At 29.9% G+C, this 144,179-nt stretch overlaps 3 protein-coding genes across 9 annotated transcripts; 1 reads left to right on the top strand and 2 right to left on the bottom strand.

Moving 5' to 3' along the window:
- The first annotated feature begins 1,244 nt into the window (after positions 1-1,244).
- LOC145311889 (protein disulfide-isomerase-like) lies at positions 1,245-23,012 on the top strand. The gene is made up of 16 exons (XM_080150920.1): positions 1,245-1,357; positions 1,716-1,780; positions 2,092-2,212; positions 3,808-3,923; positions 7,777-7,902; positions 8,103-8,248; positions 8,676-8,799; positions 12,447-12,548; positions 15,484-15,552; positions 15,822-15,897; positions 16,335-16,420; positions 18,927-18,960; positions 21,636-21,693; positions 21,776-21,894; positions 22,130-22,182; positions 22,274-23,012. Exons 1-16 carry the CDS (start codon positions 1,246-1,248, stop codon positions 22,748-22,750), a joined length of 1,884 nt encoding a protein of 627 aa, XP_080007046.1. The 5' UTR covers position 1,245; the 3' UTR covers positions 22,751-23,012.
- Positions 23,013-31,044: 8,032 nt separating this feature from the next.
- On the bottom strand, positions 31,045-49,928 carry LOC145312562 (uncharacterized). Its single transcript, XM_080151816.1, has 9 exons — positions 49,922-49,928; positions 49,602-49,869; positions 49,022-49,199; positions 48,409-48,499; positions 47,397-47,497; positions 45,915-45,947; positions 44,128-44,213; positions 34,950-35,019; positions 31,045-33,026 (listed from the first exon to the last, which is right to left on the bottom strand). The coding sequence occupies exons 1-9, from the start codon at positions 49,926-49,928 to the stop codon at positions 32,901-32,903; spliced, it is 960 nt and encodes a 319-aa protein (XP_080007942.1). The 3' UTR covers positions 31,045-32,900.
- Positions 49,929-53,070: 3,142 nt separating this feature from the next.
- On the bottom strand, positions 53,071-141,284 carry LOC145311887 (protein tramtrack, alpha isoform-like). Of its 7 annotated transcripts, none has more exons than XM_080150917.1 (5): positions 141,105-141,284; positions 85,595-85,648; positions 70,583-71,526; positions 67,313-67,369; positions 53,071-59,643 (listed from the first exon to the last, which is right to left on the bottom strand). In XM_080150917.1, exons 3-5 carry the CDS (start codon positions 71,367-71,369, stop codon positions 58,739-58,741), a joined length of 1,749 nt encoding a protein of 582 aa, XP_080007043.1. In that variant the 5' UTR covers positions 71,370-71,526; positions 85,595-85,648; positions 141,105-141,284; the 3' UTR covers positions 53,071-58,738. The 7 variants fall into 7 exon arrangements, with proteins under 7 accessions (XP_080007043.1, XP_080007045.1, XP_080007042.1 ...); XM_080150919.1 differs by lacking the exon at positions 141,105-141,284 and adding an exon at positions 137,336-138,238; XM_080150916.1 differs by lacking the exon at positions 141,105-141,284 and adding an exon at positions 89,595-89,671.
- Between the last annotated feature and the right edge of the window lie 2,895 nt (positions 141,285-144,179).

The raw sequence follows: 144,179 nt of genomic DNA, 5'->3' as shown, positions 1-144,179 counted from the left end.
ATTATCTCTAATAGGTAAAATCTTTGAAATATGTATTACTTGAGATTCGTACATATGTGTACAATGTACATAATAGGATGAGATATGTACGATTTTCAAATAAATCTGGTAGAAAGGGAAATGATGGTTTGGTTACTTAACAACCCCTTTTTCCCCTTCAAATACAAGCTACATGAGGCACAATTTTACGAATGATCTATTATTCTAGGGAAGATAATTGATCTACTATTGTCCTATACCTAAATGGATTTAATCAACAGTTTTATATCCTCTCCTCGAACAACAAGAAATTTCTTTTTTTAAGATCAAGTAGAACATCAACCCCTCCCATTTTAATATTTATCAACTGATTAGTAATGGTTAGACTTTTTTCATAAGTAAGTGATTAGTATTAATATTATCTTAATATTCGATTTGAGTTTAATATTGAGTTATTCTGTAATCATGCCCGTTTGTTAACAACCACATGTACAATTTGGAGAAGGGGGGATTTATTTTATTCAATATGATTAAGTAGGAAAGTGACAGAGAGAGTCATATTTCATATTGTAGGATTCGATGATCAAATTTGAAAATGTAGAATTTGATTTGAAATGTCTCCGACTTTATTGAATTTTAGGCCAAATACTTTAGGCCTTATAAAAGGCATTCCGCAGAACGTTTATACAATTCTCAATATAATAAAACACCATATGCAGGTTCTTTTTTATTGTGCTTAAGCTTTAAGTAATGTTTCTAATATTCCAAAAAAGTTTTTTTTTATCGAACGTTTATTAAGAAAAATCTTTTCATATAAAGAAACTCAATAATTCAAAATATATCAAAAATATTTGCTTTTATTTGTGTGAGTTGGTACTTGGCAATGTTATTTTTTGGCTTAAATGCAGCGATACCCCTATCAAACCTGATTGTATTAAATAAAACAAATTTGTAATGTACACCAGTTAATTATTGGTCAGTTCGTTCATCCAGTAGGAGGATAGCGGATGGAGTAAAGGGGGTGAAAGTTGGGAATGTTATAAGAGAACATGAAAATCTTGTGTAACATCCAAGTAATAATATTTTCATAACAAAATTAATGCGTCGGTTCATCAATCATATGATCTGTAATTCTCTGCCTTAGATGACAAGGATATAATGGACTTAAATGGTTTCAAATCTTCTTCTTGAATTATATTTAACAAAAAAAGATGTTCGTTACTCATTTCAAATTTAAAGTTTTTTTTCATTATAATTTCAGATAAAATGAGAGAAATTTTAGTGCTAACTTTGATATTAAATTGTGTGTTGCTCAGTAGAGCAGAACAAATTAAAGAAGAAGAAAATGTTTTAATTTTAAATAAAGATAATATTGATGGTGATTATACAGTACAGCAAATCAGTATTTCTGTATATATGTTTTTTTCTGTTTTACAATAAAAAGTTTCAGATTTAAGGTTTTGTGACAGATTTTCATTTTGGGTGTCAAAATTGAAATTTGAAAGGTGGAGGGGAATTATTAAAATAAAAATGATAAGATTAAAACCAGTTTTGTTAGACCCGACCGGCCATATCGTCTGTAATACGATGCGATACATGATTTTTCAGTATGGTTGAGAACAAGTTCTAATCCAACGGATATTAATTGGTTTCGTTGCTATACTGGAAAATCTAACCAAAAACATAAGTCAAATATTTTTTTTAATGGCTGTATTGTATAAACCTATGCTATAAAGATGCTCTGAAAAAATACAATCCAATCCTGATGGAGTTCTATGCACCTTGGTGTGGACATTGTAAGGTCAGTTTTAAACTTCATTTAAAAAGTACATAAATCTGATACGCAAAGATTTAATAATTTTGTTATTTAAAAAATTTATTTTTCTTTCATTTACTACCCAACGGTAACTAAAATAAGTATTTCTTCTTCTTTTTTTGATAACTTTGAATAAAACAAGCAATAAAATTGATGACACAACTTTGAATTTCTAAATTTCTGTATTTGCCGCTAGAAGAACCAATCAACTACAAGTGTATTATTATTACCAAAAAGTTAATCATAAATTCATCAAACTTTTCATCAATTAAGTAATATTTCATTCTTTTCTTAAGGCTTTGGCTCCTGAGTATGAAAAAGCTGCCAAAACTTTGAAGGAGCAAAATTCTCCAGTAAAATTGGCTAAAATTGACGTGACTGTAGAGTCAGAATTGGGCACCAGATTTGAAATTCAACGTATGATACTAGTCTTATTTTATTTCAAGTGTATGCCTGTTTATCTGTCTGTAAAAATCTATTTATGCCGCCATCCTGAAAGTAATTGAAATAATCAGCAATGTCATAATAGTTAGTTATCACATAGTAAAGGGTGAGCAAAAAAAAATGCGTACATTTTTAAAATTCAAATTGCACGGCCTGTGTTAATGGTAGAAAAATGTTATGCATATCGTTAGAACCGCTTTGAACTCTATTTTTTGGAAATATAAGAACGATTCCTCTGCTACGTATAGTTAGGGAGCTACGTGTTAAAATGTCCCAACTGATGTAAAACTTGACTTGCGAGTAAATTTTAAAACATAACTAAACATTAGAGAAGATATTTGGCAAAAAGAGATGCCTACATTTTTAAATTTTAAATTGCGCAGCTTGTGTTAATAGTAGAAAAATGTTACGCATACCGTTAGAATCGCTATGAACTGTATTTTTTGGAAATATACGGTTCCTGTGCTACGCATAGTTTAGGAGCCAGATGGTAAAATGTCCCAAAATTTACTCGCAAGTCAAGTTTTAAGTCAGTTGGGACATTTTAACACGTAGCTCCTAAACTATGTGTAGCACAGGAATCGTTTTTACATTTCCTAAAAAAAGACTTCATAGCGGTTCTAACGATATGCATAACATTTTTCTACTATTAACACAAGCCGCGCAATTTCAAATTTAAAAAGGTACGCATTTTTTTGCTCACCCTTTAGCTTATCACTGTGTGTAATTTAATGTTATACATGGTTTTAGTATGGCCGAGAACTTGTTCTAATCCAGCGGATATAAAGAATCGGTTTAGAAGTAATATAGTTTAGAATAGTTATTTCTTTCATCGTATTATAAACCGCTTTCCGCGGATTTAGAATGTACAATTATAAGATTAAAACTAGCTTTTTTAGCCCCGAGTTGCCGAAGGCACGGGCTAAAAAAACTGTTTTTAATCTAATGATTGTACATTTCTATATTCGTAGAAAGCTGGATATAATACGATGATAGACATAGTTTTTTCGTATGGATGAGAACCGGTTCCTATCCACCGGATTTGAATAAATACGAGAAAATATCTTATTTTCACATTACCATATATGTTCATCATAAATAATAAAAAAACTACCGAAATTTAGTTTGTTCTGATAGACCTCTGTTGGTAGTCAATTTAAATTGATAAAAAGTTGCTTTAATATAATATGTAATTTTTATTAATTGGAAAAGAAGATCTGATGTGCAAGTGTTTCTTAATCATTATAATCAATTATATCAAGTCTGCACTAAAATAAAAACACGTGGCATATCAAATTATAAAAATCTGACTATCGATACAATTTAAACCCCTAAATATTTTTAACAAGGATGACAACATCAACTAAAGTAAAGCTCAAGATAATTAGATACTATAACTTTAACATTCAGCTGGATGTCTACACCTTTTCCTAAACATCCATCTGTTTGGAATTTTTTTTGCACACAAGTGCAAGTAGATTAATACAAATTGTGAAAAACTGACGTGGATAAAAACTAAAGAAAATAAAAACTGAATTAAAACCTGAACATATGAGATATTTCTCTAGGTTTCCCTACCCTGAAGTTTATGCAGGATGGTGAAAGTTCTGATTATTCTGGAGGACGTACAGCTGAGTCTATTGTTCAATGGATTGAAAAGAAAATGGGACCTTCTTGTACACAGGTCTAATTTTAATGTTATCCTAAACAGAATAGGATCTTTTTCGGCGCTTTCACACAAAGCATGTTAATGAGAACCCGGGGCTTCTATTCAGCCAATTAATTCCATTTGAAATTTTCGAAAATTAATTTTTTTTGTTGGGTATAGCTGAAAGGGAAGTGGGTAAGAAGGGTCGAAAAAGGTAAATGGGTTGAGGGGAAATTTTCACTTAGAATTGTTTGTCAGAATCACATTCCCTTTTCCTTGATGAGAACTAATACCCTCCCCCTCTATTGTTTGAAATAAATAAAAATCAAGGGGGGAAAGTGGTTGTTGGGGGGGGGGGGGGGCACAGTGGGATTTTTGGTCATTTTTTAAATTTCCTCAATTTTGAGTTAAACGTCCCAGGGGCTAGTATTACCATTCAAAAGTTGCCATGCAACAGATTTTTTTATATACTACAAAATTAGGCAAAATACAGCCGTTTTGCTGAACGTGGTCAAAGGAATATTTTTAAAAAGTGAATTTTTTCATTAAAATCATCATACATTGCTTTTCCTACTTTTTCCTAGAGTAAATTGGTGTAAAAATCTGATTAAATGATATGTAACAATATTTCATTGATATATACAGATGTTTCTACTTTAAAATGCAAAGAAAAATAAGAAAAGTTGTCATAAATCTGTAATTTAAAATCCAAGAACACCTAATATTGCATCTTAAAATAACATGTATTTTTTACGTTTAAAGGTTTTTCTCACTTGGGGCTACGAGGTGCCAAAAGTTATTTAGGCCCTGATTAAATTCAAGTATTCATAATTCAAGATTAGTTCATAACTCTTGGCACCTCGTAGCCCCAAATGAGAAATCCAGCTTAGAAAATAGATACTGTGAAGTTGTATTAATATAAATTAAATACCATTATGAAGTCAAACTACTAAAAATTTATATAATTTAATAACACACATATTTAATCTTTAAAAGTTACCTTTCCGCTTTTAATAGTGAAGCTATTCTATAAATGATACGTCCGTCTGTCGGTACATCTGTCCGTTAGAAACATTATTAGGGAAAACGTGAATTTCTCGGCTGCTATTTAAAAGACTTTATTACCATACTAAGAAGCATCCAGATTATAATTTACTAAGTCCTTCAGTCTATCGGTAATGGTCTGACAACCAGTTGATTTATACTTGAACAAGGATGACAAAATTCATAAAAGCAAAGCTCTGAAAAGGGGTGACAGACAAACAGCGTGAATATGTAAAATATATATAAATAAGTCTTGTCAAAATTTTGCCTAAATTTGTTGCAAAAGTTCTAAAATATAAAATACTGTTTAAGGGTAAACGGACATTGTTAGGAATTGATTATAGAGATGCTTCGCTTATAATATTGTACTTATAATATAAGTTAAAAATCAATATAAACGTATTGACATTCTGGTAATGATTATAGGGTTGATACGCTTTCCAAATCGTACAGAACTAATGCAGGAATCAATAGAACAATTCTAACATGCCTAAGTTAACGAAAAAGCTAACGTTACAGACGCAGGGACGTACGGACTGACCCTAATTATAGAAAAGCTACGCTGTAATTTTAGATAGACAGATTGTTTTGATGGGGGGGGGGGGGAAAGATTTACCTCATTGATGGTAATGCGCCCCTAGCATCTAGGATATTCGAAGGGATATAGAAGGGCAAAAAAATAGCTTAAAACAATACCCAGGCTTATTTATAAAAATGAAATAGCCTAAAACCATCCTATAAGAAGCTTCCCTCTAAAGAACCATATCGGTTCAGTGGTGAGTGAGATTCTTCGCTACACACAAAAAAAGCTTAGTACTTTATTTTATGGGATATACTGAAAACATATATACAATGATTATTATGAAATAGTTTTAGTAACAAAGCTGCTCAATTTTTATAAATGTGCGTATGTCTTCCTTTCTGTATTTCTGAAACATTTAAATTAAATTTGATTTCTAAGCCACTATTTTTTTCTGTCTGTGTTTTAACTTTGTTTGAAATACTTAATTTATATTGTTCTTTCCTTTCAATGCCCTTGGTTTCTAAATTTATAGTAGTCCCTAAATCCACTTTCATTTACTGTATTACTAAAATTTTCCATCCAACTATTAAAATTTAAAAATAATAAGGATGACAACATCCATTAAAGCAAAGCTCTGAGACGGTGGGAAAAACGAACATTACCACTTATTGATTGTCATAAATAATCAGAGCATAAATGTATAAAAGTTGAACTGAAATGTAAGTAAATTTGTTGAAAAACTTAATAATTACAGGATAATTACAAAACTTGTTGTTAAAAACAGCTAAAAATTGCCATGGTTATGATTATAGAGTTGCTACACATTCTAAATCGTACGTAACTACTACAGGAATCACCATGCAAAGTATGATAAGTTTGATAAGACAATTCTAACATGCCTATATTAACGAAAAAAAGTTATCTGTTCCAAACAGATTGACAGACGTACGGACGGACCCTAATTATAGAAAAGCTTCACTTTTAAAAAAGATTTTACAATATAATAAGGATCCATCAACATCCATAAGTAATAAAGCACCAAAAAACTTGGCATAAACAAAAAGGCAACTCGAGTTATAGAGCAGTTGTTTAACATAAAAAGAGAGAGATAATATGCAAAAACTCTTTTGAAGCATGACAGATAAACGGACAAGATAATGTATAGATTAGATGCACATATATTTTAGCTGTTAAAATTACATTTTCCCCATAGCGTTACGGACTGATATCATATGTTATATTTTTTTTTAATGTTTAAAAAGTCATATTTAATAAGTAATAGCAGATAGTTGAAAGAAAACGATCAACAAGGAAGTTTAAAAAAAACTTTTGTATAAGTAATACCACGATACATTAAAAAACTCTTAGATATGCTATAATATAAAGTAGTAAGATTTTTTTGTCCAAAGATTAAGATCTCAGTGAATACTGAACCGATTGGATTCTCTAAATTAATCCTGTGTTGGTTTTATGCTAATTTATTCTCAAATTTAAGACTTGGGATGGGTTTAGGCTATTTTTCTAGCGCTTCGCTGTCCCTTTAAATAAAAAGCCCCTGGACTCCAGAAGAATATAAGAATATTTTTACTATAAACATCATTACTTAAAATCAGTATCGAATTGAGAATGCATATAAAATCTTGAAGAACATCACATTTTTTTCCTATTTTGTATGGTGTATGTTTGCAGGGCTCGGCAGCCTGTATACCTCAGGGAAACCATTTACAATTTTAAATATCAACCGAAAGTTTGAACCTGACCCAAGTATAACAATCCCTCTTATCAAAAATCTTTTAAAGCATCAAAATGGGTTTAAATTTACAGTTTAGTCACAGCTGTTGCGCAGCTGCCGAGCCCTGTATACTATTTATTGATAACTTATAATAATATATTATGTATATTAATCATATACACCTAAAAACTCTCCAAAAGTTTTAATTGAGGTCTCAGTCGATGTTAAAATAATTTTTTTTTAATATGAATAATTTCAGAAATTTCGAACTTTTAACTATATGAGTAGATTAGTTCTAGAGACATTTTTCTTATATAAAATCACAATAATATGTATATAATATGTTATATTACATAAGCTATAACCTGTATATGAAAGGTTTTAACTTTATTTTTAGATAAAATAAGCTTTTGTTGGTATTTGTGACTCATAAAGTTAAAAAATCCCCAAAACAGCCAAAAAACCCACTGTGGGGGGGGGGGGGTGGGTTACTGATGCTCAACAAGCACTTTAATTGAAAGCTCAAAGACTGACACACATCTATCTAATGGAATATGAAAAACTACTTAATACTAAAAACTTCAATTTAGGTTAAATCACTGGAAGAACTGAACGAACTGGTAACTAAAAGTAAAGTTGTTGTTGCTGGATTTTTCAATGATGAAAACAGTGACAATGCTCTTACATTTAAATCCGCTGCCAATATTGACGATAGGAACGTTAACATTGTTTTTGACTATTTGAAGCAAAGCTTTTCTATGAAAAGCAATACACGATTGTAATTTTTAATGCCTTTCTTTGAAATAAACAATGCCTTTCAAAGGTGCCTATTGCGATCATGGAAGTAACTTTTTTTAAATTGAAAAAATAACGTATTGAAGTTAAATTAATATTAAAAACAATGATTATCTAAAGGCGTTCCTATGTGTATGTGCACAAGTCTGTTTGGAAAAATTACAAAGCCCAAGATTCCAATATTATTGTACTCAGATCTTTTGAAGAAAAGGAGATGAGATATGATGGAGAAATTAGGAAAGAAGATATTCTTGCTTTTGTTAAGGAACAGAGATTTATGAAAACTTGATGAAACCAAATTTCTTGCATTTGTCACGTGACTCTAATGACACAAAAAATAAGATTGAAAACAGTCATAGATGCGTAAATATATTTATCAATTTAGATCTTTTAACATAGATTGATTAAGAAATATACATATAGATAGAGAAAAAAAGAGGTAGGAGTTACATATTGATTCATTTTTCTATCCCTCCTAGAAAATTTAAAGAAAACAAAACTAGTTTAAGGTAAAAAAAATGTTATAGGCGGTGTTATGAATGAGGGTGGGGGAGGGTAATAGTGAAGAAAATTTTTCCTACACCTTTCCAGGGCTGGGGTTAGAGAACTGACTGAATAATAGACTTTTTGAGTTGCTTGACTTTTAAAAGTATGTGAAAATTGTATTATAGTAAACAAGTCTCTAAAAATAGGAGAAAAGTCGTCCAAGTATTTATGAACTGAGTGATGAAAACAACGATGATATTTTTGGTGGTGATATTCAACTATTTATCCTACTAATTGTTGACCAAGCTAAACATGCTGATCTTCTCGAAATGGTAAGTAGTAAATAATACCACAATATAGTAAAATAAACTCACTGGATAAGAAATAATTGCGCAAAACAATACAAAGATTTATACGTTCCCATTTACACAGTATTTTTTAGTAGCGAAGCTACTCTATAATTCACTTTGTCCGTCCGTCCGTTCGTCCGTCCGTCAGTCAGTCCGTCAGTCCGTAACGCTATGGGGGAAATGGGATTTACTCAGCTCCTATAAAAGATAGAATGCTGAATTTTTGACAACATTCCCATTAATAAGGAGCACAATTGACTATAAAACATCATTTGCGGTCGGACCGATTTTTAGCAGGTTTTAGGCTATTTTTATATTTTTCACATTTTTCTCCATATCTTCAGTGTTTATGGTCCGATTTTCAAAATTTTTTCAGTTACAGATATAAAAATTAAATTTCCTGTCGTTTAAAGAGACAAACATGAAGGCCAGACTGCCTTTTTAGCAGGTTTTAGGCTATATTTTTTATTTTTCACATTTTTCTCCATATCTTCAGTGTATGGTCCGATTTTCAAAATTTTTTCAGTTATAGATATCAAAATTAAATTTCCCGTCTTTTAAAGAAGACAACCATGACGGCCAGACTGCCTTTTCAGCAGGTTTTAGGCTGTTTTTTTTATATTTTTAACATTTTTCTCCATATCTTCAGTGTTTATAGTCCGATTTTCAAAAATTTTTCAGTTGTAGTTATCAAAATTAAATTTCCCGTCTTTAAAGGAAATAACCATGACGGCCAGACTGCCTTTTTGGCAGGTTTTAGGCTATTATAAATATATTTAACACTTTTTTCCATATCTTCAGTGTATATGGTCCGATTTTCCAAATTTTTAAAGTTTTTAAGGATTTAAAAATTAAATTTTTTGTCGTTTTAAGAAAACAACCATGGCGGCCAGACTGCCTTTTATCAGGTTTTTGGCTATTTTTATATGTTTTAAATATTTCCCAAGATCTTTGTTTATTTTGATCCAATTTTCAAACTTTTATGGGATATCAGTATCAAAATAATTTTTCCCATTGTTATGAGCATCTTATAATTTTTCCCATTGTTATGAGCATCTTATAATTTTTCCCATTGTTATGAGCATCTTATAATTTTCTTTGACCATCGTCATCATACAAAATAAAACAAGGTTTCATATTTATTTTATCCAATAAATCTATTCTTGATTTTAGTAAAAACCTTTTAAATCTACCTGTACGTATTCCCATCTACGATTTTTTGTGCTTCGCTACTTATGGATGTTGTCATCCTTGTTTTTTTCTTTTTTGTATTTTAAACTCTTAAATATTACTAATGCGTGTGTGTGGTTTTTATAGATACCACGTCATGTGGTCTAGTGATCTCTATTTCATAAAGTAGTAAAGTGTTTAGTCTGAAGCTAAAGATCTCGAAAAATGCTAGTCCTAATTGGTTGTACATTTCAGTAATCTTGGGTTGACCTCTCATACTGCTCTCCCCTCTTCAACTAGAGGCTTAGGAAAAACAAACTAGTCTCTTATAAGTAACTAGCGGCTTCGCACCTAGCCTCTAGGGGCTTTGCCCATAGAGGTGTAAAAAAAGTATGTACTAATGGTGCTGCCTCCAGTAGTCTTATGTGCACTAACTTCCCCATAAGAAAAAAACATTGTGGAGAAATAGGTACCTGCGCAAGAAAAAAAATGAAGAAAAAATTGGAGGGGGGATTTTTTTTTTTTTTTTTTAGGGGGGGGGTTGGGGGTGACCCACCCCCCAAGAAAAGAGCCTAAAACTACCACAGGACCAGTAGGTATATTCCCTGAAGAGTAGAATCCGATCTGTTTAGTGGTTACTGAGATCTTAAGGGACGGACAGACAGACAGACGGACGGACAGACATCGTTCTACTTTGTATTATAGATAACTTTCATTATTAAATGTTATTCAGAAGTCAAACTGTCTTTATTTCTTAAGGTCATGCATATTGAAACAGTTACCATTATTTAGAAATGCAGCCCATTTTTTTTCTATTTAAAGTAGGCCAGACCGCTTGTAAAAACCAATAAATAAAATGTTTGGTGATTATATGATTTGCTTTATATTGTTTTAACCAGTGGCGATTTATCCTCTGGGTGGGTAACAATTAAGACATTAAGAAAAAGAGAAAGACATGCTTTTTCAATACTTGGGTGGTGTTAACACCCTTCTATACCCACCTTCTGTACGCCACTACACTTTTCCCCCCCAAAAAAAAAGTTTTTGCTAGATTCAGCTACGCTACTTATGCACATAATTCTACTTAAACATCACAAAGAAAATTTTAAGTTTATAAAACACGCTGTATAACACATTGTTCTAATACTTTTGATAAATGAAGCGAGTAAAGTCAATATTTGTTTACTGTGTAATTATTAGGCACAGAAAAACTATAATAATTTTCATTTTTGCAATATTTTACACAGTTTTATGTTTCATTAATTACGACAAAAAAACATATGTATAAAATTATTATTTATTTTATTTTCGACTAATGTTATTATACTAAACAACAAGACTCATATGTATGTATTAAAAATCTTGCAGAGCACTATACCCACATTATTTTGAAACAAAATTGTTAATAAAATAAGGAAGGGTCGTTTTTTGGTTGTTTTTGTTGAAGGTGTTAGGCATAAACTGGACAACTGGACCGATTGTTCTAAAATTTTGATTTTTTTAATATCGGCTGAGCCTTTACTGGCTGCAGGCTCAGCCGATAGTATAAATATTTAGTAGTAAAGAAGAATATAAACTTTAAATAACCTAATAAACGTTAGCCACTAAGCAAGTAATATATAAAAGAATATCAAGAAATTTGACAAACAAAATTAATCTTTAAAAACCTAAAAAACATGCCAATTTTCTACAAATGATAACATTTAAAATGTTGAAAGGTACCAAAACCAACAAAAAAGTTTTGTTGTTTCTGTGAACATAAGTGTTGACAATCTCTTTATGTCGAAATCCCAAAACTTTTCAATGTTTAGACAAAACAACAAATAAATTAAATTTTTGAATTTTTTTTGTTTTTATTCGAAAATGTGATATATCTTATTGTTTTAGTCATAAAAAGTGTTTGAAATTATACAAAAAAGAACAGAGTGTCTGTCTGTTTTGTGTCTTTCTATCTGTAGATCTCACTAACCTCTGGACTAATATGGTAATTTTTTACAGTGAAGCTTCTAGGTCAAGGGTAGGTTATTGCCTTTTTGGAGGAAATTATCAAGCTCTTCGGGTAGCTTATAGTCAGGAAAATATGCGTTACATAGTGACTTAATCACTACTTAATATTTTTCTGTTTTTAAATATTGTTATTTTGTGAAAAACTTTGGTAGTTTTATAGGAATGCTATATTGATAACTTAAATCTGTTAACTTTATTTTTCAAGGTTTAATCGGACATATCTGTTTGTCTATCCGCTAAAATTTCTGGGACTTGCTTGATAAACAAGAGCTTTATGCCTTTAAAAAATATTATCCTTTCTAGCTCTATAAATGAAAAGTCTTTTGTTCTATACATTTCCACACCAATATTGGGAAAGATAACGGTGCTGATAATAAGTCACCAGAGAACCAAGAAAAAAAAGAATTGAAATAAATTACCTTGAAAAAATCCTCTAATTTCATAATATTCAGGCAATTGGTGTAGCGAGAAAGTATATCAAGGATGTCGTCTTTATTCACATTGAAGCTACTGGAGAGGAATCTAATGGTGTTCTTCAACTTTTGGGATTACAGGTATTTTAAATAGATAGAAAGCAAAATAAATATTTTATTTGTTTTTTTAAACATAATTTTTTTTGACATTTGAGCTAAAACATTAAAGGATATGATATTCTTTTAAAAAGCTATCATCATTTTATTTATAATTTGAGAATTTTCTTTACAAAGCACGCTAAACAATAAACAATAAAAACATTGATACATTTTATAGACACTATGTGCTGCGCCCATTATCATCTAGAAAAGTTAGGATATTTAACCATGCAAAGACTTAAATTTGAAAATAAAATCTTGATTGAAACCATGCCGGAAAAAATGTGAAGCTTTCTTAGAATGGAAAACTCAATCGGTGCAGTTTCTAGCAAGATCTTTTCGAACCTTACAATATTATACAATAAGATTTTTTTTGTGTATTGTATAACCTCGTAAGAGAAATGAAACTCTTGGGGATAGACAAAATAAATGCATGGTCAACAGTTGGGTATATTAGATACCTTTGGCTTTTTGTATCATGGAAAACATTATTTATATCATTTCGAACTTGGCAAATAAAAAAAGCCGTTTTTCAGGGTAAACTATAATGAATAGATTGGTAACTGTCTATCGTGCCCGTGCAAAATGGGGATATATTTCACTTTTTCTAGCCTACCTATTCTATTGACGCATAGAGAAAATAATAAAAGAGAGAAATCGAGGTATTTGAAGGACTAAAATAGGCAGTGGGCCTAGAGGCCTATATTGAGCAATTGCCGCGCTGAATTTTTAATGTTATTCCACCACTTTTCAAAATGGGAATATCTTAAAATTAAATATAATTTCAAGACAATTATAGTTGCTGTTTGAAGCATAAATCTAATTTTTAAGGGATGATATAGAAATATTTTGAATTATCATCCATTCTGATGAAACCTAATGATAGAATATAAAATTATTATTATTAATTTTTCATGACTTTGCTACTGACTTTAATTATAACACTCATTATCAGCTTATAAGATTTATATTGCAGTCTATCTAAATTATATTTTTTAATAAATAAACGTTTTTACAAATTTAATATGAACATTTGATTGTAAATTATAATAATCAGTTTTTCAGTGCCATCTAGCTTTGGATATAGAACTAGAATATCAAAGCGTTCATCAATTTTTATTTTGCCTGTATTTTTCTTGTTTTGGATTTTTGTCACTAAAGGGCCAAACCCTGAGGGGTAAATAACATCACTTGAAAATGTTAAAAATATTGTAAAAACGAGTATTGTCTGAGAAAGAACATAGATAGCATTACAGATTATTCACTTATTTAGATTATTCATTTATGAAATTTTTTATTTAATATTTAGCCTTAGTTTTAATGTATGTCTTTGAAGTAGACAACTAGCGAACCTGGTGGCTGAGAGCTAAACTATTAATTTTTTATTAGTAAACATTTAAAAGTTTTATCATGTTAATTAGATTTAAATATTACATTTAGGCTAATTTGAAAAAAAATAAATTTTTGATCATAAAAGGTGAACCCTCCTATTTTTAAACTAGGCGAAACATACTTTTCTGCTGCACTAAGACCGTCCGCGGCTGTTTGTTTTTTAAGATTCTAAATCAAATTGTATTTTAAATATTTTCTTTAATTTTTTTTTAAAACATAACAAATTACAGAAAAATAATAATAATTAATAAGATAAAATTTTTTTTATTTTTTTTTACATATATAGAATAGGTTATGATTAAGATGCAAAAAGCCGCGGACGGTTTAGATAAATAGCAGACAAATTATTTTAGTAGGGGGGAAGTAATATTTTACAATGAAATTGGGGTGAGTATTCATCCTCTTATCCTTTTTCCTTATGTATTGACGTCAGGAAATACCTTATATTATTACCCAATCTCTTTTCTAGGGGGTTTCTTTCCCCCTTCCCTTTCTATTTCCCTCTACTATGACGTCAATAGAAAGGAAGGCCAAAAACGGTGACATCTATCCCCATTTTCCTAGGGCACTAAACACAGCTACATGAACTGTAAAATGATTCAATATAAATCTTCAGCTATGCCTGACTGTTTGTACTACCATTTCTTACTATGCATTGCTTTTATTATTTGTTTATTTGTTCCTTTACAATATAGAACACGTTTTAGATATTTTAGATAACTAAATCTCAAATAAAAATAATTTGGTTTGTATTATTATAACCTATATTTCCCAGGGCTATTAAGGGATAAGACATCCCCAATTTTCTACTCATGAAGATTTTATTAATTATCATAATTAAAAAGTTTGGATACTATTAGTTTGTTCTACTCAATCGTAAATTCCCAAAACTTTTGTAGTCAATTAATTATAGAACGTGTTATTAAAACTTTGGGTACCAGTATAATTTACAGCCAAAAGACCAAAAGTCGAAAGTCAGCATACATGTTACAAACATGTTGTATTGTAACAATACATATGTATTACGCTTACGCAATATCACAATAATCAATCTTTATTTTATTTTTTTATTTAATTATGCTCCACAATGCCGTTTTTTTTCTTTAAAAGGTAGGAAATTTCATTGGTTACACCTTAAAATTGCTGCGTCGGATAAAGTTTAACTGTAAATAAAATTTTAAATCTAAAGATTCCCTGGAAGTATTTTACATGAAATATATTGTAAAAAAAACAAGAGAACGAGTAAACTATATTTATTTCAATCCACAAACTTTTTGTCATCTTTTAACTGCCTTATATTTCAGTGTTGCTTTCAATTAGTATATTATGATTCAATTCATGGGTAAAGAGGTTAGTTAACCCCCCCCCCCCCCCCGAGAATAATCTAAATTTACTCTTAGGATAAAACGAAAGGGAATATACCCAAATATATTTTAGGGGGTCACAATACATATAAGGTATACCCATTTATTTTCATGTGAATAACCCTGCATATTGAAAATTTGTAACCTTCTCCTTGTTCTAGAATGAAGCGATTCCCTTGTTTGCAGCATATCAACTTGATAAAGCCGCAAAATACATCCCTGAAAATAAGGTAAGTTGTATATTTTTATTGCTTAGAATATTCCACTTTAAGTATTACTATATAACAAGAAAATCTTTTCAAGTCGTTTTTCAATTTCAGTGAATTATGTTCTCTTATTAAAGACTTGATTTTTAGAACATTTTTAAATATATAATGGAAGTACAATAAAAACACTTAAACATGTTTTCCTTTTATACTATCTAATTTATTTGTTCTTTAAAACTAGAAATACAAATTGCTGGTGAATTTATTTCAATAAATAATGTTTTAATCTTTAGGACTTTACAAAAGATAACTTGGACACTTTTGTGGATGATCTTATTAATAAGAGAATTTCACCAAAGCTGAGATCAGGTATGGATTTTCACGCATGGCTTCCAAATCGATTAATATCTACTGGATTAGAACCTGTTCTAAGATTAAAAAATATTTATCTATTACATCGTTTTATAAACGGCTTTCCGCGGATATAAGATGTACAATTGTAAGATTAAAACCATTTTTGTTAGCCCGTGCCTTGCTTACTTTAATTTTGAATTCTCAACCATGGAAACAATTTTGGCTTGCATTAATAATTATAACACCCTCTATGGTAATAAACCAAATTACTCTTTTAACAAATTAGAATAATTGGTTGAATAGTTTGGTTCTGAAATAATAAATAAAAACAATGTGTTCTAGATCATTCTGTTTTTTAAGTACCTCACTCAATAATTGACTTATTTGTTGATATAGCTTACAAGATGTTGCGATCCCTGTTTTTTTGTATTTAAAATAAAAACATTGTGCAGGTACTCTACCTGCAGATTGGGATGCTAATCCAGTCAAAGTTCTTGTCGCTTCAAACTTCCATGATGTCGTGTTTGACAACACAAAGGTTAGATTTTATGTGACCTTTAACGGCGGTTTACCTCGAAGTGCTATAGGGTTTCTGTGACCGCTATTACTTTAAAGTAAAGCACCCTGTTACATGTTAAAGAAAGAATTTCAGTAGATCAAGTGAAGTTTTGCTATAATCTTATTTATCTGTAATTCTTTTTAAAATTCAGAATATCTAATAAATGAATTTAAAATTAGAAAGAAAGTATTGTTTGTTTTCTATTATTGCCTAGTATCAAGAGTTTAGGCAGTTTCTAAAGTTTTAAAATGAAAGTAGAATAATATTACAATAAGAGGATTAAACATTACTACATTCTGCTGTTATTTTGGTTCATTAAGCTTTCTAAAACCGCTTCCAGTAATGCAATATCCTCTTCTCACCATTCTCACTTGAAAATTTCCTGTGCAAAAAAAAGAATCTAATAAAATCAAAGTAGGCAGTGTCTATGTTCACACATAACAGTTTTTAAAACCTTAAATAATAGCAAAAGTTGCATTGTTAGTGCCAAACTTAAAGCCTAAAAATAGACATATGTTTTATTTGAGGGGCTTTGTTTTATTTGAATAATTACTTTCTAAAAAATTTCCGTCAACCAAATATAGTAGCTCCTCCTTAATATTATATCATAATCTAATGGGAAAAAGTTCTTCTCCTAATCAATTATCACTTTTTGTTTTATTTCCTAGTTCTTTGAATTATCTTTGCGAATTCATTACAATTTCATTGAAATTTAGGCTATTTCAGAGTTAAATAAATTGAGGGATTAAGTGAACACTTGAAAAGTTTGCAGAAGCCATTAAAGTAACAACATTGCACATTTTATTTGCTTCCACAGTTTTTTTTGCTCTGCATAAACTCTTAATTGGTAATTGGTGATATCAGTTCAAACTTGTCCTAGTTTTTGGTAGATTTTTGAAATTTAAACAATCATTTTTACACCTTTTCTTTTAATCTGCCAGATTTCAATTTTCTAATAATTTATCTATAATGGTTTTTAGATTTTAGTGAAATTTTGGATAAGTTCTCAATTGGTGATTAGTAATATCAGTTTAAACTTAAGTTTTTCAGATAACTTTCAGAATTTCATGCAGAAATCTGAGTTGTTATATTACTTTTTAGATTTTTAACTAAAACATAGCAAAATATATAAAATAACCTCCCCCCCCCTCCAAGTCAAATTGAAAATAATGGGGAGGTAGTTTTCATTTGATTGTTTTTTACTTTAGGTCAGTTTAGGTTCGGTTATGCATAGGAGGAAAAAAATCCTTGCCCTACTTTTTATACAATTTAAAATAAAAGGGGGAGGTTATTTGTTGCTTAACAGGCATCATTATATTGTAGGTATTTGCTATATTGTTTTATCATAATCAATTAATAATCGTAACTTATTAAATACGGTATACAAAATTATTTCCTATTGTAAAAAATAGATACTTTATTTTTAAACAAGCTGCTACGCTGTTAGAGGTCTCGAGGGCACTTAGAATGTTTTCTTTTAAATTATCTAAGTTGAGAAATTAGTATATTTTAAGAACAGCTTTTTTATTCAAGATTATACAAAACTGGCACCGCCTAGCGGCCCTTTTAAATATTTTTGAATGATAATGTATTCTTCGGTACACACACACTCAAATCCTGTTACTTTATTGTAAAAATAATTTGATTTTATGGAAAAAGTTAATGTTTAAGTTAATATTTGAGTTTTAATCTGAAAATTCCTTTTTTATAGAATATGATATTATCAAAATAGGTCGAATCTCAATACTATGCACCTATTTATACAGAAAATTAACATAAAATGTAAGCTTGCGCTGGCATAGGTTAGGTACAATTATTATGAAATAAAATTACTAAACAGATAAGGAAAACACAACTTTGATCCTAGAACTAATGAACCGAACAGAAGTTTTAAGAAATCTAGGTAGAAAATTGTGTTATTATTCATATTATAATTTGAACTTTTGAATAGGTTACAAATAACTTTCCCTGTAAAATGAACAAAATACCAAACATATTAATAATGCAAATCTTTGTTTCTAGTGTTCCTCTTTATTAAAATCTGTAGTTGTCATATTTTAAAACTACTTTTCTGATTTATTGTCTCTGTTAGTTCACTCATTTTATGTAGGGTTCTATAAAATAAAATCTTTATATTGCAAAATTTTCCTAAAAGATTGTTTTATAACATTTTTTGCTATTGACAAGTTAAGAGAAAATTTCAAATTTTAATAGCTCTTAAAAGTTGTATAAGAAAATAATAATGACGACAATTTAATTATGATAGATTAACTATTATTAAACCTTCTTTTTTTGCAGTAAAGCTATTCTACTATTCTCTCGTTTTGGTTGTGTGTATGTTACTTCATAAGCCAGAATGTTAATTTGGCTTTAAATTTATTCTGATTCGAAAACGTTTCATTTTTCAGTTTTTCTTTAACTTTCCTATTATTCGTTTTAATAGCTTAGCTTCTTTTGGAAAAAAACATAACTTTTTTATTTCTAGGATGTGTTTGTCAAATTCTATGCTCCTTGGTGCGGTGAGTAATTATTTTTTTTCATGATAGGTTTGTTTAATCATCCTAAACAGTCTAAAAACGTGAAATTAATTTTTATTTAGAAAATATTTTAGACCAAGTATTTTAAAAGAGGTGATTATTTCTAAGGATTTTATTTCCTCGATAATTTTTGTTATATTTTAATAAATAAAAAAAATAGCGTTACTGTTACTGTTAAATTACCTTCCGGGCGAGGCATGACACTCTAACGTCAGATTCAACAACGAATGATAAATAAGGGGAGCTCAATATCTCATTTTCTGTCTATATACCCGGGGTGTTACGTTATTTAACACCCAACAGCCAACTAACTCTTTGATTGCACGACCTTTGTGTGGAATTTCTAACTGTCCATGATAATTAGCACTTGTTTTGGACCAAGGCCTTCCCCTACTTTAGTGTTACTATTAGCATAAATAAAAAATATTTGGATACTAAAGTACATCCAATTCATGAATTACATACATGTATTTGTTACTTTAAGAATACTTTTAAGAGTTAGAATCACAGAAATAAAAAAAGCTGTTTTTGATAAAAAACAAGTGTGTTACCTGTGAAACTTTTATATTTTGAAACAGCCTTTAGTTTTAAAAAGTGTATAAAAGGAAAAATTTCTCATCTATCAAAACTTTTCACAAAGTAATGATTTTGCTTTTGGCAGCCAGCCTTTCTCTTCTGATCTCTTTAAAAAAAAATTATATAAAATTCCATTACTAAAATAATTGGCTTTAATATGATGGTTTGCTGACCACTGAACTAATACAATTATACTTTCAAGCAAAGCTTTAAATAATTTGTTTTATTTATATCATCCAGTTTGGGATGTTAACTAAACACACTCAAGAAAAATAGTGATTAAATAAGATAATAAGATGTTTTACTTTTACTAAGATTAAAATTTAGGGTTTGCATAGTTGACTTCTGACCTCTACCAGCTCCCCCCCAAACCCTTCTCTATGATCTTTATTTATACAGAGCCTAGGCCAGGCCTAGATAGGTAAGAGACAAGTTGTGCAGCCTTATTTTAGCTTCCTTTACATGCCTCACATAAGGAAAACTATTCTATTTCTAAAATTTAATTTTCCTAACCAGCATTTAATGTAAATGCTGAAGAAATGAATTTGATAAATGATGAAATTGTTTATCTGGATGACAAGTTACCCAGGATAAGAGATTAATTAAATCCCTCAAATGTGGTTTGTTTCTTATATGTTCTTATAGTCTAGCTTAATATTTAACTTGATTTAAAATATAGAATCTTTTCAGTATATATTGCAAATATATTGGATCATATGTTAATGTAGCTACAATTAAGTCAACAATCAAATATTGCGCCATCTTTGGTATTATCTAATGCCGAAATTAAATGGGTAATCTATAATACAAAGTAGAATGATGTCTGTACGACTGTCCGTCTGTCTGTCCGTCCATCCCATCTCGGTAACCACTGAACCGATCGGATTCTACTCTTCTGGGAATATACCTACTGGTCCTGTGGTGGTTTTAGGCTATTTTCTTGGGGGATGGGACACCCCCAACCCTCCACCCCCCCCCAAAAAAATCCCCTAAATTTTTCTTAAAATAGGAAGTAGAAGGGGCACCTGCAGGTACATATTTTTTTCATTACCTCTTTATGAAGCTTTAAATTTTAATAACTGTTGAACCAATTGAGTTTTCAATTTCAGGGAAGCTTCAAAATGGTTCTGGGATATTTTAGTCTTTTTTATTTTAGTATTTATGCCTTATGATGGTATTGTGCTATTTTTCAGAAACCTCATTATCACTTTTAATTCAGACCACCAAAATGCTTGGGGCGCAGCTGCTAGTACCATTAAAAGTGTCACGATACTTATCTTATCTACAGTTTCATACACGTTAAAAAAGTAGAATGTTGTTGGAATTACAGAAATATTACATTTGAAGCAATTTTCTTTCAATATTATTTTTATTGAAAGCAAACATATTGCTTTATTTGTTACTTTATACGAACACAAAAGGCGCTGAAAGGGTGAGGGGAGATTTCTTGATTATTGAATAAATCAAGAAAGTCACAATTACATATATCAACAGAAATGTTGAGGGAATGTAATGGGATAGGGGAATAATAGGAGCAACAACAAAATGGCTTTTTAATTAGATTTTTTTGTTAAATAAAGTTGAAAATAAAAGGTTACAGGTTAGAGTAACCTAACTCCAAATATTGAGTCCTAAAATATTAACTATCAATAATATGAAATTTCGAAAACCGTAGCTTAAAGTGTTGTTGATAACAAGTCTAATTATATTTTAAAACATAATTTGCACTAAATCACAAAAAAAGCAATAATGCAAGGTTTTAGTGCCATGATTACCTATAATCATATAAAGGTTTTAATTATAACAAAAAAATTAAAAGTTAGGAAAAAAATGTAACAAATATTTAGATGCTAAAAGAAAATAAATTAAGAGAAGGGAAATCTCCCTTAATTTTAGTTTAAAGCAAGAATAACATAAAACTATTTGGCAATATTGTTTATTGTGGTTATAACTTCTTAGTTTAGATTATATTGTACAAATATACATTGTTGTTTACTTTCTCATAAGCAAATTTAAAGTTTTGGTATATAGAGCAATTTTAAAAAAATTTACTAATTAATTAATGATTTATCTACTTTTAGGTCATTGTAAACAACTGGAACCAATTTGGGATTCTTTGGCAGAACATTTTCTAGACAAGTAATTTTATTTTATTATCATTTTTGAAAATGTATCCAAAAGTTTAAGAAAAATATTTATATGTTTTTTTTTTGTTTTTAAGTAAGGATGTTGTCATTGCTAAAATTGATGGTGTTGAAAATGATGTGGAGAGTGTTGAAATCAATGGATTTCCAACATTGAAAATGTTCAAGAAGGACAAACAAATTGTTGACTATATGGGTAAATACAGTTATTCATTTATGAGCTTTACGTCTCATCGACCACACTTTTGACTAAAGCTATCCTTATGTTTTATAAAATTTATGTCAGATTACAATTCAATTTTAAATCAGGGAAACTAAAAGATAGTCAATGCATCTTGCTTTTGACTGTAGGTTGCTAAAATTTTGTATCACAATAATATCTTTAAACTATGATAAAGAAATAATTCTAAATAATTAATTTATTAACAAAGGTCCAAGAACGCTTGAAGATTTGGTGAAGTTTGTTGAAACTGGAGAACAAGAGGTAACCAAACTTAAACATATTTTTTGTTTGTTTGAAAATAAAAAAAACATTTTTTCGTTTTAGCAATGAAAACTTTAAGTAATCTTTTTAGAAAATGCCTGAATTTGATTTTGAAGAATTAGAGGGAGACGAGGATATGGGAGATATTGAAGATTATCCTGATTATGATTATGATGATGAAACTGATACTGATGACATAGGTGTTGTTAAAGAGGGTGATGATATTGAATGGAATTTTATGAGATCTATGGATGATGTTCTTGCAGGTATGTCAGATGAAGATCTCAAAGAAGAAGAAGATGACGAGAAGGATGTTATGAAAGAAAGCAAGGAAGATGTTAAAACTGTGGCCAGTGAAGGAGAAGTGGATGATGATGACCTTGGAAATCTTGATTTTGAACTTCCTGATGTTGAAGATGGTGAATGGAATTTTGTGCGGTCAATGGAAGATGTGATGGCAGCAATGGACTCTGATGATCTAGGTGAGGAGGATTCTGAAGAGGATGGAGAAGAGATTGATATTGTACTGCCAACAATGTCCAACAAGTCTGAAAGAGAGGAGCTTTGAATTTGTTGCATAATATTGTGTTATAAGCTCAATTTTTTCTCTTAACATTTAATAAAATACAAATTGTAAAATAATTCATTTACTAAATCCATTATTTTCGCACTCTTATTAGTTTTGTTTGCTAAATTTGTTTACCATTTATTAATTAGGTATTTTAATCATTTTGTAATAATTTTATATTTAAAAAATAAAATAACAATTAAATATGGTAGGTACTTTTGCTTTTTCTAATAAAATACAATAAATGTACTTAAGAAAAAAGATTTATTTATTTTAAAAAGTTGTGATGTAAATTTATCTGCACAGTTACCTAATCCAAAAAACGTCTGCTATTTTAAATTGAGCAATTTTGTGTAAATTAATTCGTGTAGACTGAATTACTTAACCCTTCTATGCTGCAAAAAGACATATTGGCCATTAGAGCAAGAAAAGTTTTTATTTTTGAGAAGTATAAAAATTGTCTTTTGGCAATTCAAACTTCTTCTAAATTACTAGGATTCCAGTCAATGAAAAAAAAACTTGTTAATGCCAAAGAATCATTGAGATATGTTCTTAAATGTGTAAATTATTAGGAATTTACAAAAATGCACATATGAACTTTTACTTTGTTTCAAACCTTTAAACCAACCTCTATTCTCTAACCATATTTTTGCAATTTTCCAAATTGGGGCAATTTTGTCATCCTGTTAGGTAAATATTGAGAAGTTAGGTAAACTAGTTTTATAGGGTAGGAGATAAAACTCTGGTTTTATAATTTAAGCTTTACCAAGATGTACATTGAAACCATATTGCTCTTCATGCAGCACAAAATATCATATATTTCAAACATTTCCTTAATGTAGTAAAGCGTGTACAAGAGGCATAATTTTATTTAAGCCAATTTTAGAAAGAAATATTTTACTGATTGCATCTTTTCTACACTCAATATACAATTTATTCTTCATTCCCTAAAGAACAAACATGTATTTTTAAATTTTTTAGGCACTTTACCTTAAAAAAAGGCCAACCCTATCATGTAATAAATTCTTGTATTTAAATATTCTCGTAATAAAAGATTTTGTGATTAAAATACTGTACATACAATCAAGTAAAGTTTGATGTGTGTAAATCTGAAAGTTTGAGTGTAAGTAAAGCTTGAAGCTATTATGCAATTTTGAGAGGTATAACATTCTCTATAGTTTAGTGCTTCTGTTGGTTTCATAGCCTTTAGCGCACTATCGGATATGCCCCTAGAGGCTTCTAGGGCACTTGAGGGGAAGGAGATTTGGCTTCGTCAACCCACTTTTTTTTATTTTAGATTTAAAAAGAAAAAGCAAAAATAATTTCAGGACATATGGGAAGCTATCCCGTAAAGAAGTACCATATCGGTTCAGCGGTTAGCGAGATCTTTCGGTACACCCAGACATACAGATAGAGATCATGTTACTTTTATATAAGGATAACTGGATAACTGCATGGTTTAAAAACCTACAATTTTCTAGATCATCTCTGTGCAATAACCTAATAAATAAATCAGGATTTGACCTCAAGGAATTGATAACACATTGCAATATCTCTGTATCACTATAGTATTAATATTTATTCATAAATGATATGCTTTCTTCCCTTAACAGAACAAATGATAAATGGTATTGTCTAGATTTTTTTCCACGAATGGGGATAAGACAATTGTAGAAAATTACTTTGCTGCAAATATAGCCACCAGTGCAAAGGCTTTTCTTATTATTTACAACAAGATTTATCATAATTGTAGAAAACATAAAACAAGTAGCGGATCCACTGGTCCTGCGGTAGCTGATTGGATTAAATCTTGACCCACACCAAGTCATTACTAAATAACTATTGCTGCTTTGTCAATAGTTTGACTTCGATACTTAAAATAGGAAAATGCCTTATAATAAAACAGAGCAATTTTTTATCATGCACAATTAGGACTTGTTGACCAAGGTTTTGCAATTAAAAGGTTTGTTGTCTGAATGTAAGGATTAGTACATTGGCACACACTACTAAAAGGGATTTCGTTCTACATTGCCATCAATGTTTTATAGGTATCTATTACCTTTAATCATGAAAAAGTCTTAGGAAATTTTTTCTTTCTTGAATAGCCATATCCTTATCCCCGATTTATCCACCTATTTACAAGCTAATGCAATACATTTTATATGCGCAGAACCTTTATATCTTTATGTTTATTGATTGGTCAGTCTGACTATTAGTAATGCTTTTCAAGGTTCTGCGATACGTAATTTAAAAGACTTAATAAATTTATGCTCCAAACCAATATTTATCTTTCTTTTGATGGTAGTATTTAATAAAATAAACAAAACAGATACATACTATGTGATCCAAGCTTCTCATAAAGGTATCGTAGAGACTTGAGCGCAACATCGTAGAGACTTGAACAAAAAATCATTTAAGTACCACTAGAGACCTGTAGGAGCGTAGCTGCTAGTACCTTAAATAGAAGTATAAAGTTACGTATTCCTTTTTTCGTACAAACACACGAACGGACAGGCGGACAAAGTGTGTATAGTAGCTGTACTTCTATAACGTAGAAAGTTTTAAACCTACATGCATTGACCAACATATTTATTTGTCTTTTTCTTTCTTCAACAATATGGTCAACTTCAAGCATTATAATGATAAAATATATCACTGTAATCTTGTATTTTTGTAATAAAGAACAAAAAATTGGAAGTAATAACATTTAAAAGTTATAGATAATTGATTTAAAACTGATGATAATAATAAATGAATTAAAACTGACAAATATTTGAATTTTTTAAAAAAATTAGGAAAAGGTAAAGGAAGTAGATATAGGGGCCATGCTCCACAGGGGAAGTGAATGAATTGTAATCCTACAGATTCATAGATTGATGACAATAGCAGGTAATAAAGTCTCTGTACCTTTCGATTTTGTGATCATTTTGTACATTTTGTTAATTTTACACCTATGCATGAAAAATGACTAAAAAACACATTTTTTAGGGTTTATTGAGAATTGTCCAATTTGTACAGTTTTTTGTTTGAGATTTTCTCAGGCTAGGAACGAGATATTTTGAAACGGATAGAAGTTCCTGATTCTTCTCCTCAAGGCCTGATCTGGGAGCACCATGAAACCATAGTTATGATTCAATAAATTTGAGGCCTTTTTGTAGATTTTAAAAAACTTTGCATTGCTTGTATGGTCGCAATTTTTGCATTAGAGAAATTTTTTTTGCATGGGTAATATTTTTGCATAAATCAACCACATTTAGGAAATTCTGTTGGGCCAGGGAGTTACATTTTACTTCCACAGTTGGGTATATTCGCCACTTCAGGAAATTCTGTTGGGCCATGCAGTTACATTTTACTTCCACAGATGCAATTTTAGATTTCTAGAATTTAAGCCATTTCATACAGTAATGCTAAAAATTAATTAAGGATGACCTAATAGTTTACAAAAATTTAATTACTAGAATAAATAATTGCAAAACTCTGTAGACGCCAAGAAAAAAAAAAAATTATTAACATTCTCTCATATAAATAAGATTAATTTCAAACTCAAAACACAGAAAGCAATTAATTTACTTCCGAATTTCCCTAGAAAAAGGATACGTTTGATTTTTAAACTTTTCATTTTTAAATAATAATTTTGCTTTTTACAATGAATAAATTTTCTCTCCAATGTTGTAACACCTTACACTTCTCTAACTTCCTGTTTGAGGACAATATTGAAAATAAAGAATAAATTTCCTTTCTTTATAACATTCAATTTTTTATTTGGCGAGTTTTCTGTGAAAATTTTGATGAAATTCATTTCCTCTTCACTTTTATGACTTCCACTAGGTGAGGATTGGAGCCTTGTTGAAGAGAAGCTTATCTGCTATACTAAAGGTATGTCAATCTATGCTAGGAACATTTGATTTGGGAGCATTTTGATTTAGAGATACATTTATTCTTGCCACTAATGAATAAATTTAAATGACCTCCAAAATAAGGAATACCATAAAGCCTTTGTCTTTAGAGAAAAGAGGCTTTGATTGATTAAAGCCAAAGCATTTCTATGTCTTCCAATAATCAGATTTTGCTGAAACTTTAACCAATTACATAACCAACAACCAATGCTGTGTCTTCAATGTCTTTTCGTGATTTCGATTTTTTGTGTGTAGTTTTGGAAAATTTTCTCCTTGTTACAAAATTTTAGTCATGATTTTTTTTTAAAAGGAAGAAAAGAAAATATAATAAAATACTTCAAAGCTAAAAAGATTTGATTTGAAAAAATAATTTTAGTTTTATTAAAAGTACTTTTCTCATGATTCGTTGATGTATAAATTAAACAAGGCTGAATTCGTCCACCTGCAATGCAAATGAAAAAACAGCCTATCAAAAAATTAAAGATTAGGTTTATGTTAGTAGGTTTATTTAAGAGAATATTTAGTAGCAAATCTATTTAATAACAATTATTTGTCTAATTATAAGTATAGAAATATAACTTTTTCTATTTTTTTGCTGATTTTTAAACTCTATTATATAGTTTCATATTAAGTGATTTATTACTATTACCTGCTAAAAAATTATATTCATTATTTGTATACATTACCTAGATTATGGATTTTGAATCTAACTTTTTATTCATAATTTTATTTTATGCACATTTAGTAGTTTACAATACCTGCTAAACTGAAAGTTTTGTTCAAAATAAAACAAATATATTATATAATGTTTCTTTATACCTAAATGTTTAAAAGGCAATCTCGTAGTTTAAGATATTCATAAAACTGTTTTGTCCTAGTTTCAAAAGGGAAAATTTAATTTCTCTCTATTTTATCTCCTTCATATTTTATGAGCACATAAAGACCTAAATTTTACAGATTTTAGAATTATGAATAAAATAGAAATTGTTTTACCTTTTTTTTCTCAGTGCTCAAGTTAAATGCAAATGTCATTTTTTTTCCCTAATGCTTGCTAATTAGGGGCAAAAAAGGGCTGCTGTTGAAAATCAGCTGTTCATCTGAGGATTGCTGACTATCTGGCGGCTGCGACTTCAGAGTACTTACGAATAGAGCGGTGAAGCATTTTGGCAGTAAATAAAGAATGGGCATACGGCAGTGGAAATAAATAAGGAGCATCGTAGCTCAGTGGTAACGCACTGAGTTAGGGTGACGAGAGTTTGAGTTCTAGTCCCCATGTGTGAATTGGAATTTATCGGTTGAATACATTCGCGCAACTTCCCCTGGTTGTGTAAGAACGGAGATTATTGAGTGGTTTGGATACTTATAGTCACGTACATAATATCTGTACAACCCTTATCCTAAGTTCCTCTGCGGTAAGCGTCATTTGTTACGGTGACTTAATTTGAGACACCTACCATACTCGGCGAGGGTGAGGTAATGTAGAGTAGCTCCCTTGAGAGAACGGGTCAAGGCATAATATACTTGAGCGTGGAGCTTGATAGCCTAATGGCTATATAAAAGTGTCTCCATGACTACTTAGGTCCAAACTGGCTACACAAACAAACAAACAAAAAAAATGGAAAATAATAAGGTAGTTCAAAGCTGTTACAGCCGATCATCTATAAACCATTGATATTATATGAAAGTCGAGAAGTAGGCTTGACAAAATTTCGTGCATTTGTTGTAATATAATAAGCATGTAGTCAATAGAATGTTATCATGATATGCCAGCCTAGGCTACTTTTGGTAAATGCTATATATTATTAAAAATGCACGTTGACAGATAATCTGAAACGGATGTGCATGAGCCTTAATGCATATAAACCTAATTTCAACAAAGTATGTTTATTACGCACATTACCTAGTATACGTTGCACAAGCTGGACCATATCATGTATCTTTATGCTAATTTCTTCGTTTAATGTGCGGATGTTGTGTTGAAGTTTAATTTTACTGGCTTATGTTGACTATTTGACTTGCAATTATTGATTACAGCGGGACAGCGGAAGGTGTCATGTGTGACGTCATAAAAATACGCCTAAAAAGGAAGGATGAGAGGAAAAGTGGGAAAGTAAACATCTAAAAAAGAGGTGGATAATAGACGTATTTTTATGACATTTTCTGCTATCCCGATCACAGCTGGATTTTTGAATTTAGAAGAGGAACTTAGATATACAAAACACTCTCATGATTACATTATTTTAGATTAGGTTAGGTAATTCGCCCCTCATGGTTAGAGCCCCCCGCAGGGACCAGAAATAGGAGAAAAGCTACTGTGAAAATACGACAAAACGCCCTTTATGAGGCATTGACACGAAAGGGATTATACCCGTCTTTTATTATATCTCCCTAATTCTAATGTATGCAATTTAGTTGGATATATGTTTTCGTCCTTGTGCATTTAGCTCTTACAATTATTTTATGGATGTTGTAGTCCTTGTTGCTCAGCCGATATCACTTTTTCCATCATTCAAATTTCATATTTTAGATCCTAAATCAATTTTGAATATTGCATCATTTTTCAAATCTTTTCCCATTATCCTAATAATTTCAACTGTCACAAATCTTATCCTATTATTATATTTGTTAAAAACTATACTGTTATTTACCGCGACTAGTTTGGATTTTCAGGGACTCTTCCTTTGGAAGCAAACGTGGCAGTATAAATATATCGAGAATGATAATTTACTAGATATCTCAGGATCAAAGCGTTGCACAGTTTTCCTATTTATAATAATGGAAACAGCATCACAGACCTTTTATAAAGATAACATTTATGGATGATTATTTAAAAAAAAACGTTTTCATTTTCAAAAATTAAGAAAATCTTAACCATGAGTATATTAAATTGTTTCAATTCATGCCTAACATGATATGTACCTGAAGACCTCTCCCGTGTTTTATAATCACTTAAGGCCAGTTGAGGGTGCATAAAGCTGAACAGTGTGTTATCAAAATTAATGAAACGCTAGCTAAGTTATTAAAAAAAATAATATTAGTATTTATCGCCTCGTATTATAGACAGTTTTTCTTAGATATTAAAATACAAAATTATAAGATTAAAACTAGTTTTTTTTAGCCCTATAGGGGCCGAAGGCCAGGTCTAACAAAACTGGTATCAATTGTATGATTTTTATTTTAAAATTCGTGGAAAATGTATGTAAAACGATGCTATACATAATTTTTTCAGTATGGCTGAGAACCTGTTCTAATCCAGCAGATATTGCCTTTCCTTCTAATTATGTATACCATTCCTATTAAGATAAAACATTTAAAAAGGGGATTTGGTTAGGAATCATATCATATATAAGGAAAATGGCAACAATTTTTCATGCAAATTTGTAATATTAAAATTTGCAAATCGACGACACATCCGAAAAATTAAAAGAATATATTCTACTTGGTTTTGTCTTTCTATTTCAATAAAATAAAAATGAGATATTTTAAATAAAAAAAAGAAGGTTTTAAAAATGAACAAGAAATGCATGGAATAGTTTTAGGCCAGTTTATTATAAATCTAAGGCTGTTGTTATATCCCGTATTGGTTTTAAGCTATTTTATTTAGTTTAGGATTTTTCATACTGGTCCTTACAAAGTTTTATTTTCTTTCCCGAGAAGTATGACACATAGAAAACTAAGTTTTAATTAAAAAATACATATGTTTTTAATATTGATATCAAAGTCAAAGCCTTTAGAGGCTAGGAGTGATGCAGCTATTAACACTGGAAAAACAAAATTTTAACAATCAGATATTTTTATTGTAAAAAGAGTATCTTCGAACAAAAAATTAATATTGGCCATTTGCTATTTCTGCATAAAATCTAACAAATTTGATATTATGTAAGTATGACATTTAAACTAGTGGATAAAGTTATCAACAATATCTATCTATCTATCTATCCATAAAGTTAACAGCTCTTAAATGCATGAAACCATTATTGAAAAGCAATATCATTATCTATTATCTATCTATCTAGGTTAGGTAACTAGGAAATTAACTTTTGCTTTAAAACGTGATATAGAACTGAACATTTGCAACTTTTTTTTTTATATTTTTTGTTTATATTGTCTTCAAACTTATTTATTATCTGTTTGTCCTGAAAAAACTCAAGATCTCACTTATAGCAAGACCGAATGGGTTTTTGCTTTTAAGGGAATATTCTTTTGGGTCATACAAAGTTTTTGTTTTTTTTCTAGGGGGGGGGGGGAGGGATTTCTTTCTAGAAAAGTATTATTGGGCGTTCCATTTCACCACCACTTACTTCCTCGATTGATATTAAAAACCTCCCCCTGATCTAAAAAATTTGACGTCCTTATTATTGCTGCGTTTCTCAGCACTAATTAAAAATACAATATCTAATAGTTTCAGCATTTATTTATTACTATTATGACAATACAAAGCATCATAGCAAATATTTATAGTAAACTTTAAACAATAAACAATTTTATAACAAATATGACAAAAGAATAATAAATAGTTAAATAACATGAAAAAAAGCATAAATTTAGAGTGATTAAATAATTAATGATTATTTTATGGAAGTTAAAATCTATGTTCAAAATAAAAAAACTAAAAATAATAAGAAAAAAATTGTATCATAAAATCTATACTAACAATAAGGTTACAGTGATAGGTCACTGAAGATAAATAAATCGTGGTTACAAAGAGAAATAGACAGAGGTGGTCAATATTCTCCCAAGGATTTTATAAAAAAAAAGGTTATTTTATCTGATCTTTAAATCGTAACAAATGTATATTATGTTACATAATGTTAAACCTTCCCCTCCTATTAAAAAATATTTTTTTGACCGTTTGTTTGGTCTTTAATTGCCTTATTGATTTATCTTCCAGTTTCCTAACCCTATATCCCTGATAAAAACTAATTTAAACTAATCACCGAAATAAATCACAGTTTAAAACATCAAGGAAATAGAAATATTTCTAATAAATATAAATGAAATAATTTAATATAATAACATAAAACAAATAATTTAAAAACTAACAATAGAAGAAAAAATCTAAGAAATCATTTAATATATTATTTTTTTGGGCGCAGAGACTCTATAAGTCTATATATACCAGTGACGAAAGGCCATGTTTCAAACAAACAATATTATGCGAAATAATTAATTACCTAACTTCTTTTTGAACCTCAATTTTCTATTACCAAAATATATAAAATCCGTTAAATTGCTGAATCTTGGCCCCTGACGCTATTTTTTGTTTCAAGATATTTCATATTTAGTCAGTAAGTTGCTGCGCTGCTAAGAAGAAGTCATTAATAAGTATAGATTACCAGCTAATTATAGTGGCTTCTAAGCATTCATATTTAACGTTGACTACATTATTGAAGTTTTTATTTATATTTGGAAGAACTATTTTTGATTCTTGTGTAATCAATAAATTAAACTAAAGATAATGAATAACTAAAAGTTAAAATTTAATTTAAATCAAATTTCTACATATTAAATTTGCTATTAACATGTTCATATATAATTTTAGTGCATAACAATTTAACATTATTTGAAACAGCCAAATTAATTGATAGATTTATTAACTATATGCATCTTTACATTACATTACACGAAGCATAGTTTTTACATATTTTGACAATTTAACAACTTTTTTACTTTTTGCTGTTTAATATTCATATTTCCAACTATATTCAATGAATACAAAATTAAAAAGTCCTAATATTAACATTCTTTTCTAATATTTGATTAGAAAAATTCAATAGATTCTTATTAACATTTTTCTGACAAATAGATTAATAAGTTTTTCATATTTAAATAGCTATTTTCGTCATTGATAATTTTTCTAGGTGTCAAAAGACATATCATTATAGTAAAGATTTGTATCTAAAGATACAAAAATTCCAAATCTTTAGAGATTCAAATATATAATTTATATAAGCAAACTTTAACAAAACATTTTTTTAATAAAGACTTTTGATAATTTTTTTGTGAGATTATTGTCTAGTTTTCAAAGAATTTCGTTACCTAATATTTTTTTAAAAACTTGATTGATTTTCAATAAAGAGAAAATCATTTTATCGCGATACAATTTCGCAATTACTTTAATTATTGGCAATTTTCTTCTATTTGATAGTGGCACTCAAATAGTCTCTGGTGAAAATTAGGATTACAAATTAAATACAAAGTGGTCCACTTGACTCTTAGAGTGATTATTATAAATTGAATTGCACACCCCGCAATCACTGATGTTTGGTATATCCACGCCTCTCCGCATCTTCCCCTTGGGCTTGACACTCCGCGCGAACTTTTTCGATGATTTTTTGGACCATTTCTGCTTCTTTCTTAGCTTGGATTTCTTTCAATACCTGAATATTTATAGTAAATTAGCTTTTGAATTTATTTAGACAGATATTTATAATTTTTCTTTTGTAATATTTGTACAGTTTTAAACCATTTTAATCAATATTGTTTGATAAAAACGGAGTAAATAAGTATCAAAGATAAACAATACAACACACAGACAGACGGACAAGTTCAGATTTTCAATGATTAAAAGAATATTCATAGTAAAATTTAGCTATCTATCTTCATTAACAGCCGAGAAAAAAAACCACTTTTCTGAACAAATTCTGACGTCTTTCTCTCATAACAGCCGAGTACATCAAAGTTTGTTTTATACTGTTTGCTGTTTGGCAAGAGGAATTAAGCCGTCTATATTAAATGGTAGCTAAAAAAATCCCATTACTCCATAGCACTAAAAACTCTCGATCTTTCAAAGTTATTTTAAGAGTAGTTTCGCCAATATGAAAGATCAAAATTACTGTATTCAATTCATGTCTCAGTCTATGTAAGAAACAGCCATGGTGTGTCGAAGGCTTTGTTAAAGTTAAACTGTCTGTAATTTTCCAATGAATAATATCCGATGCACATGATATAATACATCATCTTATGGCCATAACTTGCACACACATGATAAATATTTAAAGTAGCCAAACAAAAATTTTACCAAAATATACTTCAAGCAGATCTAAAGTAATGGAGTGTTAATCTGTCTTTAAGGATTTCAAGAATTTTGTTTTCAATATAGGATCAAAATGTAATCTTTACTCCAATGGTTGTTATGCTTGGTTTAAATCAAAATCAAGACAAATTAATAGCTTAGCTACACAACAATTCACCTTGTCTGTCCTTCCGTCAGTCTGTTCGTAAGACTATGTGAAAAATGATATTTTCACAGCTGCTTTTCAAGTTAACGTCTGAACTGTTTTTGGGAAATATAATTTACTTTTTCCAGCTGCTGTAAGTAATGCTACAAAATATCAATATTTAAAAAATATGTGAGAAAGGTTTCGTGACTATTTTCTCCAATATATTACTATTCTTGATTTTAACAAATCATCAAATACTCTTTAAATCACCTTACAAGTACTCCCATTCAGGAAATTTTGTGATTCACTACTTATGGATGTTATCATACTTGTTGCAATGATGTTGTTAAATTATTGAGCTTAAAATTGACAGCATTAAAAGTCTAATTTAATTTTTAAAATATTTAACTATTTCGTAATAAAGTCTTAGAAATTTTAATATTTTAAAAAAATATCTTTGTCAAGGAAAATATGTGTTATCTTATTGTAAAACCTTTGTATTGCAATGTTGATGTTAGATATATTTGTTATAAATATTGGACACAAATTCTAACATGAATACAATAGAAAAATATGAAGGTAACGTAACATGAATAAATATTTTTTTTCTTAGATATGTAATTTAATACATGTACTTTATGGTAAGAATGAATGCCTGCCAATAAAAAATGTCACCAGTAATTGATGTATTTACTATGATAAGGGGAAATTTATTAAGCATATAACTGCATACTTAAACCTAGAGTCAAAGCATAGAGAAGACATTTCAGACATTAGAACAATCAAATTATCAAAATATAAAAAAAATCAGGGAAGGTGGAAAATGATAATTTACAATTGAGATGTCTTAGGAAATGAACGTACAAACAAGTCTATATAAGTAAAAATAAAGAGAAAAACGTTAAGCGAGAATATGTATAACCATGGGCTAAGCTATACAAATAAACTTTTATGATCAATCATTGAATTAATGAATTGTATGTTTCTTTTTGATTTTAACTAAAAAACTTGAATTGCTTAAAATGATTAGTTTTATATCTTGGCATTTATTTAAATAAAAAATGCGCCTGCAATAAAAAGATATTGGTTTAATATTAGTTTGTTATTGCGCTACTTGTGATCGAAATAAAAATGGCGTACCTTGTTGAGGCCTTCAACTTCTTTCTTGTTTCTTGGTTTAAATTCTTGGGCGGCCATCTTCGGAGCATGCCTAAATATTATTATGGAAATTCAGGATTAAGGGATAGGTTAATGGACGAATATATGGTTTCCCCAACTTTTACTTGTGAATTTCTGAACTTGGTAGCGGGTTAATATTGTAGAAAAGAAAGTGTTAGAGAGTAAACAGCACTATATAGCAACACTATTATTTTCTGGGTATAAATAAAGTTGAATAATCCTTATAAAGAAGATACAGGAGGTCTATATGTCTGTTTGTACAGAAAGATCTCGCTAACCACTTGATAAATATAATTCTTCTTTACAATTTAGCTTTCATTGGTCCTTAGGAAGGTTCATAACTATTTTGGAGGAGGGTATCACCATTCTTTCAAGAAAAATCGACTCTAGAAGAAAATGAAAATCCCGAAAACATTTTTTCTTTACTTTTTAAAATTAAAATTGACATTGGGGGTTGAGTCGACTTCCCACTGAACTAGCACCTAGAGGCCTCAAAGGAAACCCCAAAAATAGCTAAATATCAATTTTTCCACAACCTATATAACTTTCCGAATTAAATGGATTCCCTGTGCCTGAAATTTTTTTACAAACTTTTACAATTACAATTAACTTTGTTTAATTTAATGCATTCAACTTTTCAATTTCGAAGCAGAAATTGATAATGAATTTAATGCTAACGGATGTATTTTTTATACATGGTGTTACTTTTTAAAGAGAGGCTATTCTATTAAATTTTGTTCGTTCATCGTCCAACTAAAAAACTTAAAAAGGTAAAACTAAGCCTTATTGATTTAAAACCTAAATTAAGATTCCTGTAAGTATGTAGTTAAATCTTGAAATAAACTCTATAAATAATATCAGAAAGTCTGTGCGTCAAATTTAAACATTTAGTATTTTCTTTTCTTACATTAAATATAAAACTCTTTAATTTTTTATGCATTAACTACCTATAAACTTCAAGAAAAAAATTCAATGCAAAAATTTACTTTGAAGATGTGAATTTTCCTCAACATATTAGTACTCTTTACCGCCAAGAAAAGAAGATTAATTCTTCTTTTTCGATTAAAATACAGATAATTATTGAAGCTAATCTACAAGCTATCTGAGTCTGTCTATTTCTTAATATCTTTTTCTGATTTAACAGGGAAAAATAATTGAAGGGAATATGTTTAATTTTATCTTGAATTACATTTTCTATATTTTTTTGTATTTTTGAGAAAGTTATGTATAAATTAATTGCGTTAACATATCAAGTATTTAGGGAATAGGAGACAAAATCATAAGCAAATTCTTTATATTGCCTCGGGCCTCGACAACCCTTTATGTCTATCCTGTTGAGTATTCTTTATTCAGCTTAAAAACGCATAAATTATTTGACAACAGATTTGATCAATAAGATAAATATAACAGGTGACAGGGTGAACTAGGAACTTGTTTTCAAAATCATATCAAATTTAGTTTCAATTAATTATATTTTAAACTAATTTTTGGATTAATAACATTAGCAGCTTTTTATATTAGAAGAAAAAAGTGTAATATGTCATTTCTTATTCAGGAAAAACAACATTTCATAAATTGCCCTTTCCTTTAAAGTCCTGTTTACATATGTACATATTAACGTCAAAATATGATTTATTATGTACTCTAGACTCATACAATATTCTTACATTTAATCAAGGAGTTTTTTCCTTTAAAAAAGGTTGGAAAAGCTGTCAAACGCTAGACGTAACCAATAACCTCAGTTTTTATATGTAAACAGACCAAATTTCTTTAAAATTATAAAAAGGTTCAACCGTTCAACGATCATAATTTACAGGCTACCACTGAGAGATTTTAAAGAAAATTAATTTAATATAATATCCTTATTTTCTAACATTTAAATAATATTTTTCAGACAAACCTATATAACTTTTCGTACTAGTATTATTTTTTTTTACATTTTTGGATATGATATTTAACTAAATCAAGCACTATGGTAGTTACAATCAAATTAAGTTGCAAGAAAAGTGTTAGTCTGTTGGGAGCAATGTGTGCCCACTAGTTTTTTTTCCGGCTCTCCTACGGCTCAATTTTAAGATAAAAAACTTCATTTTTGGCGGCTTTAGATTCAAGCTACATGCCACTGTATGTATACTTGTACATCTGAGGCTTTTTATAGTGCCTATAAAAAATCACGTCGTACTGGCCTACGATTGGTAATCTAGTCTGTATATATTGGTAAATTGTTTTATGACGTTATTTTTATTATAGGCACTATAAACAGCTTCTGTACAGCTTAGTAAGTTGTTCATTGAACTGATAAAATTAGGAATACGAACTTTCTTTCCTTGATTTACAATTGCATTATTATTAATTAAATTTAAAAAGTACTTTTAAAATGACGTTCAGGAAAAAGGATAAAAAATTAAAAGTTTAGCTTAAAATTGAGAAAAAGTTAGCTAAACCATATACTAAATACATGTACAGAGAGAGAATGCTTAAGAAAGCGAAAAAGTTTAAAAGTGGGGATTAGTTGGTTGCAAAAAGTGTAAGTTCTTATAAGCGTAGCTATTCTAAACTACTCAAAGCTATCTTATGCTGTATATATATAAACATAAAATATCGCTTTATGGTAGATATTTGTTTCTAATATTAATGATTAAAGTTAGTTTTAAAAACTTATTAACCCATATAATCAATATGACTAACAATCAGTGATCTAGTGATAGGCCAACGAATATGAAAACGTTATTATAAAACTTTGGGAACTTGTGTAATAAACAGCCCCTTGTCCCCTTTCTTTTTGCCTTAAGATTTTTAAGAAGATACCATAATAAACAAATCAACTCAAAGCTTTTATTCTTTTAAACATAATCATCCTTGTTATCTCCTCACTCCATCTGGTAAGTGTTTAAACTATTGACAATAACACAAACAGAGTGAGATAAATAATCATCTTTTTAAAAGATAGATAGATTGATAGTTCGACAAAAGAGAAATAGATATAATTAGGGATTTGGTTCTTGACAATAAGACAATAAAGAGACCCAAATACTCAGAACAATTAGACATTAAAGGACAGATAACGTGATAAATAAATAGATATTAGGAATTTTTGACAACAGAACAGTACAATAGATAGAAAAAGATTCATTGATAGGTAGATGAATAAATTGACCCTTTTATATATCAGTAGAATCTTTCTGATGATTGTAGAAGTATGAAACTCTGAGTATAAGAAATAAAAAAGATAAAAGATAAAATGTTTTTTCACTTTTACGTATCAGTAGTTAAACAGATAGTTTTATATTTATGAAATGATGCTTTTGACAAGAAAGGCAGAACAACATACAAAGAGTGAGACAGTTAGAGTAAAATAAATAATCCTCTTTCAAAGATGACAAGACAGATGAAATAGACAAACAAATAAAATAGAGATTGTCATTATTGACATTGAGATATAAAATTGAGGATGTATGTCTGTTCTTGTGTTTGTACCGTAAGATCTCCTTGTCTACTAGACTGATATGACTCTCCGTTGCAGTGCTTGAATCTGTTATAGGTCCTGAGAGTTTTTTTGATATCTTTTTTTGGGGAGGGGGAAAATCAATTAAAATAGATTCTTTAAAATATTGTTAAAAAATTTAAATTTAAAATTATGTACTAACATAATCAAAATCATAACAAAAAATATTATGTAAATAGATCAGGGAAAAAAAGGACATTTGGGATGTATAAAAGTTTAATTCCCATTGTCTTATCTCTATAGATCCTTGAAATAGAAAGAGAATTAGAAAATAAAGATGTATAATCATGAAGAAATAAATATAATATTGTCTTAACTCTTTCATATCAAAAGAGATCTTTTTTAAATTTAAATTTTAGTCTGGTCTGGACTCACCGAAGCAATAATAATCTTTGCAAAATTAAAAGAAATGAAAGCCATATAATCAGACAATAATTCAAATATCATTATGAGGCATTTTGAAACATTCAAATACTTTTATATCCCTTTTACTTAGCTTTATTGGGTATAGTCCTTTTCACGACATCCCTCCATAAGGAGCGATTCTTCGTATTTTTAAAATGGCTTTTTATAGGTTATTTTAGGTTAGGTTAGGTTATATTGTGTTAGGTGATTGCCCCACAGGGTTAGGTAATTGGCCCCGCAGGGTTAGAGCCCCCCGCAGGGGCTAGAAATAGGAGAAAAGCTACTGTGAAAAATACGAAGAATCGCTCCTTATGGAGGGATGTCGTGAAAAGGACTATACCCGCTTTATTCTTGAAGTAATATAAAATGAAGAATATCTATTAAAGATAAACCGTTTTATAGTACTTCCATAGTAGCTTAGCTGCTAGTAAAAAGCATTTAACAAAAGTTCTAAAATAATATTAACAAAGCTAGTTGGAAATCTGAATGGTTTAATGTTTTTTAAAAGTTTAAAAGTTTTTAATGATGTTATGTCTTTTCTCAGAAAATGAAGTGTGCATACTTTGTAGCAAATTTGTTAGTAGCCAATTTACTCAGATTTAAAATCAGAGAAAAGTGGTTTTGGTATGGTATTTGTGAGGCTAAACAGTCAATAAATATTTGAATAGAATTTAAATACATTCTCATAATAATCTCTATCGTATACCTTAGGATCTCGCTAACTGCTAAACCGATAAGGTTCTCCTTTTCATGGAAGCTACTCATAGGTCCTAGGAAGGGGCGTAGCCGCTAGTTTAAAATAAAGTAAATAAACTAAGTATCTTTTTTTTCATATTTGTCGTCTTAAATATTTTTTGAGCTAATGAAAAATTATGATTACTGTTATTAAAATTGTTAAAAAACTTTGGTTTGTCATCTAGTCTTAATTGGTGTTGCTATTTTATCATTTTGTTACTTTGTATTCATATTCTAAATGGCTGTGTATCGTGACAAGAATATTTATTGTGATTTTACTTTTCACAACCACCACTTAAATTCTAGAGTACTTTTAAATTATTTAAATCAAGTGACGTAGATTTTGTAGAGTAAGATTAAATTGAACATTAGTCTTGTTTCTGTAGAGTACATGTTCTATAAAAAACTCAATTCTGGTTTTATCTGTCAATCTGCAAGGTCATACAGTCATGTGATACTTAGTTAAACTGAAAATATCAAAGAACAAGAACCGTATAATACTAGTCTAAGAAATATTACTTTGTTCTAATGCATAAAATATAGCATCAGGCATAAAACATTCTGTTTTTAGTATATTAACTACCAATAATACATTAAAATTGTCTTCATATTCTAGTCCTATTTAATCTAACTTAGCTTAACAAATTAGATTTCATCTCAAATAAAACAAAATAGACCTTGGAGACCTATTTTGGTTCACTTTTGGTAAAAAGCCAAAAAATATTAAAATCTATTTTCCTGTTCGAATTTGATATTTCTTGTAAAAATTATGAAAACTACTTAAATTGTAAGTGGATACAAATTTAAAAATTTTAATGATAATTATGAAAAATCTGTTTACGTTGCAAAACAGTTTTAAATGATGAATTATATAAACTGATTAAACTACTAATGCCACTTCAAAACCGTACAACATACAAATTTCTTGTTTTATTTTTTGTTCTATTTTATTATGTATTTACTAAAATAGTGCACAAGTACATTGTTTCCAGCAAACCTTTTATAAATATACCAGCTTTTTTTGTGGGTCTTTGTCTGTATACCGAAGGGTATTAATAGTTACTAAAACTATGATTTTACTTTAAAGGGCAGCTTTTCATAGGTCCCTGGGAGGTTTATAAATATTTTGAGGGAAGGTACCGCCACCTTCCAAATAGAAATCGCCCCTAATAAACAATTTCATTTTTAAACTAAAATGAAAGTTTAGGGGTCGAATTCTACCCCCAACCTTAAGGCCCTCTAAAAAAATTGCAGGAACATAAAAATATAACAAAAATTTATTTTAATATCAAGTCAAAACATGCCTTATGGCTAATTCATAAATTTTTTAATTTTACAAAACAACAATTAAAGTTTGTATTGCCAATTGAAGACACTTAAAATGATGTTTTGACTGGAATAAAGTATTTAATTTGAACAAGTTAGAGAGGCTATAATGACGATTAATTTTATAGACACTAGAAAAATATCAAAAGAATCCATAACTCATTTTATTACTTTTTTTAGTTCATCTTATTTGTTTTGACTTCTTTCCCTTTAATATCCTTTATCATAAAGTTTTCTGTCTTTTTGTATGTCCTCAATGTTCGGCTGGACCTATGCTTCACTATTTTGGGGTAAGATCGATATTTGTACAGGGTAGGTTTTAGGCTAAGATATATTTCCAAACAAAAAATATTTATGTTCTTTTATGCTTCATTTTTTCCATCTATAAATGTTTTTTTTTAACTTAGACAATCTCAACTTCTCAAGTGATAGATTTGATAAGAATTTTACCATGAAGGTCATATAAAAATGAGGCAAAGTTAAATGTTAATTTAAGTACAAAAGTTCTAAACACAGCTGTAATTTCCAGATCGTTATTTTTTATTTCTAGACAAACTTTTTTGGTGTCCATTCCATGTTGCAAAATAAAATTAATCACTAGACAATTTTTTTAGGTGGTAGAAATTTAAAAAAATCGACGAAAGGACAAAACAATACATTAAGTAATGTTAATCAATTTTGTTTTGCAATAGATATCTGCCTATAAATTTAAATTTATTTAAATTTTTAATTTCTGTCTATAGTTATTATCATACAAAAATTTTCCCAAATTTTGCTACATTTTATAAACATTATCTTTTCTAGATTTCTTCCTCAACAGTTTTTAAGTAGCCTTTCAGCTCACAGTGGAACTGTCCAACACTTTCAAAAATTTCATATTTTTGACGCTGAAATCTTTCTAGCACTTTTCTTTTCCTTACTTTCTACCTTTCATTCATTCATGCTTGTACTTTTTTGATCTTTTAACTCTCTAATTCATGTATTTACTATTTATCAAAGATTCTCTTTTTAAACAGAGTTTCCATAAACTAAACTGTTTCTGTTTTTATTTTTGATTAACCAATTTTATTTTCTTGTGTTCAATTAAACCTTCCCTTTAGATATGGTAATAAAATAAAGAGTTATGTTAGGATCGGTTATAATAACGAATATAAAAACCAATGGATAATGATAAGCATCTTCGAACAAATAACAATAAGTTGGAAATAAATTATTATTAGTTGTTAGTTTTAGTTTTCACGCAAAGAATGACTTAAATTTATGCTATGAATCCATATTTATATTATTTATTACATAAACATCTATATTAATATCTTAATGTCTATATTTTCAATGTTTCTGATTCCATATTTATATTATCCAATATATAAATATCTATATTGATATGGCTACATTGGCTGTCATACCATGTATTTTTACAAATATTTTCAATTTGCTTTTTCTTGGCATAAAGCTACTCAATAACTACGCCCTAACATCTGCGAAAGTTCAAGCTTTTAGTAATCTAAAAGGCCCTAATCTCCTAATAGCGTTTTTATATGAAACTTCTGAAAACTATTCGCACTTTTAAATTAAGAAAAGTTGTAATCATTTCCATTCACCTATATGAATTAACCTTACAGTTTTTTTAAATAAAATTTTGTGCATTACCGCTATATTAGAGCACTAAAGCCTACGCTCCTAAAGGCCTCTAGGTGCACTTTATGTAAGAGTCGACCTTCATCAAATTTTCTATTTTATTTTCTAAAAAAAAGTAAAACAGATAATTTTTGGATTTTTTTTTCTAGAGGTAATTTCACTTGCGAAGGTGGTGGTACCCTCTCCCAAAAGTAATAATGATCTCCCGGACCAATGATAAACTACATTTTAAAGGAGAACCATATCGGTTCAGCGGTTAGCGAGATCCATTGGAACAGACAGACACACATACGGACATACATCCTGTTCCTTTAATATAAGGATTATAGATATAATTCATATGCCTATACTCAGATTACTATGGATAAACTTGTTCTTGAATGGTTTCATGAAAAGAAAATATCTAATATCCGCCAGTTAAATTGTATAATTGTATTTACAACAACAACAATACACTACCAACTTTTGTACTTTAGATTTTTAAAAAGTAAAAAAAATGTTGGGTCATGGACTTTTTTTGCCGTAGGCACCCCCAAAAAATTTTTCATTTTACCCCCCCCCCCCCAAAAAAAAAAAAAGAATTACCCCCCCTTTAAAAATTTTTTACCCCCCCGAAAATAAAAAGCTTGGACGTCTATGGCGGTTAACGACTAATAGCCATTTTTAGTTTTAAAAAAGATTTTTTTTTGAGGGGGGGTAATTTTTTTAGGGACGATTTCTCTTGGAAGGGTGGTGTAGCCTCCCCTAAAATAGTTATAAACCTTTCCAAGACCTACGAGAAGCTTCCTTATCGGTATAGACAGACAGACACAGACAGGCAGAGATCCTGTTGGTTTATTATAAGGATTTCTATGGTAGGGATAAGGAAACCATAGACGGTTTTTTCCAATGTCTGGGTACCAGTAAAATTTACAGTTTATTGTCTTCTCCCACTTTGGTTCGACCAAAGAATAAAATTGGATATTGGAATTATTTTCATTTTTAATATGCGCCAGGAAGCTTACTGATTAAATATAAAGGGTTTAATAATATTATCATATCATATGTTTATAGTTTATATTAATAAAATCATTTTTATCACAAGGAGGGAGGGGACATTGAACTGTAAATTACACTGGTACCAGGGTTTGTAAACACCTTTTCTTATTGGGTACTTTTATTTAATTAGTTAACAAAAACTGGTCGATTTTTTGTTTTGTTTGTAGAATCTTCTTATTCTTTAAACTACTAGGACAACAACTCTGTTTATATACATAATAGAGGCTACGCCCTCGCTAGTGGCGATTTTGGGAAGATGGTGGTACCCTCCCCCAAAATAGTTATAAACCTTCCAAGGGAAGCAACATTGTGAAGGAGAACCATATAAAATCAGCGGTTATTGAGATCCTTTTGTACAGACAGACACACACAGATCCTGTTACTTTTATATAGGGATAATACACATTTATCAAATAATAATAAAAGTAAATAGCTTTTAAAAAAGCATAGACCCCAACACTTACCCAGCTATAAAAAAAAACTTGTGTTTACCTGTTTGCTACGTGGCCTTCGTATCCCTTCTTGCTTTTAAAGAATACCTCACATCTCTCACACCGGAATAAGCTCAGGTTATGCACCTAGATAGATAGATAGATAGATAGAAATATTTAGAAAGAAATGTTTGTAGGTTATGCACTAAAATAAAAAAAAAGTTTTACCAACCAGTTAATTGTGCCAGGGATATAGTGACGGATGATTAAGTGATTACTGTATAAGATACTAGCGGCTACGCCCCTAGTATCAAGGGGCTCTATATTTGAAGGGATACGGAAGGGCAAAAAAATAGCCTAAACACATATATTGACTTGATTATAAAAAATAAATTGCCTAAAACCATCTCAGTACCTATAAGAAGCTTCACTGTAAAGGAAAAACAAATCGGTTCAGCGGTTAGGGAGATTCTTCGCTAAGGTAAAAAAAAAGCTTTCTATTTTATATAATAGGATTTTCTTATGATAGGTAATTAAATAAAGTTTAAACAATTTAAATTTATTTGTTTAAAAATCCACGTTTTGTTTATAAATAATGAGGTTGATATCTTAGCAATCTTAACAATCAAAAATTCATTAAGACTTCCAGATAACTGATTGTAAAAATATTTACTAAGCACTTTTTATCGATGTCCCTTTACAGTTCGTTCCCTCCTTTATGATTTAACATACACTGTAGAATGATAAAACCATAAATCTGACTTCTAAGTCTCCAAGCAATTATAAGAGAACAGGTCATGAAGGAAAAAACATATTTCATATAAGTTAGAAAATATATATCTTTTAATATCTTCATGGAGGGAGGGGACCTAAAGTAACTACGGTATCTTATTAGTTGGCTCAAAAAACTTTGGGTACTTTATTGGTTGATTCAAAACAAGAAGTTTCCAAACTTTCCAGCCAATAATTTTGATTTGTTTTCAATCATAAGGAATACTATTAATTAATCATGGATTGGTTGTCTTATCCCGAGCATATCTTTAAATAGGAACTTATTATTGGTTCTATGGAGTTTTAGAAATACTAAATTAAACTAGAAAAAAAAAATGGAAAAAATAACAATTTAAACTTTAAACCACTTGAAAGATACTATGCTTCACCTTAAAAAGACATTTTCATTAACTTTTTACCTATCCTAACATAAATGTTGGATTATTTTATCGATTCCAGTGTGCCAAATAAGTAACATTTAATAAGGGGGGAGGGGGGGGGGGGTTAATGCAACCATCCCGTAATCAATGATTAAATGGCATTTTAATTCGAATTTCGATCTGAAATTTGGCATGAATAATCCTTGATAGGTCTATTTTCCCTAAATCGAACAAAAAGTTGGAAAAGTAAAGGCTAACGGCTGGCGGCTCAGCCGTTTTGCCATTTTTTGGCTATCTTAAGAGCAAGTTAGCCAAGAAACCTATCTCCAAATCGTTGCATTAACCCCCCCCCCCCTATATGTGGGAAAGGTAATGCAAAGGTTGCGTGATTTAAATGTAAAAAATCAAAAGAAGTATAAAAGCGGAAATGTTTTGTTAAATATAAGAAATTTTTCCTTCTTTTAAATATAAACAAAAATCTTTACAAATTTAAAGCCATAAAAGCATTGGAAGGGAGTGTCCAAAATTCACAAGTAATAATCTACAAATTTGAAATAGCCAGTATATAATTATATTCCCTCCTGAAATCAGAACCCAAACAGTCCAAAGTCGCAAGATTTTAAGCTTAATCCAGACGGAAGGACAGACAGACACCGTTCTACTTTGTATTGGTAAAATAAAAAAATAAAAACCATACCTTATATTTATGTCTATACCAGTGAGTTCTTGACTAAAATGGAAAAATGTTTTTAGTGTTTGTATATTTTGAATTAGTAAATTCGCTTTGATTCAATTAGTTTTATATAAAAATAAAAATTTTATTTTAATTACAATTTTAAAAGAAATCAGGCAAGACAAACGATAAAGTAGGCACAATTTTATTATTTTTTTTTGTCGTGGACATTATTTACTTATCGCATTTTTTATTTAAATTACATTAAAATCTAATTAAATGGGACAATTGAAGAAAAGGCACATAAGTCTAATGGTATATGACAAACATGTTACATACTATTATAAAATATTTGTTGCTGTATCGTTTGCCAACCGAATGTATACAGATTAAATGCACTCTAAGATAGATATTTCTTGTAAGGGAGATTAAGATTGAGTGGCTGGGGATCATGTGAAAAATCCTCAAAAAAAAAAAAAAAAGTTAAAAGTCTCGGTAACAACATACGCCAGTTTATGAACGATCCCGGATCTGCAACCGCAATCAAGTCGCATGTTTATTGAAGTTCTGAAGCAGCCGCCAAATCTATCTAACTACATTTTTGGCAAAATTTTCATGGAAAATAATATAAAGTAAAATTGTCTACAAATATTCGAAGAGGATTAATTCATTCTAAAAATTTTAATAGAATAAATATTTTTGAAGTATTGTCTAGTGTTGATTAAACTACTAAAAAGCATGAACAAAACATTTAATAAATCCCAAAGTGCATATTGATTTTACAAAATAGTAAAAAATGTCAAGAAAGAGAAGTCTTCCTTAAAAATCTCCATGTAAATTAAGAATTGTTTGGGTTTATGTGCATTTCTTTCTTTCTTTACCATCTTCTATAATAAGCCGTAGAAGGAAGTACTTCAGATTTATCCCTTTAATCGCCAGGGAAGCTTTCAAACTAACCAGTTTGTTATTTAAATTATAATCAATCATTTAGGTAAGGTAATATGTATAGTTAAGAAATGTGCAGCATAAGAAATATTCTATGCATTGTGAATTGAAATTCTTAGTGTGTCGGAAATATGTCACTTAATACCTCTTTTATTTAACACTATATTGTCGACAAATAAAACATGAGTTAACAAAATTTTTCCTTGAACTCAACGAAAAACTTTTGAGGAAAGGTGTTTTGTTTCCACTAGTATGATACAGAGATTCTAACAGCACTTCTTTTATTTAGTGCATTTTAGATAATTTAGATAGAAAATAGTGATTTCCAGTACAACAAGAGAAAAAATATGCATAGGTGAATAGGTGAAGAATGGGTTTGTTTCAACATCAACATTTAGTACTTTTTAATATCTTAAATCGATAAAGAACAAAAAATAAAACGTACAATTTCACTGTTGGTCATTAATGAATATGTACATGTACAAAATAGTTTAGTTAGTTTAGGTTAAGTGTCCACTTTGACGTTTGTCACTCCTGGGTTTGTCCTATGATAATCCATACCTGTGTCATTTCTCCGCATAATTTGCAAGTACAAGAGCCATCATCATTAACTATGTAATCCAGAGTCCCGCCATTTTCCTCAGCTATTATCAATGCTCCTTCTGAAAAAGGAATTCGTAAAGATCTCTAAAACAAGAGCAATCACCATTAATAATGTAATCCAAAGTATACTTTCCTGACCCTTTTAAAAAGATATTCAATTTTAGAAGCATTTCAAAGAATGTGTCACTGCGCCCATAGATGCCTCTATTGGCACTTGAGGAAAAAAGGGAGTGTAATTTGAACGTTCACTTATAGTATTTTAAAAAAACAAGGATGACAACATCCATAAAAGCGAAGCACTGAAATGGTAGGACAAACGGACATTAACACTTATATAGTGTCAGAACTGAATAATCAGAATAAAAATGTATTTGAATCGGAGCAAAATTGTAAGTTAATTTGTTGAAAAACTGCTTGGTACAGGATAATGTTTATGGACATACTTACATTTTTATGACTTGATTATAGAGTGGCTTTGCTTACAACATTATACTTTGTTGTCCCAGGAATCAACATACCAAAAATCAGATCAATCAGATGATTAGATCACTTAAAAATTTGTTGTTAAAAAAGTAAAAAAAATCAACATGTTTAAAATGGACGCACGGACATTCTTGTTATGAATATAGAGTTGCTACGCTTTCTAAATCGTACCTAACTACTAAAGGAATCACCATGCAAAGTTTAAAATCGATAGGACAACTCTAACATGCCTAAATTAACGAAAAAAGCTATCCGTTTGTGACGGACGTACGGACCGACCCTAATTATAGAAAAGCTTCGCTTTTAAAAATTGAGTGGAGGTTTTTTTCAAGGGGCGATTTCTTTTGGAAGGGTAAATGTATCCTTAAAAATAGTAATAAAGCATCTCTGGAACTGCAAGAAACTTCACCGTAATGTTGAACCAAGTCGATCCTTTGCTAGGAACAGATTTCCTTTTACTATTATATAAAGATAAAAGTTGTTGTACCTGTATCAACGTAGTTATCATGTATCTCCAGCTTGAGAGGGTTGGCAAAGTTTGGCGCGGGGGCTTGCACTACTCCAGGTTCTAACTTTATCTAGAAAATAAATACATTGACAGAAGTTAAGATGCTCTTCAAATATTGCTAGTCGGTCTGCAATGCACTTAATACAGAAGTGTCTGATAAGTTTCTTGATGTTCCTTTAATTATCTGCGTTTTTTTTTACTACAGTCTCAAAAGTTTTAGAACTATGTTTACAAATCTTAATACAAAAGGCTTTTAATTATTAATGTGAATGATTTATAAAAAAAATATTAAGTAGAATTATATTGCATTATTAGAGTACAAAACAAAGTACTTTCACGATCATGTATAATTTTTATTGTAAGGTTTTATCGCAACAAAGGGTATTGCAAAAGTGCTGATAATTATTGTTAATTATCATTCCTTTGTCTAACTTGCACTATGCTGTTACAGCAATCTGTATTATTTTTCATTCTTTTTACTTTCTTTCAGGTAAAAATCTAATAAATTCTTTTGTATGTTTTCAGTAAAAAATCGTTAACAAATTATTTGAAAATATATATCAACTTTTTAAAATGATCAACTATAGGTCACCTGGGTTGAAGAAACAGGGTCAGGTTGCCTGACCGACCTGGCAGACAAATTCTGGCTGATACCACCATCCTTGTCTTCCTCGTGTTTTCTGACACTTAAGTTTTGAGGTTGGGGCGAGCTGGCAGTACTGGATGATGTGGGCAGAGATTGTTTCATTTTCATGGGAGTGCTTGAAGACCTTGAATAAGATAATATATGTTTTCAAATTGAAAACTGCTTAAATGCAAAGCTTTTTATAGTGCCCATAAAAATGACGTCATACTGGCCTACAATTGGACAATTAAAATGTATACTGGCCTGCCATTGGTAATTTAGTGTGTGTATTGGCCCAACATTAGTCATTTGTATTGTATGGCGTAATTTTTTTTATTGGCACTATAAAGAGCTTCTTTAAATGCATTTAATGCCAATAATCAATTCCCAGTTTTAATAAAAAATATGTACTTATTTCCTTATATATTTGTAACTCTTTTCCTTAATATCTACAACATAAGTTTTTTTTAAAGAACTCACAAACAGAATTAAATTACAAAAAAATTATGAAATGCAACCTATTTTTATATTGTAAATTAAAAATTACCTGGCAATAGGAAGAGCTTGTTGACTACTAGCCTCAATATCCTGTGCTCCATCCAGACGGAATGACTGGATTGTTATCTGTCTGTTGGCCAGGCTTGTCTTTAGACTTGACTCCAACAGCTTGATAACCTCTGGGTCGTAACTTTCCCCTGCTGTTGCAACTACACGTTGTTGCTTTTGTTGTTGTTGGTGCTGAGAGGTTTGAGATGCTGTGGGTGCTAGCACGGAGGGGATTGAAGATATGCCGGCAGTTGTTAATATTCCTACTCCTGTGTTAATAATTATTTTTATGGATAAAACATTTTAGAGTTCATTTGATACCTCCCATATTGGTTGCTGTTTTGAGTCCCAGTCTGTAACGTACTTTTTGATATCCATTCCAACTTTCCAATTTTTCATAATAATTGAATGTGTGTTGTTTTCTAAAACCATTACTATAGCAGTTTTGTACAAACAGACTAGAACAGACTTTTAGAGTAGAATCGCTACTAAATATTATCCATACAAATAACATTCCTGGATTTGATAAAGTTTTTGAAAACGCAGCATTTGATCCTAGTGAAGATTTGGATGACTCAGAGGCAGACAAGTAAGAACCATTTGATAGAGATACCGTTGATAATACTGAGCTCTGTGGATTAATGTTCTTTGATTAGTTTGTTTTATTTTATCATTAGCGGATAAGCCCCAAGAGGCCTCTTGTGTCTCTTGAGGAGGGGGGGGGTGTCGCTTTTAACTGTAGTTTTTAAAAGTTTTTTTTTTTTGGGGGGGGGGGGCGGGGGAGGCGTCATTTTTTTCTAAGGGTGATTTTTATTGTTCAGGTAATGGCAACCTCTCCCAAAGTAGTTATAAATCTTCCCAGGGCCTATAAGAAGCTACCATTTAAAGAAGAACCATATCAGATCAGTGCTTTGCTTAGCGATATCATTCATTTCACACAGACATAGGGACACAGAACCTGATACTTTATAATAAAGATTAGAGCATAGAGTTAACCTTCTTCCCATCCTAAAAATACCAGGTTTCGGCGACTAGTGAGAAAATGAAATCAAAGAACATTCCTTTAAAAGGGTCGGAGGAGACAATAGGAGAGTATGTTTAGTTGATGATGGTACATTAGCTGTTGATAGAAGAGAATGTTTTGCTGCTACACTTGATGCTAGAGAGTTTTTAGTTGATTTTGTTGTCAACAGATGGCCTTCTTGTTTCAGTACTGTTTTGCCAAATGATTTGGAGGGATACCGTTTGTCTCTTATCAACAAACCTGTAATGTAATAGCAGAATCATGTATTTGGTTCTTTAAATTTTTAAATAAAATAATGTATTAGGTTTGGTGATTTTTTCCACAGATACATTTATTCCAAAGCTATTCTTTGAATAATAAACATAGATACTTAAATTTGTCAATTTGCCCAATTTTCACAATGGCATGACAAGTCTTTTTCATGATGCAGGTTGTCTATTTAACCAAGTTATAAGTAAGAAGCTGTGGTTTCGTCATGCGTATTGGTTTTTATTGTAAGTTTTAATATTTTGTAAATTACACTACTAAAATCTAATTTGTCATAAATTAAAATAAACATGTTACATTATTGCGTAAATTTAGGTTTCTGCTCAAGGACATTTAGGACATGATCATAGAGATGCTTCGCTTATAATTGTGTACCTTGTTGTTCTATGAATAATTATTCAAAAAATCAGATGCATAGGATAATTACATCATATCTAACAGTTATAGGACTATAATACTGAAATCGTTTGAAATCGATAGGACAATTCTAAATGTCCAAATTAACGAAAATAGCTAATTATTAATTATAGAAAAGCTTCGGATTTAGAAATGTCTTCAAATTTTGTCTCTTTAAGTGATAAATACCAGACCAAGATGTAAAATATCGTCTTTTATATTAAATTCAAAAATTTATGTCTAGCAAGGTTTGGTGATTTTCTTAAATTAATTAGAAAATGCTTGTAGATTTTGTGTAGCGAAGAGGCTCAAAAAACAAAAATTTAAAAAACTTTTCTCACGGGTTTAATTAAGGAAACACGTCATGGCTTTTAGAGTTGCATATTTTTTTTAAGCGATGCTTTTTCTACATGTAGGTTCAGTCCGTCCGTCCGTACCAGACAGCTATTATCTTTAATTAAGGAATGTTTTAATTATCCTACCGATTTCAAACTTGGCTTTATGTTGTTCTTGGTATGATTTTTTAGCTTTTTCGAAAATTGTTCTTTACTGTTAATGATCCTTTACACATGATTTTTTTCATTCTAATTTCTATGGCAACTAGGTAAAATGTAAAAAGCGAAGCATCTCTTTGATTAAGTCTGAAAATGAAACTGTATCCCTTTTCAGCATATTTATATGGAATTTTTTCTTCAGATTTCTTAATAATGTTGAATATCGGAATAGTTATTTCTCGCATCGTATTATAAACGACTTTCCGCGGATATAGAATGTACAATTATGAGATTAAAACTAGTTTTTTTAGCCCTGAGGTGCCAAAGGCACCGGCTGAAAAAACTGGTTTTAATCTTATGATTGTACATTTTTATATTCGTAGAGAGCTGAATATAATACGATGCTAGACATAGTTTTTTCGTATGGATGAGAACCAGTTCCTATCCACCGGATTCGAATGAATACGAGAAACGTTTTTACTTTATATATGTTATTTGTTCGACTGTCTGACCGTCTGATATTTTGAGGTTCGCTTTCAAGAATGTTGTCAACCTTGTTTTACTGGAATTAAACTTATAACAGTTTGCTAAAAGAAGAGCAAAACAAAACGAATCTTTTTGAAGGAAAAAGTAAATTTATAGAAATTGCGAAGACAATGAAAACAAGAATGACAACATCCATAAGTAACACTGAGTATTTGTGAAAGGACTAACAGTCAAGAAGAATCATAGAGAAAATGTTCAGTTGATAAATGTGAAATAATTCTTAGAAATTACGAACCTTTCTGAAAAAAAAATTTGGCCTGACCGACAGACTGACGGACACTGAAAATTATACATGTGATGCTCATTGTTAAGGGTATTTTACCAAAAATTTTTAGCCGTCTATATTCAATAGCATCCAAGAAAATTCCATTTTCCCCATAGCGTTACAGATGAAGATGGACTGACGGACAGAAAACGTGAATTATAGAGTAGCTTCGCTACTAATAAGAAGGAGGTAAGCAATTAATTATGAATTCAAATGGCTTGAAATAAAATACGATTATCAACAATACGTACTACCTCCATTAGCTTGATTTTATCAACGTATTTTTTTAAAATCAAATATTTGTTGGCTTTGTATTATTGCATTGATTATTGATGTAATTGTCTTACTTTTTGTTACCTGGATGCTTTTTTGAACAATTTTAGCAATGGTACGACGATTTAGGCGGCTACAAAGCGTTTGCGGTCCAATAGTTCGATTTTTATAAAATTACAAAATTAATAAAACAAAAAATACAAACTACTGTTATATTCTTTTATTTTTCACTGTAAAACATAATAATGATTACATTCAGCATTTTATATTAATTTTACATCTAAACAAAACAGTCTCTCCATAGTTTTAGTAAACAAATAAAAATGATAATTAAATTGTAGCTTGGCTACTGAAAAAAACATACATTGATAATATACTCTATATAGTGCTGCAATTACTACAAGTTAATCATTATAGATCAAGACTTTTAAAGATTACAATAAAAACATTTATAAGATAAAAAAGATTAAAAAGTGCCTTTAAACAATTTAAAAATCCATTATCATGATATTCTATAAAAAAATTCTTTAGAAAACAAACAGGAAAACAATAAATTTTTAAAAATTGTTCTTTTAAAAAGACAGAAAAAAATTGGGTAAGCTAGACTTTAATCCAGCAAAATTAAATATAAAATAAAGCAAAATTTAACCTCATAAAGGAAATAACTTAAAATTTTATTTAAATTTTTAAATCAGATGATTTCTTTGAGTGATAATATCAATTTTTTTATATTTAACCTTTAGACTTTTGTGTTATTTTATTTTATTGAAAGAAAACTAACCCTTAAATTTCCAATATGACTTTATGTTCTAAATCCTAATCCAGAATAAATTGACACCTAGAACTATTTCTTTATCCCTCTATCTTCTCTTACACTGCTAAACTATCTATTTTAAATATATTTAAATTGAATTTATACAAAACAATTAAGTTAAGCTATTGATCAAGTTTTAAATCAAATACGAATTATAAAAAATAAAGGTATTTTTCCCATCGTTTAAATCAATTAAATCATTACCATAGAAAAATAGTTTAATTAGCTTGTTTTACTGTTTTAATAGCTAACTTATTTACCAAATTTAAATAGATTTGTAAAATATGTGCTCTTTAATTTAGGTTACAAGATATACAAACTTTTTTATTTTATATACTATAGATGAATGAATAGACATAGAAATTTTAAGAATATGAAATATATAATTTGTTAATTTATATTGATAGATTAATTCATTTATTTGATTATCACAATGTTCTGATAACAGATTAAATAGATTCAATTTGAATTCAAAATATTTTGATTTATTTTTGTACATGTGCATTGCTTTCAATTTTAAATGTCTCATTACTTCAAAGTTATTAACCAATAAAATGTAAATACCATATATTTATAGGTTTACCTAACCCCCCCAAAAAACTTATGATTTATGAAAATTGTGTTTAGGTTTTAAAAATAATGCATGTTTTGTTTAAAAAAAAATTCATATTAGCAAAATTTTAATCGAATTTGTCCTTTAATACGACGTTGTCCCACTCAACTTTGCCTTGGACTATTTTAAGTGAGGCTCTTTCATCGGATAAATAAAAATATTTTGTTTATTATTAATTTTTTGTTTAAGTCTATACTTTTTTTTTTGAGTTTTATGGTACATATATTTACTATATATTAACTATTGTTTATGATATAAATATTCATCCTTTCTTCATGACGATTTAAAGTACAACTATTTGGGTTATTTTCTTGAGGAAAATCTATTTATTCTGTTATCAAAAGATTTATTACAAACCTATAAAAGTGCTCTTACAGTATAGCCATAATCCCCCACCCCCTTTAAAAAAAAACATATACTTTTTTTTGTATAATTCAAGAACATAGAACAGTGGTGGTGAAAAGAGGTCTTAGGAAAACCAAACACATTTAAAGTGATAAATAAAAAAGAAAAATTAAAACCTAGATTTACCAATGAAAAATCCCTCAAATTTACTATTTCATATGATTGGTTGCTTTTTACGAATGTATCTCTGTACTTTGTAACATCATGAATACCTTAATTTGAATAGATGGCTATAAGGTAAGGGCACTGACAACTGTATGACGATTATTTGATAGATAGATGTGTTTTCTGAATTAATATAAATTGTGTATTTACAATTCTTGTACAATATGGTGCCTGCCTAGTTTATTTAGCTATGCGTGTCACAACGTTATCAATGATTATACCAACGTTCAACATAAGTTACATATTTATAAAGACGAACTAACGGCCCCTAATTTTAACTCCGTAGTTTAATATCCTGATTCTAATTTTCATTTAGGTCAATTTGAATTTATAAAAACATCCAAACATTTTTTGAATCCCAGCTACTTTGAATAAAATCATTCTCGTTTCAAGAATTAAAATTTGTTTTCATGAGAACGAAAATATAATCATTGATTTGTCATAAGAAGTTGCTAAAATTCTCAAAGTTTATAATTTATAAATTTTAGAAAGATATTTTGCTAGCTGTTGTAACTGCCTGAAAATTATGATTGATATTCGTTTCATAGATTTTTATTTTAATAGATTTATTTTGTGAATAGACAACAGTATTTTCAACCAATTTCCCTACTTTTTATGACACAAAATTCAGAATCCGTTATACAGGGAAAAATATAAACCATTAGAATATCAATATTAAATTTTATCATACCAATAAATCTAAAATTTTGCCTGTACTACAAAACCTAACCTTTTGTACATATAGTATATTCGTAGCAGATAAAAGATGGCGACCACACAACATATTACTGATACGTTAATCATATCTATTTATAAATTTAAGTTCAAGCCAGGTTTGTATTTTATGTCTATTGATTAGCTTTCAAAATTGGTGAAAAATAAAAGCTAACTAAAATTATTTAAAAATGCTATCCTCTTTTAATTCTCTAAAAAGTTCAGGTTATAAAAACAGGAAAAATATAGAATTAAGGAGGTTTTTCTGCTTAATATACATTGTTAAAATGATAAATTAGCACATACTAGTAACATGTTCGTGTGATCACCGCTAAAAGATGCATTTTCCTTGCTAAAAACTAATCTGACTTTGAAGACAAATTATATCGAGGTAGTCACATGTTAATACCAGGGACTAGGGATGTGAGTCCTGAGAAATTAATAATAAAACAGGGCAAGAGCAAGATTAATTTAAGGAAGCTATGTGCCTTCAACAATTATTGTGCAAAAACATCCTTAAATTTTTTCTATTAAAAACAATTTATCACAATAAAAATAATGTTTTTTCTGACAATTTAAATTCCTTTTCTAAACTACTCCATGTCTGTCTTAATACTTAAATATCAAATACACATCCTATCCCTGGTTAATAGATGTTATAGTGTGTTTATACAATATAGATAACCAGTTCGATTATCAATTACTATTTTATTGAAATAGATCTAACATAGAACAATTGACAAAACTTTCTGCCATATAATGATTTAAACTCTAATATTGTACATGCTATTCATATATTAATGTTTTTACTTGAAGAAAAAAAATATTTAAAACATATTTTTTATGGAACTAGATCCTTTTTTTTGTTAAATGTACTTTCAATTTAATTTTAGTTATCTATATTGTATAAACGCATATTGAGAAGCCTTACCAGCAATTTTTGCATTACTATGGTCAGGTGACAAGATATATATAATCATATATTATTTATATTTATATACATATACCATAAATTAGTTTATATATCTTAAAAATATGTTTACTATGAAGTTATTATAGACTATATGAATTCATAGATTGTTTTTTTTTTCAAGTCAAAAATATGAATATACCTTATGATCTACTAGCTATAATTTGTGACAATTATAAAAAAGTTATTTTATTATCTTATTATAAACTTTCAATTATATTGGATTAGCGGTGTTTTATTATTTTAGTAAAAACTACTTTTCAATTTTAGCGAAATCTCAAAGTTTATTAATTGTAATGATATTTTACTGTTTTATAATTTGATTTGTGTTTTCACTGAAACAAAAAAATTCACCACCAATTTTAATTTTTTTTTTCTAAGCTAACTATTGAATATTAAAACCTAATTTGTCTCTACTTTATGAAAAGTTACATCTTAAAATTTGTGGAGCACCCTTAATTTCAAATCATATTTTGTTTATCAAAAATTTTGTTTTTACTAAACAACATATAATTATAGCAGTTTTGATCTATTTTTTCTATTAAAAGCCTAATATTATAAAATTACATTTTTGTAGAGAATTTTTTGAGGCAGTCATTTATTTACCTAGCTATCAAAACAAAGCTTTTAATATTAAAATAAACATTATTTAGTTTTCTTTTTAAACACTAGCAAATTTTTGTTATATTTTCATAAATTCTTAAGTTTATGTTACATACAATTTTGATAAATTTGTTACCTATTAATACATATTTGAAACTATCTAAAATTTGTTACTCTGACAATCTTAGAAATTTATAATCTTTTATACACAATTATTTTAATTGACTTTCATTCATATATTTATTCTAGAATATTTTCCATTGATTCAAAATTACATTTTAAAAATAAAGCTAAAAATCATTAATTTGGGATTATAATAAAAATATGAACAAAATTAAAAAAAAATTAAACTTTATAAATCTTAAAATTTATCTACAATTATAAGTTTTATATATATGATATATCTATATTTATTATTATATAATCTATTACTAAAAATGATGAAAGAATAAGGAAATGTATTAGTACAATTATATCACTCAGTTGAAACCACTCTCATGTGTGAGTGTTGTAATAATAATAAAGTAGCTATGCAACTCATATTGTTTTCATTTGGAAACTAAATTACATCAACAATTCAAAAAAAAGAACATTAATACATTAAACTTATTTTAAGAAACATACATGATACAGTACAGTAAAACAATCAAATAAAACTTTTTATAAAAATCTTTTCTTAATTAAAAAGTTTGACAAATGAGTTAATAAATTAAAACATAATGCCTTAAAATATAATTTTAATCTGTATGTATATAATATAGATAATTTTAATTTCAATAACCAGGAAAAATATTTCAGTAATGCCGCATTTTTTAGGGAAATTGAAAAAAAATCCTATAAAACCATGCAAATAGATCTCAATTTTTAAATATTCACTTATGAAATATTTTTTTGTTGTAATACAATTCGTATAACAGTTTCAATTTTGTGTTGGCAATATTCTGAAGTTTCTATAGATAGCTCAAATTATGGTTCAAAAAAGATGTACATGATTATTCTAGACATCCTTAAAAAAACATTCATTTTTAGTTTTTAAAAAAATCTTTTTTCTTTTCCCTAAAACTAATTTATATTACTCAGGTTATTTAGTTACAAAAATTGCCAGGGACACCGGGTTACGTTACACACAAATATAAGCAAAGCGTTTTCATATTTTCATTTCAGATATGGAGGGGACAATCATCATTTCAGGAGATTTTTGGATTTTGAGGTGCAGACTTTTTTGTTTAATGTTTTTTTCTTCTTCATATTTACAACTTGTTATTAAAGTGTTCTGTTTCTGATTGCATTGTTTGTAAACATTTGTGTTAAAAAATCCACAAAAAATGTTCTTTTTATCAAAATGTAATTTGTTGATCGATCCAGTAAAATGAGGGAGAGGGATGTTTTAAATTGATTTCATAATTCTTGTACACTCAGGGGAAGAAAGGAATACTTGAGTTTTCATGTATATGATTTCAGGCAGGACCAGGGGCAGGTTATTTCTCCGCATTTTTTCATGTATTGTTTCATCCTGCTTGTTTTTCTTGACCAGCTGGTATATTAATATCCGGTTGTCTGTCAGGATGATTGATTGATTGATTGTGTGGTCAGCTTGCCTTACCAGATCCTGATCCACTGCTTGTGTGCTGTCCATGCCCGACTAGCCGACTCATTAGCTTGAACATCTCACTGCCAGACGAATCTGCCTGCAGTTTGGCGTCCACAACGCCCGCCGTGGGATCTTCTAAACCTGTCAGGAATGACGGAATCATAAAGTGGGGCGGCGAGGCGAGGCTGGCAGTGGCGGCGGCTGAGTCAGTCTTAGGAATGATACAGTCGTGGACCTGTTTCAAGTGCTGCTTCATTTTGTCAGGCCTAGAGAATTCTTTCTGACAAACCGGACAAGGAAACACTTTCCGTTGTTGTCCCTCGTGATACAAGAAAGCGTGGCGCTGAAAGCTGTACTTGTTCTTGAAACTTTTATCTAGCTGCATTTTTTCGCACTCCAGACAGCGGAAAGACCCATCGCTCGACATTTGCGCGTATTTCAGCAGGTCAAGACCGCGGACGGACATGTCCTGCAGGCTTTCTGATTCTGTGCCAGGTTGGGAGGCTAGATTGCCACGAGTGCCTGAAGGGGAACGACCTGGAGAACGGCCTGAGCCTGGCGGCCGTCCAGGCTTGCCCGGAGAACCTGTTCTTTTACCTGGAGACTTTCCCGGCTTGCCTTGTTGTGGCCCCATGGGATTGGGAGGAGTTAGGGGAGGAGGTAGTTGGGGATTATCATGGAGATGATGTTGATGTTGTTGTAATAAAGGTTTGGTTGTTAGAGGTAGTGGGGAGTGGGAGGAGTGGGCATTGTCTTGTTCATGGAGATCTGTACAATCCTGTATACCTGTGGGGGAGGGACTAGACTTCTCCGAGGACACGGAGTTTAAACGTGTCTGTAAATCTAATACTTGATCTAACTTATCTTTACCATTCACATTAATTCGTGAGTTTATTAACAAACCTGAAATAAAATTAAAAATATTAGTTATTATTGTCAATGTCTAAATAAATGTAGGTATGTATAATGTAAACTTTTTATTCATACTCTTTTAAAAGCTATTGGTTTTAAACTAGGATTTTTTGTTTGTGCAAAAGACTTTTACAAAACCTAACCACTTTAAACTGAAGCTAAAAACACGAGAACATAAGTCTTATTTCTTTCAAACATTTTGTAAAAAAATTTTAAACTTATATTGTTTGTACCATAGCAGGTAATTTTAGAATATTTTCAAGATCATGGAGAAAAAAAACAAAGTAGTGGGTTTCGTCGTATTTTCACAGTAGCTTAGCTTTTCTCTTATTTCAAGCCCCTGTGGGGCAATCATTAACATTTACCTAAGCTAACCTAACCTAAATAACCAATCAATAGCTACTGTAAAAATATGACGAAACTGGCTATTTTGTTTTCTTTCCATAATTCAATTTTTCTTTATAAGTAATGCAAGTAATGTTTAAGTATCTCCATAAAAACAAATTCATTTAACTTTCAAGTGAACTATTTTGCTTTTTATTGAGTTCTTGAAAGTAAGAAAATTTTAACAATACTCAAAATCATTTGGTTTGTAATTAAATTATATAATTGTTCTTTCTAATTAAGGAAAGAAGCCAGTTAATTATTTTACAATAATACGTTTTTTTATTCGGAAGCCACAACAACATTCTTCAACATGAAGCACAGGAAAGTGTCATGTGTGACGTCATAAAAATACATCTAGGGATTAGAGTAGAAGTTGGAAAGGAAACCTCTAAAAAGAGATGAATAATAGACGTATTTTTGTGACGGCACACATGTCACTTTCCAGCGTTTCCTTCAACATTTATCTATTGTACAACAATCTTTTTATGTGATCTAATAATTTCTGTAGTTTAGACTTTCAAAAAGCATTTGATATTAAGAAAATAATTTTCTTAACATGTTGTTAGTATCCATAAGTAGAGCAGCAAACAGACATTCACACACAAACAAACACACAATCTCATACATTTACACTCCATAAGAGAATAAAATCATATATAACACACATTCATTATCTCATTTCACACAGTAAAAACCTTAACATTTTGATGATAAATATCGACAACTCACCTTAAAAATCAAAGACGGACAAAAGAACAAGTATAACATACATAGACGTCCAAGGAGGGGGGGGGGGGTTAAGGGGTAAATACCCCCCAAAGTGAATTTTGAATTTTCAAATTTTACCCCCCCCCCCCAAATAAAAAAGCTTCCCTCTATGATATAAAGATTACCCCCCCCCCCCCCCCCCCCAAAATGAAAAAGCTTGGACGCCCCTGATAACATATCATCTCAACAACAACAATATGCTGTAAAAAATTACTGATAACTAAACAAGGCGACCAAGTAGAAGTGATTAAATTAACAGAAACTAAGTGGACAGAGTAATCCTAACAATTAAGATAACATAACAGACAAACCGAAGAACAAGAAACATATAGAATAGATATCCATTAGCAGAATATTCACGAGATGATAATAGCTGAGAAAAAATACTCTTCAATACTCAATTTGAACTTTCTTTTTTCCTAATATCAAGATTAAAATTATCTGTACTATTCTATATATTCTAAAAGTGAACCAAAATGTTTGCAACTTTAATGAAAGCATGGTATTTTCTGGAGTAGGTGGGGTAGGCTAACATGAACATATTTTACATATCATCCTTATAATAAACTAAAATGATGTCTGTGTGTACCGAAGGATCTCGCTAACCTCTGAACCGATATGGTTCTCCATTATAGTGTAGGTCCTGGGAAGGTTTATAACTATTTTTGGACAGGTACCACCAACCTCCTTAGATAAATCACCTCTAGAAAAAAGACCCATCCCCTCCAAAAAAATTATATTTCCCCACCCTCCAAGTGCCCTAAAAGGCCTCTAGGGACGTCGCCGCTAGTCCTAATAATAAAGTAAAAGGATCTCTGTCCGTCTGTCTGAATGTGTGTACTCGCTAACCACAGAACCGATTTGGTTCTCCTTTACAGGGTAGCTTCTCATAGGTCCTGAGAAGGTTAATAACTATTTTGGGGAAGGGTAACACAAACCTTCCAAAAAAGTCGCCTCTAGAAAAAAAGAATCCCTACCAGAAATGTAAAGTTTATTTTAAATTACAATTGAAAATAGGAGAAGGGGGATGGATAAAACTTTTTTTTTGTCAGAAGCTAATGATTTCAATGAACCGATTGAGAGATTAAGGAAGCTAGTAGAGGTTCTGTGATTGTTTATTTATCTATGATATTCCATTTTCTGATTTAAGTATTATGGTGGTTTCAGGCTATTTTTCTGCAACCTTCTTAAATACGGAACCCTAGTAATATAGTGCATTGTATAATGTATATAAACTAAGATATATACCTACCCTACCCCAACTTTTTACCTACTTAAAAAATAAATTGGTAGGGGATAAGGGTAAGTTTGTTTGAGATTTTGCTGCACATTTTATCAACGGTACCCAAACACACTCACTCATTCATTGAGGACCTTATCAAATCTGGATTAGTTGTTACAAGTTAGTCGAGTCCAGACTTTTCCACTAATAATTTATATATTTTTGGTAAGATTTGTCACAGCTATTTGGGTGGCTAAAATACCCCCCCTTCACTCTCCCGTCACAAAAAAATCTAAATTTGATTTATAACAGTCGTTACTTGTTCATTTTAAAAAGCCCAATTATATTTTGATTCTTAACTTTTTAAAGTTTTTTTCTAACTCATATCCTATCGATTTCAAATTTTGCAAGATGATTCATTTAACGGTAAGTTACAATTTCGAAAGTGTAGTCACTTTATAATCCACTAGCGGCTACGCTCCCTAGAGGCCTCTAGGGGCACTTGAGGAGGAGAAAGTCGAATTTAATAATTCAATTTCTTATTTTAGATTTTAAAAGACATTTTCGGTACAAACATACAAACACACAAACATCCTGTACTTTATTATAAGGATAGGCATCAGAAAGTCCATTTAAAGGTTTTTTGACTTTAAAAAATTCTTAGAATTCTTAGGAACATTATGTGTAAAGTTTTAAACGAAGCATCATGTATTCATGACTTAAAATATAAGTATGTTTTGTGTAAACTGCTAAACAATGTTCAATATTAAATGCGTTGATACTCTGTATTTGGTAGATATCGTTTGTCTGACGTTTTAAGCTTCGCTTTTATAGATGAGGTCATCCTTGTTCGTAAATTACTAAGTATCTTGTTCAAACGTCTGTCTGTCGCTAACGAAAGTGAAGTACGGAGGAACTAACAACACTTGTTGGACTGTATGACAACAAGGAATATTATTTCAAGTTGTCATAGCTGTTCGAAATTATGTAAGCAAATAAAAAGATAATTATCTGCACAATTAATAGGGCCAGGCTAGCATTACAGACAGAGGGACAGACACTCGCAAACTTATAAAGTAGGTTCGACACTAAAGACAACCATAGAATTAGAAAGTATGTTCATTTAAATACATATTTACTGTTTAGACCTACTTATGATGCAATTTTAAAAGAAGCTAATTTTCAATTATTATTGTTATTTTGAAGCTTCTAGCTTCAAGTATGGGAGGGAAGCATTAGCAAATATTACAAATTTTGTAAATAGAAATAGCTTTTATTCACCAAAACACTAACAACAAGAAGCTTCCCTAATAGATCTAGTCTAATTCTTATATTTTAAAAAGTTAAATGTGTAAAACATTTTTTTAGTGTAGCTATGCTTTAAGGAATATAACTTTTTACAAAAATAATTTTAAAAAAGCAAATAAAAAACACTAACATCTCTGCCCTGAAAATAAAAACATACACAACAAAAATACGAAAAATAGACTATCTTTATTTTGCAAAAATCTACGTGAATTAATACAGTACACAATTAATATAAAAAATATAATTACAAAAATATTAATTTATTAAAATGTAAGTAAGGCACTAGAGAACCAAGATCATGTCTTTGTCAGATAAAAATACTGAAAAATAAACAATTACATTGGTCACGTGGAAGACTATAGATTTGTTGTATTTTGTGTTTAGTTCAAAATAATAATTACAAGAAGGTACAAAAATATAATTTCACAAAAAATGCCATAATTTATAATCGAATTAGAAGCTTAAAAATGCCCTCGCAGAACCTGCAAAATATTTGCAATTATACATAATGCCAATTTTGTTTATCAATATAAAAAACGCAAAACTTCGTTTAATTAATACATAAAAATATGAATACTACTAAAGATTTTGTATTTACAATTGATACTGAATAAAATATATTTTTAAAAAATAACTTTTTTTTCAAGGTGATCAACAAAAAATGTTTATAAGATGTTAAAAATGTATTCCTAATACAAAGAAGGAAATGAGACAATTTTTTGTTGGTCATCATGAAAAATTTACACATGACATGAAAAGACAAAATTTAAATGCCCAATCCATTTAGAAAAATGAAAATAAGCTTTTTTTTGCCAAGAAATCGTTTAAATTAGCAAGGAAAATTTTATTTTTTCTCATCTTAAATATTACATTCTGAATATCATAGGAGATATTTAATATGATTTTATTGCCTTAAATATAACATAAAAGATGATAAAAAGTCTTATTAACCAAACAAGTAAGAAAGAGATGTGATAATGCGGGTGAATCTCTATAATGTTTAAATGAAATCTTGTTCTTCTATTTAATAGATGGTAAAAAAGGAACCTTGCAAAAAATGTTGAAAATTATAAAAAATAAATCAGTCAATAAAATTGGGCAGAGTAATTGATATTTGCATATTAGAAATCTATTTTGCAAGGCTCCAAGAAGAATGAAGGATGTACAAATAATAATTAACTGTACATTAAATATTGATTTTCTTTCGGATCACATAGAATCAGTAGATTTAAATAAAAGGGGGGCCTCAAATAAGTAGTAGAGAACTTTCATAGTGCCAAATAGCAAAGCAAATTGAAAAAAGGATTTAAAAAAAACCTTAACTTTGGTGGATTTTAGTAAGTTTTATTTGGCTTTGCACAATGACACCATTTTTGCACGTGGGGAAAAAAATGAAAATTTTTTCGATTTTATGAGTGAACAGTTAAAAAAATAAATGAGGCCTTCCTCAATTTTGACAAGTACGTTTGGTTGCTTTTGGTTAATCCCTGCATTAGTTTTTTTTCAATTCCTAGCATAATAAAAGAATGTATAGAGTAGCTACGCTACTAATAAATACTTAACTTTGAAACATTAAAGCTGAGCTGCAAGTAAAAAAATAGACGTTCAAAATATTTAAATGCAAATAGAAATTTAAACTTCTTCATTAAGGAAAAAAAGAGTAGAAAAATATATCTTTTACAAGCACCGTTAATTTTACATAGAAAAAGATTATATAAATAATGTGACTTATAATAGTGACTACAAAAACAGTGGCAGAACTACAATTATAAAACCAGGCAGTTATAAAAACATATAAAAATAATAATAAAATATAAACAGACTTTGTAAAAATGTGAAAAATAGTATAAAAATAAGTTTAAGTACATAGGCCAAGCCAGGGCTGAAAGAAAAGGTCTTTTGGTTGCTATACAATGCAAGCATATTATTTTGTATTATGAGAAGAAAATGGTAACTTTCGTTGACAGAAAATAATGGTAACTTAAAAAAAAATATGGTAACTATGAAATGGTAACTATTTGGGTTTAAAGCAGAGATTCCAGAAGAAAATTTATGAATGAATTTTTTTATTGGCAGTCAGTATTGTGGTGTGTTGGGGTATGGAGAGGATGGTAACCAGTGGTTTCTTGAGCAACTGCGCTGCATCACAAATATATTTACAAATAAATGTGCAAATTATATAGTAGCATTACACATCAATATATTATTACACAGCAAATCATTCATTTTGAAAGCCTTTTTGTAAGCTTCGCTATTTACAATTTGAGATAATTGAAAAATTTTCTGAAAATTTTGTTTGCTAGCAAAAATGCTCTGACAAGTACAAAAAAAGTTGTTGTGTGCACAATCACATGTACAATTAACTGTGTACATATTTTGGTAGGATATTGTCCGTTTAATAAAACATTTGTGTCCGTGTTGTATCTAATTATAGAATTACTATGCTGTGAGCAATCTTTGTGACAATATTGCACACTGTAGAAATTACACAATACTGATAAAAGTCACATTAAATTTTAGAAACTCACAACATTGTTCTTTTTTTATTATTTTCTCATATCATACTAGATCAAAATTTTAAATTGTCCTTAATTCTTTTTGTAAAAACAGCTCTTGTTGCTGATTAGTTGACAATGGTTTGATGATGTTTGATATTATCTGGTAAACCTGGTTGTTGTGGCGGTGTGATTGTGGCTAATACTGGCATTGTTAAAGGTGTTGAAGGTGATGGCATCAATATTGATGAAGAGGTAACTATATCCGAAGAAGTTGGAATTGGTGTCATTCTGTCCACATGTTGTTTCAGGGTTGTTGGCGAGGTTGTTGTTGTTGAGCCGCTAGCACTGGTATTGATACCGCCTCCCCAGCCGTGCACGGCGCGAAGATGGGCGGTCATGTTGTCCTTGCGGTTGAACTTCTTGTGGCACACGGTGCAGGGGTAGGACTTGCGCTGCAAGTGGGTGGTCACGTAGTGACGGTGAAAGTTGGATGGGTGGGTGTATGCGTTGTTGCAGACTTTGCAGCGGTAGGTGTTGCCATCCTGTAGGCAGTAGGATCGTATGCTTATAGGAGTGCCAGGATCTGATCCTCCAGCTCCCAGGCCGCTCAGTCCAGACTTGTATAAGTTGGCCAGTTCTGCCTCAACCTTTTCCTGGAACTGATATGACATCAGGTAAGGCGAAGGACAGCTGGATGGCTCGGAATCAATACTTAACCTACTAGGACTTGAATTTTTAAGGGGAGATGAAAGTAAAAGTCCTGCTGAAGGTGAATGGGGTGGAGGCAAGGGCCTGAAGGCAGATCTTGTGTGGTCCCAATAGTGGGCCGGCCTTTCTCTTTCAAATTCTTCTTCTTTGGGTTCCAGTTTAGGCATACTACCGTACAGGTGAACACCAGCGACCACAGTGCCACTGTCGCGGGATTCTCTACTATCTCTGTCAGGCTTTTTCAAAGATAAATTCTCAGGCTGGGGAATATCTTCGTGGGGCATAGAATTTTGCCTGAGGCGGGGATGATTGTGGGCGGAGTTTGATGAGGCGGACGAGTGGGCGGATCCAGTTGATTCGCACTCAAATGATTCTGTGCCGCTATCGCCGAGACTTTGACTTAGGTACAATCTTTTCTTCGGGACCATACGGATGCTGCAACCCACTATATTACATGGTTAGTTAAAAAATGTTTATTAAATAAATATTTTTCCTTAAAAACTACATCTTTAGTTAAAGATAAACCAATTTTTAATAGAGAACGTTTAATATTGTACAAATCTGCTAATTCAACAGCAATTCCAAATGTCGTCTTACTTATAAATTTGGCGGGAAGAGTCTAATGCACAAACAAAAACAGCGGACAATTTTCCAGAAATGAGGTTTAGTGAAGGAAAGGAATTCATGAAAAGGAAAAGGATAAATTAAAAAAATTAAAGCCAAAAACTTGAAAATTAAATAAAAAAGAATAAAGGATAAAAATTGTTACCTGAGCTGCGCCCGTCATTGCTCTCCGCCTCTGAAGGAATGTCGCTCGTCTTCAAATCTAAAAAAGAAAAAAAATATAAGTTTTTGGTCATCTTTTTTTGAATTATAAGATTACATCAGGTTAAGGAGTTAAAAAAGTGCGATTTTATCAAAATCTTTTTTGTGTTAAACTTTTTTTTCAACAATAATTTGATAACTTGTATGTTATTAACAAACAAAGAAAGGGTATCTTTCTGTCTGAATTAAAATTTTGTAGAGTTCAAAGTCTTGTATTTTTTCTTTGATAATGAATTCAATAAGAATTAAGGAAAATCTGAGGTCTTTGTAATATTTTCATAAACAGTTGTGGACAATTAGATATTAGAGTTGTTCACCTTTTAAGTAGGGAGCAGTTGGGGCAAAATTTATTCATTTAAACTCTAAATTGAAATTATCTCTTTCAAAGCATTTCTTGAAAAATATGCCTTGTTTTTAGTTTAAAAAGTAAAGAATCAATGCAATTTTAAATTTTTAAGGGGAAAAAACAATGATATACATAGTGGTAATTTACTAATTTCTAGCGTCTATTAAATTCAGAAAATAGAATAATGAATTCCTCCTAAGGCTTAAGATGTGCGGTAGAGTTAGGATGATTTAAGGTAAAATTTGTTGAAATTATTGGTTAGACTTTTTAAAATAAGTGAAAATGTTTAGATGGAACGGTCTATTTTAATTCTGGTGCATGTGTCCATGAAGACAAACACAGGTCAAAATCACAAGTAAGAGCATGTGTGTGTGTGTTTGTGACTTGCACACATAATAAAACACACACACACACACGACACATGAACACACACAGACACATTTATATATTATTTTAAGATACAGGTCATCAGTAGGATGTTCTTTCAAAATAGAAAAAGTCATCTATAAAATAAAATATATCTTAAAAGATTTTTATTATTTTACAAATTCAGATGATATTACAATGCTCCTGTTGTAGCATTGTGGGTACACTTTGTACAGGTCAAATACTTGGATATATGTAGATATGACAGATTAAACCCGTCAGGCGGAAGGGCACGGGGTGAACCTAACCTACACAATCGTATCAATAGGATAAAGGACCTAAAGTACAAAAAAGCTGGAAAAACAATTGAAGCCAACGAAATCTTATGGAATTTTAATAAAGTTTTTAAAACAGAAAGAAAATTGAAATGGTTAAAGGTAATACAGAAAACCTTTTTCAGTTATTTCTTGAAATAAACATGATTTTCTATAAGTTTGATTTTGACTAATTAATGATTATTTAAATATACATTAATTTCTAAAACTAGGACTGAAAGAAAGTCAAATCAAAATCAATATCTCTATATCAATAGTTTACATTTAACTAGCTTTCTAATAGAGCAAAATATATTATAATGAGAAAAACCCAAAAATATAAAACAGAGTTTTATACAGGGAGGGATGGGACATTGGGCTCTAAATCACACTGATAATTAAAGTTTTAGATATTCACTCTCTTAATTATTTGCTTATAAACTTTGGGCCCTTTTTATTAGATATAGTTAAGGTTGAACTAATCTAAGTGTTTAAAGTTTTCCACCAATGATTTTGATTTATAGAAGGGTTAATTTAGATCATCAATATTTGACGTCCATTTTTATCATCCATTGCATTGCTATCTTTAAAGATTCCAGGTTTTATGAGGTGGTTAAAAGATTATCAAGAAACTTTTATTGAGTTTTAATTTTGATTACAAAAATATAGCTTTTTGACAATAAAACTAATAAAAATATATTTAAAGAATTAAAGATTATAGAAGCCAGAAAAGGAATATAGAAAAAAATTATAGAGAAATATAAAGAGACAGAAATAGAGAATTTGTGGAAAATAGAGAAATAAAGTAAGAGAGAAAGAGAGACATTTGGAGGATATAAGGCATAGTACACCTTATACAGAGGATTGGAATATAAATAAATAGATAGATAGATAGAGAAGGATCTCATGAAATCGATATTGCTTGGAAAATGGTGTTGTAAAATCAATACAAGTTCTATAACAACATTATTTCTAAGAATAAATAAGTGTTTGCATAATATAAATAAAGAAATAATTAATTCGATAGCAATAAAATTTTAAATGTTCTTTAATAATGGCCAATCTAATTCTAGATTATTTGCTATTTGATAAGTTAATTGCCATTTTAAAAACAATACATTTTTTTGTTACGAAGATACTCTTAAATCAGTGACAGACAGACTGAACCACTGAAATTTGATGATAATAGATTAAATTTGCCGTTCAAAAACAAATAGTTTCATATGCCTTTGCTGAGCTACTTTTTGTCATAATGTATTTGAAATCAGAAAATTTTTGTCTTTGTTTCAATTAATTTTGAATGAATCTGCATGCCATGCAATTTTTATTTTAATTGCATAACCAGACTTACATTTCATTTTTCTTATGGATCAAAAAGTGGCTCAACACATTGAAGTAGAACAAAGGTGAGGGATTTCTTACAATTGATATAAGGTATGAACAACAAAAATTGCTGTGATATTGGATTCGGATATATTGATGGATAAAACATTGCTTCTTATTTATTATATATTAACAAAAAAAGAATAACTGATTTTATTGATTTTATTTTTAAATAGACTAAAAAGCAACTTTATCATAAAAAGATTATATATCTGCATTTCCCAACTACCTACGGATATAATTATCTTGAAATTAAATAAATGAAGTTTGGTTTTTTTCCAAACAATGTATCCATTTAAATTAGATTTGATGTTGGCAAAGAGCGCAAAGGCACGGCACTTGTTGGACCAATAATTTCGTGTAATCAATGAAATCGATGCCCCGTCCGTTCCCTAACACAATTACCCTTTCCCTGCGGTTTTCCTTCCCGTAAATATTATTTTTCACCTATTCCCCCTGTTTATTATATTTTCTTTCCCTTTTTTGGTTTATGTTCTAAATTAGCATTCACTGATTTTCCCCGCCAGAACATTTAGGCTTTGTGTTGACTAAAAAGTAACAATAATGTCATATATTCCCTGTTTGCTAACATATTTTGGATGTTTAATTAATATGTTGTTAAATATATGTTATGTAAAGGATTAAAAGTTAATTAGCACATAAAATATTCAAAATTCAGAAAGAGAGAGAGAGAGAAAAAAAAAGATTTTGATAAAAGTTCGCAAAACATTTCAAATATGTAACAATTTTACTTTAGGATTCTTGCAAAATAATGAAAAAAGCAGAAAATTAAAGAAATTTTTACCTGTAGGAGAGAGCGACACTGAATCAACATTTCCTTCTTTAAGGCTTTTGACGGGGCTCTGTGCATGCTCAGTTATATCATCCACATCGTGGATAGGGGAGGAGGCGTTTCCCTCCTCCATTCGTTCCTCACACAAATTAATGGCTGCCGGCATGATGTCGCTGCCTGACAGGCGGCGAGGCCTGCCGCGCTTCCGTTTCGAGCCCAGGAAGGCGCTGCCAACTGGCAAAGAATCAGTCTGTGGTCTCTTTGAAGATGACATGCCCGGGGATAGTAGAGGGCTGCCGCTGCCGGCTGTCATGTAGGACGGAATTAAGGTTGGGGGGTGGGCTCCAGGGCCGCTCATTGAAGAGGTTAGAGGTAGGGGAGGTAGGTGGTGGTAGGGATTATGGGAGATGGGGGGTAGGTTGGCGGCTTGGGGTTCTTTTACGTCAGCTAAACCTTTGATTTTTAGACTTTCAGCAACCTTGAGCAGCGAACTGAGATTTTGTTGGTCCACGCTCACTTCTCCGCGATACATAAACTCGAGAAGAGCCTTCATTTCTTCATACCTAACATCCTTCAGAAAGACGACAGGATGTTTGTCAGGAGTGTTGTAGAACATTGACTGGAAGTATGGCGAACAGGCGGACAACACCATTTTGTGGGCCTTCAAATTAAGGCCGTCGCAGGACAATGTGACGTCCACAAAGGCTTCGTGATTAAGGAGGTCCTCGAAAACGGACAACAGGTTGTGTTGGTGGTTGTTCCATCGGAGACAATACAGCTGGGGTTGGGCCACAGCCATCCTGGAGGCTGCAGGTGCGGAGCCGCTGAGAGTAAATTGGACAATTTTCGGGGGATGTTATTTTTTCTGTGACTAGTGTGTACAACTGGTTTGTTTTGTTGTAATGAATGATTTACTGGTTTACCAGACGCCAGATTCTAGGGTCAGCCATACAATCCTGAAACAGAAAAATAACATTAGTTTTTATGTCAACTTATGCTTGATGAATACAAATGATACATTAATTAATAAACACTAATAAAAAAGTTAGATAATCTTTAAACTAAATTTCTATCTATTTTTTTTCAATGTATTGTACTATCTATAGAATTTTCCTATCTATCTAAATCTTTAAAACCATGCAAAGCATATATATAATCTTTATTGTATACCTTATTTGTTAGTTTTTTTTATTGTTAATGATTTCCTTATGATATAACAGCATGCTATGAGCACCACGTCAAAAAAGCCTAAGAAAGAAAAATTTCACAACTCACTACTTTTTTAACTAGCATTGAAATCACTGGCTTTAACATTTCACAAATTTTACTTGAACACCTTTTTATAAATAACATTCACAATATTTTATTTTTAGCATTTACTTGCATTAAGATTCATTATATTTTGCATAGAACATAATTGTGTATAGAGGAATAGTTTTTTTAGGGAAAGGAAAAAGGAATAAGTTTTGACTGGATCGATCAACCAGTAGTTCAGGTTTTGAACTGAGGCCTAAGTTTCATAGTTTTCATGGAGGCCAACATCAAGACCAATAAATCGATATATATACTTAGAGGCTAGAGAATAACACAGAGGATAAAGAGAGAGAGAGGCTAAGCAGATAGGAAGAGGGAGAGAGAGAGAGAGAGAGGTATGCATAATATAACCACACGGGAACTAGGGAACATATTTTAGAATGGATCAATACTAGGCTATATTATATATACAACATATATATTATATTCTGGGCCTCTCTAATTCTCTCTCCTTTTTTATCCCCTTACTCACTTATATTTTTTCCGTATAATATATGATAATATTTCTATTTAACAATTTCATAAGAATCTTTAGAAGAAATGTAATCATTTTTCTACCTGATATTGTTAAAATATAGTATTTAATAAAATCATAATATTTTAAAATTTTGAATATTTTTTTCAAAAAATTTGCACGGTCAGAAAATGCAAAGAAATGATTGTTTTAATTATCTATCTATCTATTAATCATCTTGTAAAACTTTTGCAAATTTCTCGCCAAAAATTTTTGCTCGTCTTTGTTTAAGTGTATTGTGTTGTGTGTGTGTGTGTGATATCCTGTCTGTTGGTAGAACCTGTTGCCTAGGCCCTTTCTCATGATCTTTCCCTTTTTTCGATATCATCCTTCCCGACGCCAAAAGTGTGTCTTAATGTCCCTTTCCCTTTAAAATATAGGCGAGCCTAAATTTTAATTCCACAGGCCTTGGTTGGTTGGTTCGCTCTTTAGTTCTCCTTTCTTATGTAATAAGGCCCTTAAGCTTACTCGCGCAGTGGTAGCCTACCCCTTGTGGCCTTTCCTCCCCCCATTCTCACGATCCGTAGAAGTAAGCGGAGAGAAAAAAGTAAGCAACAGGCTTCAGCAGAGAGGCGCAGCGCCACTTTTCTACACACAGAGAGCTCACAACACAATTGAAACAAAGGTCCATAAGTCATAATTCTCAACCAATTTTACCCCCATCTCTCACTCTCTCTCTCTCTTTCTATCTATCTATCTCAGTCTGTTGTACTTGGAAAGGAGTTTTCCCCATGGTCCTGAATTCTTTCCCTTTTGTTCAATTCTCTATTGTTCAGTTTTATGTTCTTTAGATGCAGTCAAATTTTTTCTCAAGAATTTAATTAATAATTTTATCTTCCTAACATCTATAATCCTTTAAAAACTTATGATTTTAAATTTTGATTTCTGTGCTTTAAGAATTTTTGCTATTTATTTATACAATATTCCCTTATAAACTAAAATTATTGGGGAAAATAAGAGGGACGTAAAAGTAACAAGGCAGATATTAAAGCTTATAATTAACCATTCTTACTACAGATATCTTTCTATCTTGCTAGATAGCTAGATACATTCTTGCTATCTTGTTTTCTTGGGCAATTTCAGTTTTTAATAACTTTAATCATTTACTTGATGACATTTTATTATGACAATAAAAGAAAAGTAGACATTTACTAGACGTTTTACCATTCAATATTACTTTTATAGAAGCATTAAAGCATACTTTTTAAAATTCATGGTAAATTCTAAATAATTAAAAATTCATTTATTACTCCAGTATTTACTTAGATATATTTATTATATATTAGATTAAATATAAAGATAAGAAAGATATCAAAATAAGACAAGGTTAATTAAAGATCAAAACAATCATAACATATTATGATTATCTATCTATCTATTTTTTGGCTATCTTGTAATTCGACACAAGCTAATTTTTGTCTGAAATTCTGCATTAATATTTAACTTGCTAGCTAAGGGTATCTAGTTTATCTTCATATTTTTATGCATTTAGGTTAAGGTTTTAGCCAAAAAATGTGGCAAATTTGCATCATACTACCTTGCCTGAAATTTAAAATAAAGTATTTTGTTGTTTTTAAGAAAAAAATGATTTAAAGTTTTATTCGGACTATCTATCTATCCTTTAAGATATAGAGATGCCTTTGTGTTTATCTATCCTATATGGTAATTAGAGTTGAACGAACTTGTTGCGTTACTTTGCACCCTATTTACTCATAAATACACATACACACACAAACAAACACACACACACACACTCATGACTTCAAATCTTCTACCTTCAATACTCTATATATAGATGTGTATATTAAACAAAACAATTTATATTCTTCTGCTTCTAAAATGCACACAAATCCCCCCCCCCCCTCCCCAAGTGCACTTGTACATGTAATTTCCTTCCAAATTAAACCGCAAAGTAATACAGGTCCTATGCTTCAATATTGTATCAAAATGTATTTGCAGGGAATTGAAAATGGCAGATAAATCAATTCATAATTAACCCCCCCCCCAAAAAAAAAAAATACATAATTTATTTAGGGGAAGGTTACTCAATTGTCTATTGTCCTATCTCTTTTATATTAAAATAACTATATAGAATACAAAAATTTGTTTTAATAAAACTCAAATATTTTATATTATTTGAAATATAGTAATTATTTGTTGACTTTAGATGAATACATATACATCTTAATAAAGTAAATACATAGATCAACATTTTATTTGCTAAATTTTAAACTTAAATTTCAAGTTCAGAATTTTATCATATGTTTGTTGTTAATAAACAAAAATAGAATCTGTAGCCAACTTAATTTTCTAAATATAATTATGAAAGTTCTAAGTTTATCATGAATCGCAGATATTTTTTTCATCATAGCTGGTGTATCTGAAGTAAGCACTTTAGAAAACATTTTAAATGTATTTGCTGTGATATTTGTGGTCAATATTGTCCTTGTTTAAATAATCATATTTAAATAAATTATGTCATTAACAGTTATCCTTATTAATAACAAGTCAATTTACTGCAATTTGAATGCATTGAATAACCTAATATGTACGAACTATGAAGAATAAAATCAAACACGAGAATGGCTGGGAGGCATAATACTGGTTGCATGTGCCTAAATAGGCCTAGAGGTGCAGTTACAAATGTGTAAAATCATAGAAATGGGATGGGTAGTGCATTGTTTAGGCCGTATGTGTGTCTTCTAAAATTATGTAGGGTTATTTGTTAAAATTTCATAAGGAAATCTTTTGAAAAATATTAAATAAGAAATACTAAAAGGTTTTAGAATATTGAGTAGTAGTGCACTAGACTTTGTGCCAATAAATGCAGTCCCAAACAGGCCCATATGCCCCTATATACAGGCCCATATGCAGCTACATACAGGCCCATATGCATGTACATACAGCCCCATGCGAGCTTGTCAAAGTAAAGAGAAAACCGCACCTTGCAAATGCAGTTGAATGTGGGCGTTGTTTGGGCTGCTACAAAAAATTAAAGATTTGTTAAAAATCAAAAATATAAAAATTAAGTTCAAGTCTGAGCCATATTTTTTCAAAACAATATTTATTTCATTCAAAAACAACAGTTTGATAAAAAGGCACCATTAAAAAAATATATACAGGCAAATAAACCTTTCTGAATTGAAGATCATAAATATTGATTGTTTCATGATTTTTCTTTGTCTTAAATTTAATTGATTCAATAAAACAGATTGTCTTCAATTTTCAAGTAGATAATAGGTCTACATTTTTACTACAACAAAACTTAATCTATCTATGTGTTAATATCTTACTATCATTCATTATAGTAAACCAATGTCATATAAGGGATTAATTTAAATTTGTACCGTTACAGAAACTATTGTGTGAAGGACATATTTGAAGAAATATGTAGAGAATCTGGTTAACGTAAATCCAAGTTTGTGTGTGTGTGTGTATTATAGAAGTACAAATAGTGTAAAATCAGTTATCTTCTGTGTTGTGTATTTATATGTGTGTAAGTCAGTGTGTGTGTGTGTGTGTGTGTGTGTGTGTGTGTGTGTGTGTGTGTGTGTGTGTGTGTGGTGATGTCCCTACTATGTACGAGAGTGTAAAATCAGTGTAAGGATCAATGTACTTGGACTTGTAAGATCAAGGACCGAGATCCCTCGCACAACACCACTCCCCCCCCCCCCTACTCAACCACACATATACATACTCCTTATTACAACCACCTATGCATGGTTGTGGTGTGTGTGAGTGTGTGTGTGTCCCCTCTCCCCATACACACGTTACTCATATCTCTCCCTATTACGACTTTAAGGTGTACCATCCAAGGATAAAGGGATAGGACAATAAAAGATTAATTTATATCCCCCCCTCCCCATCAACAATTCAAAAAATATTTTACAATTAGATGAAAAAAGGGATGTAGAATAATTTATCATTAATCCACCCCCCCCCCCCCCCCTCCTCCCTGTAAACCATCTCATGTAAGAAAGAAAAATAAACTTAATGTTGGGAGGGGATAGTAAGAAAAGGCACTATTAATAGTCTTCATAAACTAGCAAAAAAGCTTCCGAAAGTAATTATAGTAAATTTGTCACTAGAAAAGGATAAATCAGACAGAAAAATTATTCTGAATGGGTCTGTCTGTTGCTTTCTGTTAACATAACTTTTTTTTAATATCATTATGGTTACATTTGAGTTCTTCTGACAAACTATAATATCAATTTCTGCTAAAATTCAATTTTTAAGCATTTTTGCAAAAAAAAATAATTTTGGCTATTATGAAAAATTGTCCATATTATATGGCTATTAAGGCACTTGTATACATAGGAATCTAAGGGACCAAAACTTTGAAGCAACAGTTATTTATGCTTGGATGAACCTACTACAAGCAAAAACAGATATATTAATGTATATGATGAACATTTTGGCGATTTTTATACGCGCATAGCACAAAAGAAATGATAATTTTCTTAATTATTCTATATTTGGATTTATTAATATCATAATTAAAATTAAAATATTCAACAAGTTTATACAAAGAGAAATAATTTATATTGAACAAATAATGATTTGTACGAAAATAAATTATAGTCTTGTTTTTAATGAGTCTTAACTTTTGGTAGTAGGTCTGAAAATAGTCATAAATCCTAAAAAGTAATTTATATTCGGGCAATTTTTTTCTAAACTCTTATTGAAAAGTTAAAGAGAAACGCCTATTTATATATTCTCATTAAAAACTCAAAATTTAAATCGTTTTGATCAATTTATTGATAAGAAACTCCTAAACTGTGCAAAGGTGCAAAGAAAAGAACCAAACCCCTAAATTGAAACTTGATTAAAAGCCACTTAACGCCCCACCCTGTGTGTGTATTTATAGCCACTTTTGTGATAAATTTATATCCAAATTAACTCCCTCAAAATAAAACTAGATGTCAAGATACAAATCTAATGAAATCTTTTCTTGAAATTCAATGCCAGCAAAAGTCAGTCGCTAGACAGATAAAAAACCGTAAATAGAGTTAGGATTTTTTTTGTTGTAAAATTGGCCACCCCGAAAGCAAACCCTAGAAGTTATCCTCCCCTAGTTAATTATAAAAACATCAAGAATTTAATAAAAAAATTGAGAAAATGAATTTTTAGAATGGGCTTAACATTAAAATTCTTCTTTTTTATTTTCTAAATAGAAAAGATTTGTATAAACATAAAATTTTTAGATATTTCTTTTTTAATTTGCTGAAATGAAGAAACCCTCTCATCCCCTTACCTCTTCTTATCTTCTGTCTATTTTTTGCTGAGTTGAGGACACATTTTTGTGGCTAGTTTTGGAACACAAATAAAAACATTTGGATGGGTTGAAAAAAGGGGCTTTCTTAAAATAAAACTAAGGGTGACACATTTACTGTGTGGTTGGCTACCAGGAGCCATAAAAAGCCGCAGTTTTACAATGTAGAGTGGTAAAAAACTTATTTTCAAACATAAACCTAATAAAACAGATTTTTAGATAAGTAGGACCTTTGGCAAATGTTTTACAATATAATGAAACTTGTTATTTTAATCCTAAAAAAGTTAAGCAAGCAAATATTTTATTAAGAACATAAAACTGAGTCATTTGAATAATTGAACTTTTTAAACCTGTTTCATTTTATTCGACAACTTTGATTGTTTAAAGGACAGCTTTCTAGTATATAAAAAATGCTACCCTGTCAGTTTTTTTTGGGACTATTGCTTCGAAAAAATCGGATAACACGTGATCATACGAAGAATATTGGCACAAGCATTACAGACAAACAGATCAAAATTGTTTATAAAAAAAGTTAATTTTATATCGAAAGAAAATTTAAGGCTGATGTTAAACATTAACAGGATTAAATTAATCAAGTCTAGCAGTTAAAGTTTAAAGATTTTCTAGCCCAATGCATATATTTTATCATGCTTGTAAATCTTGCCAAAAAATCTTTTGTTGTTTGTTACAAAAAAAAAATGTTGAATATTAAGATTTAACCTATTATTATATGCATTACATATCAACAGTTCTTTAGACCATTTAAAATTGCCTTAGAGAAAAACTTATGCGTAGTTTTAAAACGCATTTTTCTTAAAATTTAATGGTGAGAAAAAGGCTGAAATATTGCATTTGATTATTGAGAAAATATTTTTTATTTAGTGTACTAAAACCTTTCAGAAAATGTTTAGTAAATGTAGGAAAAATTATTTAGTTATTACGATCAAGAGAAAAAGCTGTAGATTCTTGTGATTGGTTTATAACAATTGGTCCAATACTCTTCTGTTTGTCTAGCCTTTCTCAGTGGGAGCTTTTTTAATTTTATTTTTTCAAAATTCATGATAAAAGTATTGTTCAAACAATTTCTTTGTCTTTTATTATGTTCAATCTGAAAGCACAAGAGCCCAAATAAGTGTTAATCCCCCTTCCCTCTATTTTCTTTCCCCGTGTGAAAACGCAATCAAGTAGATAGTCCCCTCAGGGTAGGCCTTAAAAGTTAAAAAGAAACAGACCAAAAACGCAGGTTTTATCAGGATAGACACAGTTTCTAAAAGCATAAAGAAGTCATACTTAAATTATTTAATAGAATATCTATATAATATCAAAATTCTAATGCATTTTTTACTTTTTAAAAAACAATTTTACCTTTCACAAAAAAATCTTATAAACCTTTTTTCTTTTGAACAACAACAAACCAGAACAATTTTGGAGATGGGACAAACTTTTTTAGACCCCTTAAAATTATTTGAATAGGATTAACAGAACAGGTTGTCTGTTTACTGACAGTTTTTGTGTGTCTGTGTATTTGTGTGTGTGTATGTACCACCAATCTTTTTTTTTCTGTCCCACCAAGTGCGACCATATGTTTTGGAAAATAACACAAAAGAGCTGAATAAGAGAAGTGGACAAAGGAATCGGGGAAAGAATGGTATTTTTAAGGGATAAAAGTCCTAAAAGTCATTTTCAGGGGCATATATTCCTTATAATTAAATAATAATAATTATTAAATTACAGAAATGTGGAAAAAAAACATACAGAAGTTGTAATTTTAATTTTCAAACATGCTTTGAAATTTCTCCCCTGTAAATTATTCTTTGCTTTTTAGAATCCGTTAAAGGAACGTGTGTAAAGATAAATTTATTGGTTTGTCCATTAGATAACTACACAATAGTTGGACAGGTATTAAGAATATTAATTTTAGAAAAGGAAAGATAATGATTATAATAATAGCTACTTGTTGGAAATCAAAGGATTTTAGTTTGTAGACTTTTTTTTATACTAATTACTTTTGAGGATATTTTTCCATGTCCTTTGATACAAAGGTTTGTGGTTTAGGATTCATTCACCTAACCCTTATTTATGCTCATAATCTTATTTTAAGCACAGGTCAAAAGGGTCAAAAAACCAAAATTGCTAAGAAACAAAAAATTTAGAAAAATATAAAATTATGCTATTAAACATTTAAAATTACAATATATGTATGTGTATAAAATAAACTGTTTTTGATAAATTGCACAAAAAAAACAAGCCCAAATAGTGTAAATTTAACTTCAATTGTGTTTTGTTGACGGGAAGAGGCAGAAAGCAAAAAACACCATAAATGTGTTTTTCAAATTATACTAGATGAAAAGGGGGAATTAGGAACTCTAGTTTACTATAATTAGACTTATTTCCATCATTTATTACAAACAAGTTTAAAGACATTAAGTAAATAGTTTACACTCAAACTGAATGGTATTTGGATTTTATGCTTTAAAAGGCTTTGAATGGTATAAGTAAGAATTGAAACAAAGATGATATGTAAAAAATAAATGTAACCAAGGACAAATGCGTAAAAAGAAACAAACAAATAAATTAGGAAAGATTTGGAAAAGAATAGTTATTAATCGCATCGTATTATAAAGAGCTTATTCTCCGCGGATATACAAATGTACAATTAGAAGATTAAGACTAGGTTTGTTAGCCCAGAGATCTAATCCAGCAAATATTAATCGGTTTCGAAGCCACAGTGGAAAATATATTTATTTATTTTTACATATTTTCAATAATTTCAGAATTTTTAAAAGAGAATGGGTAATACAAGATAAATTAGCTTACAGAGAAGCTTGGACACTTACAAATGTTTGAAACAAGTTGAATGTCGAGCAGAGAGAGCTAACAATACTCGACACTACACCACAATAAGGGGTTTCCATATTTAGAAATAATTTATAATACAAGTGGTGCTCATATGATCATTCCAATATTTTAGTTTTATTCTAAAAATTAAGGATGCAATATACATTATGCAAAGATTGTTTTGTTATGATTTCAAAACCACATCAGCATAAAACATGCACCTCAATAAATAAATAAAAATGCACTAAATTCATTTTTTTGTATGAAAGTAGAAACGTCTGAAGGTGTGCTAAGCACAAGAACTATTGGGAGAGAGAGCAACAAAAGACTTGATTATCTATCTCCAATCCTAAAAATTCATCAGACAACATTTAAATATTTCAATATTGATTGGAAAATACATTGATTTTAAAATGATAAAATCCTTCTCTAAGTTAATATATCATTTTTCCGAAAAATTGGACTTTCAATTTTAAATTCTAAAAGAGATTAAAAGTTCAATGTTCTATTTGTAATGACCTGCAGACAATATGTCATATTTAAAACACATAATAAAGCCATGATTAATTATAATTATAGATAATACAGCAGGTACTTTTCCAACAGACAGGAACCCGTAATCCCATAATCCTTGCTAATCTGTTTTATACAAATTTAAAATACAAACAATTAGTAAAAACAAAAAGATATAAACAAAATATTTTTAAAAATGTAAAAATCAAATTCTAAATATCCTAAGACATGGCAAAAAACGTTCAGACTTTTTAAAGAATTAATTTTGAGTGTTTTTACCTCCCACTTGTAATTTTTACATCCTGTCTATAAAACTGGGAGTGGGGGATTTTTCGCAGGGTCTGTCACGGGGGGAAGACATTATCAAAAAGAAAAATCACCTTTTTCAGGATTTTCCCTCGCTGCTTTAGCAAAAAATTTGTTTGGATTTAGGAAAATGCATGTGCTTTCGGATATTTTGCTTCAACTTTTGAAAAATGACATTAATTATTCTTATAACTTTATAGCTATATATTTAAATTAAGTGAAATATCCTAAAATATAAACAAATGTGTACCTTATAAATATCCCCTTACTCCTTAAGTTATCCAGGTAAGGTTACATTTACTACATATGTCTCCAATCATGTGTATTAATATTTTCCCCTCATTTTATGCATGCTAATATAAATAATGCATTTCTTACAGATTTATACCAAAAAAAACAATTTGACTAAATTTTTAATAATAAACAAAAATTATAGCAATTATAGAAAATTTAAATAAAATTTCTAAAATCTTACCTCCCAAAATTATTTGAGTCCCTCCCTATTCATATATATATACATATCTATGGATATCCAAGTATTTATCTATCTATCTCTCCTGCTAGTCCCTCCTTTCTAAGGTATTTAAATGCCTTATGGTGTTGTGTATATTATGGTCTACAGGTGCGGCCCCCTCGCAACATCCTCTGTCCCTGCCCTCTTAATTCCACACCTTTGGGAGGTCAAACCATACCACCAAATATAAATAAAACTTTTAAAATTATTATTGAGTTTTTATACGTGTTATATCCTTTTAATTTTCCCTTGGTCTAATTCTAATATTATTTTTATCTTCATTTACAAAAGTATTGTGCGGATATTTTGCTGTTTCATTGGAACATTTTTTAGATTCCTCTGCAATAGATTTTTCTGTCATAAACAGGCAACAAGGCAACACTCATCTCCACCCCCTCCCCCTTACTTCCCCAAGTCTCTCACCTTTCTTTCTTTTTCGCGTCTTAGATGCGTCCGAACCGTCTTGTTGAAGTAGAAGACGTAGATAGATAGATATTAAGAAAGCGGGGAAGAAAGGTGGGGGGGATTTTTCGCTGGCTCTCGCCCTGTCACACCTCTTCTCTTTTCTCCTTACATAACAATTACATGGTCCTTCTTATTCTTTCTCCTGGCCTTCAATATTATAATCTAGTCTCCCTTTTATCAATCTATCAATTTCTTATTCTCTCTCTCTCTCTCTCTCTTCCTTTCTTAATTTTTTTCTTTCTCCCAGTAAATCCTAAATTTAAAAAAAATGTGTGTGTGTGTGTGTTTAGGCATTTTTCATCATCCTACCTTCGTTTCTTTACAGCCATTAAATTTCTCCTTGCTACCCCTTTTTGCGGCCCCTTTTTTCTGAAGGTAATGTGCACAATTCTAAAGAAAGTCGAGTGAAATTTGATCAAAATCTTTGGGACTTTTCCCCTCTTAAAATTAAAAAGCTCCTTGAGCCATTAGACCAAATTATTATGATGGAAAATTTCCAGATTTTTAAGAAAAATTTGTTTTTGGAAAAACAACGTTCATTATAGACATAAGAAATTTTACAAAGCAACACAGCTACCAGTATAGTTAACATTGAAAATGTCTATTCTAATTTAACTCTATAATATTCCTTTTTTTCATCGCAAGGATGATTTTTAGGGCAGGTGCACCAAATACTTGACTGTGATTTAACTTAATTTATTCACACATTTATTTTGTACTTATTTTTTGCAAATATACATACTTAGCATTGTGAAATTTAGAGAACTAGTTTTTTTTTAAAAGGGACATTTTTATCTTACATCGCAATTATATATTTGCACATTTTAAAATTCGCAAAGCAATTGTTTAAAATTTTCACAATTGTTAATCTCAAAAATTTCATACTTGGTCTCCAGATAGATACAAGATATTATATGAAACAGATCTTAGTTCATTGGTAACCTATGTCGACCCTTTATAAAACAATTATCTTTGACTAGAACCATTTAAACTTGAAACTAATACATTTACATTGATAAGTCAAATTTTTAATTTCAAATATTTTTGAGCAAAAGTAAACATTAAGTAACAGTTGTTTTTTGACTCATTATGTGTATTTTTCTGAAATAAAAAAAACATAACAAAAAAGTCTTTTTGTAAGAAATAAGACAATTTATTAATAAACCAAAAATTTGGATCATGTTACTTGTCGATGCAGCGCTGCACTTACAAGTAACATGTTTATAAGAGCTGCATCTACAAGTAACATGATAAAGGGAGATAAAAAAAAGGAGATGGGCAGACAATGTTAGTTATATTTTTATTGAAAATAAGCTTTTTAGTCATTTCTAAAGAACTTCAAAACCCCAAACAACTTCCTTCATCTTGAAGCAATGAGAGGTTGTCAGAGAACCTTCTTACAAAGTTATTTGGATGAATACATGTGGAGGGATCGCTATAATGATAATGCATTTTACAATTTGTGCAACCAGATTGCTATTCAATATCATGTTTAATTATTTAATAATGTTTTTGCATATATTCAAAACCATTACTAATAAATGTTGAGCTAACGAATTAATCTTAATTGTTTCTATTTATAATCATATTAGTATCTCTATAGGGAATGGAGGGGGGATATTGCTGCACTAACAAGTAACATGTATGAGTTTGCTGCATCGTCAAGTAACATGTGATAAGCGCTGCATCGACAAGTAACATGATCCAAAAATTTTTATTTAACCCAAAATTGCGCATTTCCCGAAACCAAACGAAACTGAACCAATTCCAAAGGATATAACCGATCATAATTAACAGGATATGTGTTCTATAATATCTCCAGGCTAAATTTTTCAGTCATCGACCCTTGGCGGGGGGTTGAATAAACGATAATATCGCATAGGTGTTTAAATAGACTAATAGAAGTGGGGGGTGGGGACTTCTGTGGAAGCCAATTAATGATAATAAAACATATGTACTTTTGTTTGATTTTATATTAATTATTTTCTTTACAATGCAAAGTTTTCAATCAATACAAAACCTGCTGTAATAGTAATTAATAAAGACAAAATTTAATAATGCACTAATAACATTTTGTTTTTAATGAAAGCTATTAGATTCTGAAAGCAAAGCTTTTATCTAATTTATGTTAGTACGTTTGTACATCAGTTATAAAATTGTTAAAATACACTTTTGACAAGCTAGGATTTTCAGGACAAATACATAGTAGCAACCCTATAATTAGTGCAATAATTGATTTCTTAATTGTAGACATCGCTTTCATGGACGTTGTCATATTTGTTACGAATAAAGAAAATTTAGATTTAAATTTGAAACAGAACATGCTTCTTATTTTTAATCTTCATGGGAGATGACATGGGGGAGGGGGGGGGGGACAAGGGGAATTTAACTTACCTTTTCACCTCTATCTATCTATCCAACTCTCTTATACAACATGTTATCTAGCTATCTGATTAACTCTTTGGGGAGGGAACAATGTTTTAAATTATTAGACGCATAAGAAATATTTAAAAGGAAAGTTTTGTCCCCTACGTCGCATCGCGTTATTTATTCCCTTTTTTCGAGGCCAGGGGGAGTTAAAGGGTTCTAAATTTTACTTTAATCATTTCCAACATTTTACATTTAAAGAGACAAAAAGTTTACATGCTTTCTTAAGAACATGGACAAAAAGATGTAAAAATCTCATTTTGCTTTTCATTTCCTTAATGTCTTTTTTAAAATGCTAATAGAATTTCTCCTTATTATATTATCTTCTAACAAATAAATAAAAATTTATCCTAATATATGGCAAATAAATAATATGAAAACATATGAATCTGAATTTTGGAAAATTTTTGAGAAATAATTTCATAAATGTATCATAAAATACATGTTTTATTTTCATAATTTATTAAATTAAAATCTAGTTTGTTAAAGAAATTAAAACTCATAACATTTAATTTATGCTTAGGACTTTTATCATCGTATTTAAACGTTAAAATTCAGAATTTTAAACATTGTAAATTTTAAAGAAAATTCATGTAATATTTGAATATTATTGTTATTCTAAGACCAAATAAACTTTTTGTTGTCAAGTGACTTTAGAGTTGGACAATAAAAAAATTCAAGGCCTGATCATCTGATTCAAGTTTATCAATTCAATATGACAAAACAAACAATCCTTATTTGTAGCAAAGCTACTCTACATCCTACTATATCCGTCCTTCCATATTCACTTATTATAATATCAAACATGCAGCTAAGTAACCATAGGTACCTAAAAACATGCAAAAAAAATTCTAAATTTACCTTTTTTGGCTGCGGGGTTAGGCGAACCAGGAGTTTATTTGATCTTCATTTCACCTGAAAAAAAGAATAATATTATTATTTTGTACAATATAACAAATAGTTTTATGCATAAAATCCAATAGTATAGGGTTACTTAAAATGTTTATAAAAGCAAAATTTTCAACCTTGCTGATTTTCAAATATACAAAGATTTAACACACATGTAAAATGTACATTAGAACATTAACTATCTATCTATGCATCGCATCACATTAGGTAATATTGAAATATTCAGGTGCCTTAAAATATCCCCTAATCTTCCCCCTAGATATAAATATATATGTGAGAGTATCCCTCCCTTTATACTCGTCCTTCAGGTTACATAGAATTTTGTCTCTTTATACATCTGTCTGTATTCATTATAACCCTTAGAAATACGAGGTAAAAAAATTGTTGGTGCTAAAATCAACTCCTGAATTTTTCCGAAATCTTCAACTTTAACCAAGAAATACACAAAAATGATTTACACCAAAAACTAAAACGCATTAAAACAATACAATAATAAAAATCAGAAATAAACTTTCGAAATCATAAAATTTTGGAAATTAATATGAGTCACCCTGTATTTATGTACGTATGCAACAGTTACTAATCTGCAAAGCATTTTAAGCATGGCTTTCTAACATACAGAATAATATTCATTTGTATACAGGAAATCCCCTTAACCCCTCCACCCTTAAAAATAAAATCCTTCTTTGCCTGACTTAGAATTATATAGAAGTACCCTTTTGCTTTCCTTCACCCGAGATATTTTTCTTTGTTAAATGGTTGCTTGTGAGTGAGCCAAGTAAGATCCCAGAAACTATTTTACCCCAAGCCTACTTTTATAAGGAAATCTTTGTATGGTTGTATTCAAATTACCAACCCCCCCCCCTCCCCAAAAAAAAAAAAACTTTGGAAGTGGTCTACATAAACTAGCTCTAATAATCGCATCTGTGTAATGTAACATAATAATAATTTATCCCTATAACATTAACCTCTGCGCTCCCTAAGGGTCTTCACATAAGCTTTCCCATTTACCTCTCGGAAGAACATAAGACCTCTCAGAAGATTCCCAAAGACAAAAATGTTAAAAGTATTACTCTAGAAATGAGGTTATAAAAGACATAAACCTGGTGTGATATTAGAATAAGATACCTCCGTACAACTAACTATCTTAAATGTAAATAATCTTACGCATCTAATAAATAAACCTTCTTATTAGGGATTAAATTTTTAATGATTTCCAAGTACAGGCTTATTATTTAACATTAACTTTTTAAATAATCATAATTGGATTATTAAAGATTATTATGTTTTCTTAAACTAATTACAAGAGTATTTCAATTTGTTAGAATTATTTAAATAAATCAATAAAAAATTTAGATTTTCCGTAATTAGTAAAATAACAATATTTTAGATAAAAAAAAACAGTTGAATAATTTTCTTCAGTTTTAAAATGAAATGACGCGCGCCAGCTAACCCTACTTATAGTGTAGATTTGCATCTACGATGCGATGCAATTTTTGTGCAAGTTATCCGTCTACTATTATAAGTTGTCCAGACTTAATATTAAGTAATTATGGCTTTGTTATGAAGAAAGAACAATAAGAAAATGATTTGACAGTCTAATTAATTGAAACAATAAAAGTTGTTGTTGTTCTATCTTTCTATCCGCTGAAATGTTGTGGTTGAATCTATCTGTCCATTCTAAATTGATTTCTAGTCTTGTTCATTATTCTAAAATTACAGCAAATTATTTTCTTTTCGTAGGTGAAAACAGTATTGTTATTTGCATTAACTTATTGGCTAAAAAACAGCATCAAAGAGTTTTTTTTTGTTATTTGTTGTTGTTTACAAACTGCAAGGTGGTCAAATTCATGGTTCAGGAGTATAGTACCTGAAGGTAAACTTACTGCAAGTCAAGAATGATTGCAACTATGGACAAATTCATGGTACAGGAGTATAGCACCTGAAGGTAAACTTACTGCAAGTCAAGAATGATTGCAACTATGGACAAATTCATGGTACAGGAGTATAGCACCTGAAGGTAAACTTACTGCAAGTCAAGAATGATTGCAACTATGGACAAATTCATGGTACAGGAGTATAGCACCTGAAGGTAAACTTACTGCAAGTCAAGAATGATTGCAACTATGGACAAATTCATGGTACAGGAGTATAGCACCTGAAGGTAAACTTACTGCAAGTCAAGAATGATTGCAACTATGGACAAATTCATGGTACAGGAGTATAGCACCTGAAGGTAAACTTACTGCAAGTCAAGAATGATTGCAACTATGGACAAATTCATGGTACAGGAGTATAGCACCTGAAGGTAAACTTACTGCAAGTCAAGAATGATTGCAACTATGGACAAATGTTGTTTGTTCATTATCTTGATATCATTGAAAAAAAAAATTTCTGGTACAATTTTTTCTTCAATTGCTATAATATCTGTAAACATTGGTGAAATAAATGGTAAAATTATTTGTAGAGCAATCACAATTAACTTTGAAAATTAAAATTTTCTTTCTATACATGACCTTTCTATATAGTCGGCTACTTAACAAATTAACCCTACCACTTTTATAAGCGGTTACCAAAAAACTGATCTTATACTTTTAAACATTTCGAACAAAATGTAAAATCGCATGTAGAATCACAATACATTTCAAGTAAACGTGCCCCCTTTTTTTACATTGTTTTTTATTGTCTATTCAAATAGTGAATCTACTTTATAATTAACATTTTTTTAGTCTATGATTTTGTTTAGGTAAAATGTAACATAATTTTTTATATTTTTTTTTGTATATTTTAAATCATTATCAAAACTGCGCAATTATGTTTAAGTATATTATTGTTAGATCATATAAAAGTACTTTACAAGGGTAAAACCATCCAAAAAAAAAAATATAAAAGAGTTGTTGATTTCTATCTTTTGACTTAATATTGTATTGTTTTAGGTTATTGTACCAGATATTAAATGTTTGTTTGTGTGTCTGTCTGTCGGTTAGTCTGTCCGTTTGTATTATTGTATACAAGACAGATGTCGATAATTGATATGTAATATGTATTGAAAAGTAGATAAAACGGTCACACACAAAACTATATCTGTCTATATATCTATATAATATTTATCCACTTGAATTTGACATTTTAAAGATAAATTTTAATATCAGGTTTTTTTAGGCGATTCTTTGTCCTTTATTAAGCATGTGCCTATACAATTCAGTTAGTTTAGAGTCAACTTATTTAAACATTTCCTATTGTCTTATTTGCATGTCATCATTAAAAAAACATTAATGCAATTTTTATGCCATTAAGTTATTTTCTGTAGATTTCTTTTGAGTTTTAAATATATATAATAATTTAATGAATAAAATCATACTAAAATTGGTTATTCTAGAACTAATTGATGTAAAACAAAAGTATTAGTAATAAGGGCGTTTTAGTCAACTATATAAATAACTATAGTCAACTATATAAATAAAGATACTGTTTTGATGCGGGCATTTTGATGCTTAAAAATTAATTAAAAATTAGAAATAAGCAATGTTTAAATAATCGAAACAAAAGTACAATTGCTCTGCCTCAATTTCTAAGAAAAAAAGCTACTTATTTGAATTGCTTAAATGACAATCAATTCTGAATTAAGTTAATTGAAATTATATTACATTTAAAATCTACAAAACTTCATTTATTTGTTTATTTTACATTGCTAAAGTACAAATAAGGCATGACAGTTTTTGTAAAGAAAATAACAGTCCTTAATTTACATTTGGTTATCACTCTATCAATATCTATTTTGGTATGTCACTAAAATTAACCTCTAACAAACACAAGACCATTCTAAAAAGATTACAAGCACATTTTTAGATATGTACTGTACACAACTCACATATAATAAAACCATGAATTTCTAGATCACATATGATAACAGCGAAGCTTTTCTACCAACCAAAAAGAGCATGTTGTTCACCTGAAAGAACGGACTAGTTTACGGTATGGCTGTCTAGATGGGTCTGAGTTAAAGTTCGTATTACATCAAAGGTGCCTATCTCAATGTATCTGCCTATCCCTTCGAAGCACCCCTCCACACCCCTTTTTCACTGCTGTACGCTACTTGTTGCGAGGGGGGTATAGGGGAGTGTGTAAGCCCCCTCAAAGCAAAGACTGCTTTCTTCTAAAATTCTCTAAGGGTCCATGAATTCCATTTCAAGGGGGAGAGGGGGGGGGGTGTTGTGGGAAAAGGGGAGGCGTAGGTAAATTACGAGACGGACAGAGAAGGTCTTATAAAGTAAGAATCTCTGTGTGTGAATGTGTGTGTGAGTGTGTGTGTGTGTGTGTACCCTGCACACCTGTAGTCTCATTAGATGTCCATATGCAACAAATAAAATTTCCAATTTAGAAAATATCTTATTTTTAGAAAGAAATTACAAAAAAAAAACAATAACTTTTTAATCTACAATTTATGTAAAAAAAAGATTTTATTTCTCGAACACACACAAAAATAAGCATTTCCACTTAGATACGAACTCATATCTTTTAAATAGGTTTGTCTATACCTATACATATTATAACCTAACTCGTAATATGTTTATCTATACGTTGTTATTGAAATCCTATTGATATCATATTTATTTAAGAAGCAAAATATGTCGTACGTATATACATTTTGGCTTTTGCTATAACAAATGTTTAGTGACATTTGATGAAACATTCGTCTCATGATTCAAGTCTATATAATACCACATAAAGTCCCCTACCAACCCTCCCCTTACCTCAAGGGCTTACACAATACCCCCAAACTTATCAGATCCCTTCTTTTCCCTGAGGAGTGTGTAATATCATGTACATTGTAAGTACAGGACTATAGGCTTTATTTAGAAGAGAACTGTAGACAACTGAATTTACACAAATCTACAACCCAGTCTTTTTACTAATATATATGACCTACCAAAGAAGTAATTTGAAAAATAGAAGCAAAGAATAATTTAACCTCCATTGTCCCTCTCCAATCCCTGTATCCATGGTAGACTTGTTGTTGGCTTACAGGAGAGTTTTTATTATATGTGGGGTGTAAAAGGGAAGGAGATCGATCCCCAGGTTCGTCGTCGAAGTTAAGTTCTATCATAGATTAATTAAGAGTAGCTAACAGGTATATTCTTGACTTTACAGTTTCAACTTAAATTTATTGTATCTATGCAGTTTCTCTGTCTCTCTCTCTGTCTCTCTCTGTCTCTCTCTGTCTCTCTCTCTCTGTCTCTCTCTCTCTGTCCCTCTCTGTCTCTCTCTCTCTCTCTCTCTGTCTCTGTCTCTCTCTATAATAGTTACCAGAAATTCAATCTAAAACATATTGATTTTTAAAAACTTTTTACAAAAAAGATATATTCTGTTTCTTATTACACTCTACAAGAGTTAATGTTCGTTTGTCCTACCGTCCGATATTATGTTGTCATCGGGCAATTGTTTTTAATGGATGAATAGTTGTTCTATAATACTAATCTACGATATCGCAGAAGGATATATGCAACGTACGTTCACCCCGTATAGTAATCAAAAATACTCCTTCCCCTTAACCTTTACATCTAATAATAATAAAACAACATCCCCCTTTCCTCCAACATGGTTTATCCTCTTTTTGCCCCTCTGATACCCTTGTTGTCCCCTCCTTACTTTGGCAACCAATATGGTGTTACGCCGCCGTAACAGTTACGGAACTGAAACGTAATTTCAATTTTTTTTCTTATCAAGATTAAATAATTGCTGAAAAATTACATAAAAAAATAGATTTAGCAGACAGAAGCATAATTTAGGAATTTAGTTGTATGCATAAATTTTGATGTCAAAAGCCAATATGCAGTATATTAAATAACATAAATTACCACCCCCCCCCCCCCCCAGAAAAAAATAACCCTAGTTGTGACAAGACTATTTAATTAATCTGTGAATTCGGCTAAAACCTATTTCAAGCCCACAACCAAGAAATTATATAATAGAGGCGAAGCGCCGAGAGAGGGAGATGGCGGGAGTATGGGGTGAAGCACTTTTTAAAGCTTGAGAAAACTAGGCGCGGAAAAAAGGGAAGGGCAAAGAAAAGCAAATGATAAATTTCGTTGTTGCAACATATCAACAGGTATTTTTGTTGCGGTGGGGGGAGGGTTGGGGGAGTGTTTCTTTAGTGTAGTTAAATATTTAAGTAACAAATCAGCATATTATGTTACAAGGTTCAATAAGCGTAGGACTCCTACAGTAAGGTATGTCATTGCGACCTTCTATTTCTAATCACGTTGAATATTTATCCCGTATTAAGTCACAAAAATATAATAAACATTTATGTACAAAATAAATTTGTATTTTAGTAGCTTCTTCTTCTTTTTTTGTCGAAATTTTCATTGTTGTCTTATTTATCCTTTAGGATTATATTTAAGAACCAATTATAACCTACTTAATTAGTAAATGTTTGAAAAATCCTTAAATAGTTCTATCCCAATAACCAACTATTTCAACTGTTTTATAAGAAATCCTATGGGTAGATGTAAAAAGAGGCGAGGGATCATGAAAATGGAATCACTGATCCTTTACAATTAAAAATGGTTCCACAAGTATTTTAACACCCTAGGTTTTTAGTAGAATATCATATATGGCTAATCTTATACACTGTTGTTACATAAAAACGTCGTGGGACATTGGAAACAGCCTAGAACCATCCTGTGCAAAATCGTCTTACATCATTTCAAGACCATGCAAATTTCTTCTTGTATGTCTGGAATAAAGTGAAGCTGCTCACTATTTAAACCTTTGTCAGTATTTTTACTTGCAGAAAATTATTTTTGAAAGTTGCTCGCTGAAAAATTATCTATTTTATGTAGAGTTGGCGATTTCCCTCAAAGTGCAATTTTTAGCACAAATAACCCTCCCCCCCCCCCCCTCTTAATTTTGAAATTCATTGCAAATAATCGGGGAAATAGCTCTTCATATATTTGTTTATTATTACTTCAGATAAAGTTAGGTTAAATTGGGTAATGGATATACGCACAATAGCTAATGGCAAATCAAGATTAGGGTACCCTCGACATGTACTTTAAGGGAAAGACATGTAGGGTTGATTATTCTTTCCTATTGTTCTCATAGGTAAAATTCTGTCTTTGGAATTTTTTTCTCCAATTTTCCTGATTCTCTGTGTATGTCTTATGCTTCAACATTTATATGTAAATATCCTTTAAAGGCTAACACTTTTGCAATATTTTAAAACTTAAAAGCAATTAATTTTCCAAATTTACTAGTTGGTATAAAAGTTGAAAAGTATCATTATGTCTGTCTGTTTGTGTGTAGCTTAATATCTCTCTAACGGTGATATGGTTCTCCAACCATGAAGGTCCAAAGAGGGTTTTTGGGGAGGGCTTCTCAACACTCCCCAATTTCCTGGAAAAAACTTGCCATTCCCCCCCCCCCAAAAAAAAATAATTATTTATACTTTAGAAATGTGGGGATCGATTATATCCCCCCCCCCCCCCACTCCTACAAATGTCCCTATAGTCCTCTAGGGGCGCAGCAACTAGTAGTAGTAATAAATACAGTCAAATAAGTAAAAGGTGAATGAATGCCTTTTATCAGTTATGATACAGTAATTTTAAGGAATCATATTTATAAGGAAATGTGTATGTGTGAGTGTGTGTGTGTGTGTGTGTCAATTGTTGGTAAATGAATTACCGTAATGACTTGCAGAGTTTCAGAGTCATTTCTTCACCTGGTTTTACAGATAATTCCAAGTAGATGTTACTCTTCATTTATGTTATAATCTACTGCATGAATTCATTATCAGAATACCTTTCAAGTGTATAATTATTTGAAGATGTACAGAGGGCTTTTGAATATTAAATTTGATGATAAGCACACATACACAAACACACTTTTATTCATTGATAGATCAGTGCATTGACATATATGCAGGGAGGGAGGGGATATTAGGCTGTAAATTATACTGGTACCTAAAGATTATAAACTTGCTCTCTCATTCGTTGGCTCAAAGTGTACTTTTATTAAATCTGGATTGGTTGATTTAAACTAGCCACGTCCAAATATTTCAACCAATAATTTTAATCTACATAATTAGTAATATTGACTATTCTTTATCTTGGTGGACAAACAGCCAGATAGACATCATGTTTCTTTAGTTTATAGGATTTATCTTCTGCTTATTGCATAATAAAAGATTGTAAGTTATTTCAAAGTAGTATATTTAAAAAAATACATTTTATTGCAGACCATTTTTTCCTCAGGCTTCATTTCCGTTATTCATTATTATGAAAGCCTTATAAAAATATGATTGAATTAAACTGTTCCCTACACTTATCCCTGTCTGTGAGATAATGACAAGGTTTAGGTCATAAACCTTCAAATATTGTGGCCTGAATATTATAATTTCATTAGCGCAGCTACTCTAGGGGTACACTGTACGTACTCAAGGAGGAAGGGGACATTGGGCTGTTTATTATTTTTCCCTTGTCATAATATCCACTCATATCTCATAAATCCATTTTCTAAAGATATTATAAATGATTCGCTACTTTTGAATGTTTTTGTCCTTGGTGTAAAATTTGAATAGAATACAATAAGCAAATATTAGTAAATTTTTATTCAATTAGGAAAATATCAACGAAAAAAAATGATTTCAAAGTTTCAAAGCACGAATTAAACAAGATCAAAATTATCCGGAGTAGCAAAACTAATTTAAGCAAATCTACTATACAACGTTGGCATGTCCGTGCGTCAATTTGCCACTAAAAGATTAATAGAAAAATTGTATCATCTTCGTTTAGTGATGGTTTCATAAAGTTCAAATTTTAAAATGTTTAAAATGTAATGTCCTATCAAAATTGAAATGACATATAATTAACAAAAACTTTAATTGATTATACGAATAATCTCTATTTTTACTGTATAATCCTTTATTTATATTCTTTTAACAATAAATTATTATCTTTTCATTGCTACATTACTTATTCTGTAAGCAAATCATATTTTAATTTATTTCTTTACTAAATATATACAATCATGAGCTACATAAAATAAATGAATAGCAGAACAAAAAAATAATTTAAGGAAAATAAACTGATATTGGAAATATTTAATATCGATTTGGGATCCATGAATTTGATATAATATTAATACTTCCAAAGATAAATATTAAATTTGTTTTCTCGTATTCATTCGAATCCGGTGGATAGGAACCGGTTCTCATCCATACGAAAAAAACTATGTCTAGCATCGTATTATATCCAGCTTTCTACGAATATAAAAATGTACAATCATAAGATTAAAACTAGTTTTTTTAGCCCCGAGGTGCCGAGTAGAATACAATCGGTTCAGTGGTTACCGAGATCTTAAGTGACAGAGGGACGGAATGTTTCACTTATAGACTGGCACAGAAATAATAAATCAGTTAAATCTAAATGAAATCTATGATATATGATTGGTTTCTGACGCTAAAATAGAAAAATCTAGTTGTAACCAACAACTGAATTGATTCGAAAAAAACTTTTTTTGATTGGGGGGGGGGGGGAGGGGTTGAACCCTTCGTAGTAATTACGACCCCCAAATATTATTTTAATTTATTTTGATTGTTGTGTATACCTTTTCTTGAGAAAAAAGCAATCGGGTTTATACTTGAGGCTTAGGCGCCTGCCGAGCCCTGTTTTGGACATGGAGGTCCCTGTTTTGATTTCTCTGATTTGAATTGTAAATTGTCATATAAACCCAAAGTACAGTGGACAGTTAAGATGCAGCTAAAGCTATTCAAAATTTAAGATCCACAGTAGAATTTGTTTTTAATATATCTTGCTTTGCAACTGTATTGCTGGTAGAGCAACGCCACTATAGAGCTACCATTTTAAGCTAAATCTGATATTCAATATACTCAATAATACTCAAAGATCTTAGGGGAAGGGACAATGGACAATATAAATTTATCTACACCTAAAAATAAAACAAGATTACCCCTTATGTAGATAAAATTTTTGGTAGAATTTTAGGATACCACCTACTGAAGATTCTATATAAAACCCAAATAGAAAAATAATTACATTTCAATGTCTTCTTCCTTAGCTAATAACACAACTAATTCTGAAGAAGAAGTGTCTAATCGCTTTAAGAATCTACCATTTTATAAGTATTGGATTATAAATGATCTAATAAACACGTATCTATTTTTTTTACAATTTTGTAAGTTAACCCTGTTAATCATCTATGAATTGGTCACGCAACTGAACACACCCAAAATCAGACCTCAGTGGTCTTTTAGGGACCTTTTATAAGTTGAATATGTGTGAGTGTGTGTGTGTGTGTAAATGTGTATCTTTTGTGGAAAAAAGCCTGAATTTGAAGGATATTTAGATTTTACTGTTAGTTAAATTAAATAGAATGTAAATTTGAAAAACCTTTCTCTAGTTAGTTTTAAAGATGATGCTTCACAGAAAAGCACAACGTAATGAGCAGTTTATTTACATAAATCATAAATTAGGCCAATGGAATATTTATTATTCTTCTTAAAAGTGTAAAATTGCAAACATTAATATCTCTTAATGTTGGCATATTTTAATTTTTCAATGGTTCTTTTTTTCAATAAACACAGTATCATTAATCTACATCAAAGGAAAGCAAATGAAGCTTCTGTTGTGCACTTATATATATTGCGTACTTTGAGAGTAGTAAAGTTGTACTGTACGCACTCGAATTCGCGCACGAACCGCACACTCTACAAGTCTACACATAATAAATAGAGTTGCTATAAGGTTGCGTGTTTTTTAGCAGTACAAATATTGAAAGGTTTCGTGGTTTTTACGGTAAAATAATACTAGGGTAGGGTCGGGTGTGGAAGTGGGGGGACTTAAGAGGTAATTACAACCCACCACCCCCCAATAAACATATATATCATAATAAAATGTTGTCATTAATTGGGAGGAGGTGCTGTTACCGCCATGTAACCTCTAAAAAATCCTCAAAAAATGGTTTAGAGCCCTAGATTTGTTACAAATTAAATAGATTTTTATATTTTACACCCCAAAAAGTGAATTTTTAACCCCCAATCCTATCTCAAACTTAAATTACCCATTGATAATTTGTAACTCCCTTTAAAAGGTTATGACGTCCTTGTTTGTACCTCTCCTTAGAATATATATTTTTAAACAGGGTATTTTATTTTCAAGAAATTTATTTCCAGTTAACATACCTAAAATAAAAACATTAAAATTATTTACTTCTAAGTTGGGTCAAGAAAAAAGCGATATATATTATCATATATATCGTCAATTGATACAGCGAGATCCATCCGGAACAGACAGAAAACGGAAAGACATTGTTCTACTTAATGTTATAAACAAATAATTTCACTTAACCAAAAGAAATCACGAAACCTTTCCTGTAAAAATTCTTGTATATGACATTTAATTAAATGCCAATATTGATAGTTGATTGCTAATATCAAAAATAACTTATTATTTGTGTCCTGCTAGCATCTATTTTTGTTATTAAAGGGTATTGCCAAGTACGTAACTTATAATTTTTTCAAATAGATTTTAAAATAATTTCATAAACTTTAATAAAATTAGTAAAATCTATATCTATCCTTATACATAAAAGTATCAGGATGTCTCTCTGTCTATATGTAGCTTGATATCTCGCAAACGGCGATATGGTTCTCCTACAGTGAAGGTCCAAGGTTTATAACTATTTTTGGAGTGGGCATCTCTACCTTCCAAAGTCGCCCCTGGAAAAAAAAACTTTGATAAAATGGAAAATAAAAAATCTTTGCCCCAATCCTCAGATCATTCTGTCATAGATTTGGGTGGGAAGATTAATTTCTTGTTCTCTATTTCCTTGGTACATATCAGTCAGTTTTTTGTTCTAAGATGACCCGATAATTGAGTACAGGACATGCTATAGCAATATTTAGTAACTTTACTAATAAGTACAGTAAAAGATCATTAGGTAAGTCTATATTAAAATTCATCACACATCCAAACACATCCTATTACTTCATAAAAGTGCTAGATTACTTTCTTTAACTTTTATAGTTAAAATAAATTGAAAATCCGAAGTAAAAAGGGGATCATAACCAAGAAATACTAAATCTTATACATCAAGACAAATACATATATACACCCTTCTAAATACTTTGACACATAGATATCATACAACTTTATAAAAAAAAACTTGAATTTATTTTTCAGTGTGGCTTCCAAACCGATTAATATCCACTGGATTAGAACTGGTTCTCTGCCATACTGAAAAATCATAAATAACATCGTATTACAGACAATTTTATCACAATTATCAAAATAACAATCATAAAATTGAAACCAGTTTTGTTACCCCAACAGGTTTTAATAATATAATTTTTCATTGTCTATAATACGATGCGATAAATAACTATTCCATTACCTTTAGTAACAAGATTAATAATTAATGACGGCATAGGCGTCCAAGGGGGGGGGGTAATGGGGCGATTACCCCCCCAAACGATTTTGGGGGTGCCGTAGGCACCCCCAAAAATGTTTTCATTCTACTCCCCCCATTTAAAATTTACCCCTACCATGGGGGTGCCGTAGGCACCCCCAACCATTTAGGAGGGGGTATTTACCCCCCCCAAACAATTTTGGGGGGGTAAATACCCCCCCCAAAATAAAAAATCTCTAATAAAAAAATTTTTGCGCGCTTCGCGCGCATTTTTGATACTATTTTGGGGGGGAGGTAAACTAAATTTACCCCTGCCAACAGGTTTCAGGGGGGGTAATTACCCCACCCAAGCAAATTTTACCCCCAGGGTAAAAATTTTGGGGGGGGTAAAAAAAATTTGCGGCGCGCTTCGCGCGCCATTTTACCCCCCCCCAAAACGATTTACCCCCCCCTTAACAAATTTTTACCCCCCTCAAAATAAAAAGCTTGGACGCCCCTGAATGACGGACAAACTTGTCGAATTAGAGATCCTTTAGAGCACGATACAAAGGACGAAAAAGCATAAAAGATTAAATTGGATGAATGGAGAATGAATGATATTTTTGTATATTTCATAGATTGCATATAGGTAAAGTTTAGGTATAATTATCTTTCCAATAACTAAGATATCCTTAATTATCCTACAAATCTGACAAAGTTGTTATAGACCAAACATACATTATCCTTAAGAATTAAATAATTAACCCTTTTCTGTTTGTTTTTCATGTATGCAGTTTAAGAATCTTGATTTGTGGGTTTCTTTTCAAATCATAAATACACAATATCACGTTTCAATCACTAAATGTAATCTACATAAGGGGAAATTATGTGTATCATCATTTGGGATAATCATTAATTTATCGGTCATTGTCTTATCCCTTTAGATCTCTGAATACTTGTTCTTTTATATTTGGGGGAGTTGGGGGTGTCCCACCCCCCAAAAAATAGTTATAAACCTTCCCGGGACCTGTGAGAAGCCACCCTGTTAAGGAGAACCCGATCCGTTCAGCAGTTAGCGAGATCCTTCGGTACAGACACACAGACACACAGATACACAGACACACAGACAAACGAACATCCTGTTACTTTAGTATAAGGATTAAACTTTACATTGCTGTCTTTTATTTATAATATAATATAAGCTATTTATAAGATTTACAGTTCATATTGCATATAATTATGTAGTTTTCCTACTCTTGCAAATAATTGTTCCTAATGTTTAATCTTTCTTAAAGTTTAACTTTTTAAAATAAATTAGTTCCTTACTATCAGACATAATCGTTCTCTTTAGAAGTAGAAAAGTTTATTCAATGTGATTACTGATTAATGTTAAATATAAATAATTTTTTTTTCAATTAAGTTTAAAAACTCATTAAATGATAATTTGAGAAGATTAAATATTATGAAGATTTAATGATTTAATGGTCCGAGCAAGCATTTATCTATCTGATAAGAATCAAGCATACAAAAACTTTGCTACAATATTCTTGAAGTTAATTGGCAAAAGAAAATTAATGGTAGGCTTTGAACCCCCTTCAATGCCATAAATATAATGTACATGTATAAATAATGATAAAACAAGCATGATAACATCCAGTTGTAGTGAGGCCTAGTAATACAAAAATATTAATAATAATCACTAGCTAATTTAATTAAAAATCGTGAGAGCGAGAGGACAGACAGACGGGAAGACATGACGTTATGGAAGGAAACGCCTAGGAACGGAAAGACAAAGTTTTTTTTTACTCAGACGAAAAATATTAGTTATGCAATGGTAATGGGAATATATACACACGCAAAAGTTGATATCTATCTTAAATATAATACGAAAAACTTTTCTTCTAACGGTTCTATCATCAAACATACGAAAATTAAGAATACCATATAAGCTTCACAACCTAAAATTGTAGTCTGGTGGGTTGTTTAGTGGTGGGGGCCTAAAGGCGTAGTTTTGGCAGTTAAAATTCCCATCTTGATTGCCTCTCAATGAGGTATTTTCATAATTCAGGGATTCGAACCCGATTTCATGAAATTTGATTATTTATTCTTAAACATAAAGAAATGTACGATTTTAATATCTTTTTATAAAAATTATTAGAGAATATACTCCCCTGGAAGCTGCACCCTTAATAAATATAAAGCTCTCCAAAATTTTTGAATGGGACGCCCACCCTTTCTTCTCCCTCGCGCTCAGATAACAAGTGGTTCCTAAAACATTAGCTTTTTATAATATTACAGTTAGTTTACCACCTACTAAGAATCAAAATAAGGTGTAACAACCTACAAAATATGAACCCAAAAACCACAAAGGCCTGGGCCTTACAAAATCCCCTTGCTTTAACCAGGAGAAAGTACTAAAATATATGAATAGGTGTTTTTATAAAAATTTAGATGATTTTTTTTTCTTCAAAAAGTAGAAGAATTTAAAGATTTATTTGATTATTTTTGTTTTTGAAGACAAAATCCCGAATGTTACGAAAATATAGCCTAAAACATGCAGCTTATCAATGCATTATTGCGAAGTATACTTAAAAGACAAAACTAACTAGCAAAAACAATAATAAATAAAATATCACAAAATGTTAATAATTTTCATTCTAATGTTCATTTTCGAAATAAATTTTTACATCAAAATTTGTATTTGGATAATTTCTATAAATTGATTTTGGTTTCGGCTAAAACCAAAATGGTTTATTCTGCTGGTTTAGACAGGCTCTAAAAATACTTTTAAGTTTCATGAGAAGTAAAACTAAAGGGGATATAATATTAAAGGGGGTTGATAGGAAAGTTTGTAAAAGTGGGGAGTATGCTTATATATATTGTATATGAATGTATAGCCTATTGGCTGTCTATAAATTAAACCACCCTACACTTGTATTTTAAACGGATAAAGGAATTGGTAGTTGAATTATATATTTTTTTAAACCAGAGCTTCTCTACAATTAAATGAGGTTCGCTCAATTGTAACGGAATGTTTTACAAAGTATAATACATATCATTTCTATAATTCTACTTTGAATATTCAAACATTCAACCTAATCAATTTTTCAGCTATTATATGAACAACCTTTTTCTTGAAAAAAGTATCATATTACTAAATTAAAAAAAATATTATTCCTAGGACAATAAGGCAAATGTTAAAGCGAAAGACCGTTAAATCGAGTCCTAAAAATGTTCATTTAGAGCAAAACATTCTAGAAATTTTGCGAGAGATTTTAGTCGACTTTAAAAAAAAGATATTTTCTCTCCTCTGTGCTGAAACTTTTAAAGTATATATTTTGGTCGGTCCGATTGGTTCTTATGCTTTGCTTTTTTCATCCTTGTATATAACAAATAATCAGTATTATTTTCTTGAAGTTGGGAAAATTGTGGGAACTTGCTAAAAACGAATTTTAGCTGTTCCTATATTTGATGAATCTTCTTTACTTGTTGGTTCCAAATCAGGCCTCACCATGCAAGGTGCTTAACTATTATGTTCATCCAATACAACTAAAACTAAAAAATAGGAAAGACTGCAATGAATGTTTTCATTTGATGAATAAGTCAATACAATTCAGTAATTATCCTAATATCTACTGAACTGTTTAAAATTCCATCATTAACTACTGTTCAACTAGTGTTGTCCATGCATTTTAAACCAAAATTATGATACCTTTTTCTGAAAAGATACGTTACCAAAACTGTTTTATTAAATCAAAAGAATATTATGTACACATTGTATGACAACCCTGACTCAATAACTTACCCTTTTCCCTTCCTTTTTATTTCCCTTTTAGTTTTAATACTCACCCCCCCCCCCCCACCCCCACCATCTCTGTATCCACCCACCTAGCAAAACAGGCACACACCTCTACTTATCCCATAATACACCCCCCCGTTATGGGCCTCTGCTTATTTTTATTATCGTTCCATTCGTGAAGAAATATTATGTCTAGGACATGAGTTTTTTAGTTTTCTTTAAAATGTAAATTATATCAAACTTCTTTCAATTCCTAAGTAGCACAGCAACTCTATAAATAAAGAAGTTATGCTCTGAATAAACCAAATGTTAGCCTAAAACATTTAAGAGCCTAACCTAGCCTAGACTAACCTAACCTACCAAAAATGGGGTAAATTCTATAAAAAATCTCCAAAGCTAGCATACCAGGGTTTCCCTAGCCCTACACATATAAGACTAAAAAGAACCTAACTTTTATACTAGCCTATAACATTTTAAAGGATTTGGCCCACAACTATTTATAACAACTCAATAACCAAATCTAAACTTCTCATGGCAACCATTTAACATCCCTAGCCAAAAAGAATCCAAAGATCAGCCGCCAGTTAGACAGTAAATTAAATACAAACAGCTGATGTTACCTTTATAGATACCAGCTGCTATTACCTATTCTAAAGATGAATAATTTAGATACATCGCAAACAAAGACAATTGTCCATTAGAAGAAAATTAAATTTAAATGTAAAATCCATAAATTGTCCGCTAAGTACTTGCTCATGAATGTTTTTTTCTTAAAGAAAGAAATTCATGATTTTATCACGGAAAACGTATTAGGCGCAAGATTTTATTTTTTAGCATATAATTTATGCGCTTATTTCCAGGGGTGGCTTTTATTGCCCTTCCTGTTAACTTGGAAACTATAAGAGAAATAAAGTCAAATTGAAACGCAGTTTGAAATAGACTGTTTTTAAGAATCTGAAATCTGTCCCTGGTCTTTAAAAGCAGAGGTATGTCTTTGCCACTTAGACAAGCCCATGTATTTATTACTTACAACAATTGACTAATACCATTTTAGACTCTTCAAATATATTATATTTAGCTTTTAATAGAAGATGATAAACAAGGAACAATTAAGTTCAAAAAGCGCAGCTATAATAAGTTTTCTCGTATTAATTTGAAACCGATTAATATTCGGTGGATAAGAACCGGTTCTCATCAATGCGAAAAAGTTATGTCTAGCATCGTGTTACATCCAGTTTTCTATGAATATAAAAATGTACTATCATAAGATTAAAACTAGTTTTTTAGCCCGTGCCTTCGACATCTCGGGGCTAAAAAACTGGTTTTAATCTTATATACAGTTTATTTCCGCGGAAAGCTGTTCATAATATGATGCGAGAAATAACTATTCAATGTTTTGGAAAGAAAGAGAATATGAATGAAATTGAAGTAGTAAATAAATCACTCTAAGATAATATATGTGTGTTACAGCCATAGAATAATAATAGATTAGCTATTCTAAATAAAATAAAGTTACTGATTAGTCTATAATATTTACTCTATTGTGAATTATATTATCTCTTTTTTAAAAAGTCCCTTCATTACATAATCAAATGGCATTTGCTTATAATTTACAGTCAACCAATTATTCAGAGTTTAATCAAGTTAATTTTACATACTACCAAAATCTAAACAATTATGTCTCTAAAGTTTATTGACCATTGTCTTATCCCCGAGTCAAACCAAACAACTAAAACTTAATATTAATGATTTTAAAGCCGTTCGATAGATCTTAAAAACTTATTATTGTACAAATTATGAAGAGAAGTTAATTAGATATTATCATTATTAGTTACTAAAATAAAGGAGATTGACCTTTAAAACTATAAGGGAGGCAGTTACTGTTAGAAAAATCGTTGAAAAATTGTGAGTAACCATGGATGTTTACACTTTAACATGGGGTAAATTAACAAAGGAATTATTATGTATGTGCAGGAACTTGGATATTGCACGTTAAAAAAACTATCTTGCCTCCAATAAAAAATGTTGAAATATCGTTTTTCAATTTAAATCTTTAACTGTACAATAAGAATATAGAAAAATATTTTCGTTTAGTTATCTTTTATTTTAGCGTATGGTTTTCAAAAGTACACCCCCTCTCAAATTATTAAAACGTTTTAGGCTATTTTTTTCTGCAAAATTGAAGACCTATAACTTTCTTTATGTTTTAGAAAGTTTAAAAATAATAAATTAGTCTTATATTCTTAAGTAGACCCAACAAGGATGACTTGTTTTAAAGGAATCCTAGCTATAACCAGAAAATATTACTTTGATTGTTAATAAATCATTTAAACCGACTTTTCTCCATAGAATTTTGCAAATTTTAAAATTATTTTACCTTACATTTATTGACTATTCTCAGTTTGTTCTAATATACTCTACCTACAGAGTAGCTGTACTCCTTTAAAAGATCCATCAAACGAATTTGTATTCTCAAAAGATTTAACACTTATTCTCGTTATATTGGTGAAATAAAGTAGAAACAGAGAGAGTGAGAGATTTATTTCGTAACAGAGAAATACGTTGCTATGAGCAGTTATAGAGAAAATAGAAAATATATGTTTTTTATATGTTAGTAGAGCAAGACCATTTTTTAAAAGTTATGTAGAATAGTATGAGTATTAAAAAATCTATGGTCATACTTCAAGTAACTGCAATAAATACATCCGACACTGACATTTATTCATCCATTAATTGTATGTCAGGTGACAAAAATACATTCAAAATTGTCATGCAGTTATTATAAATAGATAACTTGATAAAGCATTCGTTGAGAATAATGAAGGATGTACGTTTATCCAATAGTTTTAGAGGAGCCGCGCTGCTTTTAAAAAAAGATAGAATAGATAAAGGATCTAGTGTTCCATTACACTAAAAGAGAGAAAAATATATTGCAAAAAATTTATTTCAGTTATAAATGATTGTGTATGTATAGCAATGATTTAGATCAAAAACAACATTTAACTTTAAAACAGTATTATTATTATCGATTATCAACTTAATATTTATTGGAGATTAACTGCAACAGTACTAAAAATAAAAGTAACAAGAATGAAAACATCCATAAGTAACGAAGCAGAGAAGAAAGTAAGTAAGAGAAAGAAATATTCATATGTCTTTTATTGCATAACCCATGGACAAAGTAAGTTGTATACTGAATGCTCTTTGTAAACTGGAACCTTCACAAAAAATCAGAAATTTATCTTCCATAGCATCGGAGAATATCAATAAAATGTGAAAAATAGAAAATAAAGCTACTTGTCCTTTCATCTATGAACACATAAATCCCTTACCCCATTGGGGAATTTATTTTAATTCTATTGCCAACAAAAATTATTAAAAAATAGTGGCTAATATGCTGCTTCTTAGCAGTTGGACTGCTATTGATGACATATACTTGAATATGCCCCATAATGATGGAAAATTTTGACAAAAAAGCCTTTCAGAGCAGGTATAAGGTATAGCCAACAAGTGAAATAAATCTAAAATAATATTTGGGGGGCAAATGGAGAGGTCGTCAGTTTTACGATGTGTTGCCCCCCAACAACAGCTGAAAAACACGTTTAGGTTTCGTGATTTTTCCCCGAATTAATTTCGTTATTGGTATAAGCTGCTTTCAGAGCAGCTGCATGAGTAAATCTCACTTCCCCTAAAACGTTACGAACAGTCAAAGTGAACTATTGAGTAGCTGCGCTATTAACAAAGTGAATAATAGGGTAGCTTTGTTACTAAAAAATCTAGTGCAATTATGACATAATGAAAAAATGTAAGAGGAAATTAGTAACACTGGGAGAAAATAAATGTATTATTAAGAGAATTATAAAAGGAAGGTGTTATAAGGAATGATTAAGCTAAAATAAACACAGAGAAATTTTGCAATATAGGAGTTTTTACAAAATGGAAAATTTTGTAGACTAGTTGATTCTGATAAAATTATTTGTACAATTCAATCTTATGCAAAGAATATTTTTAACTAGAAAACAATTATTAATAGAAAAGTATATTTTTAGATATGAAAATATATTATATCAATTATAACTTATGTAAATGAAAATTTATTGGCCAAAAAATAAGTTGTTTTGTTTGCACATAGAACTGCAAAATCTTGTATTATTGTGCAACATATTATGTTTTCTTGTATTGCTGATTTTATGAAATCTATTTAAATATGAAGTTGGTACAAGTTTAATCATGTCCATTAGTAAGGCAGTAATAACAAGCTAAGTGGAAACTCTTAACCTGGAAAGAAGTTATACACCAAAAAAATGTCGAACACAGCAAAACTGTAAGACGGACTAAATTTTGTAATAGAGTATCTGAGCTACTAAAAATGCAAATGTGTTTTTAATTTCTCTATTTTAAATGTCCCCTACTGGAAAAACAATTCTAATAATTTTTTTGTTGTTTAATTTTACCCTTGTTTTTTTCCGTGGTTTTGAGTGACCACTGTTATGCAACACGTTGTCTGAAAAGTTGTCAGAATTAGAGGAAGACTTGCACTTTATATAACCTTACAAACACTATAAAAAACAATAAGTCTTTTAGCATTAAAAAAATATTACCGTGTTCTAAAAAATGACCTTTAAAGTAATATCAATACAAAATTGGATGTACATTAAACCCCAACACAATTTTGGTTACTGGAAAAATTTATTTAATTTTAACCTCCACTGAAATTTTAGTACTTCTTTTCTTCTTAAATATAGTTTTTACAGTGCTGTCAACAGTGCAAATTGTATAGAAATGCAAAATCATCAAAATAATAATAATTCATTCAGATTTAATAATATTTTACCAACTTTGGGGGAAAATTATTTCTAATTAAATTGCTTGTTTTCAGAGCTATACTTATACTATATTATCTATAATATAAAGTAGCTTGATGTCTGTTCGTCTGAAGTTTGAGATCTCAGTAATCACTGAACCTATTGGGTTATTCTACTGGTGTGCATATAAAATAAAAGTTACCAGCATTAAACGAGTTATTCTAATTAGTAAATGTTCAGTGTGGCTACTGTAGATTATGTTTGTGATGAAATCTTAGAGGATATCGGGCAGCCTATAGTGAAGATATAAAGCAGTGATGTATGTAATGAATCTAAGAGGCTATGGGGGAAGCCAATAGTGCAGATATAAAGTAGTGGTATATGTAATGAATATTAGAGGCTATGGGGGAAACCAATTGTCAAGATATAAAGCAGTGATGTATGTAATAAATCTTAGAGGCTATGGGGAAGCCAATGGTCAAGATACAAAGCAGTGATGTATGTAATGAATTTTAGAGGCTATAGGGGAAGCCAATAGTCAAGATATAAAGCAGTGATGTATGTAATGAATCTTAGAGGCTATGGGGGAAGCCAATAGTGAAGATATAAAGCAGTGATGTATGTAATGAATCCCTAAGGAAAACACCGGCACAGCGGAAAAGGTATTTCTGCAATATCACAAATGTAAGGTGCAAACCTTACAGAACAACGGGAATAAATTCTATTATGGAACTACAGCAATCAAACTTTGAAAATCCAATAAAAAAAGATAAAGCGAAGCTTTTCTGTAATTAGGATCAGACCGCCCGTTAATTGTTGATTTAGGCATGTTAGAATTGTCTTATTGCACAACAACACAACACTCTCTATAAATGTTAATGTTCGTTTGTCCTACCATTGCAGAGATTCGCTTTTATGGATGCTGCCAACCCTGGTATAAGTTACATATAGTGGAAAAAGTATAGGAATAAAAAGATCCGTTGAACAAATATTGTGTTTGTTTGAAGGCAAACCCTTTTTTTGCCAGACAGAAATATGAAAACATATTTACCTATGAAAATATAATCACAAGTATCTTATATAAATAATTCATGTTTATCTAAGGTTATATAATATACATCATATACACTGATACACAAATCCACGAGGGAGAGGTCAATGATGTTTAAATTAAAAAAGGTGATGGAATTCTTGAGTATAGTAGCGATTCATCTGCTCCTTCTGGAGCTTTGTGTAGCAGATGTTGCCCGTGGTTATGGTATACTCTATCATTCAAAATATCCATCCTTCTGTCTGTCCGTCTGTTAGAGACAAAGTGGGGGAAACGTGATTTTCTCGGCTCCTATTAAAGATAGACAGCTGAAAGTTTTAGGGAAGATTCCTTTGACATATGCTCATCTAATCTATACATTGTTTTGACTATCTGTTTGTTGATTGGGGTGCTAGATCGATTCCTAGTTTTTCAAGTTTTCATGATTATCTCAACTCCTGTTCAAGATAAACGGCTGGAATTTTTAGGGATTAATTAAGTCAACATTCTACACATTTCTATAAAGTTTTTTAAAGATATGATAATTGGTACGTTGGGGTCCTACAATTACATATTTTTACTAAGTTTCATTAAGATTTGTATATTTATTAGGATGCTAGATCGATTCCTAGTTTTTCAAGTTTTCATGATTTTTTCGACTCCTGTTCAAGATAAACAGCTGGAATTTTTAGGGATTAATTAAGTCAACATTCTACACATTTTCACCAAGTTTGATAAAGACTTGCTATTGGTTGGGGTGCTAGATCGATTCCTAGATTTTACGTTTTTTTCTTAGCTTAATGCTTCAAAGGACATTAGACATTAAAAGGTTTCGAGATTTATTTCATTAGTGTCTTTTTAACATACCCAAAAGATTAATTTTTCCAGCTAGATGTCTATCAATAAATTTTGAGCTTTGCTACTTATTGATGTTGTCATTCTTGTTTACATCATATTTCAATGAAAATATAATATACGTGGATGTTATGACGGTGAAAAATTGTCGTCAATTTAGGTTGCTAACATGAACATCAATTATTGGTCAGTTTGTTCAAGGAAGGGGATGGGGTAAAGATGGTGTATGGGGGGGGGGGTTGTCATTTAAGCAAGCTACAAGTTTTACTTCTATAGAGTACATGATAATCTGATATAAGATCCAAGTAATAATAAATCCATATATTAGTCCCGAAAATATCAGAACCTGGAGCTTATTTATTTCTAAACAGGCCTTAGTATGGCAGGTGTCCTGCTGTAATATAAACCCATAAATAATAGTCATTTACAGCATTGTGTTTCAGACAGATTCCCGCGGATATTAAAATGAAAAATTATAAGATTATGCATCCATGGGTTAAATAAGGCCTTTGTTGTTGCATGCGGAAAAAAACGGTGTTGTATTTATTCAGGGATAAGACAACGGCCGATAAAGTGATTTATATCCCCAATGATAATTCACAAAGTTACCCTTATGTTGATTTAAGGTAATGGTTGAAACTTTTCAACACTCAATTTAATTAACCCATCAATCAAAATTCACTTAAGTCCCCAAAGTTGTTAGGCCAACGAATAAGAAAAAGTGATTTTAAAACTATTTTAATAAACAGCCCATTGTCCCCTTTCTCTCTTGTATTGTAAATATTATTGGTATATTTCATAATTTTATCATGTTCTTATTTGATATAATTCTATAAGAATGCGTAAATTGTTAAGAATAAAGAAGTGAGAAGCTGATTAGTAGAGTTTCAGTAGAGTATGCATTTTAGATATTTCCAGTCAAAACATTCCTCACATTTACAGTGCAATTTTAAGACTAAGATCAGACATTAGATCATGACACATTTATGTCGCTTATAATGCTTAAAAAATAAACGAAAAAAAATAATTAAGTTTGGTTTACTTGGCTTTTATCTAGTTCAAATAACCCTTTGAAAAGATAGAATTTGAATTTGATTGCAGATTCATTTATTAGATTTTGGTTTATTTGTCTATTGTTAGCTGTGTAGCTGGCATTCTGCTGATAATGCATCTTCGAGTTACTTACGCAACACTAACAAAATTACCACTGTCATAAAAACACTCAAAATTGAGAATTTCTGTTATAATCACAAACAACAATTTTATTCCAATCACTGTTGAATAAGTTGTATCTTACCTAAAAAATAAAAGATGATTATGATTCTTTTAATCACAACAATAAATATTTTGACAAAAACCAAACATCCATCTGTAATAATAATAATTTGTCAGCAACAATTTAGATATATTTAAATTAATTGCATTACAAAAAAAAAAAAATATTTTAGTTTTTGTCAAAAACACAATATTTTACTCTTATTGGTTATTATTTTGTCAGCCCCCTGTCCTTCTTCAGAGACAATCCTATCAATCTCATTGTATTACCCCAGCATAATAGCCCATGTCAGCTAGCCATACGAGTCAGCAAGAAAATTAACTCATCTTTTAGACTTCTAAGTAAGCTAGCAAATCTAGAAAATTGTTAGGATATTAAGCGTTTTTTGTCGTAAGATAAAATATTTGCCATTAATACATAACATATTTGGTTTTGTCCATATAATGATAAACAAAACTAGCCCTTCCAGCTCATGCTCGTTGGCTCATTGATGAAAAAAAATAAAAACATTTAAACATTAGCTAATGTTTAAATTTGTTACATTGTAATCCTACTTGCTGTGTCAAACATACAACCAACAAAAAACAAATGCAATCAACACATGAGTTTACTTTATTTAAAATAAAAGGTATTTGGTATCAAAATAATCACAAATTTATCCAAATTATCAATTATAATCAATAATCACAACATAATGATGATTTTTGGTGTTTTCATTTTCAGTCATTACCTACTTGCTATTGTAAAACTATGCGCATTTGTTTTGCTCAGTGTTTTAGCAGGCATTGTTCATAAAAAATGTAATTTTTTTTATTCAAAAACATCTAAATTATATAGAAAAAAATATAGAATTTAGTTAAGTTCAGTTAAGTTGTTAGTCCAATTTATAATAAATTTCTGATGACATAAAAAGAAACTTTTATTTATTTCCCTAATCCCTATAATCTTTGACATTTTGTCTGTATGCATATTTTCTTTTTATACTCAGACAATGAATATCAAATACAAAAATTGTTTTTTCCTTTTCTTAAGATTCTATATAATATGCCTAATAAAATTACGTTTTCTTTTTATATTTATTTATTGTTTGCTTTTTCCCATATAACAAAAACAAAATGATATCTTACATTATTTTCTAGTTGCTAATTGTTAATTCAGGACATTGTTGGTAATTATTTTATATTTAGATTTATTATAGCTCCTCTAAAACTCATAATGTCCCTATTTATAAAAAAAATATATTTAAAATATCTCCTTAAAGGTCCCCTGACTTGTAATTATACTACTCGACAACTTACTTTGTCCGTCTGTCATCTTAATGTCTTTAATTTCTTATAAGATTTCTATTTAATCAAATAATAAATGCTCCTACATTTTGGTGGCTAAGACTTCTTTTAAAAAGATTTATGAACTAAGCATTGTCAAAATTTAATGATAATTAATGTAGATTTAGTATAATCTTAATCTAAACCCTAATTAGTTAGATAGATGTTAGATATACAGAGGCTATCTATTTAATTCTAAATCCAAGTTTCTAACTAACAAACTATTTTTTTTATCAATTAGTGCTTCTGTATAAATAATTATAAAGTCAAGTTCTTTCTCTTTGTAATTATAATTTTTTTTCCGAATTAAACAGTATATTTATTGAAATATCTGATATCTGAGATACCTAGATAATCAGGTAGGAATTTGTCAAGATGATAAAAATTCAATGCTTATCAAATGTAAAATTAGGTATTAAATTTTAAGTTATTATAAATTGGGGTTTGGCAGCCGCACCTTCAGTCCCGCGGCAATGGTTTGCTGCGGCTATGGGAATCTAATTAGGCTTAGGCAGAAGTTCGCTGTGGGTTGCTGCAACTATGGGGCTTTTTGAATGGCTTATGTAAGCCATGCGGCTGAAGGTAATGTTTCTGTCCTATTTTCTTTTTTTCAACTATGGAAAGTTTTGACTGTAAAACTAAATTGATTTAATGAAAAATAATTATTTTGTTGAAATACTTTTCAATGACTTTCAATCATAAAACTTTGTTCAGGCCTTTGTTCTTTCTTTGTGTTGTATTTTTCAACAACTTTGGACGAGAAAAAAAACAAAACAAATTGAAAGTATTAATTATAAATTGTTTCATGAAAAGTCCTCGGCAAAAAATAATTAGTTGTCCAATCAATGTTTTGCTCTTGGGACTCAACTTTCCCTCCTCAGTTAGAAAACAATCTATGTCAAAATAAATAAAGTAACAGAATTGTTAATGGAAAATAAAATAAAATGATTAGGAATATTCAATTATCGCATCGTATTATAGATAGTTTTCCACGGATAGTAAAATAAAAAATTACAAGATGAATTCCTGTTTTGCGGCAATATTAATTTATACATTTTTTTATGAAAAGTTCCCAAAAAATGACTTCATAAAGCGATGCCTCATTAAAGCAAATAGAGTTTAAAATATTTAACAATCTATCCAAGAACAAGAAAGTTCCTTTCATTTAAAATCAAAAAAGACCTAAACATAGATTATATTGTATATGAACATAACTATAAATCCTTTTGAAAAAAAATAACAATAATTTTGTTGTAAAAATGACGGGATTTTCGCTACATTTAGGAAACGTTTAAGATTGTAAACTGTTCAATCCTTTAGTTTTTACGTTTAGTAATAAAATGAAAGTCATCATTTTTATAATCAGGCAATTTTAAGAAGAAGGGTTTGAATTCTATTGGATTAAATTTTTATTAACTAATCTTGTTTACAATGCAATGTATTTTAAACTTTTCATGTTACAAGGAAAATTTTATAGAATAATCTTTAAAATTTGATTAAATAAAGAAAAAAATGAAAATATTGGATTAGAATTTTAGGAAATTTCAAATCAATTTAAAATTTTTTTTTCCAATATAGAGTTGTTGACCTTTTTCTCTAAATTTTACTATGGAACCCTTAGATTTCACTTTCATGGACAAAAACTCTGCACTTCACAGCAGACCATTGTGACTGATAACTGGTCTAAAATTTTAGGAAAAAATCTAAGTCTTTTGTATGACACGGCTAGTTCCAAAATCAAATTTTTCTGGCACCTAACCGTTAAATTGATTAATACAAAAGACACCTTAATTTTGAAAATAAGAAGGGGGGGGGGGACTAGTCCTCGATAAGTACTTTAAGGGCAAGCATCAAATAATGAATATAAACTGAGCTCCGTCACAACTAATAATTTAGTTCTCTTGCTGCAGGTCAAAATTCTAAGAAAGCCTTGGCTATATAACTTAGTTAATTCTGTCTCTTTATTAAAGGATACAAGGATAGGTTAATGGAAGCAATAATCAATCCTTTAAAAGTGTTATGCTAGTTTTATTTATATTATTGATTAATGTTGATCAAAATAACAGATCTATAGTATAGATGTATATACAGACAACTACCTCCCTTCATTTTTCAAAGACCTCTTTCGTCTGCTTCTAAATAATTTTCTGCTACTTAGCTCTGTTAATATAAGCGATACCATTGGTAGATTTTCAATGACCCAATAAGAAGGTTGCACAAGACGATTGCGATGGGGAGATACAGTTATTTAACCCTTTCTCCCTCTAGTGTTTTACTCTAATATCAAAATATTAATGCAAATATCAGACAAATTAGCTCTTTTAATAGCATGTAAAGTTTTTTTCAAGACTTGCCACCTAGTTGGATTGGATGATTGGAATTTATATTGCATGTTTACAGGTTTTACATGGTACTGATACTCTGTCTTAGGTTATTTCTGGGAAAGAAGATTATTTTATCTTTATCTATGTATCTCTATTTCCCTGCTGTTGATTACAATGCAACAGTGTTCATTTGAAAACAATGGAGAAAGGATTTTACACATTTATGAAGAGAAGTAACTAAAAATATTTTATATGCTTATATCTTACAAAAAGCATGTTGTTATTTTCAATAATTAATTTTTAGTCTTTGATATAAGTAACAAACTTTAAGTGACTTCAACTTCCTTGATTGTTGATAAATTTTATAAAATTTAGGCTTTAATTTTCAAACATTAGATAATTATCTAATGCAAAAGCCAACTTAATATTGCTAGTTTATGTTATACAAAGGAGACCGATATCTGTCAGTCTGTCCGTAGGTAGAGGCTAGGGGCAAAGCCATTAGTACCTTATACGAAGAAACGTATATTTAGATTTTGTAATATATCTTTGAAAGATATCAAATGATTAGTCCATTTATTATTATATGAAATGGGCCAACCTTACTGAATATGAAGTGATAATAAAACAATGACAATGGTAATCAGATATAATATGATATGAAAATAATAATTTACATAATATTATATCATGATATGTGTCTAGCATAGGTAGGTACGAAATAAGTAGACTTTTTACAGAGAGAGAGGGGGGGGCAAAGGGCTGTTTATTACATTAGACCCCAAAGTTTTATTATAACGTTTTCTTATTTGTTAACTTTACAACTTTGGGAATTCTAGTGAATTTTGATAGGTTGGATCATTAAGTTTAGTGTTTAAACGTTTTAACCACTAATTTTAATCTATTAAAAGGGTAATTATGTGTATCTTAATTGGGGATGTACATCAATTTATAGGATATTGTCTTATCCCTTTAGATTCCTGATACTTTTAGGAATAAACATTAACAGACCAAACAATATTTCTAATAAGTTTTAAAATACAATAATAATATGATATTTTGTTTAAATTTTGAAGTAATAACTAATAGGTTAAATACATTTTCTTTTATGAAACCTTAATACCCAAATTTAATTTTATCTAAATTTAAAGAAATAGTCCTCGAAATAATTGGTCTAAAGTTCTTTTTCTCTATTCTCGACCAATGTTAATATAAGGAAAATATTCTTTTATGTTTTAATCACGTGCCTTTTAAAATAACATACCTAAAATAGTTTGATAGTTTTAAGACTCTATGACAAAGTTTAAACTATTGATTCAAAACTTAGTTTTTAATTTTTATTCTTTACCTTACATTTTTTTATGTTATTCAGATCTAAATTTTATTGTGTATAAATCTATTAATATTAGTTATATTTTAAAAAAAAAGGTTTTGTGCAGTAAGTGTTGAACGTTCCTAAAAGCATTCTGTATTTAAGCAATTGTGCGCCATAGTTTTATAGAATTTTTGTCACTATTACAATATACTAATATTTTTAGTCTTATTTATTTAACTTCGCTCTTATCATCATTGCTAAACGTTACAGATACAATTTGAATTTCTTATAAAATCTTTTTAAAATGCACTATGTAAAATCGTATATGAGAAATATTAAGAAAGAGAGAATATGTATAATCTTAAGTAAGAAAATGTAAGCATAATATTGCATGTTGAAAGTAATATTTTACTTTGGTTCACAAATTACATACCTACCAGTACTTACAACTTTATCAAAATGATATTTTAACTATGAAATCATTTAAGATTGTTGTCTTGGTAATGAAAACTACTGCATTAATTAAAACTAGCGGCTGTGCATTTTATTTGAATGGATATATAAGAAATAGAAATAGTCAAAACCACCCTAAAACTCAAATCTAACTATAAAATAGCTAAAAACTACCCTGGTACATTTGTGAAGTTTCTCCGAGATGGAGAACTTAATCGATTCAGTAATTATCAAAGTATTAAGCTATAGACAAAAAAACCCTCATTGCTTTACAATTTTAATTTTAGGTATGCGAACTTATGCTCTAGTGGCTGCAGTCCTAAACTTATTTTTACTATTTATAGGTAAGTTTTCATGTAATTTAACCTGGATCCCTCAATAAAAGCCTAGAACCTGTCTGTTAATTACACTCAAATCACAAACAATACTTTACAACTGTTTACTAGATCTTTTTGGACACACGTATACATCCAACTATGAGCGCAGTCTATACAGCAATAATCAAGTTTAGAAAAAGTTTGATAGTCAAATGCTACTTTTAAGTCAAACTGCGATTAATTTGATCATTCTAAAAGCATGTTACAACTTTTTTTTTCAAACACATTTTTTTTCTTCTGGCTTGAGTATCCATAAAGAATTCGTGTATTAAAAAAATAGCATGTCTTTATATTTGAATGGATGTATATGTGTTATATTGTATATTTTTATATAATACATAATATGCATTCAGGTGGTGAGAATACCTAGGTTATTACTATTAATTATATATTAATGGTGGATAAAAACTTCGATTCAGGGCTCGGTGGCTGCACCCACTTTAATCCGCAAGATTTTCTATGAAAGACACAAACGCCGTCGGCCGTTATCTTTTTTTAAATATTGCAGCCCAGCTGCAATCAATGCTGTAAGCCAATTTTTTAAATACTGCCGCTAGATTTTATAAAACTCAGCAGAAGCTATTCCCAACTCATCCTTATGCCGCTGAACTGCTCGTTTATCATATTAGAACCGCAGCCGTAGTTGGACTTCGCAGCTAAACTACCTTATTACGAACACTACTTTTATTCAGTCATTCTTTACTTTACTCATTATTTATCAAGCAGAGGCAAAAAAGAATACTTTTTATTTTCATTAATAAACAAGTATGGTAAATAATATTTTTCTTGTGAAAGCTGAATTACAAATAATTCAAATATTTTTTTTATGCCACGGCTACGCAATAAGAAACAGTAAGTAGACTTGATCTGTCTATTGTTTGATATTTCAAGAATAAGAACGTATTTAAGTGTGTGTGTGTGTGTGTGTGTTTGTGTGTGTGGTATGTGTGTTTATTTATTGCTTAATGAAAAAAAGTAATCATGCATACGCCTTAAGAATACTTTACTTATCAAAGAAATGTAATAAAAAGGCTCAGGTGAAAAAGAGTTCCTACAACTCTTTGTTCATTTTCTCTGTTATCTTAAAATTAAATCATACTTTAAAAAAATGTTGGTGCTTCCTTAAAAAAGCGTATATCAAGTTTTAAACCACCCCTTTCCATCTTTAAAAGGCATCAATTTCATGTTTTAGCCTAACCCCTCCGGGGTCCATAACCCTGAGGGGCTAATTCCCTTGTTGCTACCCATTACCTAACCCAAATAGTAAATAAGCAAAAAATTAAGAAAAGGTTAACTATAACCTACCCCACTCCCGTATTTTCAATTTATTTTAAGCATAAGAGGAAAAAGGGGTTATTTATGCTTAACAAGATACAGCTGAAAAAAAACTAGTGTACATTGGGAGTTAAATTTTTGAATAAACATGTAACAATATTTTGCAATTATGTCACTTCTATTCGCAGAAGAAATTTGTGTATAAACAACATTACATTAAGATTAATACATCACCAATAGATTAATATGTTAAAAATAATTAGAAATGATATGAAAATAAATAGGTCACCAGGAGTGCATAGAACATTATTATGAACTCTGTACGGTATTTTAATCGGGATCAAATAAATAGAGTTTTAAAACAAAAAGTTAAAGTATAGTAAAAAATGTAGCTTTTTAAAAGATCTTTCAATTCTACTTTCTTAACTCAAAATCTAAAAAAAGTTCATTAAGTTGTTTATCGAATATTCTAGTGCCACCAACTTTAAACTCATTTCACTAAGACCAATTTTCGAACCACAAAACAGTCCCCCTTTTCCTTCCTTAAAAGTAAATTTTTGGAGGGAAAAATGTTTTATAGCCTGTTACAATTTCTTGTGATTTTCACATTTGTCTCTTTACTGAAATTATTTCCATTCTAAATTATATTTTTTTCTCTATGCTTAATAACTTTTTTATTTATCACCACCTGACTACTCAGTAACAGACAGACAAATTACCTAAGAGGATGTAATATCCATATATCACAATATAATATTTATACAAAAACAAATTCAATTACGAATAATAAATGTATATACACACCTTAGCACATTACTGTCTGGGGGCAAAGGAACTGGTAAATAAGAATAATTTTTTAGGTATAGTGTCCAAAATAAAATAAAATATTCGATGATTTTAACCTATTTTTTAAAAATCACACAAAAATTTGACAAATACATGAAAAAAGGTTTTGTAATTTTTTTGTATTTTCGTTAAATTTTTTTCTTTTAAAGTCTTTTTTATCCGATATACACTTGAAACATTTATTACTAATATTGTTCATAAAATATTGAATTATAACTTATAAACATATTCTATCCTCCCTGAAAATAATATGAGACTGCAGCTAGTAAAATTATTATATACAGGTTAGAGGGGGATAAAAAGTATGTGTACATTTTTATAGAAGTCATTACATAATAGAATAGTTATTTATCGCATCGTATCATAGACAGGTTTCCGCGAATATCAAAATAAGATTGAAACCAGATTGTTAGCTCCGAAGGACCGAAGGCCTGGGCTAACAAATATGTTTTTACTTTTATGATTTCCATTTTAATAATCGTGGAAAATTGTCGGTTATACGATGCTATACATGATTTTAAAGTATGGCTGAGAACCGGCACTAATCCAGCAGATATTAATCAGTTTCGAAGCAAAACTAGAATAAAAAATCTAAAAATATTTTGACATAAAAACAAGTCATACAAGCACCAAAACATTGAGAGAAAAAGTATTTAGATTTTTAAAGGCGAAGCTTTTCTATACCTAGAGTTAGTACTTTCGTACAAACAGTAAAAATCTCTTGAAAAACGATCTTTATAATCATGTCCTAAAAATGTAAGTATGTCCTTAAACAGTATCTAGTATTGACTTTGCAAAAAAGTTATTTAAATTTTGTTCATAGTACTGCTAAAAAAGTTTTGACTATACGTGTTTTTATACAATTGCTCTTAAACACAGTTTATGACACATTGTGTGATTCAAACCAAGTTCCTCACAACAAATTGTGGCGGCTAAGCTTAAGTATTGATGTTTCTCTTTTCTAATGCCTTAATTATTTGTCTGCAGACAAAGGACATTATTTCATTAATCTACTAACTCCCAGGGTTAAGGAATAAACCACAAAAAAATAAAAGCGATCCTTGTAATTATGTTGAGTAAAATATTCTATTCTATGCTATTGTATTCTATTATATAAAATAGTAAGGCTTTTTGTCTGTAGCTCACAAAGCTTACAATGCTAGGGATTAAATCGCTAAATAACATAATCGAAGTCGTCAAGCGCACAAAAAAGAAATAGATTTACATAAAAAATATATACCTATCATAAAAGAATTCTCAATGTTAAAAAAAAAGAAAATTTCTTTTTTTAGATTTTTGTACTTTTCATTATTTTTCTATTTTTCTCTTTTCCTATCCCCTTATTCCTGGGAATAGAACCTTTGCATTTTTTATGGAAATTGCGTTGTCACATTTTCATTTTTTTCGTGATAGATGCATTTGGTAGAAAAGAAGGAAAAAATAGTAAAAAGAAAAAGTTAAATAATTTTGAAATGAACTTAATGCAATTGAGATTTTATGATATAGATTAAATGCCATAAAATAATATGAATAAATCTGGACTTCTAAAACTTCTAAAATGAATATTATTATTACACTACTTAAAAAAATATAATTAATGACATAAATTTGTCTTGTGACAAAAGCTATTATAAAAATATGTTACTCTAATTGCTGGATTTTATTTCTTACTTTTTCACTCTTTCTTTCTCTCTCTTTTATTTTTAGTTTTTTTCTGTCTAGTCCCTAGCATCTAGGGGAACTTTTGGTCAAAGTTCAAACTATGGAAAAAATAGCATAAAACAATCATAAGACTTAAATCTATTTAAGTAATAATATAGCCTAAACCCATCCCAGGACCTATATGAAGCTTCCCTTAAATGTAGAAATCAATCGTTTAAGCAGTTATTGAAATCTTAAGTTTCAGACAAATTAAAACCTTATTACTAATAGGATTAATTCAAATAAAAGATATCATGAATTTGAAAAAGTAAATAATAGAATGGTTAATTTAGAACTATTAAAACAAGCACATTTATAATGTCCTAAGAAAATAATGGTTGGCAGGTATAGTCAATGAATCACTTCAATTTCAATATAAAGCTTGTTGAGTTGTAAACATTTGTTCAATTTAAAAAACCCGTTAATAAACTTTGACGGGGAATCTGTAAGTGTATGTCCATATTTAAAGGATAGGTAAAAATGTATTGTTAAAGAAAGATACAATTATGATAAAAACAAACAAAAATAAATAGAATAAAAGGCCTAAATTTCTTACGAAGAGAAAAAATAAAAAGGATAATGCTCTTTAAGAAATTGATGGAACAAAAAAAGTAAAAAAGCACTACATCAAAAACAAACACTTTTTGGGTTAAGAAGATGATATAAAAAATGGAGGGCCTTTGAGATGAGGGGTAAATGCATTTTAAGTGTTTTGATAATGTAACGAATATTTTAAATAAAATTTAGCCATTTCATTATGGATAAAAAAGCAAGTAGAATTTATTTTGCCAATTATTGGTTTTATATAAATTTGGAGGTAGCTACTTTAAAATAATGATAATGATATATAATTGGTGAATGGCAGACTTTCAATAATCTCAAAATTCCTTACCTAAAATAAAATAAAATTATTTTAATTGTGATATAAAATAACCCATCTAATATAATTAGGAAACTATAAATTTTATTAACAGGTTAATAATTTGAAGCAAATTATTTATCGTATTATAGACATCTTTCCGTGGAAATTATAATGAAAATTATAAGTATAAAACCATTTTTGTTGCCCCCTCATAACAGGTATTAAGTTTATGATAGGTATTTATTTTATAATTCGTGTAAATTGTATGTATTTCGATGCGTTACATGATTTTTCAGTGTGCCTGAGAACTGGTTCTAATGCAGCGGATATGAATCAGTTTCGAAGCCATAAATATTTATAATATTTCTGTCACAATAAGTCTATTATCTACTTAGTTAATGTGGAAAATATCAAAAATGTAGAGGATATTATATATTTTGCATAAACACCAAGGCATCTTCCAGCAATCCTTCATATTATACTCAACTCAGGAAATACCATTAGGTTATCCTTCACAGAAATACGTGTTACTTCAAAGCAGCTACACTATAAAAAAAATTGTGCCTCGGATGTGCTTAAAACATAAAAACGTGTTTTTTAAACGTTGGTTAAATCTATAAGATATTCATCCAAAAATGAACTAATTACAGCACCATACCCTCATCAAAAAATATTTCAATTTAATGAAGCTCATTAAGATAGATTTAGTTTTTCTAGTGTAAAATATATTTGCTAAAATGCAGCCACACCCTAAAGGGGATATGAACAAATTGGTTGAGTCTACTGGACAAGATCATAGACAATTCCCTAGAGTGGACAAGGCTGATGGAAGTTATCGAACAAACGCAATAGTCAACTAAATAGAAATAGACCTTTCATTAGAGTAGTCATACATACATGTATTATTCAACAACTAGAAAAGATAACAAGAGAAGATAGTAGACAATTCCCTAAAGTAGACAAATATAATATTTAATCCTTGATGTACAATATTCTTACCTCTATTAAAGTTTACTTGAGTATAAAGATTTTAAACAATTTTGCGACACTTTTATATATGGTTAACCCATATCCTATACTTTACGTTTCCTAACCTAACCTAACCTAAGATAAACATAAAAATAAGTATTTGATATATGTATTTCATCTTTAACTGTACTTGCATGTGTTGGCGAGCAGATTCTATCTGCTGTTTTTGAATGGGAAGTGGGGCTTAGATATTAAATTATCCCAAATCTTAAGTATATATTTTACAGGTTGTCACTTAAAACCAGAAAACGAGCCTTTTCTATACATCATCCTGTGCATAATACACATAAATATATTGTTAAGAGTGCAGAGGTAAGAAGTCTGGAAACAATACATCATGGTAAAAACCCTTTGGTGCAATCATAAAGCAGCAAATAATCTTTATTTAAAAATAGCTTGTTTTAACAAACTCAACCTTACTGCAGTATGTACTCTTACCTAGCTTGAGAGGTGCAAGTAAGTAAAATCTAACAGAAAACCAACCCTTTGATTGCACGAACATTGTCTGAGAAGTCCTAAATGTGCATGGTACTCTGACTATTTTTGTAGCAGGAGTAGGAACTATTTTTGACGTCTTCATTTATGACGTAGTGTCGGGCCGAGATTCGAACCTAACACCTCCCCGACGAAGAGCGGATGCGCTACGTGTTGAGTTACGGTCGCGAGTTTCGAGATGTGTGAGCTTGTATCCATATTTTAAAATTACTTTTTTTATGTATATAAACACAGGTTATTATTTTAACATTTTATCATTTAATACGTATAATAAAATACGTATACCTAAGTGGAAAAAAAGAAAGTAACTTAAATAAGGGAACACAAAACCTTTTTTTCTTTCTTTTTTTTGTTCCTCAGCTGTCAAGAGATACACTTTATCATTAGGTTAATACTAAGGTCAATATAGTTTTTAGTGCATTATTTACCTGGGAGGGAGGGGACATTGTACTGTAAATTACAATGGTCACCAAAGTTTTACATATACATTCTTTTATTCATTAAAAACCTTGGGGGCGGCACTTAATAAAGCTGATTACCACAAACAATTAGCGTCAAAACATTTTCTCTGATAATTTTAATTTATATAAGGTATTGTCTTATCGCTTAAGATCCCTGATTATTTACATAAAGAAGGTAATTTAGGGTTGTAATAAATATTTGTTTATTGCATTTAAAGCCTTTTTCTCAGTTGTCTATTTAAATGTCTAGAATTGCTATGAACCCTATTAGTATATTTTTAACATAGTTACTTGTGAGTGAATTAACATGGTAAACTATGCTCTAAAATATCATTTCTATAAAAATTTTATTTTAAAGTTTTAAGTTTAAATTGTACAGTCGTTGTCATTTATTGTTTCTTTTAGAATAATTGGAATAGGTAAAAAAAAAGACTAAAATAAGCTCATACATGACATATCAATACATAAACAGGTTTTTATCCTAGGTAGCAGATGGTACAATAGACAAAGGATTAGTTTTTACAGGACATGAATGTATCAGGGAGGAAGGTGGCATTGGGATGTTTATTACACTAGTCCCCAAAGTCTTAGAATAACATTTTTTTATTCGTTGGCTCAACAACTTGGGGACCTTTACTGAACTTTGATTGGTTAATCTATCCAAAATACAGCTGAAAATCATGTATATGTTTCGTGATTTTTTTCTCGAATTAGTTTCGTTGTTGATTTGAGCTGGTTATTGTTGGTATTAAGCTCCTTAAAGACATATTAACCTGTTCCTATTTTCCTGAAAATATTAACCTTCCATTTATTACTGGTTAATGGTTGAGAAACATTGTATTAATGAATATAATCTTGATGTATCTTTCTATTATCAGGACCTAACTTTATGAGTTATTGTTTCATCATATTCATTTATTTACTTATGCATTTAACATTTTCACCACAAAATAACAAAATAAGTATAGAATAAAATTGTTTTATGATTTTTTAAATATTATTTAAAGCTCTCAGGTACGAGATAAGCCAATGATATAATATGTTAACATTGAAATAAAAAATAATATTGGCAAATGTAATATTTGGGAAAAGCCTCTAGTAATCTTAAAGCAGCCAGAAACACAAGCAAAGCATATATGTACTTAGCTTGAAAACATTTATACCCTTCAGTTAATTTTAAAAGGTCAACATTATGCCTCGTACTAACAATTTGGGTATGATAATTTTTTGCTATAATTACAATCAACTAAAATTACTTAAGAGACGAATAAGAATTTTTGATATCTTTTCACGCAAAATGTTCATTGAAATATAGATTGTGTAATATCTACTTTATCAATTAAAACACGGATGGTAACTTTATATTCTACAATTTTCTTCATTCAAGGATTATTATTCTAATATTCATTTTTCCCTGGAATTAATATCCCGGACTTTAAATAAAAGTATTGAAAAAAACGTCCAATCAGGCTGCATACATAATTTGCATAAAAAAAACAAGATTGAAAACATCCATAAAATCGGAGCTTAAAATAACAGACCAAGTGTATAGTAAATTTTTATCAAATGTAGAGTATCATCCCTCTTTAATATTAAGCTTATTGCAACATGCTCCCTAAAAAGTAAAATAAATCAAAATTTCTTACGGAACATTGTATTTTTATAAATCGAAATCGAATTTAAAACCTTCCTTAGTATGTAGCTATTCATTTAGCAAAGATTGATACATTCAAATGTAGAAAAGATTCGCTATAAAAGTACATTTGTAATTTTTTCCCTTGTCAATAAAAGAATAGATTTTTTGAACAAGCAAATAATAGGCTGTTTCTTCCAGGGATAATGTATGGTTCATTCAAACGAAAACTTTTCGCCAGTCAATAATGTTGTTCATAATGTCGATTGTCGACGTAGATATCATTTTTATAATCAAAGTTTACTTTATATTGCTGATATGATGTACATTGACTTAATCCTATTACAAGTCTATAACTCTCAGGGACCAGGGTGGCAGCAGCTTATGGTCAGGTTTTTGACTATTTTGTCTCTTCAGCATGAGAAAATAAACCACAAACGATCGTTGATAGGGTGTGTATGAATATAAGTAAATTCGAATATCCGACTGTTTCTACGCAGTCTAGACTCCAGATATATTACACCATTATGAATCTGCAATCTTTACGCGTTTTATTATCTCATTTCCTATTCAATTACTGTATTAAAGTTTACTGTTCTTTTCAAACTCTGATATAACTTTCAAAAATCTATTAAAATTCTGTGAAGCCACTAATATGAAAGCTATGTGTATAAAAAGTGAACACAAATATCATAAATAGAGGTAAAAATGAAAAATGAAACTGTTCTTTCGTCAAAAAATGTTAATGGGTGGACGACACAGGATAACTTATAAAACAGAGAATTATATTTTAGCAAAAGCTCACAAACTTAAACTTAAAAAAAACATCTTTTACAATAACTTAAAATATTTCTTTAATACAGTAAACTGAATTACATGATGTTTCAATTTATGACCGTGTAAGAAAACAGGACTATACTGGACTGCCTAAAGAGCATTGTGCTTTGTAAAGAAGAAACATAAAGTAATAATCAAACACATAAGTGGATGTATAAATACGAGTTATATAAATACGCTGCACAACTAAAAAAAAAACTAAATAAATATAAAAAAAACTGGCTAAGAAGTATTCACACCTAGTATAAAAAGTCTCGCATTAGCTTACAAATTGTTCCACTAACGATGAAATTAGATAAGGATTTCTACACCCAAATTAGATACTTTTCATTTTATATATTAAACAAATAAAATTGTTTAAAATAAACGATTTTTGAGGGTAATGCACAAAAATAATCGGAACTAAACTTCAACTTCAAGTTTTACTAATATAGAAATCTATATATTTTTTCAAATACTTTAAAATTGTTATTTATCATATTTATTTTATTACACAAAATACTTTTAAAATATGATATTAAAAATGTAGTAAAAAAATAAAAATAAAGGCATTGTATTTTCATGCGACGAATCAAAAGAAAATTAGAATTTCCGTCCATTTTACAGGGAAACACCCAGAAAAAGGTGTTTAGTTCTTCCACGATAAATTTGCAATTTTTATTTCTTTGAAAATATATCAAAACTAATTATATTTAATTAACTTTGATATACAAATTTCCTTATTTTTATAATACAACAGCTTAATAAATAGTTACTAAACGTTTATTAGTTGGTTACATTATTAGTGAACTCAAATTTGAAAAGTATACTTGGCTAAATTTGAGGTAATAAAAAGGATTCTGCTTCTAGCTTCAATCATTTCAATTTTAATTTTTCGTAGGGAGGAGGTAAATGACCCCCACCCGGCCCCATCCCCCATCCTCCCATAATCAAGAAAACCTGCTGTCGACCAATATGAAAATAACCCTAACATGTGAACTTGTTACAAACGTACACCTTATGTAGATTGTAATTAGTGGTTGACTTGAAACGTTTGGATTCTAAACTTAATGAACAATTCAATCAAAATTTAAAAACAAAAGTCCCCAAAGTTGTCAAACCAATAAGTAAGAAAATGTTATTATAAAACTTTGGGGACTAATGTAATAAACAGCCCATTGTCTCCTCCCTAATAAGGTTTAATACGTACCCCTGGAAAAAACATCATATTTCTTAGAAAGTTCTCTATTGTAATATAAAAACCTTACCTAAAACAAAAAAAAGATTAAGTTTTGCATTTTACCATAAAAAAGCAGCACCATAATTGGACGTAGAAAATTTGCAGAAATTACTTAATTTACGTTTGCATTTTAATTTAAGTAAATGCCTGTTTAAGGTAATTCAGTAAAAAGTTTGGTGCTATGGTGTGATGACATTACGGCAAAATATTTTATCCAAAGAAAAACGATAACATCTATAAAAAGAATTAAATCGAAATTTTATAAAGGAATGATCAAACAAATCAAGTTACAAATATGTCAAAGAGCTAGAAAACTAACAAATTTTTGGAAATGGTAGTAGCGTTGCTACGGTTTTAAACCCAACAGTGTTTATAAATATAAAAAAATGCTAAATTTAAAAGGATTTCTATTCTTTATCTAAACACCCAGCTAGGCCTAACTTTAACAATGTTTGAAAATGCATTTGATTTAAATAAATAAATATTTGGTCAAAGTTAGTTCACTCAAATTAGGATAGTTCTATTCCATATTCAAGCTTTAAAACTTTTAAAAGTCAAATTGAATGATATGCCCAATTTTATCAAACAACAAGGAAAAATACATTCATTGCGTACAAAAAAGTACCAAATAAAGATAAATATTACTAAAAGCCCTAAAACATTATAAATATTTAGTATTGTCTGCATAAATACGCTAAAAGATGCATTATAAATTTCACAAACAATGACAATTATTCTTAAGAAAAATTAACTGGATTTGATGATCTCAAATATGATCAAATTGTTCATATATAGATTTTAGTTTCTGTTTTCTACCCTATATTTTACTTTGTAAGTTTGTCTGTAAGAACGACTTTTATATCTAGCTCACAAATGAGCACCTTATCATAGACTTACTCCGTCTGTCCGTCTGTGTAGTATAGACTTAGATAGATTATTTGTGTTGCTGTGCTACTTGTGAACATGATTATCCTTGTTTTTACTCCAATCCCTGCACAACAACAGTATGTATTCTTATAAGTGGTGTTAAGGGATAAGAAAACGATAAATTTATTTATTCTACCAATGACTATAAACATAATTAACACTTCTATAGTTTAAAATTCGGACATTGAATGTTTGTACAAATCGATCAACTTTCTCAAAATTTTATGAGCTAAAATGAAATATCTTGGTTATAAAACTTTGGGGACCAGTATAATTTACTTTCCTTCCCTGGTTCTTATAGACTAAGATAGTATTTTATTATACAGAGGCTTCATATCAATCATCCCTGCCATGTTAAACTTCTATACTGTTATTATATCAACATAAGACTATAGTGAAATGTAATTTTTTAAGGAGTTGGTCAGCAATATGAGTAAAATTAATAATTGGTCAGCAATGAGAGTACTTTAAAATAATATCTTTTTGACATATTTATGGTAGCTAAAAAATAATTGACATTGTATGTCAGTGTATTGCTTCCAATTTGACAGAGATGTATCATGGATATGATAAATAAAGACAAACGGATAGAGTATTTTTAATATTCAAACGCATTTTACAGACACCAACATTTTTAGTGTAGCTTTGCTACAAAAGATCATATAAAGACAAAGGTGTTTTATAATGAAATTAATAATGTAAAAAAGTGTGTTTATGGTCTACATGCGATTTTTGTAGGAAACTGCCAATAAGATTTAACCAACCTAAATTCTCCAAAAATATTCTATTATTGTAATCCTCAAGAACTAGTCGATTACATTACAATGATATCTTACCAATATGAATCAGCATTATTAACCCTTACTAAGTCTTTCTTGAAATCATGTAATTGTATTATTATGAGTATTTCTTTTACATGTACTCTAATTAAGTAGCGCAGCTACTTTATAAGTACTTCGTCAAATAATCGTTGATTGACAGGTATTATAATACACATTTTTTTATACAATAGTACGCAATTGCAAAAATAAAAGAATTTAGACCCTATTCCCTTACTTATATCCCGCAGGATAAAGCTTACCCTAACATTACCCCATAAAGGACAATAGAGCTTTTAAAAATAAGGACACAAATAGACAAATAAGGAGCAAGAATATAATACATATAAAAGAAAAAGAGAGAGAGAAAGAGATAAAGAGAAAGTACAGAATAATGGCATTGTCCTACTCAATCTTACCACATCATTTCTTCACCTTGCAGTGTATATAAACACAAGAGAGAGAACCCAATGGAGAGCAGATAGTCGAACAAAAGGACAGACAGATAGACACTTGTAGAGCTAGCTCCGCTGATAAAAAAGAAATGTATCTCATCCTTTGTAAGGGTACTCAATCATTTTTCTGGACAGGTTAAATCATATTCATAAAACTGCAGCGGCTAGCTAAATATTCTACATTTTTATCAAGATAATGTATCAAAAGTTGGCTTTATGCTTGCGCGTTCATGCAGTAAAGCACCCATAATTTTAAAAAATAAAAGAAGAATTACAACATATACATAACATAACATCTAAAATAGTAAAGGTTAAGATTCAATCGATGTTTTTCCCTAGCAAAGCCTCTGGAGGCAAGAGGAGTAGCAGCTAGTATAATATATTATATAAAACCTTGATGTTACTTTTCTCAAACAATTTTAAAAATAATTTCCCCATGCATAAAAACGATTAAGATCAATTTAATGACCCCACTTTTTTACAATTAAATTTAACATTAACATTAATAAGAAGGTTATATAAAGGTTAAGCATATGAAAATAATAATTATCAATGCATATGAAAAGAACGATTAATTAATAAATTAGATTTTAAACATGATTACTTTATAAAAACGGCAACAGTAAAATAATAAAAAATATAAAAGGGTGAAAAATAGAAAACTAAACAAATAGAAAATAGGGGGAAATTATACGAACTAAGTTCAACCAAAGACCTTTTATTAAGAATAATACAGCAGACCATCACACAGATCAAAGTGTAAGGACGTACAAATTTTATTTTTATAATTTTTAACAACTTTTTTGACATATTATTTCTCTTATATAATTGTATCAATATTCAATACAAGATCATAAAAATGTCATTCCACAGAGGCCGGCTATAATATATACAGGGATAAGGATCAATGGTTGAAAAATATGTGAAAATACTCGTTAAGGTCATTTGTCTGTTTGTATGTCCTTCCATCTCACTTTAATGTTCATGAATCATATTGAATTCTGATGATGAAGCATGAAACGCTGAGTAAAATAAAATAAAAATTAAAGATAAAATGTTGTTTCCCTTTTAAGTTAAGAAAATGTGTGTATATGTAGTAGATCTATAAATATCATTTTCCTTCGCATTAAAGGATCCTTGTTTTTCTCATTTTTCTGTATTAAGGTTAAAACTCTCCTTTTTTGTAATTTTAAGTGGCTAAAATTTTTCTTTAGGAAAAAAATATTGTAAATGTTGCCTTACTCGTGTTCTGATATATGGAATTGTGTATATTTGGCAAGGGGTGATGGCTGTCTTTATATTCTTATCCTATATTCATTTATCTTTTATAACAAGTGGCTACATATATATGATATTCAGGGGAGGGAGGGGAGGACAAAAAAAAGCCCAGACATAGATGTACTGTAAAAAATACCATAATGGTTCAAAATCTGGTATCTAAAGGGATAAGACAATGGCCGATAAATTGATGTCCATCCAAAATAATGATACACAAAATTACCCACCTGTAGATTACAACTAGTAGTTGGAACATTTGGACACTCGACTTAATGAACTAACCAATCAAAATTCGATCAAAGTTGTTAGGCCAATAAATAATAAACGTTATTATAAAACTTCAAGGACTAGTATCTTAGATAAAAAAGGATTATATTCAAGGACAGTAGCACCGCAATGGCAATGACCAGTTTAGTAAAACTAAAGAATCATAAAAGCAGTCAAAGAGCTTTAAAAAGCTCAGTTGTTAGGTAGGCCATTTTATGCAGTAATTTACTAAAAAAAATAAATGATATAAGCAAACAGAAGGTCATTTAAAGTGCTTAAGATGTAAGTGACTTTAAGTGAAGCTTATTAGATAAACATTGCAGATTTTTGGCTATTTGTTAGAGGAGGGAGCTTAGACCATTGCAAATTAAAAATATTTTGTCGATGGTAAAGCTCTTATGTTTAATCTTATAGAATTGTTAAGAAATATTCATATTTTTTTAGAGTGTAATATGATTAATTATGTCGACATTTTTAGAGTATAATTTGTGTCTGAAGCCAATAAAGATCAATGCACTACCATCTTTTAGTAATAAAACATAATAACATCATTTTTCTCAATTCTCATACATTTTTTTCCTTTTACTTCCAGAATAAGGCAAATACTGAGTTGAAAGGTTCATTATGACAATGGGTAGAAAGTCAAAAAAAAAATATAAAAATACCTAGATAATTTATTTTGATTTGAATTTAAGGTAATTGCTCAATTTAATCTTTTAGTTTTTGTAATTTAAAAATCTGCTAACAAAAAAAATATCCTTCTGAAACGGATATTCAGACAGACGAGAATATAAAAAAAATATAGGTTAATAGAATAGATATGTTGATTTTTTTAATTGAGGTATTTTTTTGAAGCCTAATTTATGGGGGTAATGTTCCATAATGTTTTTAGCTCAGCTAATAGTATGACAATTTTGAATTGACACCGCTTTTCTTCTCCCTTCCAGTCTTTTTTGAACAATTTTGACTTTGGTATCTGGTAAATATTGGGGAGATAAAAGAGTGGTAGATCAGTTTTACTGCCGTCGTTCCCTCCCTTCTTATACACTTATTGTCGATTAGATTAGATTTTATATTTTTTATTAAATTTAATGGATCTAGTGCTGTTCACGGTAAAATATTCCTTGTAACGATAATCTGGTGTGCGAGTATAATCTATACAAGTCCGTTAGCAGCCTTCAAAGTTCATAGATTTTTGGAGATGATCGTTACCAGGATCATTTTAACATGAACTAGACTAGGTCCAATTTAATCATTTAGGTAATTAATTATGCATGATTTTTTATTTCCATGTACTTAATGTAAATTTATTAAATTAGAATTACATCATAAATAATAAAATTAAAACACTTGTGTCTTTGAATCTTTTTTGAAATTATAAAAAATATAAAAGAAAACAAAGCATAATTTTGAACAAACCTTTTCTTGTTAAACTATCAACCGTTAAATTGTCCTTTATTTGTATAATTAACATACAATGTTATTCTATTCAATTTAGAATTGTGTTTTTTTTAATACATTACATATAGAAAGAACTAAAAAATATCGGTATAATCCTTAGTATATAAATATGCGGATAAAATTGTGTTTGACTTTTTAATTTAAAGACTTTATTCTTGTGTTGCAATTAAATATATCTATCTTATGGATTTTGTAAAAAAAAAGAATTGTAAATCTAAATGAATTTTATATATTAAAACATTAACTTCATATGGTTGGTCAAATTAAGGCATGGATAAGTTAAACAATTTACAGTATCCAAACTACTGTTTAATTAGGATATATCTGTAAATTAACAAAATTTACATTAAACGACCAACAGCAAATGCCATATCTGCAAAAATATATTTTGTTTGTATATTACTTGACTGAGCGTGAACATATTAATTCATTATTGCTCCGCTACGTTGTTTCAACAAGAATGTGATAATTTTTCTTTTATTGGATCATAAAAAATAATGGATATGATTTTAAACTGAAAGGGCTCTTTAAAAAAATTATGTATCCAAGAAGATTCTTATAACATTATGTATAATCTTGGATGTTGCATCACAATTTCAAGTTCTTGTGGGTGCCTGGTGCCGCCTGCAAGGATTGAAGGGGCTTGACTGCATGTTATGTAATAACTGCACCACTGCACTGCAGCCATGGACAGGGAACAATTTTCATAAAATGTTTTAAAGATATCAGTCACAAAATAGTGAACTTAGAAAGTAGAAATGAGAGCACTAATAATAATAATATAATATTTTTAGTAGCGCTGATTAGTTATTATAGAAAGTGTTGTTTTTTGTTTTGTATTTTGTATTTATTTGTAAATCAAGATAATAATTGATTTACCTTTAATTAAGGTTTCCTGCTCTGAAATGGGCGAATTTGTTTATGTTTTATTCTGTGCTCTAAATTAATCATTGGAACCTATATACCTTTCTATGCTTATATGGGGGCCCTTTACATGTAAGAGGGAAGGATATATGATAAAATAGTTCTTCTTATCAAGAAGGAAGAACAATTTTTAATCAAATTATTTAAAAGGAGAATTTTTTAATAAGTTGAATGTCCATTTAACATTTTATGACGCTAATTTTATCATAATTGTATTAACTGTATCAATGTTTCAAAGGGGATTCTTTGGATTATTAGGCTAGAAGAATTATGCAAGGCATTTATTATTTTAATAATTTTTACAAAAGATAAGATGCGAACTTTAGTATGTAATACATTTTGATATTAAAACAGCTGCTAGAATATTTTGTATGCTTATCCCTCTATAGTTTATGTTTAGAGTTTTTATCTGGGCATGTTACCATCCTTGTTTGATTTTAACCCAAGAAAGAGCAATCAATTACTTGTGACTTTATGCCTTTAATATGTACTTTTAAACATCTTTAAAGGCCTATTCATGAATTTTTAAGGTGTGGAATATAATCTATTAAGGATATGAAAGAGATAAATTGAATAAGAATTTAGGGGAAGGGGTTTAATATGTTAAAAGGGAGTGATAGAGGTTCTTTCTTAAGAAGGAGAAGGAATTGAAAAGAAAGATATATCCATTAAAGCGAAGTCGAGAAATACAAAAAAACATCATAAGTTAATAGTAATAATTATTAAATTTTGAAATAGAAATATAATGAACATATCTAAATTCAATGAGCTTAATGATAATATTTACAGTGTTGCTCTCCTGAAATATGTTGATTAAATTTTAATCTAATGGCATGGGATATTATGATGACATTCACAATCACATGCCCCAAACTTAGGATAAGATCTATCCGTTACAAGCAGACGGAAACCTCCTAAATGTTGAAAAACTATCCTTTCTTCAACATATAGAGAAAAGGATTGGTTTAAGCAAATTATTGAGTAATAAGAGGTAACTAAATGTAGAGGGAAGTGGTACAAAATCTTAGAAAGGCTTGCAAGGGGAGGACTAAGCCAACCAAATTATAAGGTGGATACATATTTAAAGGGAAGGGGATTAATAGGTTTTTTAAGGGAAGGGGTAAAGATGAGGTAATAGAAATTCAAGCAGAAGATTTTTCTTTTTTTTATGGTTGCGTAATATTACTTCTTCTTCGTTCTTCCACATTCAACTTAACAACACAATTTAAACACTAAAACAAGAACAATTATTTCCATTATATCATACATTTCATTATATAAATCTGAACTAATTTAGGTACATTCCCATTTAATAACGGAGAAAATTATATATGTATAGATTCAAAAAAAAATCTTTTAGTGAAATTATGTTATACGTTTTACATTTTATAGAAAAACTTCAAAAAAGGGGGGGGGGATTTTTTGTTTTTTTTTAGGGGTTGGGGGTGTCTCAGCCTAAAACCACCACAGGACCAGTAGGTATATTCCCTGAAGAGTAGAATCCGATCGGTTAGTGGTTACCAAGATCTTAAGCTTCAGACGGACGAACGGACGGACAGACGAACGGACAGACATCAAGCTACTTTATATTATAGATAGAAAAATATGATTTACAACCATTACTAAAATTTTATTTATATAATTTATTGAAAAATATGAAGATAGCCTAAACTTCTAAATATTTTTAATAAAAGGGGGATTTTGGATGAGTAGAGTTTCTGAACCCCTAGATATTTCTCAAAAAAAAGAGTCAAAGGAGGCCATTAACCCCCTTCCACCTCAATCCACTTCAATCAATGGCAGCTTCATTGATTTTAATGTATGCCATTTGTGTTCTTTTGACCTTAAAGTAACATTTAATCTTAAAGTATATTTAGTGAATAAATCATGGAAGAAGGGGACTTTGGACTGTAAATTAAACTGGTACTCAGAATTTTATAACTATGTTATCTTCTTTCCATGCAAAGAAATTTTTAGTGCTTTTATTAAATTTAGATTTTTCAGTACTAATATTGTAAAGCCTATAATCAAGGGTAAATTTGTTTATTTTTACTATCATTGGGGATGAAAATCAATTCATTATCCAATTTATTTTCCCCATAGTTATAAACATTAAAAAGATATTTAAGCACATAAAGACATCGTATTATTACAAATAATCTAAAATCCTTAAGTGAACGGAATATTATAAATTGAAGTTACAGTACCTAGCGCGGAAAGTTTTGGGAAGAAAAAGACATCAATAAGGCAAAAAAGGAACATTAAATAGAAAGAAAGAAAAGGAAAAAATGTCTATATTTAGATGCTACGCATCTAAAAAAGCCTCTCCAACATGATTAATTGTAATATGATATTACAGAGCAAGCAAATCTACAAGGGTGTTCCACAAAAATATTTAAAACCCTTTTTAAAAATAGCAAGAAAGTAAAAATAAATTAAGCTTTTTTAGAATATTACTTAGATTAATCATAATTTGTGGTTTTATCTATGTATTTTTTACTTCCCTGTCAACGTTGGATTTAGTAATTTTGATTCGGTTTGAAATTTTGATGAACAATTTTAACAGTTTCCCCTAACTAACCCTGAAGGCTCGGGCTGAAATTGCTGCTATTATTATCAATTTTTCCACGGAATAAGGATATCATATTTGTCTTTATTTGCAATTACTCTTTTACAAATATATTTTTTAAAATCTGCGAATTGCTATTTTGTTAAAAATTCTCAATATTGTTAAAACTGTACACTCTACAAGCATCCTTCTATCTCCAATATCAATTCATTATCTTTTAAGTGCATCAATATTTTTTACAAAAATATCTCTTTAGGGAAATATAAATAGTGTATTAGTTTACACCAGCGTTCTACCCTTGTTCTTGGGAGCGTAGCCATTGTATTTTATGCTGTGTTTGTCAACTAGTTATGTCTTAAAATCTTTGTATTTTGTTGTTGGAAAATAAGGATTTAACAATTTTAAAACAGCATTGAGAAATGTTTACGAATAAACAGATATTTATAAACATTTTTAATTTTCAAAATTTTTGGTTATTGGTTGATTACAGTATATTATAACGTAAACTTTAAAATATTCTATAAAATAATAAATTTTAGTTTGTAAACTCGAGTGCAAAAGATTAAATATGTATGACATGTACTTTGAATAAAAAACTAAATACTTTTTCAGTGGTCAAAAGTTGAACCTTCTAATGGCCAATTTAAACATGATATCAATCATCCCTGACCTGACTTAAAGGTGGCCACATTCAATCTTTACTTTTAAATACAACAAATTCAAATTATAGTTTTAACTATTTTTGTAAGCCCCAAGGGGCCGAAGGCCCAGGCTAGCAAAACTGGTATTATATGTATGATTTTCATTTTAATATTCGTTGAAATTTTCTGTAGTACGATGCTATATATGATTTTTCAGTATGTCTGAACTGGTTCTAATCCAGCGGATATTAATCGGTTTCGAAGCCATATTGGAAAGAAAATTACTTATATGTATAACTAAAACATATCACTTTGTCTGTATTAAAAGATATCGCTAACATGCAAACGGATATAGTTCTCCTTTACATTAAAGCTTCTTATAGGATCTGAGATGGTTTTAGGCTATTTAATTTTCTTATAAATAAGTCTGGTTATTAGGGTTTAAGGCTATTGTTTAGCCCTTCCATATTCCTTTTCTATTTAACGCACTGTACGGAGTTGAAGTTCATATTAGTAAACATCTCGTATGATAATCGACTTAAACCCTTTAACTTTATTTAAACAGGATGCAATGACTTTCTACCCATTAGTAGACCTTAAAGGCCTAGAAAAATCATGAAAACTTTGCCATGGGTGGAATTTAAGATAATAAGAACAAATTGTAAAATAAAATAACTAAAATGGCTTGTCATAAGTAAAATCCAATAACATCAGATTTAAACAAAATGATCTCAAAATGAAAGATTTTTAATGCTAAAAATCTTTTTTGGTAATTTTTTAGAGTTGCTAAGGTTATTAGATTATTGGAAATTTTACAACAAAACTAACTAACAATCTGTGATGTGTAGGTTAAAATTAGAGATAGGACTCTGAACACTCTACATATAAACTCTATTACAGAGATGCAAGTTTTAAAGAAAGTTTAACAATTTTGTTCTGCATTGCGTCAAACTTGAGCATACCTTTTTTAACATTCCTTCTTTCCTTCCTTCCGGAGTGGATACCTAGAAATAGCTATCTTTCTCAATAAAAATGAATATCCAGCGAGAAATAGATATCTATCTTTTCTTGCTTAAATCATTTAAATTTTATCCATTCTGCTTTCGAATAGAATACTAATAGAAATGGATATCTATTCATACTTTAAAAGTTTCTTTATTCCTAGTTGGTTAAATTATCTAAAATAGCTTGAAAATTATAGCTAGCTATGTATATGTCCATACTTCCTTCAGGAAATAGTTTAATAAAGGACATAAAAATGGATACCATCTAGATACAATTAAGTATATATGCTACATTGCTATTTTAGATACCTATTGGTATATATCATCAACGTTTAATATGGATAGCCAGCTAGATATATTTATAATGTTACTTATCAAATTCAAGACATTGCTAGAAAATCTATAAGTTTACTCAAAACAATGTATTACACATAAAAAAAATAAATCCAGCCAGAAAATCCTTAAAAGGAAAAAGTGATTTTTTGCACATGATCAGTCTATATTAAAAGATATAATTTTTATAGCAGGATAAAAAAAATATATTAAATATGCATTTCAGCGTTTCTGAAATATTTATCTCGAAGCATTTAAAAATATGTGTCAATATTTTTCAGCTTTTTAAATTCTTATACTTTAAAATTTGAACTTTTTAGCATATTTTGTTCTTTATTAAAGCAGCCACTCTATAGGTATATGTCCTTTCATATCCACCGATGCGACTATGGATGGATTTAAAAATTTGAAGTAAGAAATTTGCTTATAAACTTAAATGAGCTAGTTAGATCATCATATTCAGTGATTTATTGATAGAATCAAAAGTTTGTAGTAGCTTAATGTTCTAGACTAGTACTTGAACCCATACCCTGAAAAACTAAAATAGTTTTTGCCTGTTTATTTGTGTCTCATACAAGAATGTGATGTTTATAGTTTATTCAAAAATATTTAGAATTCCTGAAAATGTTGAAACCCATTACATGTTTTGTAGCTAGAATCATTTGAATTCTTCAGAAGGAGAAAAAATTACCTGGTATTTATATTGAAAAAAAAGCTTTATTTAAAATCACATAAATTTCACTAAATCACTAAAATCTATAAAATCACTAAGTTAAATTTTCACTCATCTAAAAATTTGCACAAATTATTTAATCATAATGCTTTATAAACACAACTATTATGTACACTTTTTATCTTCTATAAAATGAGAAATAATCATGCTGCACAAATGCAGTTGTGTTTTTAAAAAAGACAGTAACAAGTTGTAGTTTTAGTTTATCAGGGGGTGTCTTTTACAATATTTCTGGCGTACAACTATGCTAAATTCTCTTTCCTTTATTTTCTCTTCTCTATTTTCTCTCCCTCTCTCTCTTATTCTCGCCCCGTCTTTCTCTATTTTTCTCACTCATCAAGTGTAGGCCTACTCTAGTAGTGTGTGTGTGTGTGGCAAAACACCCACTTCCCAAAATTTCTACCCTCTTTATAGTCAAAACAGGCCTAACTCTTTTCTCTCTCTCCCTTTTCCTGTCAAAGCAGGCCTTTCACTGTAAAAGGGGTATGGGAAGGTGGGAGTGGAGTAAATCAACCCTCCCTCTAACTACTACTATATAATAAAGAGACGTATATAAATAACCCTCTATATTGCTCCCTTGCTCTCTCGTTTTCCCCCTCACTATCTCTCTCTCTCTCTCTCTCTTTCGCTCTTTTGTGTGTGCGTGTTTCCCTTCGCTACACATACAAGTTAAAGCCATTTTTAAAGTCTTTTTAGAACATTTCTTTTACAGCAAAAACCTAACCCTCAAAGACATAACATTGATTGTTAAGCTATAAATTTCACAACTCTTAAAGGCGCCTTTTAAAGTTTCACCGTGGTGCTTACACTTTATACACCCACATTCAAATTTTTAGAGGATTCAAAATGTATCAGCAAAAATTGGTAACTAATTGTACAAAACTGCAATAATGCAGTTGAAAAAAAAACTAGGAAGATAATATGAAAAGATTACAGCAATGCTGCGTCTTAGGGTAAACCTATTTCAATCTCAAAACAAACATTAAAACTTGTTGAAAACTAAACAAGATTTTTTGTCCAACTAACTAAACTTTGTATATCAATAAAAAAAAGTATTACCATTTATATAACAAAATATAGAAAATGTTGAATTACAAAAATTGCTATGTACAATAGTTTGTTTTGTTTAAGTTAGATTAAATATCAATAAGGGAATTGAATAATGAAAGAGGACAACATTTTTTTATGATGTTTATCTTTGACACTTTAAAATCTTAACATCCAATCCTCTCAAATCTCTCAGATGTTGGAATAAATAACGTGCCTCCGAAGTCTTAGAGGGTTGGTTTGCACACAGATAACCCCACTTTTACCCTAACCTACCCCCACTCCTACCCTATATTACCCCATTGCTCTCTATGATAATATAACCTTCCTCTTTTGAATATGTGACCTACCCTTAAGAATCTAGCGAAAAAATAATACCCCTTCTTTTTCTCTTAAAACTTCTCTTATTTTTCGCCATGATAAAAGTTTGAAATAGGCCTAAACTGACTTTTTTTATGCTTTGTGTGTGTGAAAATTTCTCATGTACTTTCCATAATTTCATACTTTTTAATAAATACAATTCAAATCGTGTAACAATAAATCATAATATTGTTTTTGTTTTACAGGCAAAATTTTGTGTATGTTTCTTTAATGGTTAAATTAAGGGGAAAACGAGTTGAGTATTAGCAAGTACACATACATACATCCCGTTGTACATATTTGCAAGTAGAGTCGTTGCTTAGCTTTCGCAAAGAGCGAGCTCTATGCAAACTTTCCCCCATACCCTTTCCTGTAGGATCTTCTTCCCCCGATGAATTGCTAAATTGCCAAAATTATCCCTTCCCATCCCCTGTATCTTAATCCACCCCTTTTACCCTATTAAAAAGAGGTGAAAATAAAAAATGGCCAGCCTTATTTAAGTAGTAATTTTAATATTTGAAATATATATTTTACCATTAGGTTTAAGTCTTCTTGAATTTAAATTGTTTTGAAAATGTTGAAAATTTGATCATATGATAGTAGGAATAAGTTAGAAAAGTGCAAGAGCAGAAAAGAAAAGGGGTAAGACAAACCCCCTTTTCCTCATAAGATAATTCAAAGAAATGGGTTGGGGGATGCTTAGAAAAGGAAGGGTTGAAAAGGCCTTATTTGCAGGGGGCAGTATGGGGTTGAATTATCTTACAGGGAAGGTTTTTTTCCTCGACCTTCTTGCTTTTTTTTTGACAACGTAGCATTCACACACAGATTCAAACAGACAAACAGAGAAACTGTTCTTTACTTGCGCAACCCTTCCATGGGTATAAACTTGATAATGTATGTCAACGTCCAAACAAATCCACTAAAGAAATTTCGCGCAGCTTCTCCTTAAAGCCGGCATATTTTATGTAACACAACTTTTTCTTTGATTCTTATTTTATATGTTAAGTGGAAATAACAATGTCTAGAATTTAGTCTATTATTCATTTCATTCATTATGTAGCTTTTAAATCTTGTATATTTTACAATTAGATATTTTAGACAATATTTTTAGCTTGTTAAAGCTGCGCTACTTGGAGACACAAATTCTTGTTTTTCCCCATTAAACTAAGATTTTAAGGTGTTGTTTAGTTAAATTTACAAAATCTTTAGAAAAAAATGGTTAAATTGAATAGCAACCCCTGTCTGCAAGGGAGGCAAGATTATCCACTGTTCTGCTCGCCAAAAACATTTACGGGGGAACCCAAAAGGGGTGGTAGGCCTATAAAGAAGCAGGGGTAGGCCTACTAGTTAGTGCTGAGGGGTTGCGACGACAACTTCAAGGGATGGAAAAAAAGGGTGAGGGGTGGGAAAAGGTAAATTTGGGGTAGTGGGGAAAACAAGGCGGAAAGGGTGAAAGCAGCTACACAGGGGTGGAAAAGGTTTACCATGTCGGGGGAGGAAAAGGGTGAAAAAGTTGCAGAGATGGGGAAGGAAAAGGCCTCTACTTTGCAAAAGCAACGGTGTTTCTAAATTATCTCTAAAATTATGCTATACAAAAAATTATTAGAAATGGGTAAAAAGTATAAAAAAAGTTTGTGACTAAAAAAAGGCAAAGATATATTTCAATTTTTAATTACAAAAATTTCTTTAAATCTTTAATAGTATTACATTCAAAAATTCGTTAAAAAAATGGTACTGTAGTCAGAAATGAAGGCCTTTTAAATAATCATAAATCTGTCTTTTTATATCTTATTGTGGGAATATACAAACGGTATTTCTTTTTTTTTTGATGGTTTGTTAGATTATCAACCTTCAAACCTTGTTCTGATTCTTGCAAACTCATCTACACACACAGACAGACACACACACACACACACTAAAAAAAGCTCTTTACACAGCTTCGCACTAACAACACTTTATACTCATAAACACACACACACACACACACACACAACACACATAATCTACACCCACATATAAATTGTTGGTGTACTTTGGAAACTTACTATTTATGACATTTATTATGGTATATTTTACAATGAGGCACCTATAACATATATTTTTAGTATGGCTATTTATTAAGTTGGTAAGTATTGGTTTTTTTTGTTGCCCCATGTTTTATATAAAAATTTTAAAAAAAATATTAAGCCTTGAAGCCCAACTAAAGCTTCAATTTTCTAAAAGTTTTATTAATAATAAAATTTGGATTAGATAAATCCAGAAACCTAAATCAACAGTTTTGAAATGTAGAGTAACACCGTTACTAAAAAGTGTCACTTACCTTAAAAACTAATCCGACCCTCAACAATTTCAAATCACTTTAACTAATAATAACTCTTTTTTTTTCACTTATACACAAATTATAAATCACATGTTATCAACAAAATTTTAGAGAATTAAAATCACTATATTCACAAATGAAAGTACATTAAAATAAAAGTTTACATTATGAAAATAATCTGAAATTGAAATATATTATTAAAAACATCTATACAAATGATAATTTTAGACGCGAATCTTATCTATGATGTTTACATTTCATTCAGTCCGTATGACACCACGTAACTGCAAATTAAATGTTATAAGATCTGTCTTTTGGGACGGATTTTGGATATGAAAAAAAAAATAGCCAAATTAAAATATAAATTTCGGTATTTTATTGACGTTACCTGTCAAAAGTCAATTAAGGTTACCATTATGTCACATATGAGCCACAAACAAACGTTGTAGACGAGAAAACTATTATAAATTAGGTTAAGCAATAGCTAGAAGAGTCACACAAAAATAGGGCCCTAGAGGGTTAAAGACATCTTTTCCTTAAAAATTCAAAATAAGTTGAGGGCGGTTCGGTGGTTAAATTTAAGTAAGAGTGAAAGCACCCACCTATCCTTGTTAGTTTTTATCCTTATCATTTTTTGCTTGTTACAAATATAAGATATTGACCGTTAAATAACAAGGGGTTAACGACAGCTTCTATCAAGGCTCAGCAGCCGCGCGTGAGCCGCGCATTAATCAATGAAATCCCGTTTGGAAAGTATAAAGATTTTACTGTACCATGAATTACCATGTGAGAAACAGACACCCAACTTGGTTTGAAAGTTTAAAGAAAAGTCTGTTAATAACAGGTGGCTGGCGTGCGGCTGCCGAGCCCCGGCTTTTACACCCTAAAAAAGATGTGCTATGTCGTAATTAAAAAGGAAATTTGGTGTTGAACAAAGAATTTTTTGTTATTATTTATCTGGCGTTTGACACACACTCACATAACACACGCTTAACAAGGGTAAAAAAATTGTAAATAGCGCAGGAATGTTTTTTAGAAATCTTTTAGTTACTTTAAATGATTAATTCTACTTAGAATAAATAGAAAAAGTCATCAATTAATATTAATCATCAAATTTATTTAAAATTTATATCTTTTAAGATTTTACTTTCGTTTCTACTCAAAGAAGCTTCATATGGGTTAGAGTTTAGAGTCTAGAGTAAAGGCGTGTTAAAGGGATGGTGTATCCACAACCCTGGCAAAATCAAGAGGAGTTGATACGCCCCCCTTGACAAATGGATAGACCCCCCTGATAAACAGCCTTAATCAGCCAAGGTGGTGTCATGTTAATAAGTCACACTGTCTTTAAATTTAAGGGGAATCTAATGTCAATTTTTTATATGCCTTCAGCCCATAAAAAAAGGTTAGAATAATCAATTATATATCTAATTTACAAGTTTTCAAAAATAAAAAAGATTCACTGCTTAATCATTAACATAGAGTAGTTTCACAACCAAAATATACACAAACAAACACACCTTCCTATGCATTTAGATTAAATGGATAAACAATAAAGTTACAAGACACGAATTCACTTTTGGCTAGGACCCAAAAACTAAAAAAATAGCAGCATTTAATTACTGCTTGAAATTGTAGGAGTAAATTTTAATGGCTGATCAGGTTCTTATCTTTTATTAGTTTCAAAATGTAATTTTTTTTCTATATTTTCTAATTCGTTTACCAGTTATTTTTTTTCACGTCACTTGAATTTACTATCTATTTAAATTGAAAAATTATACATATAAATTGGATATTCTTTTAGTGTAGAAGGTGAGGACATAAAGATAAATCTAAATTTTCAACTCCTTTAAATAGCCGAAATCCTGCATCTAATTTAAAGTGTGTATCTGTTCTTATACATCTCTTGGAATAGCCACCTACTAATTTTGTCAAATTTTAATTACACGTTTCAGATGAAATTTGTGATAAACAGGGTTTATAATTATCTACCCTTCTCATATTTCAAGTTTTTTTTATCAATCTAGACATGTTTCATGACTTAATTATCAAATAACTTTTTCCTTTCTACTTTCTTGTTTTTGTCTAATTTGGGTGCAAAAGTTCGTTTTCTTACAAAATAGACTAAAATTGCTATAGAAATTAATTTGGAAAGTATCATGAAAAACGATGGTTTCTTTTTATACTAATACTCTGTATTCGAAGGGACATGGAAAGGCAGAAAAAAAGCCAAAAACTATACATAGACTTTTTTTCTAAAAATAAAAAAGCCTAAAACCACCCAAGGACTCATCAAAAGCTTCATTTTAAAGGAGGACTATATCAGTTCAGCGGTTAGCGAGATCCTTCGCTACAAACAAAAAGCTTACTTTTTTATATTATTGGATTATTTTTTTATAAAATAAAATTCAAATTGAGGATACTTAAATGACATTAATACTTTTTGAATAAAATGAAGTAATTCTTTTAAAATAACATTATCTCTTTCTTTTATTGTATCCATTTCCCATACTAATCCCCCATATTACAGGCGAAAAAAATCTGCTTAAATGTGCGAATATTCTGAAAGTTTTGCTATGGATAAAAATAGTAATTTCCGACTTTTCTTGGCGAGGATTGACACTAAAAATTGTTTTGCATTTTCTCTTCAAATAGTTTTCCGGTGCACTTTTGCGGATTGTCACACGGACGCAATAGTAAAATGTACGGCTTTGTTATTAAATCACGCTAAACATTAAAATTATCTGAAACTAAAACTTTATCATGAGTAGGAGTTCAGTTAGATCAAACCAACATTTTTCATGAACACAAAACTTTAATGATTGTATTGTAATCTTACTTTACAATGATTAATATAAAATATACTAATGCTTTCGATTAAGTTGATTTTATTCCAGATCTGAACGAACAAACAATAATCTCAACTACTTTCTATAATATTTGTAAACTTTTCATGTGATTATCCTTTAAGGTCTTTGTGTTACTTGCAAGAAATCATTTAATCATTGCTTTTCATTCTTTACTGCAAAATTTTGCTAAATGATCTATTTGTCATTTTTTTCAAAACTTTTTTTTCGT

The sequence above is a fragment of the Acartia tonsa genome, chromosome 2 (genome assembly GCF_053477335.1).
Source record: "Acartia tonsa isolate MP-2025a chromosome 2, ASM5347733v1, whole genome shotgun sequence".
Taxonomy (NCBI): Eukaryota; Metazoa; Arthropoda; class Copepoda; order Calanoida; family Acartiidae; genus Acartia; species Acartia tonsa.
This window is presented reverse-complemented; position numbering and strand designations above follow the sequence as displayed.

Bases quoted from the DNA above. Each gene is read 5' to 3' on its own strand.
- LOC145311889 (XM_080150920.1), top strand. From the start codon at position 1,246: ATGAGAGAAATTTTAGTGCTAACTTTGATATTAAATTGTGTGTTGCTC. The intron at 2,213-3,807 runs GTATGATACTAG...ATATTTCTCTAG, and splicing joins CACCAGATTTGAAATTCAAC to GTTTCCCTACCCTGAAGTTT. The intron at 22,183-22,273 runs GTAACCAAACTT...TAATCTTTTTAG, and splicing joins TTGAAACTGGAGAACAAGAG to AAAATGCCTGAATTTGATTT.
- LOC145312562 (XM_080151816.1), bottom strand. The intron at 49,200-49,601 runs GTAATTTTTAAT...ATCTTATTCAAG, and splicing joins CAAGCTCTTCCTATTGCCAG to GTCTTCAAGCACTCCCATGA. The intron at 35,020-44,127 runs GTAAACACAAGT...AATAATATTTAG, and splicing joins GAAGGCCACGTAGCAAACAG to GCATGCTCCGAAGATGGCCG.
- LOC145311887 (XM_080150913.1), bottom strand. From the start codon at position 71,369: ATGGCTGTGGCCCAACCCCAGCTGTATTGTCTCCGATGGAACAACCAC. The intron at 67,370-70,582 runs GTAAAAATTTCT...TTTCTTTTTTAG, and splicing joins AGTGTCGCTCTCTCCTACAG to ATTTGAAGACGAGCGACATT. The intron at 66,989-67,312 runs GTAACAATTTTT...CATGTAATATAG, and splicing joins CAATGACGGGCGCAGCTCAG to TGGGTTGCAGCATCCGTATG.